The sequence below is a fragment of the Anthonomus grandis genome, chromosome 4 (genome assembly GCF_022605725.1).
Source record: "Anthonomus grandis grandis chromosome 4, icAntGran1.3, whole genome shotgun sequence".
Lineage (NCBI taxonomy): Eukaryota > Metazoa > Arthropoda > Insecta > Coleoptera > Curculionidae > Anthonomus > Anthonomus grandis.
The window spans coordinates 8,822,813-8,930,641 of record NC_065549.1 but is presented as its reverse complement, the minus strand read 5'-3'; the positions used below and the strand labels follow the sequence as shown (position 1 = coordinate 8,930,641).

Below are 107,829 nucleotides of genomic sequence, written 5' to 3'. Positions count from 1 at the left end.
GATTTCGGATTCCCAGACATCTTAGGATATATATTTCTTTGTCCTCCACATTGCTAATAATATAACACTATCTTCCTCTAACACGCTCCAGTTGCAAATTAATAATTTTTTTTTTAACAGAAAAAAGTTTATTTTTAATTTTTTTTTTGTATTCTAAAATTGCCAAATAGATTCGCAAACAAACGAGATTTTCAAAAAACCAACTCAAACTAAGATGGCGACCATCCGCCATTTAAATGGCGAAGTTTGTTTTAAAGAAAAACATGCACATTTTCATATTATCCTCCTTTGTCTTGCACATAGTGATTGAGATAAGTCAGTCTTTCTCATGTACAATTAGGTTATACCTACTTATAAGATAAACTAATGAATAATTTATTTATAATTAATAGTTTATAATTAATATATATAATAGTTAAATACACTTTAATTATTTTAATAAATTTTTATATTATTTTGAACTTTAAACTTTTCAAACATATTCACGAAAAAAATTAGATTGTCGAAAGACTAACTGATTCCATCTGCCATAATGGCGAAAGTTCTTTGAAAGACATGCACATTCTCGTATATCTCCTCCTTTGTCTTGCACATAATGATTGAGATGTGTCGATCCTTCTCTAACACATACATTACACCTATGAGATGAACTAAAATGACTTGTTTATAATTTATAAATAATTGAATGAACTTTAATTATTTTATTTACAGAAATAAAAAAAATACTGATATGTATTTAAGTTATTTTAAAAAACATTTATCGTCAATTATAGATATTGTATATTATCTTCATATTACAAGGTTAAATTATTGAAATATATTACATATTGATAAATTAAAATAGTAAGTAAATAAATAGCCATACAACTATATATAGGGCATATAAATGTGAATATGCTACAAACTCTGAAAATAGGAGAATTTTTCCCTTATTTCTATTCATTTCTTTTAAAAATTGTCTCATTTACCATTTAGGATTTTTGACATTTTTTAAAATGGCGGCTCAAATTACCGGAGCGATGCCAACCATAAATAATAAAATTAATATCAAAATTATAAAAGGAAAACTCCAGTTTACACGATTATCCTAGAAAGGTAAATGGAGTCAATCAGGTGGGAATGTTAATAAAACTCTTGTTAATCTAATTATAATTATAACCTAAAATGCATTACAGGATCTCGCTTAAATTTGCATTAAGCTCCCATAAACGGTGGTAAAGACAAAACTTTCCTATTATATCCCAATGTTGTCAACAAAAATAAATTCCCAGCTAATTAAAAGAAACGTTTATTATGATTCTGATAGCTGTTCAAACTGACAAGTGACAGCAATTTGTAGTTTAAATACAAGCCAAATGGCATGTTTTTGTTTTAAATAGGGTCAATGTGCCAGTTCGTCGACCAGTGCTAGATCGCGTCTACTTTTGGCTTTAATCTAAAATAAATAGTAAATAATTCACTATTTCTTATCTAAACCAGCAAAGTTGCTGCATATAACCACAGATATAACTAGCTAACGCAAGCTAGTTTTGCGTTAGTAGTATAGTAATTGCGTTAGCTAGTTATATCTGTGATATAACCCTTTCGAGAACATAAACCGGAAAATTTTTGGTGGGGATGTAAACCGTCTACTAGTAGCATCAAACTAGTAGCGTTTAAAAATCATTTAAACTTTTAACACAGTACACAGAGGAAAAAAATTTCCTTTGTGTACTGTGACTTTTAAACAGTCACTGTTGAGAGTTCACCGAGATAAGTCACGTGTATGTAAAATTTGCTAGTGTTGCAGACACAGAAAAGTAATTTCTTTTCTAATTGTGAAACTTGTTAGAAAATAATTGATTATTATAGTAGATTTATTTTTTAATGCAATTATATCATAAAATAACGTTTAAAGTATGCTTTTATACAAAATTTTTGGTGGTCGCGAACTAAGATATAAAAAATATTAAATTTTAATTTGCGACCGGGGTGGTCGCAAAACTAAGTTGCATTTATAAAAGGTGGTAAAGACTTTTTGTTTTCAGTTATTATTAAAATATAAAATAATGTTCTTATTTTTTAGTTTGCGACCACCATTTTTTATTTAAATATTGTAAAAAAGTTAAATATATATTTGTTATATTTAGTGGTCGAAAATCTGGATTAAATAGATCTAATTCGCGACCATGTTTTTCTTATGGGAAATTTTGGTCGCCAATTTAGATAATTTTTTAAGTAAATAAGTTATGATGTTTATTTTTACGACCACAGAGATTTAGGGAACAACTTGACCTCACTAACATTTAGGTTTTTTTTTTCAGTGGCACCCAGAAAAAGCATAAAGCAATCAGTAGCAAAGAATAGTTCAAAAAATAAAATAAAAAAGGTTTCAAAAATTAAAAAAAAACTATAGCAGCGAAGATTTACTAAAAGCACTTTCTGCTATAAGAAATAAAACAATGAAAATAAGGGAGGCGAGCCGATTTTATAAAGTTCCGGAAACTACACTTCTTGATAGACTTGCCGGAAGAAGGTCCGAATCTCTTAAAAAACCTGGACCACCTCCATTATTAACCGAAGAAGGAGAAAAAAAGATTAAGGACTGGGTGATTAACATTGCAAAATGTGGATTTCCAATCTCAAAACAATTATTGATGCATACTGTAGCGAGAATTGCAGCTGATTCAAACAAAGCAATATATTCAATCAAAGCAAGTTGCCTGGAGAAACATGGTACAAAGGATTTTTAAGAAGAAATCCGGAGATACCACTTAGACAAGCTGAAAATATTACTAAAGCATGAGCTGTTGTAACCGAAGAGGGCATTCGAAAATGGTTCAGAGAATTACATAAATATCTTTCGGAAATGAATTACTTAGATATTCTTAAAGACTCAACCAGAATATTTAACGGAGACGAGTCCGGTTTTTCACTCTGCCCCAAGAGTGGAAAAATTTTATGGCCAAAAGGATACAAGAATTTATATATCGTAAATAAAGGCAACGAAAAAGAAAATATTAATGTGCTGATAACATTTAATGCTTGTGGTAAAATTGCTCCTCCTGTAGTCATATTTCCATATATACGACCGTCTAAAGCAGTGGTGGAAAGCATGCCCCCAGGTTGGATTTTGGGAAAAAGCGATAAAGGATGGATGACGTCCGATGTTTTCTTTGAATATATAGTAAATAATTTCAATAAGTGGCTAATTGAAACCAATATTCAAAGACCCATCCTTCTTTTTGTGGATGGTCACCTATCGCATATGTGTTTACCATTGAGTGATTGGTGTGATGAGAATAAAATAATATTATATGGCCTTCCGCCCAATACGACCCATATTTTACAGCCAGCAGATGTCAGTTTATTTAAACCATTGAAAACTGACTGAAAAAACCGTTCAAGACTGGCAAAGTAGGCCCGAAAATATAAATTCCGTTATTACAAAAACCAATTTTTGCAGTGTTTTTAATTTAAGTCATTTCAAAACCAGAAGTTTATGTAGACATTATTAAAAATGGATTTCGGAAGTGTGGTCTTTTCCCCTTTGACCCCGATGCAGTAGACTACACAAAGTGCGTAAAAAATATTTTAGAAAATGTCACCAAAAAAAACGGTAAACCGAAGGTCTTCTGACCACATTACCCAGCGAGATATAAAATCAACAAAAAAAGTATTGCAAAAAATAAGGCTGAAACTTGAATCATATGGAGTAAATGTGGAAGTAATTTTAACTGATAAAATAATATCGTTTCGCCAGAAAAACGAAACAGACTAACTAATGAATATCAAGATAATGCTGAACCAACTACTTCAGCCATCACTTCTCATTGGCCAACAGAAGCTAACTTTTTGCCTGAAATCCTCGACAATAAAGAGCAAGAGCCCTCCAGAGATACTCTTGACCCATTGGTTCCTTCAATTAATAATTTATCAACAAGGGATCTAGCTACTTTAGCTATCACTTCTAATAATAATTGGCCATTAGACTTTTTGCCGATTGAAATTCAAACCATCGATAATGAAGAACCCAGAGAGAATTTTGAATCTTTGGATTCTTTAATAATTGATATATCATTGGTAGATAATTGGAAACCTGCTGACCAGCCATCAACGTCCAAACACCTTATAACTCCATCTGAACAAAACGGCACTCTAAATACGTCACTATTAAGTATTCCTGATGTAAGCCTTCCAAGTTGTTTTAACGATACATTTATTAATGAAATCCAAACCGATGTTGGCGAGTTACCCAGTACTGCAGAAGTGAAAACTAAATCCAATAAAGTTTTAATGCCTAGCGAGAGTACATCTAATCAAAAATTCCCTAAAAGTACAATTTCTGATAATGTGGATTGTGTTTTTGATAAACATCTTAAATATCCAGAACCCATAAAAAGAAGCAAAAATACGAGTAGAAATAAGGTTGAAACCCCTAGTGCCATATCTTCAAGTAAATGGAGAGAATATTATAAAAAGAAAAATTGCAAAAACTAATAAAAAACAACAGGTAGTAACCATATGAAAAGAAAAAACAAGAAAAACCAAAGAGAATATACCAAAACGCACTTCCAAAATTGCCTGTTCATTATGTGCAAATGAACTTAACAGTGATACGGAAGACGAAGATATCAAAAAAATTGGCTGTGATTTTTGCCACAAATGGTACCATAAAAAATGCACTGAATTTTGTGATATCCCTTATGTAATAGCTGCGGCCAAAGATTATAAATGTGATCAGTGCTAAAGTGGTTTTGTTATGAACCTTAATATATATTTTTATTTTAAAATAAGCATCTATTATAGGTATAATGATTTTTGTTCCTTTTTGTTTTTAAATAAGAATTTTACATTTTGTTTTATTACTTACGTAGGTACGGTACCAGTAGTTAGAGAGTTAATTTTATTTATTTTTATTATTTGTTTTTTATTTTGTATTATTATTACTGTTAGTTGTCGGTAGATCTCATTTTTGTTAAAATATACGTACCTTATTTTATTCAAAAATTACATTTTATTTTGTCTTGAGTTTTTTTCCCTCTTTCCATGTAGGAATATTCACTAAGTATAAAACTATTCTAAGTATTAAATATTCACTTTTTCTATATTTTTAGGAATATTTCATACCACATCAAAGACAGAAAATAAAACGGGTGATAATATCTATTCTCAAATTTTCAGGCTTTAAGAAAATATAAGTCTTATTAAAATATTCAAATTTGTTAAGTTTCTATAAGGTTTTGAAACTGAAATTTCAGTTAACTGGTCGCGAACTAGCACATTGACATTGACCCTACTTCGCGGATACCTAAGTGCCACTAGATGCATGTAAACGCAGTAAAAGCGGTTGTCCTTTTAAAATTTAAATAAAATCATTTTTGCCAGCGGCAAGTGCGAGTTATAAGCTGGTTTATTGAGTTTTTGTTGACTTTTTGCAAAGTGATTTATCTTAATTTTACAATCCGCCACTCACAAAATCACCATTAAACCTCCTCCAATAGAATAATTGATGAATTTACAATAATTGTCCTACCTAAGGTATTAACAAATCTCACTCATAATTGAAAATACCAAAAAAATTATCTAAACACTATTTATTTGCTTTGGGGTTTGTTTACCTATTCGCAGTGTAGTGTCTACGTGAGATTTGGAACGTGACGTCGGGAATCCACACGGTTGTCTGACAGAGAAATAAGCATAACAATGGATTAGAGCGGGAGAGCAACAGGGAGCGTTCGTTTCGTCCGTCCGGTCTCCTAAAGACTTCCGGAATCACGTGACTTTTTACACGTACCCCGCCGCATGTCACGTGACACGGTGTGATCCGGCTCGAGATATAAATATAAACTTTGGGATAAGGACGTCATACGATCATAGCGTAGTTATCGTGAGAACGGTTTCAGAAGCACTCGAAAAGTCAAAAAGTTGTATTTTCAGTGAATTTCCCCTTTTATTTTTACTGTTTTTTATTTATTTTTTTGAGACATTTCGGAAAATTGTGTTCAACAACCTTTTTGGGACTATTTTATGGTTTATCTAAAATAAATCGCTACCAAATTGTTTTTTTGGCGCAGTGCTCATATTTAGCAATAAAGTAGAAAGTTGCACATTCCTGCTGCAAAAAAAAAATTGCAAATATGAGCGAAAAATTGTGGAACAGCAGCCAGCTGAGGAGGTACGATCTCGATTTGGAGCAAATCCCCCGGCTGCACTATACCGACCCCAAGGTGGATGAGTTAATTAGTCAAAATGTAAATATTTTTAGCATTTTTTATTAATTAATGAGATCATATCATAACCTATAATTCCTTGAAATATTGTGACTCATTTCTCTTCTCTGTCATAATGACAATAATATGGTAATATCATTTTAATATTAATTTATAACTTGTCGAAAATACCCTCAAAAAAGGCCTAAACTTTGATAGAATTAATATTCACCCCATCCCCCCCTCTATTTTAGTATTCTCTATATACTTTATATTAGTTTTAAAGAGCATTGAATGAGTTAACATTAGGTTATCTCAGCAATTTATTGGCTTATACGGCTTAACGTTCCCATACAAAACTTAGTTAAAAAGAACACAAATGTGTGGATTCCAAATGAACTTAAAATTTCCATTAAAACAGAGCCATTTATAAAAAAAATGTCATTGACAGGTATAGTGACAAATGATCATTTTAAAACATATTCAAAGACACTGAGTAAATTAATTAAACTATCTTTAATTCATTTGCTTGCTAACAACAAATAATTTTAATGACTACTTTATTAATTCTTGTCCTGTAATAAACAAGATGATCAATCTCTAATAAACATCAATAAGGTAGTGATGAAATCCTAGTTAATATATAAAAACATCTGCATTATTAATAGGAAAGAGTATATTGAATAAGTGGCCTGAGTATTTGAAGATTTTGCAATATCAAATTGACATAAATAATGTTGGCATTGGTGCCACACAATCATCGTATCATGCTGCACGAAAGCACAGGTTTAGGTATAGCATAGTGTTTTGGAGAAATCATGTGTTTAATTATTTATTTCCAACAAACACATTGTACATAGCATATAAATGTAATTATGTGAAGGAAGGATGGCAAGTAACAGGAAAGAAAATACACTTCTAAAGTCTACTTATAAAAAATAAGAAAAGTGATAAAAAGCAAGCAGTTGAGGAACAACCCAGGCAAAAAGTAAGACCTAATCCCCAAAATGCCAATGCCAACAAGGTCAGCATTATTGTCAATCAAAAATAAATTTCATTCTGTTATTATATTGTTTATTGGAGAGAAATCTATGTCACTGGCCAAAAAACACCCTCTATAATTTAACCTTAAATTGATCTTTGGAAGAAGGATTTAATCAATGAAATACAAGTATATTTACTGTAGATATTTAAATTCAAAACCTTGTATGCGTAAGCATTATGCTTTCTAACAAACAAGTATCACAAAAATCTATTCTGAACTTTTTCAGTAAGGTCTATATTAGCTTCTGTCTGTGGTGAGCATATTACGGAAGCATACTTGAGATGGGGCCTCACCAAGGAGTTACCAAATCAAATTGTTTATATTGACATAATAAAAATTATGTTTTGGAATTGTCAGAAAAAAGATAAACTAATACACTACAAGTTATTAATCAACATAACATACACAAAATAATTATCCTAAATAAAAACAATCGCAATACATAGGTACATCAAAACGATTAAAATATTAAGATAAAGTTAACAACAAAAAGTAACAGAGAACAAATGTATGATCTTATTAATAGAACATTGGCCAAATTTGATTACAGATTTGATACAAGTATCAATGTGTAATGTGGGTAATTTTAGTCATGGAATCTGACTATACTATTTAAAATCCTTAGTGTTTCTACATATAAATCCCAAAATTTTATAAGCTTCATTTGGTATTATATTGTATTATAAAGTTTAGACAAGATCTTTACACTCATAGTTTTTGGACAATTCATGATGTTTGCCTTAAGTTTTAATTTTGTATAAACAAAACAATTATTAAAATTGAGCAACATTTATTTTTGTGAAACCAACTCAACACTGCATTTAGATCCAGCTGCAATAGGTAACCATTATTCGGGTTTTCAATTACCTTGAATATCTTAAAGTCATTGGCCAATATCAAACAGAAGGCATATTTAAGACAATTTGGCAAGTCATTGTGTAATAAGCAGCAGAATGTTTATTCTTGAAATAAAGTATTTTCAAAATAAAACCATTAGAAACTTCTTTCTTTGAGCAAGTACAGTGTGATCATGAGCAGAACACTAGAAATAAAAATTTTCTTATTCTTGAAAGACAGAATTGCACATACTTAAACTGTACACATATGGTTATCAACATATAGAACTTTACTACTACTACTGAACCTTTAAAAAATAAAAATACCAAAAATTAAAAAAAATTCTCATTAAAAGATGTCTGTTTATTTTATTATTTTTGTTTAGTATTTATATATTTTATTTTGTAATTCATGTTAAACAGTATCAATTATAATTAAATTTTAATTTTTATATTGTGACATGGTCTACACTCTTATTGAGTAAAACTATACATTATTAAGTGGAACCATGTATGTATCTATTATTGGAAAAAAAAAATTAACTTCTTTGTAAACTAACTCTTTAAGAAAACACAACTTATTATAAAATATTTAATTGTTCAGGGTTTTTTTGTTAAAATGACTCATTTCAACTTAATTCGCATTAATTCATATATTTCTTACATGTGAAACCCAGTTTTAAACATTGATAATAATCAAAATGCTCACACTTTTAAATTAATCTTCCTCCACTGTTAGATTAAGTTTGACCCAAAGATAAATTATTTTAGCAAAAAGTCTCAATGAAATAAGTTAATATTCACATAAGTTATTAAACTGCAGAATAACAGCCTAATCCCTGCTATTAATTTTCACCTCTCCATAAATTTATTTAAAAGAATATGCTATGCTGTGGGAAATACCAACTGTTGTAGCTATTTTATAGCAATAATACAACTAATAGTAAATCTTAATAACATGGATATCATATCACAAACAATACTAAAATAAGCCACACTTAGATCAGTTTGAATTCAGGTTTTTATACTAATAAATGTGGAGAAGCAAGCATTAAGTTAGTATGGGCTTGCGGCAAATCAAAATAGCTAGTGTGCGTCATAGAAATTGTAAAAGAATTTTAAAATTAATTCTACAAAATAGGGGACAGACATGGTAAGTCCTTTTATTAATTGCCTTTGCTTAAGGTGTTCTTGTAGTGAAACATCAGTTTTAAGATAAACTCCCTATAACTCATTTATTCCATAATTTTTAATTACACCTTACATAGTGACCAACTTCAAAGATCTAGGAGTAATTTTCTGAACACATCTGATCTAAAGTAGAAAATAGCCAAAAAACCTCTGGATTTATTACTAGGCTAAGTGTTCAAACAATGTTGAAAACAGTTCTTCATAGTTCAAGGCTAAATGAATCTTTATCTTTTTTACAATTTGGTTTTGGCAATCTTGAAATATGGGTCTATTATTTGGTCCCCCAAGTATAGTGCCTGGATAGCAATGATTGAATGCATTCAAAAGAGGTTATTGCATATATTTCAGGATATTTGGTATATATTCCATAGAGGCTGTGATTATGATTATATGTTAGACATTTTTGATAGACTGTCTCTGAGTAAAAGAAGAATTAAAATTTGTTTATGTGTTCCTTTTAAAATAGTGAAAAATAAAATAGATGTCCTGAAATACTTAGTTAATTACCTTTTGTTTTAAACAAAATAAACACCCATCCAAATATATTTTATCTGGCTTACCTAAGGAAGTTCTACCATTTATAAAGTTTGTCAACATTTTAATCTATATTCTTCCGATATTGACATTGATTGAACTGGTTTAAATCAGTTTAGGATATTGATACTAAATTAACTGATACAGAGCTGAACTGCCCAGTAATGTGTTAGGTATTTATTGGTGCAGCTAATTTGTGTGTGATTAGGTGTATAGTGTATTAATTTGTTTTTGTATTTTTTGTACAATTTATTTAATAAGTACATTTTATGGTATTTTAAGTATCTGTAAGTGCCTTAATAGCTGTTGACTTATATAAATAAAGACAATATTTAGAAGTGTCCCTGAAGTATGTGGCTTTTTCCTATTTCTTATATGTGCAATAAAATAATAATATTAAAAGCTCAAAATGATTACTCATTAAGAATTTTACAATTTTGAGATGCAGCTAATAATTAATTAAATTTTTATTTATAATTCCATCCTCCCAATAAGAGTTTTTGAAATTTAAATAATATGTCAACTATTTAATGGAACTCAGAAACCATGCCTTTGCAAACATAAGACTGATTACTTATATATAAAATATGTTCACTATTTCTAAATTAAAATATTAAGTAAGGAAAATGTTATTAAGACAACACTTGATGATATTACTATTTTACTCATGCACATAGGGCTGCTGTTACTAATGTGCCACCTTGTTAGTACAGGTTAAATGCCTTAGTATAGTTTGATCCATGTATGACTTGGTCAGGACATGTTGATAATTTGTGTAAAATACTGTGTTCTAGGTCTTATAAGGAATATATGTGCTTGTGTTATATCAAGATTCAAGACTAATGTGACCCAATAGTCACTGTCACTTGCATAATTATCTAAACAGACAAGGGGTTTCCACAGGCTTGCAATATCTAGGAATGGCACTAGTTATCTGGGCTTATCATTTTTTAATGCTCTTCCACCCAATGTTCTTTGTATAGTGTAAAATTTAAAAAAATTATTTATTATCTAATCTTTAATTTATTACTGGAAATTTTTATTATGTGTGTAACATTTTCTTGTCTGTACTACTATCTGTTATTATCAGTAATTTGCATAAATAGAGTGATATTGATTTTATACAAAGTTCGTTCCAAGCCATAAATTATGAAATGTAACTATCAGATGCTAAAACGTAAATAAAAACATTATTTTATAGGATTTCATAATGATGTTTTTTCGTAATTTTTTAGAAACCTGTGCTAATAACCGGTTCAAACATAATCAATACTGCCACAAACGTTTGGACTCCAGAATACTTAGAAGAGAATCTAGGCAATGCCGGTCATACAGTATTTCTATCAAAAAATCATAAATTTAAGTAAGTTTCACTTATAAGGTAGTGAAACTTAAAATCATGATGTAAATGTTAATTTTTGATTAGATACTTTGACGAATCAAAAATGCTAAGCAGATCAAATCCTATGGGTATTGAATTTATTCCACCTACAAGAAAAACTAGGATGAAAGTTGGAGAGTTTATGAAAAAATTACGGGAATGGAAGCCCGGCAATGAGAGGTAAAATTATTAAGAATGATTATGAAAATATCATTTAGTCTTAACTTTTACAAAAAGACAAGAAACATCAAAATATGCTAAAAACAGCATAAATAAATTAATCACACTTCATTTTAGGTTGTACCTTCAGCAACCCTTAAATAACACAATTGGGCCGCAATTAGTGCGCGATTTTCTCCATTTCGATTGGGATTATTTAAATAGCAAACAGGAAAAACACAAATGGGGCGAGCTAACGTCCAATTTGCTGCTCATATCGCAAGTAATTTTTGTTAACAAATAGGTGGTTACAGTATAATTGTTGGAATGATTCCAGGAGGGCAACGTGACTCCATGCCATTATGACGAACAACAAAACTTTTTCGGTCAACTTTACGGATACAAGAGATGCATTTTGTTCCCTCCAAGCGATTTTGAATGTTTGTATCCGCACCCGGTTCATCATCCACATGACAGGCAGAGCATGGTAAGGGATATCATTTGTTCAGTTTGTTGTGGAATTGCAATGTGTTGTTTCAGGTGGATTTTGATAATCCAGATCATGTGAGATTCCCAAAATTTAAAAACGCCAAAGGTTTTGAAACTGTCGTGGAGCCCGGGGATGTGCTGTACATCCCAATTTACTGGTGGCACCATGTCGAATCTTTGATGAGAGGAGGTCCAACGGTATCAGTTAATTTCTGGTATAAGGTAAGAACAAAATTATTTTTATTTTGGAGCCAAATAATTTTGTACATAAAACACTCACAGCTTTAACTAATGACCGTTTATATTTACTATTATAGGGCGGCTCGACACCTTTCAATCAACAATACCCCCTAAAAGATTACCAAAAAATATCGATAATGCGAAACGTGGAAAAAATGCTGTTGGGGGTGCTGCAAGATCCGAAAGAGGTCGGACCTTTGCTACGCTCGATGGTATTGGGCAGATACACCGATTGACTGATCCTTTTTTTAAAATTTTCACTCGTAATTCGGTAAAAAGGTTCTTGGTGCTCAAAAAATGTATATAATGTCGTCTAACGAAAACGTATTTCTTTTTTGGGATTTTTTGAGTTTAAGAATCTAGTTTTAGACTGTGATTTGTACTAATGCAATACGCATCATTTAGGTAGGAGCAAACGTGTTACATTTCGTGGATTGAATAGGGTTTTTAGGGGTAGTTTATGTATATATTGAGGTGAAACCGCACGTTTTATATCGCGTTTTAATCCTTAATTTTCTGCTTTATTGTATAGTTTTATAAAATTATTGGATAAAACCCTTCCAATACTAAAATTGTAATTGTGAAGAAAGTGATTATTCTTTAATAGTCATCGTTGCGGTAATTATTTTATTTTAGTGTATAAGGGAATTTTTTGGGTAGTTTTGATTGAGTCAGAATGGATCCCAAAATACAGGGTGAACCAGACATGGATTTGCTATAGATGTTTATTTCCTTTAATAGTTAAATTATCAAATATGGTGATACATTACTTATTTTAATCACCAAAATAGCCTTAAGTTTCTAGTTTTATATGGCATTCGGTTCATTTTAGCTAAATCCTATGGATTTTTGATTTTACTAGTAAATCTTAAGAACGAACCCCCAGTTATCAATTCAAAGCCTGATAATCGTGTTCTTTGAACTAGTTGCGTCCTTAATAATAATTCTTATTATTTTTATAATATTCTTACCAAAATATTTAAGTATTTTTTTCCTACTATGGTATACCAGTTACACATTTATTTATTACTTAATTTTAAATTATATTCTTATTAGATTATTAGCACATCACATGTATGTTTTATTATAGAGTGTGAGTGTAAATAAAAAAAAAAATTATAGATGTTTTCTTGCGACTGATTAGACAAATACATTAATTTGAAATTGTTTGTGTTTTTTTATACCTACAATTTGTGTGTTTTAATAACTTGGATTGAAGGACATGCAATAAATTCTTTAATAGCACGATATATGTGCCATGAATGTTATATACATATGTGTGAAGATTCTGCGCTAATTTGAATATTCTTGGAACATTCAATTATCAGATGTTCTGTTAAGAATTGTCAATTTGTTAGTGATTAGCCTTTTTGACATTCAAGAAATGTTAATTGTTGGATCAGAAATTGTCTTTCCTTGAAAGTTTCATATTTCGTAATAATATTTTGAAGAATAATGAATTTATCAAAAAAAAATGACCAACCAGTGCAGTAATCCTTAACTGAAAAAATCCTTTGTAGGAAAAAATTACAATATGTTTGTTCCTAAGTCCTGTGAATAAATAAAAATGTCGATACTGCAATAAAAACATTTCAAACTTGATGGTTTGCCTTGGTTGACACAGAAAATTTCATTTCTTATTTAAAATTATTGGGAAAAAACAATATTGGATTAATTATTGGGCCTTTATGAAAATTCTAATTATTTCGAGAAGATAATTGGAATATTTGGTAGAATTTAAACCTACAATAAGGCATTCTTAATTTTAAGTGCTAAGTTTTTTGATAACTTATGTATTTATGATATTAATCCGATTACAGAGTAGTAAGTACAATAAATTAGTACTAAAACAAATTGCTTAAAAGCATTAACTACCCAAACTATCAAATGAACTTATAATTAATGTTTAATCAACATTACCCTGAACTTTATTATATAATGTTTATAGGATAATTTCTATAATAATTTGTTTTTCTAGCTACATAAAATGTAATGAGTTTCTTGTTCGGTGTGTTTGTATCACTAGTATGTAGCTATTTAAGTTGTAAAAAAAATATAGAAACTATTTGTCTACAGTGTTCAAGAGACTTAATAGGGCATTTCTTTAAAACAGCACTCTTGCATGTGCATTTCATGCCCGCCAGTTTCTTCAATATTTCTTAAATACGTATTATCGAGTCCAGAAAGATTTGTGTAAAGCTGAAGTATTTGTGTAACAAGGAGTATAAGGACCAGTGATTTGATGAAAATTCTTTATTTAATTAATTCAAAAGTTATACTCCATGCATATAATTTAATCAAATTCTCTAGAATTTAATGAGTAATTTTAGATCATCAGTAAATAGCCATTTTCGCTATATGGATATGTATATGTTAATATATACATGAGGAAAGGCATAGGTCCAAGGTTAAAATGCTGTTAAATGCCTGATATTTCTTGGTGTCTATTTGTTATAAGTATGGACGGAAAAAAAGAACAAAATGAAACACAGAATGACATATTTTGTCAAAAGCTTTCGCAAAATCTGTGTTAATACTATCAACCTGGTTAATTTATTATCTAAACTTTCTGATATATATTGAGTTATATTACACAGATTTATGCTTGTGGATCTTTTATTAAGGAATAACCATGTTAATCCATAAGGACTTACTTGCATCTAATAGATTATTGACATATTTTATAGTGTGCATAAAACATTTTAATTCATTTCTCAATATTGTAGGGACCCAAAACAAGAATGAGATAAAATACATGACTGGAACGATAAGGTTGATAAGTTAGGTAAAAATTAAAAAAAAAACAAATAATTCAACATTTTCAATTATGTATAAGAAAAGATTCACTACGATCTATCTTTGAGGTTCCAAACTTTATAAATACAAGGATTCAGATAGGTTATAGATTAAGATCTTTCAGTTTCCTTTTTTGCTATTAAATCCTTATCAACTATTTAATTGCAGATGACAGGGAGTAAATATTATACGGCATTTTTATCTAAAAATCTAATAATTCGACTTTATTTGTCTTTTTATTTTATGCGTAAATTCAGACAAAGCGTGTCTGTTAATAATAATTCACTCTAATTCTGTGCAATATTTCATAGGTTTGTGCATACACATTGCATTTTTAAGAGGCACCACACAATATTTCTTTCGATTTAGGTACTAAAACTAAATCATCTGAAAGACATGGTACAAGAATAATTGATCACTCTGCCAACATAGGAAATATGACTATTCCAGTTGGTAATACTCCTGTAAATTCGTTTTCTTTCAACACTAAGTGACTCTCTTCACTTTAAATTATTAACTGAATATATTATTTTTATTATTATTTAAGCTATTTTCTCGCGTTAAGTCAAAGTATAAATATATAATTATAGAATGATATCAATGAAATAGGGATTTACTTTGTTAGCAGTGACATTTCTAAAAACACGGAGTCCTGCCTTGTGCTGTTAGAATATAGTAAGGCATTCAATCTTATTCATCATCATTATTGCATAATTCTGGTTTCTCTACTCAGGCTTGTAAGTGGTTTTGGCCAGAAGGCAAATAGAGTTAGATCACTTATTAAGTTCAGCATGGAGTTCCACAATGATCTATTTATTTTTGGTCCACTTTTCTTTATAATGTACATCTTCTGTTTGCTTTTAGGTCTCAGCGAGCATGCCTGTTTAACTGGCTTTCATGTAAATGGAGAAAATATATTTTATCTGTGGAAGAAGCTAGAACAGTCGGACTTATTTTTGAAACTGAAGTTAATGTAGTCATTTAAATATTTACTTTCTCATAGAATCCAATACAAGTATTTATTGGTTGAATCTATTATCTTACCAACTTTAGACTCTCCTCCATACCTGATAAGAGTGTACCTTGCTTTACAACAAGTACTCTTAATCAAACAACCACACTTTTTCATACTTACCAAGGCGTTAAATTTGAAATCAGTTATGCATATAGATCTATAATTATTGTTCTTAATACCAATTATTATTTATTGCTTCTTAAATAATTATTAGCTATAATCAGTCTGCACTTAGAATCCTTAATTAGGGACTTTACAAATGATGCTGTCCTTACTATGGCTCAGTTTTTATGTATTATAACAAATTTGTGACTGTCGATCGACCAGAAAAAAGCCATGTTGATGCATATTGTCTAAAATTCGGCACGGTCACTACAACATAGAGAAGTTTTCAATGACATGTATTAACATACATACAATATAGGAAAAGGTTTAACCATTGTGCACTCTTTAACAATCACGTTTGATAATATAGTAACAGGACCCAAAATATATCAACTAGGCAAGCAACAAATCTTATAAAAAATGTCTTAAACAGAAATACCTGCAAAATTTAAATTATGTGAAAGAAAGAATTTGCTGATGGATTAAAATTCATTCCAAAACTCACATTGCGGCTCTTTACATAGAGTCTTAACATAACAGGTTAACAATGAATTGTCAGTCATTTGCAGATTCATCATTATAAGACAAAGAGTGAAAAAGTTTCAGAGTAGATTTCAAGTCTTGAAGATATTTTCAAATCAGCATTCAATATAAATTGGGACCAGCAAACTTCTCTCTTCCTTTTTCTCTGGATTGGGAGACCTAGGAAACACTAGATAATCTAAATGTGACCCAGATCTAATGTATATCTTGCACAACTTTTCCCTTTTAGAAGTCAAAGATCTCAATTCAGAACAAAACCAATCCTGATATGTGCTACTGTGAAACTTCTTTAGAGGGATAAAAGCTGCAATTCCCATTATATCATAAGAACAATTTAAATTATAAAGAATAGTGTTAAAAGAAGGGTCACGCTCCCAGCAAATGCCAAAACATTGTTAAGAGCTACATAGTTTGCATGATTCTAATTATATGAAAGATTGTCAGAACTATTCCTTTTAAATGACACATTTACCGAACATTCATAGCCATTATGATGTATCCTGTCGATCAAAATTGGATCCATAGATAAATTTGTGTTGGCACTACTACCATTCCAAAAAAACATGATCAAGACAAGCATTCTTCCCAATAAGCAATCTCTTTGACTGAATTAAAAATCAAGGTGATAACAAAATTACACATGCATTATGCACCGTTTTGCCTCAAAAGAGTAATGGCAGACTATAAGTTTAAAAAAAAAAACTCAACATGAACTTAATAATTACTTTATTTAAAGTCAAAAAATAAAAAAGGGCATACTAAATCTACTTATGAGATGCAGCTGCGGCCTTTCTCATTTGGGTGAGGATGTTGGAAAGTTCTTCACGCTTCCTCTTGGCCCTGATGTGGGTACCCAAACGCCTCTTCAAGAATTTCAGAGCCCTCTTATCTTTTGACACCTAGTAATTATATTACAGGTTATTTTGTGAAAAAAAAAGGTTGAAAAACTATGAAATTACCTTAAGCAATTCCATTGCTCGCTTTTCATATGGAGCATGTCCGACAACTTCCCTGATCAAGTCCCTGACAAATTTGGTGTGGTGGGTTTGGATCCCCTTCAACCTCGCGGGACGCATTTTGTCCGCCTTGGTTTTGCCTGACGCGATTTTGGTGGTTTTGTGACCCTTTTTCAGCCCTACGGCTATTTCGTACCTGGGAGCCATGCTATAAGCATAGATTCTAGGTTAGTTTTTTCCACTGGTGTATGTAAATTTATGATAAACTTAAGTAGCAGAATATATTCAGATGGTGGTAAGTTGTTTAATTCAAAACAGTGCTGGATTTTATATACAATTTTAAATGCTACTTACACTATTTTTTCCGCAGTTTTCGGCCGCGTGTTTTCCTACGAGAGTGGCCTGTCAAAAAAGAAAGATGGAGGTAGACGTTTCCGGATGTCAAACTTGTCAACTGTCATTATTGTCATAGTTCTTAGGCGACTGCTATACCAGATGCGAACTAAGCAAATGCCACCAAGTGGTACGTTTGGAATATTAATTATTTTTTTCGTGAATTCAATTTCGCTGGGTGCGAAAATAAGATGATATAAAAAAACACGCAGAACTGATAAGTATGCTTTATGTTATTACCTAAAATCGTCTAAGTCGTTTTCGCGAGAGCGTTGCGTACAGAAAATTCGAACGTACCAAGTTCGTTATCTTGAGCTTCATAGGATTTAATTTAATTTATTTCAATAAGTACATAACAGGTAAAAAGAACTTAAATTGTAGACAATATTAACCCTTTCAGGCACATAAAAGAAAAAGTCTTGCAGGTACAAGTATAGTACATACAGCATACAAGTATTGCAGGCCTATTTAGTTCGATGTGGCATTACTGCAGTGCTACATAGAGCACAACGTCTATATCCTCCATGGACGGGCAAATGAAGAGCATTACTTTTTCTTACCTCAGGCGGTACGTACGGCTTGTACCTATTTTCTTTTATGACGCTTTTTTTTGCCAGGAGTGCCTTTTTTAGTCGCGCCAATAATCCCAGAAATTGTTCTAAGGCGAAATAACTTCATAGTTAGTTTTTCCGCATTCGGTGAGTTTCGATATAAAATATACGAGTTTACCACAGAAACATCAATGAAGTGCCAAAACAGTCTATACCACCATTTTCTTGATTTTCTGTCAATACTGTAGCAAGATTTTATCTCATTATTTAGGTAGGATTTATATAAAAATTAAAACTGTAAATCAAATCAAAACTAAATAACACTAATTACAAAATATATTATCAAATTCTATGTTCATACTAGATAACTCATACTGATTTCACCGCGAAACCATAACAAGAAACGTTTTTACTAATCTTACTTTTGCAGACATTTGACATATATCGCTCTAAACATAACCGTAATGCTACACACCTACTAATCATATTGTACTTACCGCTTAATTTTATGCCAAATTACAATAATAAAAAAACACCCGCAAAATTGGATAACCTCAAATTGAATCGATAGAATGCCTTGAAAACATTTAACTCAACGAGCCTATAACAGATATCGCTAATACTGTCGTTGGTTTCACTTAAAAACCACTGTGAGACAAAATAAAGACTTTTGATATGGTGGTTTCATAGTGAAACCACTATGCCTGAAAGGGTTAATATTATCACAAAATACCTAATACTAAACACAATGTAATAGGTATAAGCAATAAAATGGCTAAAACTAAACAATTTAAAACAAAGTCAACATAATAATTATTAACCGTAAATTATCAAGATTCTACCCATTTGTAATTTAAACCTATCTAACGAACGGTCGCCAATTTCATAGTTGAAGAATGGTTCAAGTTGTCTAGTCGGTGGGGTTGGAGCTCGAAAGCGAATTCTTTCAAGCAAATTAGGAGAATCAATTTGGTTATTAGGTATTTTGAATCCGTAACTCAAATTAAGTTTTATTCCACCCATCTTCAATATATCCATACCAGAACATTAAGTACCTTATAGTAACTAAGTTCATCCTTATTGATCTGTAGTTTGAAAAGGGAAAAAAATACAAACTTTAACTGTAGCGTGTACGTTTAATGTAAGTCTTGTAAATTGGCGACTAATATGGATATATTAACTCCAGATGGCTTTTAACCAAAGCATAAGCCACCAGCATTCTTGAACTCCCAGCACTGTCTCATAATAAATCTGGCCAATCTAAACGCCTTACAAACTATATTTTCAATGTAATATGTAAATCTTAGTTCGGAATCAAAAAGCACACCCAAATCGTTAACCGAGTTGATGCGACCAAGTGCAGTATCTTTAATGCAGTACACATTCAATATTGGCTTTCTTGACGTAGTACATGTTATTGATTTACTCTTTAGTGCATTAAGAGTCATTTTATTGAGTTTACACCAGTTGATGAGATAATTAATGTTTTCCAAAAGAGTTGCACTATCAGTAAGAGATTTTATTGCTTTATACATTTTGAGGTCGTCAGTAATAAACAAGTAGGAACACAGATGATAAGTAATTTATAAAAATCAGGAACAATATTGGCTCTAGATGAGATCATTGTGGGACTCCAGAATAACGAAGACTCATCATTGGATTATTGGACAGTGTAGTACCGAATTTTATATTTTAGATCTGTGATGTAAGATAACTTTTAATCCAGGACAGCTTGAATACTATAGTGGCTCAACTTTGTTAGGAAGATAGAGTAGAGTGGTCCACGGCATCAAATTCTTTTTTGAAGTCAAAATATATAGAAACCCATACTGTTTGGGTGTCAATAATCCATGTACATGTAAGCAGATATATCGTCGGTGACTAAACACGCTAGGATTTTACTGAAACACGGTAACCCTGATGTCGACCTGTAATTTGATACATCAGATCTATCTCCCCCCTTAAATATTAGACTAGTTTTTTTTCATATAATAGGAAATTTATTTTGCATAAGAGAATCTTGATATATTAAACTTAGTAGCAAGCTTAATGTTAGACTGCAGCTTCGTGCAAATACAAGGTTTATCCCGTCAGAGCATAAGCTTTTATGAACATCCAAGGCAGCCAATTTGTTGAACACTCTGTCTGTTGTAATATTCACATCAAGGTGTCATTGTTAGATGACATGTCTTGAATCAGTTGAGAAGTTTGAGTATTTGGAACCACATATACTGACTGAAAAAAAGCGGCAAATAGGATAGCAATTATTACCTTAGGAACTGACGATGTATTATTATTAAACTCCACCTGGTTTGGATATCCCTATAAACAACTTTTAGATTTCCATAATGATTTCCGATTATTTATTACATTTGAGATTGGCTGACAAACTCCTGTTTACTGCTTCAGTGTCGAGTATTTTACCTTTGAACATTCCTCAGGTGACATGAAAATTAAATATAGATTTAGATAATATAAACAATGCAATGCGTCAAAGCATAATTTTCTTATTATAGTACCAAGAAACTTTGCTTATCTACTTTTTAAGGCACATAAAATAAATTATTTTCCATTACTTTTTGTCATAAGAGAAAATCGTTAAGAAACCACGTGACTCAATTCAGACTATTCGCTTCGCTTATATGCGCACAATTTGTAACACGCTTTAGATTTTAACGGTGACAGTTCCGGCCGCATGCGTATCACAAATGCCACTTGTCAATGTCACTTGTCAAAACGAATCACAACGCCGCGAAGCGAGTTCCAAAAACTCAAAATATTCTTTTCCCTAATTTTGCTCGCCGCATACGGGAGATCCGCGTCTTATTTTGGCGTAAGAACTTGATCAAATTAAGTTTGAAAGTTTCCTAATTGACGTTGTTTTCGTGTGAAAATGGCCACTCAGCCCCACAGTCGCAAAAGGGTTTGCTATTATTACGACAGTAAGTAGTTTTTCTTTATCTGTAGTATATTTTAAGCATTTATCGTCTTTTTTAATTCTCGTGCTTTAGGCTACTAAGTTATTTTTACTGTTTTAAAATCATTCGGGGGTTTATGTTGAGATTCATCTTCTGAACCCTTTGATTGACGATTTTTCAAAGTATATCCGCAGAGAAGTACAGCAGACTGGCGGTCAGCCATCGTTTTCTTGCAACGTGATTGGTCGAGCGTACGTGCGAGGAAAGGACGACGCTACGAACTACGGTTGACCGCCTATTTATCATTAGTCTGCTGTACTTTTCTGTGATTTTTATCAAATTTTCCACTTAAATTTTGGATACTAACTTAATAATAAAATGCATTTTTTTGTTTTTTACATAGTTCCGACATAAATTGTAGAATAAGGATCACCTATGTAAAATATAGTGGTTTATCATAGAATTATAGTATAAGATTCCTGATAAAATTCAAATCTGTAAAGTAATAATTCTTTGAGTTTTAATTCTTTTACTGTTGTTTTTTTATTTAATTGTGCACTACAAACCTCAATATATGTACTACTACACACTTAAAATAATAAAAAGAAAAATAAACAATAATTTACACTACTTACAAACTACCTAGTAGTAGTAGTAGAATGCGTGGGGGAGCTAGAGCTCGACAAGTAGGCCTAAAAGTCAATCTTCCTATTGAAATGTCCTAGCTACAAAACTTTCCCTTCTCATGCAACTCCACTTATTGCAAATTCTGAATATGTGGTATGAAGTTTTCTCCACTGTACCACAAATCAGATAGAGTGGACTTTCTCTTATACCAAGAAGGGGTAGATGCCTATTTAGGCAATGCCCAAGTCTTTGATTCCCTGTTGGCCCTATGTTAGTAGTCAGCTTACATGAGAGTCGTCATGATCTGGTATCATCTTCTTGGCCTGTCTAGGTACATTCTTCTGAACTTCTACAATTCTTCCCAGGCCCAATTATTAAATTCCACCTACCTAACACAAAGTGAATTTTTTGGACTATACCAGATTCAACTGTCACAGATACTTTAAGTATCACTCAATTACTAAGGTACAATCAATTACATATTATAACAACCATTTTATTAATAAGTCTTCATTTTAATTGCCTTAAACAGTCTTAACACATTGACTGCTGGGTGTATATCAGAACTTGGGTCATGTGCGCCGGGAGTGTTTTATTAATTTTGTTTTCTATTAAGTTGATTTTAGATCCAAATGTAGTAGCAAGAGACAATTTTTTTTGTATTTGACCTTGTGTAGAAGCATGTATAATATGTATACACGCGGTGCAGTATTATTTTTTATCAATCTGCGCCGTGTGTGTAAATACTATACACAACCGCAAAAATTTATATATATGCCTGTCCAGTAAACCACCAATATGTGTTGAATGTTTTTTTGTAATTCATAAAGCCAAATTAAAGTAATAAAGGGGTTTTCCATATTTTTACCAATTATGCCACTTTTTCCACAATGTTTTAAATATTTGGTGTATTTTTCCATTAGTTTAGAAGTAATTTTTAGTTATCACCTTCTATTTTTTTTTAATAAAATGTTTTCCAATTTTCTTTATGTTACGTTTCCTAACCTAAAATGCGGTATTTTCTTACTAAAAAACAAAGAAAATCCTATCCAACTTAGACCCGCATTATTGGACACTTTTTTGCAATACAAATTTTAAAACAGGTATATTTTCAAAAAATAGAAAAATATTTTCACTCCAATCACATTATATGTTAGTCCTACGCCGGACAAATAGAGAACCCATAAGAAATACATGTAATGTTTGCGTAAATCTTATACATGCGGCCTGCAGTCATCAATAGAACTATGTATATATTTTATACACATGGCAGTCAAGGTGTTAAGAAACAATTATTGACTATAAAATTTCTGAATAACACTGCTTGTGTAGCTCTCTTTTCAAATATTAAATTGGATTAAAGGATTTAAGGTATTGCCCTATGAGAGACTATAGTATAATTTACTATACAGTTACTATATAAAATCTTTAAGAGACTTTGCATTCCACATTCATCCAACTTGTAAGAAATAATTATTTATTTATTTATAAACAGGCAAAGCCCAATTACATTTGTGTTGAACTTTTAAATTCACAACACTAATAATAATTTAGATAATATACAGAAATGCAGTAAGTTATTGAGTAATAATTAATTATTTCATATTAATGTCAAGCCCATTTTATGTAGAGTAGTGCTGATGCTATATGAAATAAACCAACTAAAATACCAAAAAAACCACAGAGTTCAAGGTCCATTTTCATTTAAGACTTATAGGAGTTCAGACTCTTAGTAAACATATTAAGGTTAAACTCATTATACTTAGAGTCTTAAAGTAAGTGTGAGAGGAAAACGTACTCCCTAATTAGCATTTTGGAAAGGAATGTGGATTTCATCCTCTATGCAGGACATGAAAATTTATTGCTTGCAAAAGAGGACAACAATTCAAGCTTTTAAATAGAAACATTCTATTTATTTCCATAGCAATGCATTGAAATTTTCAACAAAAAATTACAATTAAAAAATTCAGTCAGTTATTAGAATGGATGGTCACCTTTTAAAAGATTTTGGCTCTTTTCTAAAGGTTTTTTGACATAACTCTCTATAAGGAATTCTAAACAGGGCTTGTATAATGCGTTGTTGATAGATAAATGCCCTTTCGATAGTGCAGGAGTTAACTCAAGCAAACAAACCATAAGTCAGAGTAAATTATACTGTAGCATAATAAAAGGTCTACAAAATATCTAAGCTAGAAAATTGCATAGTTACTACAAGGTAATTTGCCACAAATGCTGATTCCAAATCAAATGCTTTTCAATAATAATGCCCAAAAATTAAAATGAGTCTTGTTGAATTACAGTATTTAAAAGCAATAAACATCTATCCTCTCTAATCAATAAGCATCTGTCCTGGACAACTTAATCAGATGTGAAAAGGATAAAACTGGTCATTTGCTAGCTTGCATATGGAGAGACTGGTAGCCATGACCTGAGACAATTGCGGATATATCAACAGCAAATAAGCTGATATAACCGTCATCAATTAAAAAGGGTCAGTTATTAATAAAAATCAGGAACAGAATAGAACCAGGGACACTTGTAAAACACCTTTTTTTATAAAATTTTTTTAAAATATTCAAATTGAAAGGATAAATTGATGAGATTAGTCACTGGAAAAAGAATATGCATAACACACCTACCCAACAAATTACAAAGGATTTTATCCGCTCTACTTGAACTTTTGCATGATACTGATATCTAGGTGCAATCTTCTCCATTGTAAGCTTACAATATTTAATTGCAAACTAATTAGGCAGTAATCAATTCTACAAAACTATGATGGGTCTTGAGATTTGCTTTATAAGCATGCATCAATTTGGTACACAGAAAGGAGACTACACAATTGATGCATATTCAAGAAGACACACTTTTCACATGTGCAATCGCACATGTCAATATTGAACCATTTATAAAATATTCATTCTCTCGCTTATAAAGAAAATTTAAATGTCATGGTCCTGAACCTTGCAACACCCCAGAATATACCTCTATATCTTTAGACACAAAGACATTCAGATCAAGAAGCTGAGTATGATGTGTCAAAGAATTCAAGAGAACATTTCCTAGGTATATATTGCTCTAACCTCATCACTAACCCTATTCAAAAACCTAAAAAATTTCTTGTTTTTTTTGCCTTCCTTCTGACAAAATAGAGGCATCATTATAATTCATATGTAGTGTCTGTATTTTGACTAAAATTAGGTGAGTTCAAAAACTTTTAAATCATATTATCACATTAATTGAATATTCAGTTTTTGTAATCAACTTTCAGTTAGTAAGGATTCTGCCATATTGTATTTTAATAAACAATTTTTTTATAGGTGACATTGGAAACTATTATTATGGCCAGGGACATCCCATGAAACCGCACAGGATAAGGATGACCCATAACTTGCTTTTAAACTATGGACTGTACAGAAAAATGGAAATCTATGTAAGAATAATTATCCTGACTCTCATGAACTCTCATTTTCTTATTTTGATTTTAACCTCATAGCGTCCCCATAAAGCCACTGCAGAAGAAATGACAAAATTCCACTCGGATGACTATATCAGATTTCTCAGATCAATAAGGCCCGATAATATGGCCGAATACAACAAACAAATGCAAAGGTTTAATGTTGGAGAGGATTGCCCTGTGTTTGATGGTCTCTATGAGTTTTGCCAACTTTCCGCGGGAGGTACATACTAAATCCTTTTTTTTTTTTGAATAACAAAATTTCACCGAAATTCATTCAAATTTAGGGTCAGTAGCAGCAGCAGTGAAACTGAACAAACAAGCCGCCGAAATATGCATTAATTGGGGCGGAGGGTTGCATCATGCGAAAAAATCGGAAGCCTCAGGTTTTTGCTACGTTAATGATATTGTATTGGGGATTTTGGAGTTGCTGAAGTATCACCAAAGGGTGTTGTACATTGATATTGATGTGCATCACGGTGATGGCGTCGAAGAAGCTTTTTATACGACTGATAGAGTTATGACTGTGTCTTTCCATAAATATGGAGAATATTTTCCTGGTAAGTATTTTTTTCTGCAGCAAAAGTTTAAAATAATTTTCAAGGAAAAATTAAGTTTATTGTTGTAAATTATACTAGCATGTTTAGGAGTGGGTTTTTTTTTGTCCAAAATTTTTGAATAAATTACTAGACCAGGATTAAATTCTTAAATGGAATAATGGAAACACAATCAAGAGTTCTAATGAATTTTTTAAATATGACTATTTTGAAAAATATAAAATTTACAGTAGGTGTTAAAACTTGAAATTAAAATGTTCCTTAAAGGGTTTTATTACAAATTGTGTGGATGGAAGTGAACTATACAACTCAAGTACTAGAAATTAATCATGAATAGCTAACAAAATATGCAATGGATTAAAAAAAACACTTAATAACATAGAGATTAAGAGAGAAATTATGTTGAACTCTTTCCAATGTGTGGATATAAAAATTATTCTCCAGATAGAAGAGATTTATCTAACAGAAGCAAAATACAGTATTTTATTAGGTAAATGTTATGTATCATAGCACTTTTTCAGATTAGTTTATAATTGATGTAAAATGTACCGTAAAATCTGGTGTGTGTTATGTTAGACTATCAAATTCTTTCCGAGTGTCTTATCTGCAGTAACATTGATCTTTTTTGATTAAATTTCACTGATTTTATTTTTTCTGAATTGATTTTTTTCATCTTAAGATTTCTGAACTTAATTTAAAAAAAAAAAAAAAAAACATTCTTTTTGTTTAGAGGGTCAAAGTTTTTAGGTTTTTACGAATTTTGCTTTTAATCAATAATGTTAAAGATTTTTTTTTGTAAACATAATAAGCAGTTAAAGAAAATTTTCGAATGCCTAATGAATCCAAAAGTCCAAATGAAAAGAAATAGGACTTTTTTTCAACTATTTTCCAAGATAGTAAGGAAATTGTCTATTTCGTCTAGGGAGTTGAATATGTCAGGATGCCTGGAAAAAATAAGAATTTTTTTACTACTTGTGGCATTTTCCATAATATTGGGGAAATGTTCCATTTCTTTCTGAAATTGAATAAAATGTGGGAATGCCTGGAAGAACTCAGAAATTTTTTCACTACCTTTGGTTTTTCCATGATATAGAGAAAAATTTTCATTTCTTTTAGACAATTGAATAAAATGTTGGAATGCCTGGAAGAAATAAGACATATTCAAATCTTTCAAATTCAAAAACCAGCTTTATTATAATAGAGTTGTTGACAAAGCCTTGCTATGAGCTATAATAATCCCAATAAGATACAAATATCACAAAGTACATACAGAACAATATTTTTGAGTAAAAAAATGGGAAGTGGGAATTGTATACAATGAAAATTCAACAACATAAAAATACATAAAAATAAAACTTATCATTAATAAGACACACTAATTATATAAAAGAGAAGTTGCCTATTAATTCCAGCTTGTTACATTAAAATATTCGTCCATGGATGTAACAAGTTTCTGAGACCAACATTTTCTTTAAAGCTTTCGTAAATCTGACAGGATAGTCTATTGATCTAATTTCAAGTGGAAGGTGGTTAAAGATTTTCTTACCCATATAAGCAAATTACTTTATTTGCTCACTGTGTGGTATGGGCAATTTAAAACTGCAAGTGAGTCTAGAACCAAAAGAATTTGTAAGTAGAAGTCCATTCTTGAAGTGGAGTGGCGTGAGTTGGGAAGGGCAGGAAGACTTTTCTCCACAAATGAAAATGCCAATCTTTTTGTCAAGAGCTATGCATTTTGATGAGTTCTATGCAGTCTATAAGGAACAAAGTGTTCAAATTTTATGTTGCAAAAAGTGGATGAAGCGAGTGAGAAACTCTGAACTTTTTAAGTTGTATAAATTTTATTTTTTACAACTTATTTAATTGTAAATAGATTGTATAGTTGTATAAACTGTTTCCAGAGCTACTCGCATGCTGGGCTTTATTATTGGAAATTGCAAACTTTTTTCGAATACTGCCACTGCCAAAACTCTCTACCATGCATTTGTTAGATCCAGGCTGGACTACAGCTCCCTCATTTGGTCTCCCGTTTACAACCAGCACATTCACCTATTAGAATCAGTCCAACGGCGATTCCTTAAATGTTTGGCATTTAAGGATGATGGAGTCTATCCTCCAAGGGGTTTTGACCATAACCTGCTGCTCTCTAGATATACTGAACGGTCACTTGCCAAGAGGAGAGAAATGCATTCAGTGAAATTCTTGTTTAATTTACTTAACCATAAAATTGACTGCCCATCCCTTTTGCAAAGGATTTGCTTTCATATACCACGCCCAGGATCTAGACAGTGTCCAGCTTTTAACTTGGACACAGCCAGGTCCAACATTCTGTACCAGAGTCCTATTCACTTTATGTGTCAAAACTTTAACACTGTTGCTGATTCTTGTGACATTGACCATGACAATTTGGCATTTATTTTGAGTCACCTGCGTATGGTCGGTGGGGGAGGCTAGGTTATTTAGTTTTTAGTTTGAATACATTTATTTACTCATTTTTTTCCTGCTCTTTTGATTTAAATTAATTCTTGATTCTTATCCTAATTTAGTGTTGATTTTTTATTATTTATTTTCTCAAACTCACTACTTTTCTTTATTATATAGCAATTCTTTTATAGTTTAGTTGCATGAATCTAATACAGTTCATGCATTCGTACTTGTACATTTATATATTTAATTGATTTTCCTGTAACTGGGTATATGTAAACTGTTGGAAATAAAGCTTATTATTATTATTATTATAAATATTGTTAATTTTTAAATTGTGACGTTTTGTCTAAATTTGTTTATTTAAAATAAGTTTTGTCATCATATTTTATGTTTTGACCCCTTTATCAAGAGGGTTTTCAGTTATTTTTATTATTATTTATTTTGAGTCGTAGCAATGCTGATGGCTATTTGTTAGCCGAAAGCGCTTTGCTAGTAGAAAAATATATACACATTATACAAATCGCTTCTCGCATTTTATTATTATCTACTATTTATCTACGTGTACACAGTCACTCTTGCAAGTTAATAGAATATATGTCCTGTTAGATTTAAGGAAGCTTTAAAGAACGACTTTCTGTACTCTGATATTTTTATTTTATTAGGATTATTTTAGCTCATAGCAAAATGTCAACATTTGTGTGATAATAAAGCTAGTCCTTTTTTGATAGTTATAAGATGATGGAACAGATTTGATAAGGCCCAGATGGGTAAAACACTTAAATTTGACATACAATTTTCAAAATACACTTGGGGTTGTTGATGGTTTACTTGACTTAAAATTTTTCTTTACTTTGATTGACTCACACTTCTCATAAAATTTCCCCAACACCTTGTGTCACATATTTATCCTCATTTAAGGTACTGGAGACTTACGAGATATTGGTGCTGGCAAAGGCAAATATTATGCCGTAAATATACCTTTGAGGGACGGTATGGACGACGATGCATACGAAAGTATATTTGTACCGATAATCAGTAAAGTTATGGAAACATTTCAACCTGGAGCCGTGGTCTTGCAATGCGGAGCGGACTCTCTAACCGGTGACCGGTTGGGATGCTTTAATTTAACCGTCAAAGGCCACGGAAAATGCGTGGAGTTTGTTAAGAAGTATAACTTACCTTTCATGATGGTGTGTTTTCTGTATTAAAAACGATAGTAGCTTATTAAAAAGCTGTTTTATAGGTGGGAGGTGGTGGTTACACCATTAGAAACGTATCGAGAGCATGGACTTATGAGACTTCTGTGGCCCTCGGGGTCGAAATCGCCAACGAGCTTCCGTACAATGATTATTTCGAATATTTCGGTCCGGATTTTAAGCTGCACATCAGTCCTAGCAATATGGCCAATCAAAACACCCCGGAGTATTTGGAAAAAATTAAAACTAGGTTTGTTTCGACCTTTGTGAGTTCCGACCAGTAGGTCATTTAGTAATAAAAACAAACCTTTTTAGATTATTCGAAAACTTAAGGATGTTACCACACGCGCCGGGAGTACAAGTGCAAGCGATTCCTGAAGATGCCGTTAACGATGAGAGTGATAATGAGGATAAAGTAAGACGGTTAGCGGTTGAACGTACTGAAAAAGGTTATTGATTTTTAACTTTTAGGTGGACAAGGATGAACGTTTGCCACAAAAAGATCTGGATAAAAGGATCACGTTAGATAACGAATTTTCAGATAGTGAAGACGAAGGAGAAGGAGGACGAAGGGACAACCGGTAAAAACATTTATAATTTCAGTTTATTTTAAAATTGATTTCTTTTTTCGGTTTAGGAGTTATAAGGGTCGCAAACGGCCTCGTTTAGAAAAAGGCGGTGAAACCAAAGAACTTGACGAGAAACCTAAGGAGGAAGTTAAGGCTGAAAAAGGTAACAGACAGATTTTTATTTCCTCTAATATAAACATCACATTTTCACTATTTTCCCGCGTTCTCACTAAACTAAGAAAATGTTTGTTTTTTCTTAATTCCTAAAGTGTCACAAACGTATGTATATAAATGTGCATATATTTCCTTTTAGCGCCAGTTGAACAAGAAAGTAGATGAGAAAATTGGGCGCAGTGTCTATAGGTGTGTATTTTTTGCCAGATTTCTCATTAAAACTGGGAGTCCGAAAACGTAGTAGTTTGGTATTTGTTTCGTGTTTAGTTATTTGGTAATTTATAAGGAATAGTCTTTATTTTATTGGTAGTTTAGTTAAATAACCAACCTTTCTATTTAGTGCATTAAAGGACCTTTGTAGTTTCGAAGTATTCTTTTTTTTAAATTTATGTGAACTAAATTTTAATTGGTAAAACAATTCACTCTTAAGGCCAAGGATAAATTGTCAAAAACAATTACAATCTTTGATACAATAATAATTTTTTTGGTATAAGGCATTTGTGGTTGGAAATAAGTGTAGAACATATCGAATTATGGGTTATACCCATAGTACCTAGGTGCAAAAAAGTTTGGACCCTATATCTTAGCACGCGATCTTATGCATATTTATCGTTATTCCGTCTAGGTTCTCATAGAATGTAAAACTAGGAAGGACTTATTGAATATAATGGGTGTTTTTTTTAATAGCTTCTGAAATTCAAATAATTCAAGGCAGACATATTAACATTATTTTTTTATTATAATCTGGTAAATAATATAGCAATAGATGATTCCTGCCATATGCCCATCGCGGCTACGAGTTACATGGACCATTCGATCAATCCAATTTTTTCAATAAATCTGGCCTTACCTGGTGTCAATCTTCTTTTTTTCCGTGCCATTTTTAATGATTAGGCAAATGCGTGTCTAATTGTGCCGTTCTAAGGACAGGCCGGTGAAGTTTCTGATAATTCGCATCCAGGACTGTCACTTTCTTTTCAAACTTTCCCTCAATTATTAGTTGGGGTTATTCGTAGTTTTTGTGTTGGAGTAGGTAGCCTAAGTATGCTGTTTTCCTTACTTTTATGATATGTAATGGCTCTTGCTTATCACCTATTCTCTGAAGTACTTAATCGTTCGTAGTTCTCTTCGTCCAAGGAATCCTCAGCATTCGTCTGTAGCATCAGAATTCAAACGTCTCCAGTCTATTATATGTCGACTAAATGCCATGATTCAACGCCGTACAACAGGATTGGCCAGACGTAACACCGCACCAGTCTCAGGTCCAAGTATGAATCAAAGGGTCGCTTATAGCGCATAAATCCTTGGCGTGCCTACACAATTCTAGTCCTTATTTCGTTATCGGGTCTTGTGTCTCTTTCACTCCAGGAATCCAAATATTTAAAACGATTTACCATTTCTAGGACTTGGAATCGGGATATTCTGATTTTTGTTAATTACCATTTTCTTAATGTTCATTTTCATTCCATAGTGCCAGCACACCCTTTGAACGCTGTCAATAATATTCGGTAAGTCCAACTTCTGTGTCGGCCATTAGTACCGTATCATCTTCGTCTTATCGTGTATCATCTTACGTTGTTCTTAGGATTAATTGGACACTCCTTCCATTGATTCCCACGTTGACAAGGGAGTTTAGAAGGCCTATATTTGAAACTGTCAAAGGCCTTTTTGAAGTCAACGAAGTGTATGTATAGGCTCTTTTGCTGGTCCATACATTTCTGAGCCAGAGTTTGTAGGCTAAACAGTGCTTTACGAGTGCCCTTGCTATCCTGAATAGACTTTTTTAGTTTTTAGAGTTATATATTTGGTTTAATAGATTTAGGAAGAGATCCAAGTTTTCTTTATCAATTATCTTACCCATTAAAGCTAATTAATGGGTTTTAATGGTGTTAAGAATTTAATGCTTTTTTAGCATATGTGAAAACATATGCTAAAAATTTGAACGATTAGTAAAGTCGACTTACAAAAAATTAAAGAGTTAGAAAAGGTAAATGAAACCTTAGGGCTCCGCCAAGTTGTTCATTTGATATAATTCAGTGAAGAAAGTGAAAATATATTATGTACTGTACATTAAAAACTAAATCGCCTTATTACTCTATAGTTGTTCATAGCTTTTACTAATTACTTTTATAACTGTAACCATATTTCTTTAGTAAATTTTCAACAAACCTAGGGTATGCCCACATTTGCAATAATTTTATGGATGGGTTCTTCTTAGTCCGTGCTTTTATTTGCAAATATTTTAACTGAATTATCAAATTACATGTCATGTACTAAGAAAATTGCAACTTTTGAGGTTTGTATAAAAGTTGCACAACATATTGTGCTGAAAGGATACAAATTGAGTTATCTATTTATCTTGAAATGATTCAATTTTAAACTGCAAGCCTCCTTGAGACTCATGAATTATTTGACGATATTATAAGTGGTTACTCACTGTGTGCAGGGTTATTCTTTCACCCGCAAGGTGGGTTAGATGTTTAAGTGTCTTAGCTCGTTTGTAGTTTCGAATTAAGTTATTTTCGGGAAAATAAGCGGCGTCAACCTCGATTACAAATTTCATATTAACACAAATTAAAATGGCCGTAACAGCGAAAACAATTTGTAATAATTGTCTCTTAATTTGAAAAGGAAGATTAGATACTAAAGCGAAAGATACTAAAGATGAAATCTGCACAAACGACCTTCAAGATTGGGGACTCCGGAGTCGAATTCTACGCAAAAAATTATTTTGAAAATGACCCCTTGAAAATAAAACCTTGTTGACCTGTATTCAGTAAATTAAAGTGGGTAGTAGTTGAACTAATACCTTTTTGATTTTCCTTGTCTCTGTACATATTTTACGTATACTCTTTTTAAATTAGTTTTTTGAATGAGTACTTATAACCTAATATAGTAGACTTGTATATAAAGTAGTTTGCATCTTGACTTCAGAAGTTTCCAATTTATCTAACTAAAATTCTTATTGGTTGGGCAGTTGTGTAGAGGGCTATTTATTTAGATATTCATGGTTGCATTTAGCATGTCTCCTTTACTAGAAAGCATCCATTAATTATTTAATAATTTTTTTATTTTCCAGGAGAGGAAAGTTCAAAAACAAGTTCAGACGATACAACCACAGATACCGGCTGATCTCTTCAATGTTTAGGAATTAGGCATTTTAAACTTTTAGGCTGTACTCGGGCCGAGTTGTAGAATAAGAGTTTCATTGGCGAACTGAATTATATATTATTTATTTGTCATTTATCACGAAATCATTCGGCCAAAGTTCACATTACAATTGTCGTGTATGCGTGATAGTTTCCTTTTTTATTTTTGTATATACGTAACGGGTCCTTCCTTTCCAATAGGTTAGTGTAAATATAATTTTATTACTTTGTATTGTTTGCGTTTTAGTGCGAATTTGTCTTCGCTAAATGGTATTTATTCATTATTTAACGTGTACGGTACGATCCTCATATACTTTTGTTTTGTTACATGTATTTTTCCAGAAAATGTGGAATTAAAGTTTAATATCAAACTATTTATTGTCTTTCTTGAATTTAATGAAACCCTTATGTAACAAAAACGGGACGTCCTTATAAAATTTCCAAAATTATCATGTATGAAATATACAGGTTGGAAAATCGATCATTACGCATAGAGAGGAGTAAGAAAATTTAACTTGTTTGTCACTTTTGTTAAATGTTGGTTTTCTCAAATGGCTTCCGGTAAAAAAAAAAAAAACAAAAGTCCATTTCTTCCAAACATTTTAATAGTAGTAATTTTTATACACAATCTTAGACGTACAACTATTTATATATATTATTAAGTCATATCACTGTCTAAAGTCTCTATAAAACAAACAGAAACTGTAACTCTAAAAACTTTAAAAAATAATAAGTGAAATGAATGAGCGGTGCCTGAACTAAATTGCAAACTCCTTTATAAAATAATAATAATAAAACTTGCTTTGTTTCTTTTTTGTCGCGGCATACCGTTTATTATCACGTACATGTGAATCGGGAAGTTCCGAGGGTAAAATTGTAAATTAAACTCCCCGGGTGATAATAGCGGCACACCAAACCACAGAAATTAAAAGGCGTTTACATGAAATTAAATTAACGAAAAAAAAATACCAAGAAATAATTCCATAAAAATTATAATCGTTAAGAATAGGTCCTTAAAAAATAGTAACACACCCCAAAGAGTAAAAACATAAGAGACTTGTCAGAACATATTATAAGCTAGATTAAAGCGTTTTGTGTTTTTTTTTTTTGGGTTTCGTTTTGTGGGCACAATTGAGTCAAATATATTACAGCAAGAATTGTTAAAGTAAATGTGTCAATATAATTACAAATTTGTAATCGGCAAGAGTGCTTATGTTTCATATAGAGCCAATGAAATTGTAATTACTTTTTATTCAAAAACTCAAATTGTATTACTTTTTACTCAAAAACTCATAAATATTGCTTACAATAGAAAAAAAAAAGATTATTGAAAGAAAATCCCTTTTGCTGTAACTTGGCATTGAAAACCAATTTGTAGAATTAAGTAGTTAATAACCAGCTATTTTTTTTTAAATATTTTCTAAACTTATAGCAAAATGAGGAATCTTAGCGACAGTAAAAGAAAATTGTTATAAATTCAAGACCAACCTGGCATATAATTTTTATCATTAAACCATGAGGATTATTAAATTATATCTTTCTAGCAAATTTTTCAGGTTTTTTGAATAGAACCTAAAAAAATATTAACGAGTATAAACAAAACCTTTGCAGTGCATTTAATTCTGTTAATATTTTTTACTGCCTGACCACAGAGTTTTCTGTTAAGAACTAAATAAGAATACCCTGTATACCAACTAAACAGAATACACCTGCTGTTATCGAACCAATTTGCCCGACAAAACGAAACCATTTTTTCCTTAAGTATACATTTCATTGGTCTCGTATGTTGTTTTGAAGAGGGTGCCACCCGAGGGCACACTTATGCAGGATAAAAATAATAACTCTTAAACGAACTATCAACCCAATGTTTTTTGAGAGAAAAATCTTTTTTCTTTAAGAGGGGTCAGTGGCAAGAATAATGATTTCTTTCTTGTTAAAACTAAATGCAACTTAGTTGTATGCCATGCCGATTTTTCCCAACAAAAAAAATTGGTTGAAAATCCGAAAAATAAAATATGGACGCCATTCTGTACCGTTGCTCCAACACCCGACTTTTTTTTCATATTTACAAACACAGCCTATAAACAACGGATAACTTGCTTTGGATTTTTTTTTGACAGCTAAACTAATGAGCTACCAAAAAAAAAATTGAGAAAAAAAAATAGGAAAATTCACAAGTTTATCGGGATAATTTCATTACGCGTATAACCGCTTAAATTTCGTATGTATACATATATAAATAGCGAAATAAATTAAAAGAAAATAAAACAAAAACTTTATATATAAAAATAATAATAAACAAAAAATTAACCAATATCGTGGACATAAAATTAATAACAAGGTTTTAAACTAGATTATTATATAAATACCGCTAGTCACCAAAAAAAATTAAATTTTACAAATTACAGCCATAAATCGTGTGTGTAGGGAGGAGGGGGAGGTGAGGAAATACATATACATATAGCGAAAAGGCACAGAGGATAACTAAACATAAAATTTGTTTCCGACCAGCGAATCTTTTCGATTTTTCTTTTATTCAGCTGCAACCCTTATTTATAATTCTCCTAAACATACTTAATGCTATAAATACAATATAATAAAATAGAAAATATTTACAAACAAGTCCACAGTGTTTTTTTTATGTTGTTGTTTGGTGCAGGTTCCGTAAAAACTTGGGTAAATCATAATAATTCATTGATTCTCTGAAATTGGTATTATCTAGGCTCTAGGTATCATAGCATCATTTTAGGGCATGTACATTTCCAGTTGATTTAATGATAAATAGCAAACCAAAAGACAATTGGTTGCAGGAATTTTTTAAGATTTGCTTCATATCCATTCTAAAGAAGTCTCGGTGAATTAATTTAATTTTAAAAGCTACACATGTTTCGTTTCTAACCGAAGCATCATCGGGCCTAAAACATTAGCAAAAAATAAATATTGCTGACAGCAGACGAAAATTAATATAAATTCTAACTTATTGAAAAAAACGTACAAAATCCCTTTTTCTGGGCTAAATATAATGATGCCTGATGATGTTTCGGTTTGAGGCGAAACACGTAGTTTTTCACAATTGAACTAATTCCCCGAGACTTTGTATTTTCTTTTTGTAAGTTAAAAGAGCAAACAAGTGATTCTTTAAAGTAGTTTCCCACAGATTGATTACTGTTAATTTAAAAAGCAACTCTTTTATAACAAATTCCTGATAGCAGAAAGTAATTAATATAAACTCAAACTTATAGGAAGAACATGTAAAAAAATCCCTCTTTCTGGGTGATGCCCGACAGTTTGGGACGAAACACGTGTAGTTTTTCAAGATTAAATTTATTCCTTTAGACTTGTGTCTTCTTTTTGTAACTTAAAACGTTAGCAAAAAGGTTATTCTTTAAAATCCCTCAGATTGATAAGTGTTAACTTAAAGGAGAAATATTGCTGACAGCAGAAGGAAATTAATATAAATTCCAATATATTGAAAGAAAAGTATAAAATCCCTTTGTTGACACATATTTACTTCAGTATGGTTAAAAAAACTGGAGAAAAACAAACCCAAAAGATGCTCCTGATGGATTTAATTTATCCTTGATATACAAAAATATAAACAGCAATTTTTCTTTGAAAAAACCGCTATTTTTTTGTCTAAAATATGAAGTTTAGAAATAAGGAGCATTTTGTATAAATTTATGAACCTTTCGAGCATATAATTTTTTTTGTACAATACTATAATTAATGTGCACAATCCCTTTTTGCAAATTTTGAGATAATTGCTTCCTCATAGAATAGAGAACGGATTAACGGATAAAAAAGCTTGGAAATGTTAATTTATTGCTACCAGTTATTGAAGTTTTAGTACAAAGCCATTTTTTTTGTTTCTATGCCTTAATTACTCATTACATTCAAAGAATGGTCAGCTAGGAAAATGTCCTTTTTTAAATTTTAGGGTTTCAGTTTTAAATAAGGCTTATACTAAAATAGAGTTCCTTACCTATTACATTTTAGCTTTATGTACAATTTGTGGTACTCCCTCCCCCTCATAAAAAAACTTAAACCTGGTTATAACAGATATTAATTTAAATATTTGACCTTTCTATGAATTATTATTCACTCCTGAATTTAAAAAAAAGGACATTCATTACAACATTCGACTCACAAGCTATTTAAACCAACCAAAAATCAATTCTCGTTTTATTCAAGATTATGCAAATCTTAACCCCATAGTTTTTACGGTGACCCTCATCCATACATCCGGCAAAATTCATTCATGAATAAAAACCCCAATAATAAAAACCATCAAGTTATACTAAACAACGTACTTCCGAAATAAAAATTCGTTTCCTAAAATCACAATTCAGATTATAAAGCACATTTATTAATAAGTTCAATAGCCATTTATTAGTTTGTAGTAGTAATAGTAGTAGTAGTAGTTTACACCGAATATTAATTTGAATTTTTTTTTTTGATTTATAAAAGCGACGATTTAATAAATTTACGAATAAACAACCTTGTGATGAAAGACCCGACTTGCTAAATTAAACTACGTAAATATTCCTGTATTAGCATCACATGTTGTTAGGGAGTTGAGCTATAATAATATGATTAATCCGTTTGGAAACAAACAAAAAAAAACCTTAAAAGCGAGTCAATTCCTTCATCACATCACAACTTTACAAGGCCAATACTTCTTACGTCTACACTAAAACGTTGCCTAACCTACGACGTTCTTAAAACAAATTAACCTTCACTGTTAATAACAATACGTGGCCGAGCAACAGAACATAGGCGCCTAACTTTATATAAAACACTTATAATACAGTTGGGACAATACGGTTTAGTATGATTCCTTTTTTTTACTTATTTGTGCCAATTTATATATACAATAGGGCATATAGTCGGGTTCTACGTTTATTCCCATTTTGGGTTTCTATTCGTGGATACAGGGTGTAATTCTGTGAGCGTATATGGAAGATCAAAAAGGGATATTTTGAGATCAGTCTGTAAAATATTGTAGTTTTCAATTATTGATGTTTTTAGAATAGCTTCTTTAAGGTACTAGAATATAATGTAATAATACAAGATTCTATTTACATTAAAGTTTTAATGCAGTCGGACTATTACTCGAATATCGAGTAAGTCGAACGAAAATTTGTTTGCCGATGTGACTTCATTTTTAAGCTCTTCGATTTAGCAACACTCGATTTTTTTTTTGAAAATATGACATATAAAACACTTTTTGTACAAAAAACATTTTGTTAAAAAAGTAACTCAAATTTTATTAGCAACGTTGTATTTTGGTAAGAACCTATATATTGAGAATATTGCTGATATGAGAAGGTTGTGTTAATAGGTAAAACCCATTTGCCGTTTAGGTTTAGTGCATTCGATTTGGAACGTTTAATTTTTGACCACTTTTGATTTATTCCACATTTTGCTGTAAATCGAGACAGTTTTTGGGCAAAAACCATTTTGTTGCATACAAAATTGAAACTTCAGATATTCTACTTCTGTTAGCAACGTCGCGTGTAATTAAAAACTGAAACTTTATCGGCATTGCCGATGTGACCTAATTTTTGTCTTTAGTTTTTAAGCTCATGTCTTCGATTTGACATCGTTTTTATAATTTTTTCTGAAAATCTGAATATGATAAATTAAACGAGTCCTAATTTGATGTATCATGGTTTCGTAGGAAAACAGTTTTTAATCGACGAAGTTAAAAATTAAAAAGGATCTTAAATGTTCTCGTCCTGGAATCAAAAACGTATTACGACTAACGTGGTTCAGAGATCAGTGCAGCAAAACTATACTCTTAAGTCATAGAAATTTGCAAGATAAAGCAACAATAATGCAAAAAACTGACTGTCAATGTTCGGAAAGCTGGATACACCGATCACAAAAATGACTGGAAGAAAAATTGTTATATTCAGCGATAACTGTGCGACTCAACCTAATAAAATCCTTAACACTTACAGCACTTTTTTCCTTACAACCGATAGATCAGGTTATCGTCATAATCTAAAATGCCATTATCTGTAAAATTTTTCTTTCATTTTCTCAAAAATGTTTATCCTCAACTTAGACAGGGATGTTCACACATTGAAATATTTAACGTTTAGAAGAGGGAAATGTCTAGGGGGAAAGCTTTCAAAGGAACGCATCGCGGTGCTAGTGGAAGCAAATAAGGTTAGAGAGAAGCGGAAATTGATGATTATATATAAATTTACCAGTAGAATATGAAGCAAACAAAAATTGTGTGTGACGTGACAAAAAAATTGTATTTTTGTTTATTGATAATTGTTCAACGTCTTTGGATATAGTGGCGAAATTGCCAGTTCTCTTTAATATCGTTATAGCTGAATTCCACTGAACTATTTCTGCTTAGATGTTATACTTAGATAAAGAAAATTAAGATCTATGGTATTTTGTTTCGATTTTTTATTTAATATTCACATTGTATTCTAGTCCTGAATAAGTCAATATTTTTGGAAAAAGATCGGCCAATTTAAAGAAATATATACAGTTAATTTATTGATCCCCATAGGCGTTCCATCACCATCTGCTTATAAAAAAACTCCTAATACAAGGTTTTAAAATACGACGATGTGTATTTTCAATACCTTTCTTCGTCATATTATTGAGAAATATTGAGTTTTAAAATAGTAAGAGTAATAATTTAATGTAAGTAAATGTGTAATTCAAAAATGTTTTATTGTTCTCAAACGAAATTATTAATGTCTTTTGTCATTTAAATTTAAAAATGACTTGACTGATTTAGGAATATCAAAAATTGACTTTTATCCGATTACATTATAAAGAAAGCGAGGAAAGTAGATGGTTCCAGCGGTATACGATGATGATATTAGGTTGTTTAGTATGGCAAAATATAACCAGCTTTTAACCTTAAAACATCATCAAAGGTTTTTAACGGAGTTATTGGCTACTTATATCATTGTCATCCTGTAAATTTAAAAGGATTTCAGCTGCGTTATTATAGGTGGAAATTAATAACTTACAATTCTAAAAAAAATATATATATATATATATGATTTATTTTCTCCTAGAGTTTTAGAACTCAAATGTTAGTTTAAAAGCAATTTTCTCGATTTTGAGATACGGCCTTCTTATTCTCCAGATTTGAACCATGTGACATTTTTTCAATTTTTTATCCTCAAAAATTGACTTGACTAGAAGACATTTTCGACGGATCGCCAAGTTATTCGTGCTGTAAACGAATATTTTATGCAGGGACTGATAAGTTTGTTTTCATAAGAAAATGTTGAGTTTTGGATACAGATACATATGTTGTTTTTTGTGACTCTTATCGACTTACCGTCGTACACTAATTTTTTTGAAGAAAATTTACTAAAGTAATAAAAAAACGACATAGTTTTATGTGACATTTGAATTCTTCCTCCTGACACTCTTGTCGATATATTGACTAAAATATTCTTAAAATATAAAAGTCAAGAACAAAATAGCCTTATTTTGACTTCCTTTGTACACTCCCGAAATTACGCCTTTATATTTACTTAAATCAAGACAAATTACACTTTACAAGAAGATTCATACTAAACACGCGGTTGTCCCCGAATAAAAAAAACAATGTATTAATAATAAAAACTAAAAACTGAAAAACCCAACAATGTTTTTTTTTTATATCTATACAAGTTATTAAACCTATTTTCCCATCTATACAGCTTATACAAGTTAATCGATAGTAATAATAATAGTCATTCTTGTCAAAAATAATTTTTAAACGTATTATTATTATTAATATTATTATAGTTAATATATTATCAGCCTGTACAACAAACACGTACACGATACATACAGAGTAATGGCGTAGAGTTCGGAAAAAAACTAAATGTTTTGTTTATAATAATTAAATAGCCGCGCGATGTTTTATGATGGGGTCGGAGAGAAGCTATTTTTTGACTTTAATATTTATATTTTATATAGAAAAGGTTATTTTAATTTTATTAAAAAAGCGTTTGGAAGAAACACCCCGAGGATACACTATTTATTTTTTAAGTTTAAGTTTACACTCTACAAATTTGGACGTTTAATAAGTAAAAGCAATAAAAAACTCAAGAAAACTTTAAATATTTATGATTAGAAAGTGACGTATATAAATTTAGCTTTTAAATTAAGTGAGATTCCCTTTGCCTAAAGGATAATACTGTTTTCTCAACACATTTACAAAAAATCCCTTTTAAATGGAGTACTGACATAAATCCCAAAAACCCCATCCAGCTGTCACGAAATTTATGAAATTTCATTGGAATTTATTATTATTTTTATTGTTTCTTTTTCACTATTGTAATCAGCGGAATACTACTAGTTTTACCTATTTAACCGACTTTGTAGCTCCAATAATAACGAAGCTTGCAACAGTGAGTATACTTTGAAAACCCTGTATATGCCTGAAAAATTCAAATCCCCATATATTCCCTGAAAATTGAATTTCTTATTTCACACTCAGTATTACCCAAAAAGTATTTTCCCTTACAGGTTCAATTTTCACGTATATTATAATTTACAATAAAAAATGTATTAAACAATGGCAAGGTAATAAAATTTCCCTTTAATACTACGCCAATAAAATTTAGATAAAAAAATCACGATTCAAGATGATCATTACACACTAATAACAAGGAATAACGATATTATAAAATATTTGGCAAACTTTATAGAACAAAACTTGCCAACAAGTGACCATCGACGATTAAAAAACATTATTAAAAGCGAAAAATCTCCGGTAAAACCGCCTTGTTTACCGACATTTTTCGCATAAAATAAAATCAGACTCAAAAGTTGCCGAAAAAACATGAAAAACTGAAAAAGTCGCGGCTCTATCCCCGACCCCTTGTCTAAAAAAAAAATAATAAATAACCGAAAACAAAAAAAAAAAAACGAATTTCGTTACAAGGATTAGTGTTTTTTTTTAATTAGTATTAAGAGCTCGACCAATCACAGACTCACAACGCGGGCTGAGACTTGACAACGCTGCGCCGCCAATTTCATCTACTCTTTTATTTATTTTTTTTTGTCACATTATCGTCATCATAATCTTTGCGAATCGCCTTGTCATATATAGGGCGGCCCACATATGATGACCCTATACCAGGGGGGACTGATATATAGCAACTTTGTTATTTTAAAAATGGGATATCATATTTTGACCAAGATAAGAAGGGCCAGTACAGGAATCCCCGAGTTAGAAAGGGAAGAATTTAGCGGCTTTGGGTGATCAATATTCCACTTTGAAATCCAAAAAATTCGTAGTAGTTCCCGAGATATTCGAAAAAAAAATGTCTGCTGAGTTTATTACAAAATAATACACTTTTTTCCTTCTTTAGGATGCCGTTATTAAATTTTAGATCCGACGTTTCGTCTTTTGGTCACCATCATCAACTTTTTTTCAAATAAGAACCTCGTTTTTCGATATCAAATATTAAAAGTGCTTTTAATTCCGAATTCAATGGTATATCACAAGTTGTAGTTTAATCATGTTTTAGAACTCTTTTAATCATTATTAAATATTTTTGATGCCTTGGAAAAAGGTCCTTGAAAACAAAATGGTAGTAATAGAGATGCTTGCGGTTTGACATTAACTTATTTCACCTTACACTTTCTATATTTCAATTCAGTTTGTAAAAATGTCTTGGAATTCAGAAAAATTTGATATGCTAGCTTGTTACGTTTCAAGTTATCAAAACTGATATAACATGGACGTATTTGAATAAATATCCCGAAAGACGGCAGCCAAACAAAAGAACCTTCAGGAAGTTAGAACGCAATGTGAAAGAATACGGTGCGTTTAAAAAACCTGTGCATTCCCAACAAAAATTAAGTACCTTTTTGCTTTAATAATAAATTCAAGATACAGATTCATTTATCAATTCTAAAATTCTGATTTTATAGTCTTTAATGTAGTTTAAGACAACTAAATGTTTGTATGTACAAAAGAGAAAAATTAAGTTTGCTGTTAAATTTATAATACTACTCAAAAAGAAATCAAAATTTCCCTACACTCCATAATTAACTTAGTTACCTGTTTCTTTCCCCATCTAAACAGCAGTGCATTTTCAAATATATTCTATAAAATTTCGACTACAAATTATAATTTGTGTTATATTTCTTATTGGTATCACATTAAATAGTTTTGGAGCTAAGTAATTAAAAGATTTTAAATTCAAAGTCAGTAAACTGAGCGTAAAACTATTAACATTTATTCTTGTCTGATGAGAATGGATTATTTTATTTTTTTCTTTTTTATGCGTATGTGTGAATATTAAACACACTATCATCATACAAGCTATCAGTGCTATCTAATTTACTTTTTTTTTATAAATAACTTTTAGAATATAGTTCTGCACAATATGTAAAGGTCGTAATAAAGTTGTAAAGTTCCACCACGAATACAAAAGTGACGCACGTATTATCAGCTGTTACCAAGAACTCGGGTATTTCAACACGTTAAATTAAGAAAATACAAGTTTCATTGGTATAAATACAGACTCTGTCAAAGACCCGGTGATGCAGAAAGGGGTCGAACATTTTGTGAGTGGTGGTACAGGAGAAAATGTCAAGATAATGAAGAATTTCGTAACCAGCTCATCTGGTCTGATGAGAGCATGGTAACGAAAAATGGTATTATTAATAAAAGAAACACCATTATTGGGCCACAGAAAATCCTCGTTTGGTGAAAGAAGTACGATACCAGGTGCGTTTAGGGTTCAATAATGTGGGCTGGTATTATGGGAAGAAGAATTTTTGGGTTCACTCATTTACCACCATAATTTCAATTCTGAGCGTTACCTTGAATTACTGCAAAACGATTTATCAGGAAGCCTTAGATAATTTGCCCCTTGCAGAAATTCCCTAACTAAACTGCTCATAGTGTCAGAGTAGTTAGGGAATTTCTATCAACTAGATTGTGAAGAAGACATATATTAGCACATATTCCAGAACGCCATGGCCAGCACGTTCCCCCGACATTACTCCCTTAGATTTCTTTCTTTGGGGGCGTGTTGACAATTACATTTACAAAACCAATTTTGAAACCGAAAATTGGTGTTCCGAGGCTTTTTAGAGTATAACACCAATGATGCTCTATAATGTGTTGGAATCCATGATAAGGAGATGCTATTTATGCTTAGAAAATAAAGGAAATCTTTTTGAAGATCTACTAGAGATGTAGATTCTTTTATTTTGTACTTTTCTATTAGTACAAAATAATTATTGGTTATTGATTGCTATTGTTTGCACTCATGTTAAGTATTGGTATTTTTTGTTAACGTTGTTGAATTGATTTATTAGACTGCATTTAATTGGTTGTATTTCAATAATATTGAAGGGTAAATATTGTTAGTTTGGGTATGGGTGTAAACTAAAAATCTGTGTTTAGTGTGGGTAACTACTATGCATGTTTTTTTTTTGTGAGAGGTACTATGTTAATGTTCTAAATTTTTTGGGTAGGTGTGTATAATTAAACTTAGTCTGTTACAAGCGTTTCTACATTTTTTTTTAGTTAGTTTTTTTTAAGTTTTGGCCACAATGTTAAAGACCAGAATTTGCCTTGGCAGAATTCTGAATTTGTTGGCCTTTTATTTGCATAAAATAATAAATGTGTATTTTTTTATGTAGTTATGATGAGTTTGCAAATAAAAAATATTTATTATTATTATTATTCTAAATATTTTAGGCACGAAAACATGAAAAAGCAGCTCTCTATGACGACCATTTTATTTCCAAAGCCTACTTTCTTCTGAGGCATCGAAGATATTTAATTATGCCTAAAAAAGATATAAAACATGTTTGAACCATAACTTGTGATGCACCGTTGAATTCGGAATTAAAAGCCCTTATAATATTTGATATTAAAAAACCAGTTTCGTATTTTAAAAAAAAAGTTGATGATGGGCCAAAGATGAAACGTCAAAAGTACCTATGAGAAATAGTCATTTATTTTCAAAAATCTTTCGTAATAAACTCAGCAGATTTTACTAATTTTTGTTTGAAAATCCGTTTTTTTTTTGGATATTTCCGGAACTACTCGGATTTTTGAGATTTCAAAGAGGCATGTTATTGAGCACCCAAAGCCACTAAATTTTTCTCATTTAACCAACTTTCTCTCTCTCATGGTTACGGATATCCCTGTAGGGGCCCTCCTTATCTTGGGTACGTTGTATAATATCTATTTTGTATGTTTTAAGCCTTTGCGAAAAGATATAGGATCACCTTATATGGACCATCCTCTATAAATATTTTTATATATATGTATATATATAATTTTTTTTTAATAATAATTATTTCGGCCGGCTCTAGGAACAACACTTAAAACATATTTATATAATATTTTTTTTCTTATAATGCTCGTTAGTTCACACACGGGGCTCGCACAAGAAAAGTCTCTCTGCATATTATTAAATCATCAATTAAGAACCGAGAGTTCCTGAACGCTCTCTCTCTCCCACAAAAACGTAAAAACGCGGTGCGCGTTAGCTACCAGGCCGCGGTGCGCGCTAAATCGTTTTTTTTTTCCTCATTGAAATTTAAGCTCGCTAAATGTGAAGCGCAGCACATACGCACAAACTCACACAGTCACGTCCCTCAACGCACGCCCCGCCGCCGCCCGTTGCCTCAATAATGGCCACGCCTCCAGGGCGGGGCTTCGTCGAGCGGCAACCAATCGGGGCCGTGATACTATTTCGGCGAGCGGGGGGCCGCCGTCACCGTCACGAAGTCGCGCAGCTGCGTCGACTGGCGCACTTCCGGTTTCCGGCGTCGGTTGTTCGTCGGGGCGCCGCCGCTGCCGCTACTTTGGCTGTTATTGCGCGACGAGCCGATCCGCGGGCCGTCACCTTTGTAGTTCATATCTAGAGGAGAAAACGGCACTGAATTAAAATATAAAAGGGGATTTAACTTGTTCGCTAAAAACGTTAATTTCCGAAAGTGAAGTTTGTTATGGATATTTTTTTATCATAGATCACCGTTTGTCTAGGATTCAATATTGTTACACATTTAATTACTCATTTAAACATTACACATTTAAAGATAACAGTATTATTTTAACCAATAAAATAAATAAAAACCCTTCTATGTAAATGAACACGTGCACTACCATATGTATCACAAGATTTTATCATAATTTATAAGCGTTCTTTTTGTGAAAAATATCTTAATGTATTTTTTAGGCCTGATGATGCTCCGATAGGAGCGAAACACGTGTAGCTTTTAAAAAATTATATGGATTTGATGAGACCGTGACTTTGCGTTCTTACCTTTGTTTTGTTTTCGTCTGGTCTCTTAGAGAAAAATGGATGATACGTTTCTAGAAAATCTCAAAGTTTACGGAATAGCCGGCCTAAGAATGCTAAATATGTTAAAAAGTAACTTTGCAAAATTCATAAAAATTTATTTGTTACAATAAAATATATTGTACTTGTTTTATTTTCTGTTTTTTTTTTTAAATTTAACATGTAAGATACGTCGAAATTGTTATATTATTGCTTAATATAATAATATATTCTATTATTGCTTATTACGAGGGATAATACTCTATCTGCTCCTACGTAAAAACAATGAAATAAACTATAACAAGTTTGGTTCCCAACTTACCTCTAGTATCCCTAACAATATTATCACGTTCTGGCAGCATCTGTGAGTTGCGGGGCGTGGCGCCCGTAGACGACGACGTCCCCTTCGGAACAACAGGAACGCACTCGATCGGTTTATTATCGATTTGCGGGGTGGCGGTCGACACGTTCGCAGTCTGTTTTCCGCCGCCGCCGCCTTTTGATTGGTTCTCCTTGTGGTGTTGCGCGACTTGCGCGTAACTCATGCGCGGGGGATGACCCGGTTGATCCTTTATAAAATAACGAACATTAAAAAAAATTTAATAATTAAATAAATTATTATCAAAAACAACGTTGGTTACTTATAGTATAATTTACAAAAAAAAATGTAAAAGGAAAAGATGGTCCGGATCTTATATGTGTTTAATGAGATTTCAAGTATTTTTGTTTATTGTTTTAGAGAAGCTCAATCTTTCTCTAAGGATAATAATTACACGAGATTTTCAATGTAGCTGATAGCTTTTCAGACAACTTTCCAATTTATTAGTCGATTCACTTGTTTTGTAATTTTGTTTGAATTTTTAATTTCCTCCTAGTACTTAAAAGAAATAATAATAATATAATTGTGCGGGATTAAATGACCTAATTTTCAGCATCCTAACAATTAGAAGGGGCTGTTGAAGCCACGAAGTAAACAGTTTATTTATTTATTTTTTTTTATAATTATATATATAAAAATATATTTACAAAATAAAGGGGGAGAAAGAGAGAGAGAACAGTAGGAAAGATCGATAGAAAAGAAGGCGTAAAGAAGAGATGACACTATAAATTCAGCGCTACGTCACATATTGTACAATTAAATAGGTTACATATTAAACATTTTTTTCCAGATTGAATTTCTAAATGAGCGGAGTGACATATTATTTATATAGTATTTCACTTATAAATGTCTTTCTATATGGCAGAATAAACAGTGCATATATTACACTTTCGTCCACAACCTTGTGAACGAAATCTGACCCAACACAATGTGACCTTTACGTATTAAAGATATATAGCTCAAGCTTTACCCCCCATATATGATTAAGATACTTTAAGCTTGTTAAGTAAATTATTTATTGGTCGCCTAAGAACTAGTCTAAGATATGCACTTTATGAGTTTCAATGAAAACAATACGTGACGTAGTAAGTGTAGGAACATGTAGGAAATGAAAAATTTGGAACATAGGCCTAATTTGGGGTCTAGTAAAATTTTTAGTTTCATTCTAATGGATTCATTATTTAATTGAGATAATATGAAAAATAAGAATCACATTAATTTTTGTTAAATAATCTACAGTTAGTACTATGAATTATATTATAACTTTTAAGTTGTGTCTATAAATTGGATTGTGTATTTGTGAAAATTTCTGTAATATATTTTATTGTATAATGTTATCCTTTGGCAGGGCCGGATCTACGTATGGACTTAATGGACTACAGCCCAGGGTCCCCGGGTTCTAAGAGGCCCCCAGTTCCCCCAAACAATACAAAATGATGATGAAAACATTTAAAAATCAAAGGAAATGTAGAAAAATTAAATACCACGTTGTTTGTTCTAAATCTTCTAGAGCAATTTACTTTCGTCCTTCCGTTTCCACAATGAGCAAATAATTGAAATTCTGGGCAACCAAACAATTACAACTCAAATAAATAATGATGACACAAAGTACTATTCAGTTGTGATGGATCCAACACCAGATTTGTCCCACAATGATCAACTTTTTTTTCTCAAATTGTTTTGTCTGAAAAGTCTATGAAAGATGTGTGTCATTCATTAAGATAAATAGCCACCCTGGCTCACACTTTTTTAATTGAAAAAATTAAGTACCACTAGATAATTGTAAGGGACAAATATGTTCGGTCGATATAATGGTGGCTCTTTTAAAAGAGAAACTAGATTTGCTAATTATGTGCCGTGTTCTGCACATTCGCTTAATCTGGTTGGTGCTGGATCAGTTAAGATTTCAATTGGAATGGTAACTTCTTTGGTTTAGTGCAACAAGTTCTTTTCTGCTTCAACCCATAGATGGGAACTGCTTAATAGTAAAATAAAAATAAATTTTGCCTTGAAACTAAGTCAGACCAGATGGTCTTGTCACTATGATGCTGTTTAAGCCTTGAAAATTAAAAGTTAATTATAGTAATGTCATGGATATTCTAGAGACATACAATTTACTGAAAAAATTAATAAAATTCGGAAACTGGGATTCTAATTATGGGAAGAAATTTTAGAAAGATTTAATTCAGTCAACAAAAAATTACAGACCCCTGGTTTAGACATATTATGTGAAGACAATAAATTAATTACATATGAAGCAGAGCAACAACTGAAGAAATATCATGAAACAGTAAAAGCATGAAGTCCTACTTTAGAAGTAGAATTTAATGATATAAATAAGAGACCGATCATTTCAAAATTTGCTGACAAGTCCACAGAAAATGGTATATATGGGGCAGAAAAATTTTAAAGGGACACAGTTAGAAAAAGTGAAGTATATGCTTACAAAATTGAACTAAAGAGAAAACTGACCAGCAGAGTTTACACGATATTGTGAATTATTTTTCAGACGATGTTGATCAACAGTTAATAAATGAATGTGTTCAATTTAAAGCCTATAAAGAGGAATCTGAGCTCAAATTGAATAATAATAATAATTGCAGTGATATGTTCCAAGGTGATTTTTGAACAGAAACTTGTTAATGTTTTTTCCAAATTTATATACCATTTTAAAGATCTTCTTAACACTCCTAATTACTAGTTGTGAAGCGGAGCCTGCCTTCTCTAAAATATCTTTTATAAAAAAGAAATATAGGTCAACAATGACAAACACAAAACTAACTTATTTATCATTACTGTCCATTAATACTGATCTCGCCAAAGATCTAAAATGTGATGAGCAAATTAAAGAATTTGCAGCACAAAAGTGTAGAAAAGTTTTACTATAGATAATGAATTATATATTATTTTTGTTATTTATTATGTTTCATATGTGACACAATCTTTAAGTCAAGAATTTATTTGCTTTAATTTAATGTCTAAGAATGTATGTGTTTATGATATCTACCTGTAGTTAAGTTTGTAATGTATTTATATTTATTAGGTTATTTTAACAATACTCTGTTTTGTTTAGAATATCTTTAAGTTAAAAACTTATAAGATTTTTTTTGTTTACCAAATGCTAAAAATGTACCTTTTTATTTTATCTATTTTTAGTTAGTTAATTTTCTAATGTACTTAAATAAAACACTTGAAAAATTACAAATATTTTAATTACTTAGGGGCCCCCAGAAGTTACGGTCCGGCCGTGTCCTTTGGTCTATAGAAGATGGTTAATTTTGATATAAGATTAAATGCATGTACAGACAATGTATTCTCTAATAGCTATTCTGTAATCCTTATGATTTGTTTCATCTCTCAGACCATAGTACATATCCACTACACAGACCAATATATGTTTCAGATGCCTTAAATAAAAAACAAACTAAATCAAGAATAACTTCCATATCAATTTGCTCTTTATAATAAGGTTAAAAGGTTTGATTATGATGTTTTAGCTGGAAATAATCGAAATAGTAATGTAAACCACTAATTCCCTTTATTTATAACTTCTCTTATTATGTTGAATGTTTTCCTCTTAAAACGTGAATGGGTGATATTTCGAATGAATAGTTTAATAATGAGCTAGTAGGTATGCGTGAAGGGTTACAAACGCTGTATTTCATATATAAATGTAATTCTAATTTAGTTCAACAAGTTAAACAACTTTTACAGACAAGCTATTTGCCGAGCACAGAAAAATGCTTGAGTCTTACAACTCCAATAACCAACAAGTTTCAATGTGGAAAATAATAAAAATAAAACTCAACTAAACAAGTTTTAATTAATTAAGTAAAAACACATTAAATGCAGAATCTTTTAATTCCTTCTTTTTATTCATTGCAGATAATATTCTTAGCCCACTTAATAAATAAATTTTATTTCTTGATTTCATGCCTGTTCTTATGGACAATCTTCTATGTTCTATATTCTTGTAAGAAAAAAATTAAAACATTAAAAAAGAGTATGAGTAGAGACTGCTTTGAAATTAATCCTAGGGTAGTTCAAATTCCTAGAGAACTTATAGTTGTTCCGTTGACCAAAATGATAAACCAGTGTATTTCTGCAGGTATTTTCCCCAAGTTTACAGGAGCGAAAGAGGTTCTTATATCTAAGAGTAAGGGGTAATCTCAGGATGAACTGACATTATCAGCCAATTTCTCTCGTTCCTATACATTCTAAAGTCTTTGAGTCAATTTTCAGTTACCATAGACCAATGTGACCTTAGAAGAACTAAGAAATAGAATTATTGATTGATATGAAACTATAGGAAACACGCGTGGAAGTTTTGACAGATTTCGTAATTCTATGAGAAAAAGAACAGAATCCTGCATATAGGAGAGAGGTGGTCACTACCAAAATTTTTTGTAAACTATATAATAGTATTGTATTTAATTGTTATTGGTTTTCGTTCACTTTGTTTGTTACACCATTTTTCATAAACTAAATATAAGGAGAGTGATCTCCGGAGGTAGGGTACAAGGAGGTACATTTCGTTAATTCATGACAAAAATATATAAAAAACAATAAAAGAAACTTACCACTAAGGGCGGAGAGGGGGCCTGAACCGGTGGAGGACATCCGCTCTTTGATTCTTGCCTTGTATAGGTGGTTATCGTGGTCACTCCCGAGCGGTGGGCGGCTTCAGTTTGCACCATCTGTAAAATTATGAATACATTTCTTTAATATTTCTCTATAAGGAGTTTTTTCCCTGTAAAGAATTTGATAGCATGTCTTTTTCGAAGATTCTCTCAAAAAGACGTGAAGATTTGACGTAATAAACACTTACCACGGTGGTCATGGTAGCGGCGTTCGTGGTCGTCGGTCCGGCGTCCCTCTCGCATCCGTTTAACAATACGTCGTCAGTCTTTGTCGACTTGTCTGACATGGTGCATTTGGCAGGTAGACTAGCGCTTGGAGGGGGTTTACTGCACAAAATTAAAATCGACAGATTAAACGTTATTGTAAAACTACAGGAAAAATAGAAATGTTTATTTTCAACTTAAAAATTGCAACTGTTATTACAATTTAATAGAGAAACTGTAATAAAAGATTCAAAAATTTGTTTGATACCTTGTGAGTACAGGTTGTTTATGGGGACGTAAATTGTTTAAGCAAAAAAAATAATTACGGTCAAGTTGAGCAAATGCAAAACAGAAGCCAAAAGTTATAACCTCCTATACATTCAGTTCTAAAATAAAACATGTGCCGCTCTCACGGGCACGTTTCAAGGCACACGTCACAAGACCCTGCTTAAAGTAGTTCCCTATCACGGCTTCTATATGTAATCTCAATATGATAAAACGTTTTACAGCATGGTCTCGGCATTGTTTGTTTGCGGAATTTGGACCGAGCAGTTTAATCTGAACTCATGCAAATATATTATGCACGTTTCTTTTTTTTTTGTCGTTAATTATATTATTCTGTTTGTTCGAATTTACTGTCTTTTTGTAAGACTTATTATAATTACTATACCACGATTTTATGCACTACTACAGTTACCACAGTTGGCTGCAGGGTCTTACAGCAGCTTGTAGGTGCGGTTGGACGTTGGATAAAGTACGAAAAAAAAAGAAAACGTTGCCAAAAAAAAAGAAGAAGAAGAAGAAGATGAACCCTCTTGGTTACTGTCATGATTGAGGGTTTTTTTTTCTAGTAGTCTGCACCGGTGTTTGGTAGCAGTGGCTTAAGTAAAAACTTTGTCAAGGAGCTTCTGACACGTTCTAATAAATCCCGCAAGGCAGTTATCCACAGGGCTATAAAGGTACACAAGAAGCAACAAAATAAAAGCCCTGTGGAAATGTGGTGAGCCGTGAGGTCCCAAAATCGAGTTACGAAAATGTCAAGGCACTCAACCACCGGCAACCAGAAGAAAAGTGAGTCCTGCCACGCGGTCGAAGAAATGCCAATGTCAAACACAGTCAAGGATGCCTGTCATGTCTTACACACAGAAATATCAAAATAAGGTCGCATTCACGATGACTCGAGATAAACTGTTGCTAAACCAACGGAAGATAACACTGCGATGAATGAAATAAAATACAAAGTAAATTAAGTTACAGTCAACCAACACCTAAGCTATAAGAAATATAAACTAATGAAATAATGAAGTTAAATGACTCAATACTTAAAATCTATTATCAAGATTTAAGCCATTTTTTAGCGAGTAAGCGGCTATAATAGCTAATAAGCGTCTTTAAGACATCTCATTCGAGCGATAAAGTCATAACGTCACTGTATAAGGCGCTTTAAGCGTTTGTGACCGCTAATAAACTCGGCATGTCAAAGTCAAAGGGAAGCTGTACAGGGTTGTCTTTTATATTTAGACAGAGCCTGGCTCGGTTACTATACGAGGTGGAAAAAAAAGTTTCATATAAAAGTTATAGGGTTTACCTTAATCGCCAGGAAATGTTATAAAATATAATACAGGGGTATCGCAAAGTTAATAAAAAACACAAAGTTAATTTTTTTTAAATGGAACCCCTTGTATATTTTTACTTTAAATGAAAGACATTTTTTTTTCTAATTTCAAAAATATATAAAATGTTAATATTTAATTCATCATTTTTAAAAAAATTTGGTTTTTTGAAAAAAAAAACCTTTGAGCCTTGTTTCTTTAAATATTTACAAATGTTGTATATAGCCGCCATTATTTTCAACGCAGGTTCTATAATCTTTGTCCAGTTTTAACAGAGCATTTGAAATATATTCAGGGTGTTCTTCATTTAAGGAGTTTATACTTCTTTGAATTTTTTCCCTTAATTCCTCCAAAAATTCACTTCTTTCCTTATAAACTTCATTTTTAAGATACCCCCATAAAAAACTATCTAGAGGAGTCAAATCAGGGCTGTTTGGTGGCCAGTTAATGGTACCATGGGTTCCAATCCACTGAATAAAACGATTCTTTAAAAAAATCCTTACTGGCCTAAAGTTATGAGGCGGGGCGCCATCTTGATGCCATATAATATTGGTATATTCTCTTAAAGGTATTTCTTCTAATAAAGCTTCAATCTCATTTTCTAGAAACCGCAAATACCTATTTCCAGTCAAAGATCCTTGAAATATAATGGGTCCAATTATTTGGTTTCTAAGGATACCACACCACACATTTAATGACATTCTGCCCTGTTTTTTTATTTCGACGTATGCGTGAGGATTTGCTGGTGCCCATGTGAGTATTTTTTCTATTATACATCCCTGCTGTTGTAAATACAGCTTCATCCGTCCACAAGATTTTATTAAAGATATCGTTATCTACGTTTTTTATATCTAACATCTGATTACAGTATGTTAGCCTTCTTATTTCATGATTATTTGTTAATTTTTGTACTGGCATCAATTTGTAAGGATGATATCCATATTTCTGAAGAACTCTTTGAATCTTAGATCTAGAGCATTGAAAGTGTCTACTAGCATCTACGGTTGATAAATATGGTTTTTCTACAAAAATCAAAGCATAAATTATAATTCTTATAAGGCTCTTAAATATAAAATAACTTTTTACCTTGAAAATATAATAAAATTTGTAGTTCTTCATCCGCGTTAGCTAAAACTGTTCGTTTTTTTCTTTGTAGATTTTTGTGGTTTCTCATACTCCTTTCAGTGTAATAAAAAGTGGACCTAGCAGGAACTCTCATTTCGGGATGAATATGGTGATATTCAGCTTGCGCTCGAGCAACATTATTGTTGTTTTTGTAAAACAACCTCATAATTTCAAACTTTTCTTCTTCGGTATAACCCATATTCAAAAGAAATAGCAGAAACATTGACAGTGACAGCCCAACAAATAACATTATTTATTTTATTGTTACCGATAAACACCATAGCAACGGGGATTCGGGTAAACAGTTGTTTTATTTTTTAATTTTTTAAAGATAAATATTGGGAAAACGGCTAAACCAAATATTAACATATTATATATTTTTGAAATCAGAAAAAAAATGTCTTTTATGTAATGTAAAAATATACAAGGGGTTCTATTTAAAAAAAATGAACTGTGTATTTTTTATTAACTTTGCGATACCCCTGTATTATATTTTATAACATTTCCTGGCGATTTAAGGTAAACCCTACAACTTTTATATAAAACTTTTTTTTCCACCTCGTATAATAACCGAGCTAGGCTTTGTCTAAATATAAAAGACAACCCGGTACAAACAATAATAAACAATAAATATTGATATCAATTTTTTTGATATTTTTTTTAGAGTTGAGAAGCAACATATTTCTTAGTATTAGTTTTGATTTATTTAATATTAATGTATATGAGACAGTTAACCCCTTACCGTATACTGTGCCAGATTTGGAAAGTTTTTTAAACAGGCAGTATCAACCATTGTGGTTTTATGCCGCGACCGCAATTTGTCCCATATTTGGCACCTTCGCTTCTTTATTTTCAATTAATATTGTCGCCGCCTAGCGCTTATTTTGTGAATTAGGTCAGATCTTGTTTAGCCGCCGGCATGCACGTGTTACAAGGTTTATTTACAAAGTTGAAGTGATCATAAAACACATAAAAATCTTTTTTTTTTTGTTTGTAAGATTATCTATGTTTTGTTAAGTATTTATTCATGTGATCTGGGTATAATTACGCCCTTCAATGCATATAGTTGTCGATTTTTTGTCATTTATTTACTTGTGCCACATTTGATGCAACTTGCAGTAAACGAAAAAATCATTTATTTTTTTCAGATGGATCCAAAACGGTTTTACGGTACCAAATCTGTTGATATTCCAAATCAAAGTGAAGATGAAAATTTGTCAGACAACAACCTTTACCAAAACAGAACACTATTTTCTAAAGTTTTATTGGAAGAGTCTAACGAAGATGAACAGATTGAGAGAGAAGTTGAGGATGTCATAATTTGTGAAACCGATCATTCTGATAGTGAAAATGATGTTCCCCTTTCAACCCTAGTTGCAGCGTACAAGAAAAAGAAAAGAAGGTAGTTCTTGAATGGGAACAAACATTTGAAGGTAGCTGAGGAAGATAAATTCTTCAAAGGAACTGAATCTTTAGGAATCAATATTTTGGATTTTTTCAAGTTTTTTTTTACTGATGAAATATTGGTGTATATAGCGGAACAGACTAATTTATATGCTATCCAATTGTAGGCCTGAAAAACCAGCAAATATAAGCAAGGAAGAAATAAATATTTTTATTGGAATTTGCATATACATGTCTGTAGCACACCTGCCATCTAATAGAACCTATTGGAGCAGTACCTTGGGTATTACTGCAATGACCGAAGCTATGACATGCACTAGATTTGAAGAAATAAAACGTTTTATTCACTTCAATGATAATACAAAGCAGCAACACAATTGTAATGAACCTGACTATGATAAGCTTTTCAAAATCCCTTTTTTGAAAAAATGCGAGATAGATACTTACTTGTTCCAAAAGAAGAACATCTTGCAGTTGACGAACAAATTATTCCTACAAAAGCTCGATCAACCCTAAAGCAATATAACCAGAAAAAACCTCATAAATGGGGTTATGAAGGATTTGTACTAAGTGGAGTATCAGGCTTCAGCTATGATTTTGATTTCTTTTCTGGACCAACTAAGTTGCAGGCTCATCAACCAGATGTTGGAGCAAGTAGTAATGTGGTAGTAAAACTGACAGAGTCAGTTCCAAGGAATCGAAATTACAAAGTTTTTTTTGATAATTGGTTTACGAGCCTTCCACTACTTGTTTATCTCAGCAAAGAGGGCATTTTGCTTCTTGGTGCTGTTCGCAAAAATCGAATTCCAGGGACAAGGGACACGGTTGTTGAAAAAGTGGCTCGAGTGGATCATACAGATGTGTCTGTAGTTTCGTGGTTCGATAATAAAATAAATAGTTACTACAGTATTAACCTATGTAGGCAGTGAACCTATTTCTGAAGTGCAGAGATTTTGTAGAAAGGAAATTATGATCCCTCGTCCAAAGTGTATAGAAGTATACAATAATTATATGGGCGGTGTGGATCTTTTGGATTCCATGCTAGGCTATTATAGGATACTAATAAGATCAACAAAATTTTACCTAAAAATTTTTTTTCATTTCCTCGACATGTTATGTTGTAACAGTTGGATATTATGAAGAATATCGGTCATAAGTACGAGTTCTGACGAATGTTATTTGCCACTGGCTGAGTTCAAACTTGGATTGGCGGAAATTCTAACAATATCTAATGTAATATCAAGAAAGCGGGGCAGAAAGCGAATAGAATTGCAAAAAATACAGCGAAGAACGTAAAGGTGAGCTTGCACGGATATTTTTTTAAATTGATTTTTGATTAGTTTGTGTTTATTTCTGTGGGAAAAAAATATGAGTGAGGTTATCATTACGCCAGTAACTTATTTGTTTATTGTATTTCCTCTTGGGCAAATGTCTGCCCCTTATAAACGTTTTCAGGGCGAAATCAATTAGTATTTTGTTACGATCTAGATCTGATCCTAAAAATGTATGAGATCGGATTTAGACAAATAGGTATTTTCATGGTTTAGGTCAGTCTTCAAAACGAATTGAATACCGATGAAAGGTATAGCTAATATTTAGATGTTGACAGCTGTTAGACATGACGTCACTCGAGTGCAACCATATGATGGCGAGTAAGGCGCTTACTCGCTAAAATATGGCTTTAAAATAATTAACAACCAAAATGATTAAATCAAAATTTGGCACGTGACAATCAGATTTCCTAAATTTCAATGAATGATTTTATTTAAAATTCTATTTGAGTAAGTACAGTTTGTTCTATACTTGGTTATATGTCTATGCATAAAACTATCAACTTATCTTACCTCTGGGGTGAACTAGGCGGAGTCATTCCGACACTACTCAACAGCTCGATGGCGGCGGTCGCATCATCTGGATGGGGCGCGGGCGGCGATCCGCACCTCGCCTCCTCCGTCGTCTCCTTTAACCCTGTTTCGCCCTTAATTGCGGAACCGCCCTTCGTCTTGGCGACGCCCTTTACGACGTCCGCGAGACGGTTCTCGCCCCAGGCGGACGCGGCGTTATTGGGCGGCGGGGCGGCCGCGTCCATCGTCTGCGTCGAGCCTTCAGTCTTTGAATGACCGCCCGGGGGCGGGTAGTAGTGGGAGGCGGCGGACGGGTTACTATACGTCGCGCCGCCTACGTGATTTAGGTGGTTGTGGTGGTGGTGGTGCTGTTGCTGCAGCTGCTGCTGTTGAGCGGGCTGTTGTTGTTGTTGCTGCGCCTGCGGTTGTTGCTGGTATTGGGTTTTGGCGGGCGCTGGACCGTTTGATACGTCCATGCCTATGAATTTAGGTTTAGTTTTAGTATATATATTATCTTTTTATTAATATTATTTAGTTTTATTATATATGAGGCAAATTTTAACATGGAAAGCTTAAAAATAACCCAATATAGGGTTATAATGACTAACTAAAAAAAGTCAACAAAAATCTAGCACATGCACCCTGTACGTTGCTATACTGCATTGCAAATACGTAGAGAGTAATAAAATGTAAATTTCCGAGTTTCTTTGGTCATCCATGGGGGTATGTAAATTTACTACCTAGTTAATGAATAAATCAATATAATAATAAAGGTAATTTAATTATATATTATTTATATTTAATATTTATAATGTTCTTCAAATTAATTATGTTATTTTATTAATGTTCATTTAAATCAGATGACGAAAAATAAAATTTTTTACGATTAAAAACATAATATGCATTGAATTGTTTACCTCAGTTTATAAGTTTGCTTAATTTTTACTTTTGTTGGATATGGGTCAAAAAAAATCGAGGTTGTAAAAACGTCGACAAAACATACAATTGATTGTCTGAAGGTAGTTTTTTTACCTATATCCAACAAAAATAAAAATTAAGCAAATAATATGTATTATTATTTATATATTTAAAAACTTTCAATAAAGTTATAATAGTTCGTTTAATTTATATTATAGTACCTTGCTTGCACACCTTTGTTGTGTCATTTTCAGTGTTATCTGATGGATAGCAATAGAAGAAGCTCATAAACCGACCCAAAAACGGACAAAAACTGCGATCGTTCGATCGTCAGTTTCGCGTTCTACTTTTTTAAATTTTTTGTTTTTATTTTTATAATTATAGCCTAAAATTTGTTTGTTTATTTATGTAGTGTGAAGGTTGTGAAATGGGTTTTTAGTGTTAAATTTTAATTTTGTTTAGACTAATATTTTTCATTTTAGGTCTGACGATGCTCTAGCTAGAGCGAAACACGTGTAGCCATTTATTATACGTTGTAAGACCGTGACTGTGTGTTTTCTTCGTTTTCGTCAGTTTTGTAATTTTGTTAATCTCTTTGAGAAGAATGGATGAGATTTTTTATATATGTAACTTGATTATAAGACAGCTGACACGTCAAACGACTAAGAATGCTGAGAATTTCGCCTGGTGAATGCCACCCGGGAATATTATCCACAACCACGTTTATTATTTTGCAATTATCCAGCAAAAATGCGTCCTTTACATTCGAAGGAAAAACCAGCAAGTGGTACCTCAAATAGGCAACCTGGTTGCACTCTTAATATTGCCCTCCCATCCAGCACTGGGATGTAGGCAATCGCAACATGCACCTCTAAGGTCTATAATTTGAAAAAGAGCGCGGGAATAATCAATGTTGATTCAGACGCCGAAAACAGAACTTTTGAATTCCTTAATCCGAAATTGATCACTTCTACTTTCTTTCATATACAGTCAAAGCGAGTATTGAAAAAAAAAACAATCCTCAATTCATAATCAAACTCAAAACTTACCAGGCAACGGAGGGAAGGCCTCTTCGACCAAATCAAATTGGGATTTGGCACCGGCCACGATGGGTCCGGTCTGGGTTTGGGCGGATGCTGCCACGCCGCCCATTCCGGCACCGTTGGCATGGTGCAAGGCGGCAGCGGAGGCGGCACTATTGGCGCCGCCGCTCAGGCCTCCCCCGGGAGCGTCCTCGTCCCTCTTTTTCCGTCGGTGGCGAGGCGGCACCACCTCTTTTAGCACGAAAGGGGCGGGCGGCGCGAATCTGTACATATCAGCGGGGCCGGCGTTTTCTGGATGATGGTGCATGCCGGTCGGTATGCCGCCTAAACAAATTCAAGCAATGTTGTACACTTAACTTATCTGCGTTTTGTATTATTTCATTTCTATTTTGTTAATATTTGATTTTTTCTGATAATGCAATTTCTCTGCAACTGTATTTTGTTATAATTTTAATGCTTTTAATTACATGGCCTATATTAGATAGTCCAAGGCCAGAGCAATTTATTTATTTTTTCAGTTTTATACTCTGAACCATCAGATCAAAATTTAATTCAGAATATTAAAGTGTATTATTAATCATATTATTTTATATGCAGCTGAAGAGACAACAATCCTTTTAACGCAGTATTATTTTAGAAATGCTGTACACAGCCTTGACAGAACTGAAAGAATCAGATGACGAAAACATTGCAATCTCAGAGCTTCAGAAAACCACCTTGTCCACTGAGCCAGGAAGACTCGGTATAGGATATGATGCATGAAACATACGTAGAATTCTACGCCAAAATGAACAATAAAATAAAAAAAGGTGCTTTCATTTAAAAAAAATAAAGTTGATGGTCGAAATTTATTTTTGAGCAACCCGGTATATACAAACTTCACGTACACAAAAGCGCAACTTGAAATAAAATCGATCGGAAAAAGACGGATCCGAGCGTTTTTGCAGAAAACTCATCGCTTAATTTTAAATGAATTTAGACATAACGTTTGGTGCGTATAAATATATACATACATACAGATTTATATGTATGCGAACATAATAATTTACTAACCATGGAATTATTCGAATGAATATTAACCGGCAATCCGGTTATTTAAATAGCCAGCTTTTTTTTCTCTCTCTAAGACGGAAGTACTAGGAATACATAAATACTTTGTTGCAAGTTGATACATTTTAAGTAAAAGAGACTTATGTTTTGTCCAAAATACTAATGGATATTTTTTGCAAATAGTGTCTACGTAAAGTAACGATATTTGTTTGTGTCAAAAAGTATTTTTTTCTAGCACCTTTCTATCGAAGTGAGACCAAAGATCATCCTCATTAAAACTGAGATTTTGAGTTCCAGTTTCAAAAATATCCCTCTCCAAGTTATTTCTAGCAATTTGAGTTGGTGCTCAACAATCTCAGTAACTTCCTTTATCACCTATTTTCGTGCATTTTTTTTCCTCAAACTGGTAATTTGGATTTGGTATTCAATTTTGTAAAAAAATTTGGATCAATGAAAGTTGCTTTTGCCACATTTTTTTCTTTAATATTTACGTAGTCTACGTATTAAGAGCATCTAACCACGTATTTTTTATTGCTGAGCCCTGCAAATCATATCTGTGCAATTTTCGTAAATTTAAGCGACCAGCGACCACGGAAACGCCCCAATCAGTGGTACAATCAATGAAATTGTGGAGTAGGTTTCCTCAGATCAAATATTGGTTAATATATTGTATTTTAACACTTTAATACGATCAATAAAACTCCACTGCATCTAGATATTCGAAAAATTTAAGGCAAATTAATGATACAAATACTTAATGAATCTTTAATTACCAAAAGTCTTTTCAACATGATATAGTATGAAATCTCGTTGCTACATCTTGTTTGAAGGTTCATCTGTTCTCGAACAGATTTTAATTTGACATTCTCGTGTCATATTCTTAGTATTAGCATACCACTGCTACAATATTTTCTCCTGTATGTGACATTTAATTTATCACTTGATATGAATATGCTGTTAAAGTAAAATAACCAAAATTACTCTCCAAAGTCCAAATATTGGTGATGATACCAATATTTTGAATACTCGTCAAAGAAGCTTTAAGTGTTGAAGTCATTTCTGTATAATAATAAGGTACAATCAGGGTTGACAGATTATTTCTACTTAGCGGTGTGTATAAAGGTCGTAAAGTTTGAAAATATATCAAAAAGCCGGTGTTCTCTACAATAGGTAATCGCTAAAAGTAATTTGTTGGCCTCGTTTTAATTTCACACCATCTTCGGAAAAACTCACTGTTTTTCTAAAGTTTTTTTCTTATCTGGTGTTACTGCACAAGAACTGTTCTTGATTGGTAGTGTCACCGATGTGCTTATACTTGGACCTGAAGAAAATGGAACATTTTCAAGTTGTGTCAATTTTAGAAGGTACACTTTCAATTTGATCATTTGGAAGGATGGAATTCTCAATAAATGTTGTTTTAGGTTTGATCTACCACCACTGCATAACTTTCTTACACAAGGTACATGTCTCCCTTTTCCATTAATTTTTTTTTAAGAAATTCTAAATAATAGACTTTTTTGCTCCTGGATGCACTCACTGTTCAAATTTAAAATCAACAAATCACAAAACCAAGTCGAATTTACTTAAATTGTTATATAATTAATACAAATATTTGTAATCTGTATAAATTTTTCCGTTTTAAATTTAATAATAACGATAACGAACGCGGAAAGGTTCAAATAAACGCTAAAAACTATAAACAAGCTTGTTCTGCAGATCAACAAGTGTTCAATTTTATCATACAGATTAGAATAAATCACATTAACTGATCTGCACGCGGCCAAACACCGGCAGCCAGCATTACATATGGCGGGAATATCAGCTAATACATATATACATACGGTTTTACAATTAAACTTATTTGTATAAATTCAAAAAAGTAGTCCATTTTTCACAAAGAGACCTCTCAATAATAAAAATTCAGAGATAGGAGGCACACAAAGTCAATGGTCTCAGATTACGTTTATTTTTTAAAAAACTATTACACGTGTTTCGCCCTAAGGCATCATCAGATCTAAAAGTAGAAAGCAACTCTAGTATAAAAAACAACAAACATAGACACGAATTATAATGTTGAGATACGACTTACCGGTAAAGCTATTCGTTTAACATTAAACAAAACAAGCAGAATGAGGTAATACGGTAATAAAGCAAAAAATAAAATGTGAAATATGACTTGGTCGAAAATTAAACCAGCGGCCATCGGGTTCGTAGGCAAGCGCTAAACTTACGTGCTATCCAGGGGCCGTATTTTCGAATCTATGCGAGAATCTTCCAATGCGAACAAAGTCGAGCGGCAAAATTCGCACACGAATTAAAAAGTGCATTTTTTAACAGCATTCGAAATTTAATTCGCATACGAACATGAAATGTACGTATGCGAATGGCAACGTAGCAAAGTCGAGTGCTATTGGAGGCTATGTCAAACGGGATGAAGACGATAAAGATTTTTTAACCTAAAATTTAAGTTTAAAAACATCAGGGAATTTTGAGGTTTTTTTCATGGCGTTTCTTGGGATTTTCGAATTGAAAACGAATTGCCTTTTTTTAAGATGCATTAAAAAAATATAAAATATTGCGGTTTAGTGTCGAGTGAGCAAAAGAAAGAACTAATTTCATTTATGGAAGAGCACCCGGAATTAAAGTCGGGCAAATTCACCCAAGATTTTTCAGCTAAAACTGCACAAGCCTTGTGGATAAAGTAGCGGACAGATTACACAGTCTCTGGAGCACGTAAAGAGCACATTAATTCCATCGTAATAGGCTTGCTTAATCTATATAATTTATTAAAGTAAGCATCAACATTTGAATACATTTCAAATGGGTCAAGAGTACATCCTACTCCTTCTATCTGCCGGAGTTTCAGTCTCTTCCAGTGCATTGACGACATTTCTTTGCACAAGATTGTTTAATCTTGCCATTTGATTATTGATTTTTTTTTCAATAAAAAAACAACAAAAAAACACTATGAAAATACAAAAACAAAGCTAGTTTAAAATCAAAACAAGACGGCAGAATCAAATTGAAAATCGTACACGACCTTTGAAATTCGAATGGTATATACCCATTCGAGACACCGCATGCGAACAAGTTCGCATACGAAGCGGTCGAAAATACGAATATCGATTTTTCGTGCGACATCCTCTAATTTCCTATGCGAATCAAAGTCGAATGGTTTCAAAAATACGGCCCCAGGTCATGATACATATTGTTAAACATTAAATGCGGTTCAAAGGTAAAAACATCATTCAGACAAGACAGTACAGGACTCCTTTTTGCCCTTGTGATCGCCCTGATGCCTTAGGGCGATATACGTGTACTAGTTTTTAAAAAAATAAACATAATCTGAGACCATTGACTTTGTGTCCCTCCAATCTCTGATTTTTTATTATTTGTATAAAGTTTTGATACTGCTATTTTTTCATAATTTGTAAAAAAATAAAACATCACTCTAGGAACGATATCTACCCAGACTATCGAACAACCAGTTGGTTATACGAATATCGTATAACCAGATTTAACAGGCATTAACGCAAGAATTATTTTAAATCAAGTATATCCACCAAACGTATATCACCGAGCTATACTACAAAAACAATTTTATTTGAAAAAGGTGAATGGCAAAAAACAACAAAAAAAAATGAGCTTACCAGAAGAAGGAAGTATCGGTCCGCCGTAAATAGCCCCGGGATGCGTCGGGTGTTGTGGCGGATACGACTCGAGGGGCTCAGGCACCGGCGGTCTGGCCGCGCCCTCATTGCCCGCCATCTTGGAAGACATCTTCGGGGTCGTACCGTTATTGCCCTGGTTCGGGTAATGGGCCTGCGGTTGCTGCTGGTGATGTTGTTGGTGGCCGTGATGGTATTGCTGCTGCTGTTGCTGCTGCTGCGGCCCAGACGGAGACGATGAACGGTGCGAGGTGGAAGGGACTCTAGACTGTTGTTGTTGCTGTTGCGGCTGATTACTGCTGCTGTTACTATTGTTACTACCGTTGTTACTACTGTGCGAGGGACCCTATAGTAAATAAATTGTTATTAACATAACAAATACTATGTAACAAAAGTTGTTGTTACATAGTATTTGTAGACACAGTTTAATAAAGGTAAAAAAATTATGTACTACACTACTAAACAATGAAGTACCACAGAAAAAAAAACAGTGGCCAAGATTTGCTTTTCTGAAAGCTAAGGAAAAGGATTCACAGAATGTTTTGGATTGATACCTGGGTTGTCATAGTTGTCATAGTTTAAATTATTCGGTTTTCATTTTTTCAATTTAAATCACTTCTCGCTTTTTGGGGAATTTATGTTCTTAATAAGTGAATGGAGAATAGGGTGGTCTGTTTCCCTGGGTAATTGAGTACATAATTATAATATATTATTTTTATTTAAAATAAAATCTTTCATAAAGAACACGCAGTATTATTTTAATGAACTATTAAGAAATATATTTGGATGACATAAATCGTATATATACAGAGTTATTAGCAAAATTTAAAAAAAAGACTACATTTCGGTAAAAATAAGTTATTTTCCAGCCTTGTTATGCTACAAATTCCTTAAAACTTTTTTTTGCGAAATTATTTGTCATCGGTTATCACAAGTTGCCTTAAATTTCAAGTTGAAAATTAACATTTGTAAACAAGTTTTAAAAGTTTGAAAATGTAGACCTAAATGATCTCAAGTAAAAGTGGCAGTTTTATAGTTTTCTTATTTACATCCGAGAATGTCCATCGTGAGGCCAGACTTTCAAAAGCTGCAATCTGGAAAATCTCACTGAATAAGATCCTGAATCATCAAGTCTTCCTTTACGAACCTTTTTTCCTATTTATTCATTTTTTTTTTGATTTTTTTTCAATATTTTATTAAAAAGTTGTCGTGTGTCTCGATTTTCTTGTGTAATTTCCATAATATTTTTTAACTTTATTTTGTTCGTTCCTCACTTTTTATTCTAAATTACATAATTCTATTTCAAAAACTTAGAGTAATTTTTTTATTTTTTCCTAGCAGTTGGAGTAATTCCTGTTTCTTCCAGAGAGTTGGAGTAATTTTTTTACCTAGGTGAGTGAAATATTTCTGTACTCGTTCCAGGCTTGTTTATTACCTTTTTGTTGACTTTGTTTCCTGTATTACAAACAACACAAATTTATCCATCCAGTGCAGAATATTGTACTATTTTTCATGTACTTTTACTGTCAAATTTAATTTTCCATTTCCATTAACTCTTAACTTTGGTAAGACTTTCAAGATCTCAATAGTTTCTTTAACCGCCTTGAATTATTTAAAAGTTCTTGCAGGCAGTTGAATTAAGAGAAAATAAATGAGAAAACCATGAAAGTGAGATGATTCAATATTTTACTCATTTTCACACTATTTCAATGTTTTTGTTAAGCAAAACTTAATCATTTGTATTTTTTTAAATAGCTTAATACATCATTAATAAACAAATTTAGAGACTTATTTAATCCATGTAAAGACTCTTATTCTCTTATTAGGAGCCGCTTATTCCTTGTAAAATTGAGATAATTTTCATCCAAAAATTTAGACCCTGGCAGCAATGTCAAATCAAGGAACGTTGAAGGAATAAAGAAATGTTTCACTTGCTAAGGAAAGCAAAAATGGAAGAAAGCAAAAATGTATATGTATGCATTATAAATTATATAAAAAACGATGGTGTATTCAGGATGTTAATTAAGTATGAACAATAAACTCAACAGGCGATTCTTTGAGTAATTTTAAGACAAAAAGTTCAAATAAACATGTCCGCAGCGGCTTCGTTTACGAGAGACAGGTAAAATTTCAGTTTAAAAAAATGGTTTTTAGTGAACATCTTTAATATTCTTTAAGCAATTTTGTTGTAATTTGGCAGTGTAATTTATACTAACTAGTAAAGAGTTGATTTAGTCCTACTTTAATTAAAAGTTCAGTGGCGTACCAATATCTTGAACTAGAAAAATGCACGACACTGACTTTTGTAGATATTTTAACTCTCTCTGGATTTAAAAATTGTTTATGTCAAATTTATTGTACAAGAATAAAATTATTATTTTTAACGACAAAATTTAAATGTAATTAAATGAATTTTTTTTCCTTTAAAGAATGCCTATTTTTACTATCTGTCGAAATTACGAATTTTAAAATAATTTCCGTTTATTTTTCCTACCCATTTTAATAATAAAGTTTTAATATGTATTTTATTTTTTTTTTTTGCATCATATTTAAAGATGAATATACTTTGTATAATTTTGTAAAAAGACTCCATATAAGCATCAAAATTTGAAAAAATCATAATAAACCATAAAAAAAGAATTAAAAAATCTTACAGCAATTTTTTTGCAGATGCTCTTCATGTTATAGAAATCTGGCCATGACTCGCTTTTCTGAAATACTTTAGATGTACTAGTAGATTATGCCAGCAAATAAACTATTGACCCCTGTAGCTTCGTCAAGCTTTTAATTTATGCAAAAATAACAAAAACCATGCGGTATATTCGCATTAGAGTAGTATTGACCAATTTAAGGGCTCAATTCTTGAACACCTAAGCATCTCCTAGAGAAAAAAGTAGAAAAGTTAATTTTTTATTCCTATATCGCCATCTCAGTCTAAGGCTTAGCATTAAAATGATGTTTATTCTATATAGTTGAGCAAACAGTGCCAGAAACGATATATTTAAAAAAAAATATCATTAAATGATAGAAGAAAAGAAATCATGTAACATTTCCTACAGGCATTTGAAAAAGTAGCACCTTGAAGTCATTGGCAAAACGTTCTTTCTATGATTTTCTAGTCCATCAATTTCTTTTAATTGCCTGAAATAGGTCTTAATTTTTCTCTTACAGAGAGTTAATGTTAATAATTAAATTGCCTGGGCGAAATTTTCTATTTTTCTTTGTTCAAACAGTTATATTGAAAAAAGTGCAGAATTTCAATTTTTAACCTTATCTTTCCCATCTCAGTCAGTATTCTAAGATAGCAATAAAATCGTTTGTTCTGTGTAGTTCAGCAATCTGTGCCAGAAAAAATATATTTTTAGGAAATTCAGATAAACATGTAGAAATTAAATTATGTAAAACTTCGTCAAGGCACGTGAAAAAGGGCTTGAAAAGTTGTTGGCAAAGCGTCGTTTCTTTGATTTTCGAGAAAATGAATTTCCTGTAAGAAATCTGCTTGGACGAAATTTTCTGTTTTTCTTCGTTCAAACAGTTATATGCAGGGTTCAAAGAGATACAGGGTGTCAAAGTTTTAATTAAAATATTTTAAATTTCATACTTTTTCCAAAATTACTTCAGATATTTAATTGAAATTTCGTAACGTTTGGATAGATAGGAAAGATACAGATTTTTATGAAAAAATTATTATTTTACTTCAACCAATAGCGTGCGTGTTCACACATCTTCGCACAATTTTAATTTTAAAAAATGCTGCGCCACTGATTTTTCTAGTATCAAAAATTATTTTTAGAACCCTTATTAAGTTTACAATAAAAAATTGCCTTTAAGTTGTTTTTGTTTGACATGCTGTTTGTCGCAAAAAATGAAAATACAAAATTTATTAAAGCTAGTGACTTTCAACAACAATCAAAGAAAATAAAACGTAAAATGACAAAAATTTCTCAAAATGTAGACCACCCACTTCAATATATTTTTGACATTTTCCAACTAACGCGCGTATTGCAGCTGACGACACTGACATGACGATTTTGCTGGATGATTTCATCTATTTCGCTGGTTTTTGAATGCTACTGTGTTATCCAATATATATTCCCTGACTTTGTAGTTAAAGATATTAAAATAATTTATATTTTTAAATTCCGGTAGTAGCAAATTGTAGAGATTGATGCCTGTATAGTTAATAAATTTTAAATATGTGGAGTTATTTGGAATTAGGGTGTCAAAATGTACACTACCATTAGATCTAGTTAGGTAATTATGATTTCTCTTTTGATGATTCGTTCTTCCCTGATGAATAAATAAATTTTACGACAGATAAAATGTATAGCGGTTCAAAATCTACTAAAGATGTTAATGTAAAAAGCTCAGATGTCGGAAACATTACTGGCTTATCATGAATATTCTTAATAAAGCACTTTTGTAAACTTTTGATTTTGTCGTAATATTTGTCATATGCAACTCAACAAATACAGAGACCATAATTTAAAACCACTATTGCTTGGTATATTTGTTCGAGTGTTTTAATACTAAAAGGCCTTTTAGTTGTTTAAATTTCCAAATATTACACCTTAACTTATTAAAAGATATTGGTACAGTTTTTTCTCGGAATAAATATTTTATTAAAAAATTTAAAAAGTAAAAAACTGTCCTAAAATAATAATCGTTTGCTAAAAATCCAATCCTGAATCCATTTCTCGATTCTGAATAAAACAACTCGAACTATAATAAATGCATACTAACTACAGATTTTCACAATAAACAAACTTAAAACCATGTTTTTTCACATGACCATAAATCCAGTTCCGTATTTTACATAATAACCCAATTACAGGCCGAATCATATAATCTTATTACCATTATCAATACGATGTCGTATTACGGCAATTACCGTATCCTTAAGTACACGAAAGCCGTATTAAAATTACCTGTTGATCGTTGCTACTCGAAGATTGCTGTTGCGATTGTCCGCCGCGTTGTTTGTTCCGGGGTCTGTTCTGGCCGGAGCCCCGATAGTTGTTTTGCGGCTTGAACTGTTGGGGCGCCAGTCCGTTCACTTGGAACACGCTGCTGATGTCGAAAAACCCCGTGGCGGACGGCGGCCAGGCCGTTACATAAGCGGTGTTCGGATATTGCTGCTGGTACGGTCCCTGTCATAAAAAGGAACAAGACAATGTTATAAATTTAAAAAAAAGTGACACCAACATAAAGAATTAGAAGACCCAGTTATAAAACATAAGCCTATCTCATAAGCGAACTGCCGATCTCCCGCGTGATTTAATTTTTGGTGCATGCTTATAACCGGGTATATTTTATAAAGGGCATTGGCCCTAACATCAAAGTGTTATCTTATACAGATGATACAAATGTCTTGATTGAAGGTAATAACTTGGAGACTATTGTAGCATTGACTGAAGCAGTGTATAATATCATTTTATGGTCTGAAAAAACAAGTGATTCCTCAATAAGGATAAAACACTTTTTGTTGATTTTTCAGAAGTAGGCAGGCAGTAGATTCTAATATTTTATTTAAAGTATACACAAAGAGAGTTACGTTCAGCAAGCAGTTTTAAACGATTAGACATTACTTTTGACCATGATCTACAGTAGAATTTTCACGTAGATATTCTTTGCAATAAATTAAAAACTAGTTGCTATGTATTAAAATTGCTTTTACAGCATTGTGGTAAAGCAGCTCTATTAACTTTATATTATACCAATTTTCATGCCTTCATGCGATATGGGATTCGGAACTCGGGACTGAGTCCTCTAGCTTCAAGGATATTTCTTATTAGAAACTATGCCATCATGATTGTTAGTAATATTAAATTTAGAGATAAAATCTTTGAATAAAATAAAATCCTTACATTGATTGGAGTTTACGTTTTTGAAATAAGTATTTATGTATAGAAAAATAAACCAATTTTCCAAGCAATTAGATTTGTCTAGGTATATAATACCCGCAGACGAAACCTTTGATTGCCAGATGCTCACCAAACAACATTTTATCAGAAAAATATTATTTATAATCACTTGCACCATAATATAACAAATTCAAAACTTCAAATAATATATGTATTTTTTGTTTTTTGAACTGTAATTATGACTTTTTCTACAGTTAGAGAACTTTATATATGTGCTTTATACTAAGGAAATAAACAACACTATTATTATTATTATTATTATTATTATTATTAAAAATGCTTAATTATCCTTAATTAGCCAAAGCTTGAACGATTGACTATCAATAGGATATCACAATATATATATAATAAGAGATAGACTTATGCCAAATTGACATTATGTCTGATATTGCTTTCTATCTTTCGGATTATCAGTCGTGGATTAATTGGTATATGATATGATCACCACAACTTCCTTACGAATATAACAAAGGCATGACAAAAGATAGATATACACTTGAGAAACGTGCGTATTTTGTTGCAATTTAGAATTTCTATTTATATCAGCCATATAAATAGAAAAAAGTAGTGGTCCCAATATAGACCCTTGTGGCACACCTGTAGTTAATGGCAATAAATTTGAGTATTATAGATCATATAGTGAAACCAGGCCATTTATAAATCCTTTGCTGAGAGTATTTATATAAAATAAAAAAGGAGAGGTCCAAGAATGGATCCCTGGGGCACTCCCTGCTTTACTTCTGTATCTTTTGAAATGTGAACTTTACCATTGTTGGTGATGCAAATATATTAAATCCTTATGGAAGAATGACTTTATTAGGGAAATACAACAATCCTTGTAAAATAGAAATTGATTGTAACTATGTAACTATAGACAAAATATAATGCTTTTAGAGAACTTGTAGAGGTTAATAGGCTACTATTTCTTACAGTTAAGCCCAACATTCAATTGCACCTGATCCTTAAGTAATTAATATGTTCTGCGAAATTAGCTTTTGATCATATATGACACCCACATCCTTCACTTTATCGGTTCTCTTAAGTAGAATTCCAATAAAATAATAGTCAAATTGAAATAAATTAGTATTACATGTGAAACTATAAATGCGCATTTATCATAATTAAGGTAAAGTTTATTTCTCCGAAAATACTCAAGAAATCTGTCAATCTCATCAAATCATTTTGTTAAGTACACCTGAGGTAACTGAATACGTGGAGGACTGTTGGCCATGTAAAGTGGCATACTGGGATCGACACCGAAGAAGATCTCCATAACCTTCCGTCCGGCAAGTCTTTGTAATAAAGTATTATGAATAATTTGGTCAAATATGTCAAATTGACATAAAAATTTTGTCATTATCATTTATCTGTTTATATTGTAATTATTAATAATTTTAATCTGACCATATTTTTCAATATAGGAGGGTGCTAATTATACGTAAAATGTTTCAAATATCGGTTAAATTAGTGTCTTTAATTTGTTTTGTTTATATTTTGGAAAATTATTGGCACTTTTATTTATTTTATTTTTATATATTTCCTTTTTTAAGATAGTTTGTAGTTGGTGTCGTTGCTTTGAATAAGATTTTGTTGACGTAATAAATATATTACTATTCTGTATAAAATGCTTCATCTTTCTGTTACCTTGTTCCTCGGGAACAAAGATATTTAAAAAATTCTATAACATTCTGACTGCTTCTGTAGAGTTCCTCTATTTAATAGAATCAACTCGCCTTTTTTTTATCAACCTTTCTGTAGAATATACAATGAATATCTGCTTGTTTTATTACTAGATCAAGCAGACTGGCAAATAATAGTAAATCTCATAGAACCTAGATTTTAATATAAATGCAAGGCGTTAAATTTGTTCAGAATTTTCATATGACTTGGTGTATTATAAGGTTTATATCATTCTGGTTTATTATATGTAAATTCATTCCTGTAGGATTTCAAATCACATGTGGCCAGGCAGCATATAACAATTTGGGGTGTTCTTTTGATATGTTCTAATTTTTTTCCTTTAATTTTTCTGTTGTGCTATTGTGTTTTATCCTATTTTTGTAAAAATGGGCAAGGTTCGTAAATAACATCAGGTGAAGACTGCGACTTGCGCAAGATTTGCCAGGTATCTCTATATTAGAAAGCACTATGAATATCATTATATGACCTCATATACAAGTATGCTTAAGACTTTTATGATGGAATCTCTTTTGGATAGAAGAAAAAAACAAGCGGTGATATATTTGTTCTTTAATATAAATAACATTAAATATTGTAACTGTGATCTTATAAACTTCATCGAGTCATGCATCACTTCATCGAGTTTTGTCACAGTTTTTTGACTGGTCGCACACAGTTGGTCAGGATAAGTAATTATATTTCTAATGGTATTGAAGTATCTTCAGGCGTGCCTCAAGGTTCGCATATTGGACCGGTCTTTTTTAACTTGTTCATAAGAGATTTGAGTGATGTAATTTTTCATTCAAAACATCTTGCTTTTGCTGATGATTTTAAACTGTATAAAGCCATTGAGTCATATCTTGATGCTGAGCTACTTCAATTGGATTTAAATAGTGTTGCTGAGTGGTGTAATAGCAATAGTCTGGAACTGTATGTAAAGAAGTGTGTATGTATTTCGTTTGGTCGTTCTAATAAAATTATTAATTATCAATACACAATCAACAATAACGAACTCAAGTCAGTTGATACAGTTAAAGATTTAGGTGTTCTTTTTGATACCAAACTAACTTTTTTGCCGCACATTTTGGATATTATTAACAGGAGTATGCGTAGTCTTGGTTTTATCACTAGAAATAGTGTACATCTTTCACCTTATTGTTTCAAATTACTTTATTACTCTTTGGTACGTTCCTTGCTTGAGTATGCGTCTGTAATTTGGTCCCCTTATTATGATTCTCATATTGAACACCTTGAGGCTGTACAAAGAAGATTCTTAAGATCCCTTGCTTATAGAGCTGAAGTTAATATTTTTCGTAATTATTACATCGGCTACAATGCTACCAGTGTCCAATTTAATATCCCTAATGTTGTAATCCCTGTTCTTGTTAATCTTCTATGTTTCGTTTACCCTTTCATTCGGCCAACTATGGGTTTTTTTCTCCACTGACTAGGACTTTGCGTTTCTTTAATGAAAATAGTTTGGATCCATTTTCCGGCGGCTTACGGTCATTCAAATCAAAAATAAATAATCTTACACTTTAACCTACGTTCCTTGGATAGTGCTAAGTTTTTAGCCCTGTTGATGACTGTTTTTTCAGAGGTTTTATCTTGGTATATATATATTTTTTTTGTAATTCTAGTATTGTATTTATATTGCTATATTGTTTAGTATTTTGTATTATCTATGTTGTTTTTGTAAACTGGCTCTGCCGTATATTGAAATAAATAAATAAATAAATAAATAAAAATAAAATAAATGTACCAAAAGTCAATTTAAAGATTTGGAACCCACACAATTTATTATGTGTTATTTCTGATAGTGTGTCTCCAATGAATAATGTGATGGCAATTACGAACCAGTTCCTTAATCAAGTTCATGTGGATTTATTTAATCTTCTGCAGATCTAAGGCTGACCCTTAAAAATAGATATAGGTATAATATAGATTTATAGATACAGTGGTATCCTATTTTTTTTAATTACAAACCATGTTATATTTTTATTTCTTTTAATTTTGTAGTATTTTAAGGTTTTAATTTAATTTTCGTTGCTGCCTTTACATGTAATTACTGTCTGCTCAGTGTTTGTAAAAAGAATCATAAATAAATAAATAAATAAATTATTATACTCACGTAAACCAGCTGATTGTAAGGGGGGGCGGCAGCGGCGGCGGCCGCAGCGGGTACGGGCGGTTGTCCCGGCGCCCCGTTTGCGTAAACGAATCGTTGTTGACCCGGTGGAAAACTCGCCGGATCGAAGACGGCTTGTGGGGGCGGCGTGGCACGGAACCCGTTCTTCGGCGGTGCCGGTACCACCCCCGGGCCCATCGGCGGTCTGCACATCGGTTTGGCTTTGATCCGAGCCATTATCGGTCGACCCTAAAAACAATCAAATTCCAAAATAGGCTTTATTGTTCCAAGCATTCGTTGTTGTGAACAAAGCTGTATAAAACAAAAAAAAATAATATAAAGTGCTGATAAAACCTAAAGCTAAAAAAAACATAATCAAATTTATGTCAGTAGGAACTAAATAAATTAAAAGGTATCATAATAGGGTCTTACAACAAGCAAGTTCCTGACTTCCTTTTTAAATCTATGAGGCTAAGAAATCTGTGGGAATGGACACCCTATGTGTCTGCCTTGTGAAGTAAAAAGACAAATCCTAACTCAAACTGCCACCATATTTGTTGTTTATTAAAGATACTGTTTTAAGTATAAAGAGACGGGGCAATGTTAAAATTTTGTCAGCAACAAAACGAGTCTTACATGAATATGTAGCTCTGGCTTTATTCATGTACCTAATTGCCCTTTTTTGCAACACAAATAATGTATGCATTAAGTGTTTAGAACAAGAAGCCCAAAAACATACGCCATACCGTAAATAGGATTTAATTAACGCAAAATATGCCTGTTTAGTCATACCTTTATCTAACTCATTAAAGATTATCCTAATTGAAAAGCAGTTTGATGCGAGTTTTCTATCCAGTTATTCAACAGGTTCAAAAGTTCAATGTTGTTAAAATTTTCGTTTATTATCTATTTGAATGCCTAAGAATTTAGTAACTGATATAGTGCTTAACAATTGGTTTTCTAAGTAAACTGGTCCTAAGTCACATTTAAATGAGATAATATGGTTTTTGACATACATGAAAACAAAGTTTGTTTGAGTCTCACTAAGTTTTAGGTCATTATTAACAATTTTTGCCAGGATGTGCTCATCCATATCACTCGACAGGAGAGTAGCATCATCCGCGAATAGAGTAAACATCCCGGAAATCCTTAGGGTCATAAAATCGTTAACATAAAACAAAAATGAAATTGGGCCAAGAACCGAACACTGAGGTAAACCATCATTCAAGGTTTGCTGGGTAGAAGAAGCACCATCAAAACACACAGACTGAGTTCTATCACTCAAATATGAACGGAACCATTCCACTGCCTTACCATACTTATGCAACAGTATTTGGTAACTAATACAATCGAAAGCTGTCGTTAAGCCAGAGAACAGTGCCGGAATCAAAATGGTTATTTTATATACATTTAAGAAAAAAAGAAGGCATTAGGTACCTATACAGTGTCCAGTTTAGATTACATTAAAGCTACAGAATGAACCAAATGGAGAAAAAGTTGCGCAATCAAGTGCCTATAAATAATCTGTCTACTTCTTTAAACTCGGAATAACAACGGATATACAGGGAAAAGAAATATACAATAGAAACAATATACTTTATATCTTGTTTATTATAAAAGATACAATAACGAAATATTCCCTATAATAATATGTATGACAGTAGGTGTTCAAATAAGCCACCGTTTATCTCATTACTGCTTCATTCAAGGATTTTCTGATCATTTCTTGGTAATTGATAATCTCATTTTTAGAAGGTAATTATTTTTTTTTATTAGTCATAAGTATGTAGGTATAAAAAAATGCATATATTTTTCTATGTATTTTATCAAAAATGACTTGGGCACATTATTTCGAATGATCGAGATTGTCAAAAAAAAAAGGTGCTTATAATGCACACAAGAATTTATATAAGTTGAGATCCAAAGTAGTCTAAGAAGCAAAAATAATTAATTATTTATTTATTTATTATTGATTTTTTTCTTATAAAATTAATAATTACTCAAAGAGGCGTTGTTTGTGGTAAGTTGTTATTATATTGTATTACGAAGCTGAATTAATACCGATAATACTGCACTTTTATTTAGGAATCAGACCTGAACTGAGGCGTTTGACAGGTGTAATTAGACAATAACAAAAATTAAACATTGGATTGACTCCAATTTTTTGACACTAAACACAAACAATAAGACTAACTTAGATAATGTTGAAAAACCTTATTTAGAGAAGCCAAATTACTTAACTTAAGGCAGTTGTATATAAAAAACGATATTAGATTTAGCTTTAGAAATAATAAATTCCACAGCACAATCAAGCATCACTCACTTGAAACAAAGCTGCAGGCTTCATTTGCTGCAACTCAAAGACATATTTCATTTATCCTGTCTAAAGAATTAAATATACTTCCAAAGGAAATAAGACATGCTAGTAATCAGATGAAAATAAAAAAATAAGTTTCAATAGTATCACATTTCAATTATGTATCTTTGCCTAGTTTATTATTATTGACATACACGTTTTGAATTGAATGATTTGATTGAATCATCTTCATTTTTCCATACTGCTTATTTTAATATGGCGCTCATGCAGGCAGCTCTGCTCATTTTGCCCCAGAAGCATGCATACTAGTAATTACCTATATTTTTTTTTGGGAAATTAATTTCTTTTGTTTGTATTCAGTTATCCCATTTAAGATTTGGATCTAACATCACACCCAGGTATTTAGTTTTATGTGCTCTTAAAATTCTTAATTTTATATTGTTTATCTTTACATTAAGTTCTTTAAAGTGTGGCAACAAACAGGCAAAAAGATTTTGTCAGCAATTATTGCTAAGCCAGGAAAACACTTTACCCATGACTGTCTCTGCTATTATTTTTATATCATCAAAATTATTGCCCATATAAGTTACTCCAGTGTCATCCGCCAAGCATACTTTTTTGCTTCACCCGTCGATTTAATATGAAATAAGTTTTTAATATACAGTATTAACAACAATCATTCTAAATCAGTACCTTGGTGGATCCCTATACAACCTGGGATATCCTCACTTTATTCTGTTTATAGCCATGCACTTTCTTTCACAAATGTAGACGTCTGAAAAGATTAAGGATCCTCCAAGTTCAAAGTTTTCCAAAACTTCCATAAAAATATTATGGTCAATGGTATCAAATGCCTTGGCAAAATCCAAGAACATTCAAGACTTTTCCTTTGTCAATATCAGTTAGTAACCAATTTAGCAAAAGCATCCTCAGTTGACACACTCTCTCTAAAACCAACCTGATTCTTAAGACAATATTGAGTGCTCATTTCAAAAATTTACAATTACTTTTTCAAATATTTTGCTAATACAGCTCAGAATTGATATTGGTCTATAATTGGCTCTTCTACTTTTATAAAGAAACTTTATAACAGCCTTCTTTAGCCCTAGAGAAATTTACTCAACTGTTCCTGGTCAACTTTAATTTTCTTAGTCATTTGTTGACCAATATGATTTTTAAAATGGAATGAAATCTTCTCTTGATCTACAGTGATATTTCCATCTAACCCAATCTTTGATATTTCCTTTCTTTTAAGATTGCTTTTGTTAAGTATTTGTTTTTCCATAGTCTGGGTTATTGATGTTGTTGTCCATCTAAGACTTATAATAATTTATATACCCTTTCACAAATAATTCGTTACAAAACAAAACAGATGATTTTTATGCAAACTTAGCAAGGTCACACCATAAAAAATTCAAATTGTAAAAGATCATATTAAATTTAATTTCTAAATCATAATGAATAATAACATTTTTTAATAATTGTTTTTATTAATAATATCACATTTTTGGATGTAAAAATTAAATTCTCTCCAGTTCTAGTATTTAAATACCCGGACATTGCTGAACTATATTATGATTATTATTGTTCAATTTTGTAAGCAAAAGTAGGTATTTTAAAAAGAATTAACTAAGCGATTTAGGTATTAAATTGAAAATTAACTATTGGGATTCTAATAAAATGAGTCATAGTTTTTCATTTTATTTCTTATATTTTAAATATAAGAAATAAAATGTTCTCTACAAAAAAGTTTTGGCACATTTTAAAGATTTGTAACCTCTGTAACAGTTTTCCAAATCATACATATAGCACCAATTTTGGACGCAATGTACACCGTCATTTTTTCATGTCACAACAACTTAAAATTGTGTTTGTGGTAGAGACTCAAAAAATAAATTCTATAAAAAAAAAGATTGTTGAACTTACTTGAAACTCTCTAACTTCTTCCCTAAGAAACCTATAGGCCCTTTGAGCATCCTCATCCGATTCGAACGTGACGTACCATGAGCTGTTGTGAGCAAACTCGCAGGAAATTAATTTAGGACAGTTCTCTCCAGAGAATAAATTCTAAAATTGAATGAGAAAAAAGTGAACTCAATCATTCAATAATAAACCAAAGTCCAAAAATACCTTAACTTCCTCCAACGGAGTATTATCAGGTATTTCCCTGAGTATCACGATGCACCTTTTATGATTCGGTCGCACCTTAATTCCTTCTTCGTCGACTTGCACGTTCGGCGATTCCCTGAGCACTTCAGTGATCAATTTGATATCTTTAGTCAGTTTTTTCACCTGGTTGAAGTTCGCTACCGTCCAAATAGGTACGTATTGGTCGTTGTCCATTTGAGACAAGAGGTATGTGTCATTAGCTAAATTCTCCCTGTAATAAATTATTTATTTACTGAAATTAATCGGTTAACATGTAATAATGACGTAAAAATACAAATCTTAAGTACCATAAAATTATTAATTTTCAAAAATAATACTAGAATTACAAACAAATATATATATCAAGATAAGACTTCAAAAGCCTAAATCACAACACAAGTAAAAACTTCACAGAGAAATAATTTGACACTATACAAGGAACGGAGGTTAAGGCCATTGACCATTTTTGATCTGAATGTCAGTAAGCCACTGGAAAATGGATCCAAGCTATTCTCATCAAAGAAATGCAAAGTCCTAGTGAGTGGAGAAACCACACTATACAAACTTAATCTTAAGCGTAGCAAGACCAAAAACATGGTGTTTTCACTTAGATCTCATGACATGCAGGAAGTCGACAGTGGGGTAAACACTGTCTGACTTCTGAGTTTCATTTTGGATTCGAAGACGACCTTCAAATCAAATCAAATTATGCTTTATTATCACAAAAATAAAATATTCCACGGACTAAGCTAAATTTTTGCAAATCTACCAAACTACCTTTATATTGTCAAATATGCATAGAATGAACATAATTAAACATGAACCTTAGAGCCAGTTTCTGAAAGATAAATATTGGACAAAAACTGGTTGTACACTGGATGTGTTCCTCAAATTTAAAATTAGCATCAATAGTGAGACTCAGGAATTTAGCACTTATAGCGGGAAGTATTTGATTATGGTTTAAAGAGCTGTTAGGTAGAAGACATTTGAAGTTTAACATATTAGTAGTCTTTGGAATGTTGAAAGATAGTTTATTACTATTACACCAATTTCTCATTGAAAGTAAGTCAGTATTAATTACTTGTTCAAGAATCAACACTACCTCTGTGTCAAACAATCACATTATAGATCAAAAACAGGAAAGGGCCAAGGATGGAGCACTGAGGCACTCCACAACTGAGGAGCGATCAAGCAAAACCAGATAAATCCACAAAATAAAATTGCAATTCATATTTTTCTTTACTTAGTGTTAAGAAAATAAAGAATAAATCGTTATGAAGTAATGTAATTTACAAAAATCCTATTCTCGTACTTTTTTCTTTTTTGTAGTAAAAAAGAAGAGAATATAATATTATTTAGCTTAAAAGAAATGCAAATACCTACAGTGGTGGCCAAAAGTATGGAAACGTTTAATAAAATCATAATAATTGTTTACTACAAGCTGTTTAACGGTACGATTTTGTTTGAGTGAAGACAAGCATCATGCCTAAGTCTAAATACTTATCAAGTGATTTAAAAAGTAAAATGGTTGAACTATACTAGAAGGGTTATAAACAAATTGAAATAAGTAAAAATTTAAACATTTTAAAAGGCACTGTTTCAAAAAAAATTAAAAAATTTGAAGAGAGAGGAAATGTTTAGTGACGAAAGTAAGTTTCAATTATTTGGGAGTGACGGGAGACGTTATGTCCGGCGACCAAAAGGTACACGGTACAGCCACAAATACCAAATGCCTATGGTAAAATATGGTGATGGAAGCGTAATGGTGTGGGGTTGTTTCTCCCGATTAGGTGTTGGCCCCCTGGTTAAAATTGATGGAATAATGGACCATTTTCTATACAAAGACATATTGGAGAACAACATGTTGCCTTATGCTGAGGAGGAAATGCCATTGAGATGGTTGTTTCAGCAAGACAACGACCCTAAACACAAGTCCCAATTTGTGAAAAACTGGTTAAATGAACAGAGCATTGCTTTAATGGATTGGCCTTCACAGTCCCCAGATCTGAATCGCATAGAGAATTTATGGGATCATTTGGACAGGAAGATTCAAAACCATTCAATTTCAAACAAGGCCTGAGTGGGCTGCAATTTCCAGTGAAGACTGTACAAGACTTGTCGATTCTATGCCACGAAGAAGTAGAGAAGTAATAAATTCGGAGGAATATGCCACAAAATATTAGCAGATTTTGATGTAATTTATATAAATAATTTTCTTCAGTTTCCAAACTTTTAGCCAAGAAAATATTAATTTTATTTCATTTTCTTTTTATAATACGTTTAATTTCAAATTAATATGTTAAGTTAGGTAATATATTATATATACTTTATCACAATATGAGTAACTTTATTATAGTTCCTGGTTTCTTAAATATGGTAATTGACTAATAAGGGCCAAAATCTTGTCTACCAGGTCTATAATATCAAGCCTTTTACTCACACTATAATTATAACGGATTTATCTGATTTTGTTTGATTCCTCCTCAACTGTTCTGCAATAACACAGAGGTTTTTCCTCCATAGGATACAGATTGCCGATGATCACACAAGTAAGACCAATTGAAAGCTACACCTCTAAACCTCATAGACCTCAAGCTTTTAGAGCAATACATGATGATCGACACAGTCGAATGCTTTCAATGAGTCACATAAAATTACTGCTGAAAGTAGGTTTTCATTAGTACTCAAATAAATATCCTCTACACGAGAGGAAATAGCATCAGATGTTGCTTTTCCACTTTGAAAGCCAAATTGAGAACTGAAAAGGATTTCATGTCAAGTAATAAATGTAAGAACTCTCTTCCTGCCAAGTCGCTCTATTAAGCCGGGTACAGACCTAAAGCGCCGCGCACACGACGCGTCTGCGGCGCGCTTTTCTCGGGCTTTTTGTTCTGACGGGCCTACTGCGCGCCCACTACGCGACTTTTTATCCGCGAGGGGCGACGGGCCTGCCACGCGCCACCTGCGGGTCGGATATTTTTTTCTCAGTTCTATTCTAGCCTCTGCTTTGATTAGTACCTAGTGTTTATTTCGTGACAATGTCAGACGACGAAGAAACTACAGCATTAATAGCAATCGCTAGTGGTTGTATAGTAATTGCAGATACCTTGATGAAACAAAAGCGAAAGCCCCGCCGATGGTGGTGTACTGAATTGCATAAAAAAACGTCCCGGTTTAGAACTTATGCATGATTTAAAGTCTCAACAAATTAGCGGACAATATAAAAATTTCACCCGAATGTCTCCAACAAACTTTGCATTTTTACTACAACCTTTTCCCGTGCCAACTGATGTCTTTTATTTTTTCCTCTCCTTTCGATACGTCGATAATAGGCTGATAATTTTTTTTTGCACATTTCATCATCAACATTTTCAATTTCTAGTGATAAGGCAATGTCCTTCCATACATCTAGCTTTTTGTCCTTCTTAAAATAATCTCTATTTGTTGGATCCCATAAATTTGGAAATCCCCTATACAAATCGATCAAATCAAGTTGTTTGTCTTCGGTCCACATCGCAACAGATTTTCTTTTTAATTTTTTTAATTAATTTCCGACGTGTCTCCCTCGGAAGCTGCCACAAACCGTACTAACTTGTACCAACGCGCTTCTGACTGAAATACCGACAGAAAATGGATCGCAGCGCGCCCACAACAGGCGGCTCGCGCGCCTCCTTCGAGCCCGTACATACTGCACGAATTTGGCCCGTCGCGCGCGCGTCGCGGACACGTCCCGTCAGGTCTATACGAAACTTTACCTTACCTAGGGAAGGAAGAAGAGAAATTGGGCGAAATTTTGCTGGAGTATCCGAGAAATCAAATTTCATGTCAATATAATATCAAAAAGGATAAGCTCTACGATTTTTGTGTTGAGAAATCTAGTTCGGACACAGTGCTTACCATGCATTGGTTCATTCCTTATGTAGATGTGGCCTGCTTGCCTGGGGACATTCAACACAATACTACCAACCAATTCTAACTTTGCCATCTGTTTATTTATGAATGCCTGATATATGTACATAAAAAAAAATTAATTTAATGGACTTGTGTCAGATATCCACTATCATAACACTAAAATCTTAGAATAGAATTCCATACATTACATGCAAGATCTCCACCCTATATTTTACACAATTTTTAATAAATAAACTAGCACATGAAATTAAAGGGCTGCCAGAAAAACTTTTTAAGCCTAAAATCAAAAACTACCTCCTAAAAAAACTCTCTTTAGTGAGTGCCACAAATAAGTCGGATTTCTCAGATTAAACTTAATATCTCCCTCTCAAATGAAAATGTCAGAAACAAGTTTTAATTAGTTGTTAAGTTTTTAATTAAGTGTATATATTTTTTATGTGATTTAGTTTTAGCTCTGTATGCAAATGTTTTAAATTTGTAATGTAAAAAAAACTTTTTATGACTGAAAATACCCTGTATATACATATTTCATGAATAAATTTGATTGATTGATTGATACCACCATTTTATGGCATAAGAGGAATTTGACAGATCTCAAAATGACATTTAACCTTGAAACAATTAAGGAGTGGTGAGATGCAAATAATATTTGTTTTAATTCCTTGAAAACAAATGTGTTGAGTTTTAAATATTCTATGGATAATATTGTATTGAACAATGAGCTTATTCTAAGGCATCATTCTCACACATTTTTGGGTCCGATGATGGGCTTAAATTTCAAGACCATATTACCAAGATATGTAACAAGGTTTGATCTGCTTGACTCACTGTTTACAGTTCAAAAAAGAGCAATTTCTGTCTAGAATAGGATATCATGAGTCATGCAGACCACTTTTTGTAAACCATAAAATCTAAACACTTTGTTCCTTATACCTTCTTCGTTCCTTTGTTACTTATCTTGCAGACTGTAAGTTCTATAATCAAAAATCACAAAAACGAACTTATAAGAGACAACTTTTTTAGTACTAAGCTTACTTAAAGTTTCATAAAAAAGTAATTGGATTATGTAAGTAAGGAAATCTTTAACTACCTTTGTTTTGAAATTAGATCAATATATCGGTTAGATTTAAGAAAGCTGGAAAGGAAATGTTGCTCTCAAAAGCTCTTTACACCCTGGACGAATATTTTAGTGTAACTATATGGAATTAATTAGTTTATGTTTTATAATTGATAACTGTAATTTTTTGTGCATTTTAATGTTGCTGAATTTTCAATGGATTTTATACCCACTTTCCTTTTCTATTCTCAAAAACGACTTTCTTTACTCTACTACTTGCCTTTCATGACTCGACGACTATATTGACTAGTCCCTGACATCATTCTATTAAGGAGAGACAGATGGTATGATGAAAGTTCTTTAGGAAGGAAAAGATTAAAGCTACTATATTCCAAAAACACTTCATGTTTTTCAATAAAGGCCGAAGGACACAAAATAGTGCAGTTTTGTAATTGTGATCTCACCAACCCGTTGTCTAATAATTTCCCTTACAGTGAAACCCAAGAGTAAGTAATTCTTACCGTGAGAAATAATACTCCAATTGTTGAGAGAGCATTTGCTTCAGTTGTGGCAAGGGGTAGGCTGGGGCTTGTTGCGACTGATTCGGAGGTGGCGGGTGCGTTGGAGGCGCCCCAGTAATATCCGGAGCGCCAGCCATTGGACCTTCTGCGATTTCTGCTACTCCATTAACGACTGGTATTGGCGGAGCCTAAGGTATAGAATTTTTTTTTAAATTTAATATTTCAAACACCCTTTGCTACAAGAATAAACACTTGAATAAAATTACGGATTTGGAAAACCTTTGCAATAATTATTTTACAAATGTAGGAATTAATATGCTTGAGAATATAAAGAAACCTAATATTGAATTTAAATTTTCAATGTTTTTAAAACCCACCTGTAAGAATGACATATATTTTCTATAAAAAATAATTCTACCCTTGGAATTGATAAAATAAATTCACGGTTTATAAAACATTTTCATACCTATATTATTGGACCATTAACTCATATAGTAAATTTAATTTTGAAAACAGGTATAGTTCCTAGAAGTTTTAAAACCTCAATATTTATAAAGCAGGTGATAAGACTGATATTAGTTATTATTACTCCCATTAGTGTTATCCATCATTTTTCCAAGATGTTTGTGAATTGTTTAAAAGATAAATTAATTAATTTCTTACAAGCAAATAATATATTATCCCAAAAACAGTTTGGCTTCTTTGGGGAGCTTAGTACATCTGATGCTGTATACAAATTGATCAGACAAAACTTCAATTCAATCAGTGAATGTTTCTAGACTAAGCAAAGGCTTTTGACACTGTGCTCCACCACTATTAAATGTAATTAAATTTAAAATGAGTTAAGTGTTCAATTATTTGGGGGATAGAAAACAATTTATTTAAAATAAATAATGAATTTAGTGAACCTAAACTATGTCAGGATTGGCAGTCCCCTCATGAAACAGTTATTGGGTCGATACTTCATAACATATATTAATTCATTTACTAATTATAATATTAACGATGATTAAATCATATGAATATGCAAATGGCACAGTTGCCATATTTTTTGGAAGCTTTTGGGACAACAAAACAAGCAGCAGAAGATGGATTAGGAAAGATAAAAGACTGGTTATATTCTTTTAAGTTAAGTTTAAATATTCAAACAATCAATTATTTAGCATATTCCATTACATAACTTCCCATATTTTAATAATATTTGATTGTAATCAATTCAGATTTAAGAGGTCCTATTTGTCATGTATCTTTGTATCATTGTTGATAAACATTTAAAGTAGGATCAACCTATAATAATATTTACAAATAATATTTGTAAACACTTTTATCACTTTTATATATTGGGAAATATTTTGAATACAAAACTACCATTAACAGTATATAGATCCTTGGTTGAATCATTACTGAGATATGGAGGCACTTAAAATTACCTTACTTAAAAAAAAATATGGCTTAAGATTTATAACATATTTGGATCCAACATTTTACAATATCTTCTGCTAAAAATTGGATTTTTTTTGCTTTGATTATTGGCCTTTCAGTATGTTAAATACACATATCCATCATTGGGTTAAACATTATACTATTCGTAGTTAGTTTAGCAGGTGGTATTTGGTATTTTACCTATAGTTTACTTTTTATTGAATCTAAATTATAAATTTTAACTTTTTTACATGCACAAAAACAGATATTTACTAATCTAGGTGTATGTTCTGTATAATTTTTAATTTATTTATTACTTCGTTTTAAAACTACATTTTATCATATCATATATTTTCATTGTATTGTATTTAAAATTAGTGTAAGTTTTATTTTAGAACATTTTTTTACTAAAATAGGTGTGTAAGTAATCTAAGTTTTATGCTAATTTTAATTTAGTTTATAATCTTAATTTTATTTTCTTCTAATACATCCTACACCTATTATCGGTTAATGTTCTTTTGCATTAATAAAGGCACTGAACAGAACTATCTATAGAAAAGTAAAAAAAAAAAAAAACATAAAATGAAATGATGTCCAAAAAAGGTTCCCAACAAACCTCAGTTTAAATGAAAGTTGGCATATACAATAAATAAATCACTCAGTGATCAAGACAGTCTTTAATGCTATAAGGCTCTATATCAGATACTTTTTTTAATTTGTTTATATTTTTTTTCAATGGTAATACTTTTAAGATCACTGTCTAGCTTGTTATATAATTGTTTGCCTATATAATAAGCACCTCGTTCATACAGTGTTTATCTATGTCGTGGGTAAGCAAGCCACTGATTTTTGTATTATAAATTTGATTAAAACTGAGATTTTCAAATTTATTTCTGTTCTTAAAAATTTCTTCAAATATCTATAGAGCTTAGATAGTTAATATTCGCGTTGTCCTAAAAACACTTCTACAAGATTAAATTCTAAACATTTTGTGCCTTAGAGCTACTGCTTTATTACAGACAATTATTCCATACTTATCCGTTTTTCTAAAGTTTGCAAATTACTGGGTCCTCAAAACATTCAGATATTTTAATACTGTACACAAATAGTAACAGATTTTGTTAAGTTTATTACAATGATATGAAATATGCTCTGACCAGTCCATAAATTCATCTATATGAATCCCTAAGAATTAAGTTTTGCTTTATTATTGTGTTAGTTTTACTCTGTTTTGTATAAACCAATTATCAATTGGTGAAAATATTGTGCTTGCACTTTTAGTTAATTCAGAAAAATCTGAACAGTCCACTGTCTGAGGAAAATATAGTTAAATAAATAAAAATAAAATAATAAATTTGAAATAGTTTTTGCTTAAGTTAATATATAAGATATATATGACGCATATAATTTAAATCTGTCCTGTTATCCAAACTTTCTCTTGTATAAGGTTAATATACACATTCCAAAAAAAAATTCAATTATATCTGAAAAAATTCAAGACTTCTTAGAAGATTAAAAATATTTGTATAGCAACATTGTATTGTAAATCTTTAGTATAGGTCAATGAAGGCGGCAGTGAAAGTGGTATGATTGAGGATAGTTTAGATGATGACTTGCAGGAAACACCTTTAAATGATTATCATTCTGCTTTACTAATTTAAAACTTAAACTTCCTAAGAGCATTGGTTCTATAAATTGGTATATATTTGATGTAGATTATGGAAGGGTCAGAACATTTTAGGCCAAGTTACACATGGCAAAAAGAAGCATATTTATTTTCATAAAGTAATGATGGTGCTTGGTTTCATTCAGAGGTCAAGTGTCGGCTTGTCTATGGTTTATTTCAGAATGCTTTATTGCTCACCTGTTAGACCAATTTTGGAGTATGAGTTAGTTGTTTGTAACAACTAACTATGTTTGTTGAATGTAACAATTGTAAGATCCTCATCTTACAACTGTTACATTAGGCAGCTCGAAAAAGTAGCAAATAATTTGAGACTTGCTGCATTTAGAAGTAGATATCACAGGGACAAATATCAGTGGGTAAGAGATACTCTAAATTTGCTAACACTAGAGTCAAAAAGAATTCTACTAGATTTATGTTTTCTACATGAAGTAATAAATGCTGTTATTGACGATCCTCAGTTGATGTCACTTTTTAAACTTAGACTTTCTTCTAGAAATACCAGACAGTCCGAAACTTCTGTAGGCTTGGACAAATAAAACTTTTCAGCAAAAACTACAACAAATATTGTAAATTGTTCTTTGTTAGTAATGTGTGGCTGTGTTAAATGATTTACTTTGCTTACTGTGATTTTAAGTGATATATTTTTATAATTACAATATATGTAAATGGATTCCGTTTACGAATAAATAAATAAATAGATTTCAAAAGTTCCTTTAATTGCTGTTTCAATGATGCATCTCAATCGCATATTAAGGCATTTGACAGGGTCGATCATACTCTACTGCTCAGGAAGCTGGAACCTTTTGGTTTTTCGAATCTTATGGTTGCTTGGTTTAGGGACTTTTTGTGAGGCAGGACTCAAAGACAAAATTGGAAATGCCAGATCAAGTGGTGTGAGTGTAACCTTTGGAGTTCCCCAAGGGGGGCGTTTTGAACAGTTTCTTTTTGGTTTTTGCCGACGATGTCAAGTTTAATAGGGAAGTAGTTTCTTCTTCTGATCAAGTTTTATTACAGAGTGACTTAGATATGCTCAATCAATGGTGCATTGCCAATAAACTGTTTCTGAATGTAAGTAAATGTAAGTTTATTAGTTACTACAAGAAAAATAAAAGGTTTGACTCATTTTACAATATAGAAGGCGTAGTTGCAGGGAATTTTCTGTTGAGACCTGTAAAAGGGTATATATGTCTCTTGTTGTGTCACAATTGGAATATACATCAATGATATGGTCCCCTTTTTACACAAATTGTTGTACTGACCTAGATAGGGTCTAAGATAAATTAATTCGATTTTATTTATATAAGCTTGATATGAGGATACCTAAAGATCATATTTATGATGATGCTCGGAGGTTGTTAGGAGGAAAGTACGCTGATGGTCTTGTATAAATTGGTGAATGGTCAGTTAAACTGTCCTGAAATCCTTGGTGCAATATCTTTCAATATACCATCTAGGAATTTTAGGCATAATAGATTATTCTCACTACCATTTCATAGCACTAATTATGCATCCCACTCCTCTATTGAGCGGACACTTAAATTTATTAATTCTAATAAGGTTGAAATATTGGGAATTACTTTACCTAGTTTTAACAGGAAAATTAAAAGTTTAATCTAGTTTCAGTGTTCCAAGATCTATTAGTGTCATCGGGTAATATTATTTTATATTACTTGTTGGAATGTAGCAACATATCATATTGACTGGTATTATTTTGTTATGGAGTGTTAAATTGGGTGTTAGGCTAAACTATTTTATTTTGTATTTGAATTTCTTTCTTTTGTAATGGGGTTGATGCCCTAAATACAGAATAAATTGAAATTAAATATTAAAAACATGCTTAAATAAAGTTTGTGAAAGTATAGACATTTTTTCAATGTATTGAAAAAATACTCAATAAGTCGAAAACTGTTGAATTTAGAAGGAAACTTCCAACAGGCCATCCTCAAATTTGGGATACCCTATACATATTTAAAAACACAGTTAGATGGAATATTATTGGATTTATCAGTAAAATATTATATAAGAATCATTTTGAGTAAAAAATGGTTATCTTACACCTACCTGATAAAAAATTTCCCAGAACATAAATTATTACTTGCCAAAACCCTATTACGTCTTATCTCAACATGTTATTCGTTGCTATTATAAAATTTTAATCACTTTTTCAAAACTACTTCATGCTCAATTATGGCAAATTATATAAGCCTTGTAATATGTTATTTCTATAACCATATAAACCTTACCACAGAAGGTCCGGCTGACGCTATACTATAATCATGGGGATGATGGTGGTGGGCACCGGGAAGTGGAGCAGCTCCAGGGGGACCCGGCATCGGAGACCCCATCGACTCAGGGCCGGCGCCAGTGTACGCCGCCCCCGAGTTGTGTTTACCAATGTCCCCATTCATGTACACGTACCCTGTAAAAAAAATTAACAAACATTATATAACTTTTTTTGTTAAGGTTTATCACTCATCAGTTATATAATAGTGTAAGTCTACATAGTCTACACAGGTCTAATAATGAAATTATTGATTTTCATTTTAGGGTAATGCCTTTAAAACATAATTGGTATCCGACTGGGAATTTTGCACCAATTCACAATAGTTAAGTAAATCCTGCTTCTGAACTAAAGAACAAAATATGTGATAAAGGTGACACTGACCTCTGCTACTTGTGTTGCCCATATTTTTTCAAATTTACACACTGAACAACATGTGTTATTCGAAAGTCACATATATCTGATCACTTTGGAGAGGAATTCAAAATCAAGAATACAGATAGGCTGGGGCCAGTTTTTACTAGAAAATGTTTTTTCACAGATCAAACCATTATAAATTTTATAGAGTGAGTCTTGGGAGGACGTTTTTGCTGCAAAGTATTTTTATAACAAATTTTTTTATTGGTTTAATAAAGCATTTCCAATTCATACTTCTAGGCTTAAAAATTCAACAGAAAACTGGATTAATAAGGATATGAAAGATTACTCAAACTCAAATCAAATAATTTATTTCCATCGACATCATAACAATTTTTAGGAATTGTCAGTAAAAAACTACAATGCTAATAAAAATAGTAAAGAAAATATAATAGTAACATTTTAAAGAAATGAAAGGAAACAAATTTAACTTAATTTAGTCAATAAATCTACAGTTAGAGAACTCTGTCAACAAATAAAAAGGACAGTCAGCTAACATGGTCCTAATCTTAAAAGTTGGAAAAGTCTTAGTTCTCTTTCTTCTACATGGGAGATGATTAAAAATTTTGAGAGATGTAATTTCCGGACCATCCTGTACCTGCGACAACTGGGTAAAAGATATGTATAATTTATCTGCATTTCAAGTTTCATAAAAATTAAGATCTTCAGATCTCATGTAGTTTGAAAGATTTTTATGTACTTGACATGCACACTCCAATAAATTAAAATCTCAAAATAATATCACAATTGAGTCTGATATTACAACCATAAGTAACCTCTCCGGAATTATACATATTTTTAGTCCACAGTAATCTTTGGCCTACAAAAAACAGCTAAACGCCACCCAAGCACAAACCAACTTTCCCACAATATTTCTAAATCCAACAGATCGTCCGGAAATATTTTGACTCTCAAATGTGCCTAACATATTCTCATGTGGACTTGATGAAATTCCATAAAGATTCTTAAATATGTTGCTGGTTTTATCTGTATTCCATTAGGCCACATCATTAATGAAACTTTTGCTACAGGCGTTTTCCCGGATAAAATAAAAAAAGGGAAATTATCCCAGTTTATAATAAGGGTGATCCCCAATAATGCACTAAACTATAATAGACCTGTATCTTTATTATCATGCTTTTCTAAAATAATTAAGGGCCTTATACAATAGAATTTTTAAATTTTTTTAAATTCATAATGTCTTATTAGAAAGTCAGTATTGCTTTATGCCACTTAAATTAACAGAGCTAGGAATTTATGAGGAACAGACCATATCATTGAACTTATAGATAACAACTACAAGTTGCAGGTCTTTATTTTAATCTGTCAAAAGCATTTGGTATGATAAATCATGGATTGCTCAATAGCTTCAGTTCGGTTGGTTTGAGAGGCACACTCCTATCCCTATTAGACAGTGAACAGAAGCAGGTGGTAAATATCCCCTAAAATGGGAAAACATATTTTTTTCAGAACCAACAGCAGTGGAGCAGGGTGTTCCTCAGAAATCTATTTTGGGACCACTTCTATTTTGTAAATAGGCTCTCGGCGATTATGCAGATGACACATCAGTTATATTGATGGGTGCCTCGATGACTGGTCTGTCAGATGCTTGTTGAATGAAATGGAGAATTGGTGTCTGAGAAACTCTCTGAAATTTTATACAGATAAAACTGCAATCACACACTTTAACAAAGTCATATCTAGTGCATAGGGATATATGTTGATCTATTGCTAAAGTGGAGTCAGCATTGCAAGACACTAATTTCCAGACTAAACAGTAACTGTGCTCTGGTCCGCAGCCTCAGAAACAATTTTTCCTCAGAAACAATTTCAGGGCTGTAAAAGCGTACCGCTCTTTGCCACAGTGCATTAGAGAAATAAACAGTGTCAAAATATTTGCAGAGGAAACAATGAAGTACCTTCAAGATAAATGTTGGAAATAAGATGGCGGGCGGCAAGAACGCATCGTCAAGTGACTCGTCATCAAATATCTATTTTGAGTGCCATAAATCTACTAAGTCAAGTACAATTGTGTGCATAAAGTGTGGAAAAGCATTTCATAGATCTTGTGCCGAACGCGACTATTCCAAAAAAGTGCAGTTTATTGACGCCACTCGTTTAACATGTTGTGATCACGACTTAACCTCCAACACCAGGGAATATCCAGAAACGGAAACCATTAATGTTGACCAAACAACTGAGGTACAACTATTACGAACTCTTGTTAAAGAACTACAGGAAAAAAACCTATTATTAGTGGAAAATACTGCCCTCTTAAAAGAAAAAATTAAGTTTTTAGAGGAAAATAAAATGACAAAAAACATAAACCAAGGTAACAAAAAATCCCAACAGAATAATGTCAACATCCCAAATACGCAGGTACCACTTCCAAACACAACTGATACTGTCACCGAGCAGCTTGAAGTTAGCCGCGAAGCAAGTGGCCATAAACAAGTAGCAACCGAAACGAAGGATGGTTTCCAACTAGTTGAAAGAAGACGGAAGACTAGAGCTGGGCAACAACTATCGACTGAAGTCAAAGTCGATGGTCGTTCTATCTCTGAGCATAAAATGCCCACAAGAAAAAGAGCAAACATAGGAACGCGTGTGGAGGATGGAACTATATTCGGTCAAGCTACTGAAAAAAACGAGGACAGAAAAATATGGTTGTACCTTAGCAAAATCTCGAAAGCAATTACTAGCGAGGTGATTAGAACCTACGTAGCAAAGCACATTGATACCGTTCCAGAAAACGTAACCATTAAAGAATGTCTACCCAAGACAACAAAATCTGAGCGGAAGAGATACATGATTGGCGTAAGCCCCGTCCACAAAGACTTAGTGTATGATAAGAATTTCTGGCCACGTGGAGTAAGTTTCGAAAGGTTCAACTTCTCGCGTGGTCGTAATTTTTTAGACCATCATCAGAGAAGTCAACAAGCCACATGAGTCTGCATTCTAACCTAACAGTTGCTATACGGGATTTGCATCGCAAGAAGCATGAAAACTATTCTCAGTGTGGGTCTCACCATTCTGACGCTGAATACTTGTCACCAAATACAAATACTTTCAGTAATTCTGCACTAAAGCTGCTTAACTACAATGTGCAAAGCTTAAACAATAAAGTTCTGGAGCTCGAGGTTCTGCTGGCTACACTATCTCCTGACATTCTCACAATTACTGAACATTGGCAAAAAAACCAGGACATAACACTTGTAAAGATACATGGGTATAACCTCTCAAGTTACTATGGTCGCTCTTGTTCAAAAGGAGGTGGCACTGCTATATTTTATAAAGATGATCTCAGTGATCATGTTAAAGTAGAGGAAGTAAACAGTCTACAGACTGGCACAGAAAAAGACTTTGAATTTTGCATTTCTAAAATTGTTATTAATAGCAATAATTCCATAATAGTTGTTTGTGTCTACAGATCACCTAGTGGTAACAGCCAATTTTTTCTCCACAATCTTGCTAACCTACTTGATGAGATGTATAATAACAAAATTCCTTTTATTATTTCAGGAGACTTTAACTTTAACTTTAGTAATCCTGATGACCATGGCGTGATGGCCTTGCTTGGACTAATGCAGACCTTTGGTCTAATACCTTACATTAACTCCAAAACTAGAATCACTGCTCACTGTGCCTCTCAGTTGGATAACATCTTTACAAATATGAACTCAAGTCTTGTCATATCTTCTGAAGTCCTTGTTTCTAATCTGTCTGATCATTATCCTCAAATTTTTGTTTTTAAGAGACAGATGGAGGTTCCCCAATGTGGTATGGTTGTGAAGCGACGAAAATTCTCAACACACAACATGAATCGATTTTACAATATGCTGATGTCGGAGGCATGGGAGGAGGTCTATTCTGCTGAAGGAGTTGAAGGAAAATATAATACTTTCTTTCGTATTCTCTTCTATTATTTTGATTTGGCTTTTCCAATATGTACGACTAGGTTGAAAAATAAGAAGCCAACCTGGATTACACCAGAGATAAAAAGATATTCAAACTACATAAAAGATCTCTATGTTTGGTACAAATATACTAATTCTAGGGAACACTACGTTACATACAAACATGAAAGAAAACAATATCGACGTTACATCTCCTCTTATAAAAAGTCTATAAATGATAACAAAATCCAAAATTCAAAAAACAAGATAAAATCAGCATGGTCAATCCTAAAATCTGAGTCAGGTAAAAATAAAACTAACAACAATATTGTTTTAAGGGAAGATGGTCAGTCCATTGAGAACCCAGCTTTAATCACCGAATTATTTGCTAAACATTTTACTCTTGACCATCAACAAAGCTGTAACTCCAATATACATGACTTGCATAATGATTATCCAACCATATTTCTCAATCCTGTTAATTCTCAGGATATCTTTAAGATATTGATGAACCTTCCAAATAAATTTTCCTCTGGCTTGGATGAAATTCCGGTTTTCGTCTTAAAGTTTGTTGGAATTCACTTAGCCGGACCCATTTCCAATGTGATCAATGAGAGTCTTTCTACCCAAATTTTTCCTTCTGCTCTTAAGCGGGCAAAAATAGTGCCTGTTTTTAAGAAGGGAGAAAAAACGAATATTGCCAACTATCGGCCAGTATCCGTATTACCATCCATATCGAAGGTATTTGAAAGGGTTATCTATCAAATAGTTATGAATTATTTAACTCACCATCAAATAATAAATAAACACCAATACGGATTTGTTCCCAAAAGATCGACGGAAATGGCCATTTATAGTGCAATACAATATATTATGGAGAATCTTGAGAGAAAGGCCAGTGTGGCTGGACTGTATTTCGATTTGTCTAAGGCGTTTGACACGGTTGACCATTCTTTACTGCTGGACATCCTGGAACGGTATGGCATCAGGGGTGCAGCATCTAAATTACTCAGTTCATATCTAGAGCAAAGAGAACAAATAGTTTGTGTGACACATTCCGGCTCACCAACGTTTTCCCGCCCCCAAATTATAGGAAGAGGTGTGCCTCAGGGCTCAATCTTGGGACCTGTGCTCTTCCTATTATATGTCAATGGCTTGCCTGAGCTGTTCCCTTCTGATATGATTTGTCAATTCGCCGACGACACATCAGTTATAGTTGCCAGGAAGACAGTGGCAGATCTTTCACGGGGCTGCTCATCCGCAGTGGAGCGCATGAGGACCTGGTGTCTGGACAGTAAGTTGTCTTTGAACTCTGGTAAAACGGGGTTGATTAATTTTTCGAAGGCCAATATTGTCTCAGAATCTCTACTTGTGTGGTCTGGTGGGCAGTCAATCCCTGTGGCCAATAGTATTAAATTCTTAGGAATACACATTGACCCCAATTTAAATTGGGAGAAACATATTAAAAACCTTTATTCCAGATTAGCTAGCTTGTGCGGATTGATTAGAAGATTAAGGGATGTAGTGTCTGAGGTATCTCTTCGCCTATTTTATTTCGGACAGGTACAGTCGATCTTACAATATGGTATCTGTTTCTGGGGATCTGCAAGAGGAGCTCTAGATATATTTAGAATGCAAAAGCGTATCATTCGTTGTTTATTGGGCATGACCTACAGAACTTCCTGTAGGCCTTACTTCTGCAAACTAAAAATACTCACCCTTCCCTCCCTATACTTTTCTTCCTTGGTGTTATTTGTGAAGAGACACAATCATTTGTTTGTTGAGAATAGGGAAATGTACGCTGAGGATGTGACTATGATTACACGACATAGAAGCGATCTCCGTATTCCATTGCATAATTCAGCTTACTATGAAAGAGGTTCTCATTATATGGCCATCAGGGCTTATAGAATGCTACCTGCTGATATTAGAAGCATTGAATCTACAGTCCAATTTAAAAAAGCTGTTTACCACTGGTTGCAGATTAAATGTTTTTATAATTTTACTTTTGAATAATAATTTTAACTTGTGTTAGATATTTAGAATATTTATTTTAAATTTTGTTATTTTGTTTATATAAGTATATTGCCTCTATGAATTCTAGATAAGAAAAATTAATGTACCCCATGGGAGCTAGATCCTCCTTTGTATGACGTTGCTTTGTCGTCCTGTATACGATTTTGTTGGCAAATAAAGGATATTATTATTATTATTATTATATGTCTTTATAGTTTTGAATATGTGGTAGATATTATGGTGCAGTGATATTGGTACTACTAGTTGTATTTTTTCTTTTACTTCTGTAAATAAATAATCTCTTTTATTAACTATTAAGTGTCTGGTTGATGTATCTTAACTGTGCGTTTGTATTTTATCTTTTTTATCATATTTTAAATTTTATTACTCAAGTTGAATTCTGTTAAGGGTGAAAGTAAGCATTATATATTTTTTTATGTTTTTAAATTGTATCACACATAGCACTATAATGCACCATTTTGATGTTGCTTTGTGATTAGAGATCATTTTGTTGGTAATAAGGGATGTGATTATTATTATCTAATAAAAAAATGTCTGCACAAGAAAGAATATAGCAACACAATAAACTTGTATGCAACTGAACTGGAGAAGCAACAGAGAAAGCACAGAAGAAACATGTTTGTTCAAATAACTGAACAGACCTCTTACCAAGAGCCAAAGATTGAGTTTCTAGACTTGCAAAAACAAAGTCGCAAAATGGCATCCTTGCTTGGAGTTCTAAAATATGAGAGCAATAGACTTCTAGCTGAATTAGAGACAATTTGCAAATCTACCTAAATCAATCTCTGATGACACATTTTGGTTGCAATGCACCTAAAATGGCACATAAGAATAGAAATATCCTTTTTTCACCATGCTAGATCTCTTTTTAGCTCCTAAATTTCATCTATTAGAAGTAAAAAAAGGTATGAAAAATGTAAAATTTCTAGAAATAAAGCCAGAGGCTTGTTTACAGAATGTCATTGAAAACTTAGTTAAAGGCTTTAACCAAAATGATAAATATAAAATGTTTTAATGATTTTTTAGGTAATAATAGTCTTGGTTTAAAGAATATGTTAGATAACTTTGAAGGTTGCTGTCACACTATATATAATAAAAGTATAATTCTAAGTTATTATATTAAGTATATGTATATACTGTATTAAATCTTGTAACTTTGACCAACACTTTTAAACAGAAAAATCTAACATTTATCAAGACCATTTCTGAGTTTAAAGATTGTATCATAGACAAGATTGCTGTATATTACTTGTAGACTCTCACATAGACAATGATACTATGTCAATTGGTATATTTTTATGGACAATAAAAATCTAGTCTCTGCTTCCAACAACAGTAATAAATTAAAACTTTCCCTCCTTTTATTAAATATTTAAAGTTTAAAACAAATCAACAAATCTGATAGTGTGTATATTTTTTTAGATACTATAGGATACCCTGATGTAGTTTTAGTCATTGAACATTGGCTTAAACCACATGAATGTTTTTATTCATGTATTTGAGTAATCTCTGGACATCTGCTATAATAGAGAGATGTGGTTTAGCTTAAACAAGTTATAGGAACTGACCTTGAGATTGCTAGGTAATGGTTCGATTCTAATAGGCTTTATTTTAATTTAAGCAAAACTCACATTGTTGGTTTTAAATGTGATGTAGAGGGTGATTGTTGTACTTTAAATTTAACACATGATTGTTGGTACTTTAAGTCTGGCGTCTCTGTCTGGTTGAATGAATGCCGACTTGTTTTTAAAAGTAATGGAGCACACCTCTAGTTTGAAAGAAAAACCAAGTCTTTTATTTTATGACAATCATGAGTCATCTATCCATCCAAGTTATCAATCTTGCTAAGGAAAATTGCGTCACTATTGTGACATTTTCACCACACTCGACCAATAAGATGCAACCTTTAGACATTGACATTTTTAAGCCTTTCAGTATTGCTTATAATGCTGCTATTTGATAGCTGGCTGATGCATCATCCTGGAAAGCCAGTTACCATTTATCAAGTTGCAGGTTGTGTGGGGGAAGCATATCAAAAAGCAATGACTTCAGCAAATATTACCTCCGCTTTTAAAAAATGCGGAATATTTCTGTTTGACAGAGAAATATTTACAGATATTGACTTTTTGCCATGCTCAGTCACTGATAGACCTCAACTAGAACTGGGTAATCAAACTCCTCCTTGGGAACCAATTGATGATCAAACTAAACTAAATGCAAATAGATTTATAACCCCAGAAGAAATTTGCCAGTTTCCTAAAGCTGAGCTGAGAAAAGACATCCAAAGGTAGACGAAAGGGAAAAAACATGATACCCACTGATACTCCTGAAAGCTGGAAGAAAGACAGGGTAATTCCAACCCTGTTGAATTATAATCAACTTTCTGATTTAACAGTATCTAAACTTCTCGGAATACTAATAGATTGTAAGCTGAACTTGGAGAAACACATAATGACCTTAAACAGAAAACTTTCATTGGGATATTTTCTGTTAGGGCCATAAGGGAGGAATTGGGTGATTGGTTTGGCATGGATGGTGTATTTTTTATTATTTAAGTGACACTTGAAACCAAAACCCCCTCCTGTCATTCGGCTAATCAGTGTCTATTGAATATAGTATTCATTTTACAAAAAAAAACAGAGAAAACTTTATTTATATTTTGGAAACCTTGATTTATGAGGGACAGAAAATGTATAATCACTTGCCATCAAGACTGTTAATTCTTTGAAGACTTTTCATCACTTAAAAAATTGCTTTTAGGTAAGGAATATTATAATATGGATGAATTATGATCACCATGATACCCTTTTGAAATGTGATCTTTGAAATGCTCTTATTTTTATTCCATTAAATTTAATCTAATATTTTAATAAGAGGTTTATTCTTTTATTAATGTTGTCTTTGCTAGGGTTTTTGGTGATGTTTAAAATTATATAAGATTTATTACGCAGAGATACTTTTGTTTTATTGACAAAATTCATATTCTTTGTTTGACCAATAAAGTACTTTTTGAATTTAAAATGACTTTAAGAAGTTTCAAAAAAATCAGTTACAAAATAAATCCGCATCCCTATACTAACTAGAACTTTAATGGACTATTAATATGCACAACCAGGAAAAAGGAACCTAATTATTTCCCAGAACCAACAAGTATTATTATTACCCTATGGATCCTAAATAATGATGTTAAACAAATTGTTTTATGCTAATGAGATTTATTAATGCTTCAACTTGTTTTCTTTTTCAAGAATTCCAACAGTGCAGATTAATTCTTATCTGGTCAATATTTGCTTACGAATCGAATGAGTCATTAACAAAACCACAAAGAAACATTACTTGAAACTGTTATGTATAAAACCTCATGTATGTCTTGTAAAAATTCCTATAAACGGTTACAGTAATTACACACAGTTTTATACATAATTGTTTATATACATTTAAAAGCTAAAACTAAATGTTGGTTGATGTATAGACATTTTATATGCGTGAAGTTGCTATATTAGGGGCATTACAAGCCAAATTATCTCTGAGATAATGTAATTTTTCTTTCTAGTTCAGTTAATGTTATAAGCGTGAATTTGCTTTCTATTCATGGGAAGACTTGTATCTCTGATGCAACAGGGTTGGGAAAGTTACAATAACAATAAAACATCAAATTTTTCATTGGAAACCATTGTTATGATTATCATGCTAGCAATTTCATAAATTATTGTGACATATGAAAGAACAGAGAAGAAAATACAATATTTATTTAACACTTTTGATTGGTAATAAAAAATCAGTATTCTATATGTTTCAATGCCATTGTTCAGTTCTGTCAGCTGATTGATAATCTTACAATGGGGGGATTACCAATCTAAGGATAAAATGGACACAAATAGTACCCAATGCATAGCAGATAGTGACAAACATTAATTCTAGGCATTCTCCGAGAATAAATGTTTGTCCTATTTCTCATGTTTTGCCTAGTAAATGAAATTTACATTTTCTTCCCATAATCGAAGCTGAAGTAAGTGGTGGAACTTGTACCTATAACAATATTTTAAAATCACAAACTTTTAAGACCTAATATACACAAGGAATAAAGAAGCCATGTACTCAATACACTCTTACTTCATCATCCTGAAAACAACCTATTGTGCCTTTAAAAACTATAAAGGTGTGAAATATTATGTTATTTATTAAGGGGGGATTTACCCAGCCAAACAAGTTAAAAGAAAATATGAATGGAAGAAATTGAAAGGTTCACATATACATACAAATTGATGTGGTATTTAAAAACAGTTTGAACAAATGTTTGTTCCAACACTTTTCAATCAAATTGAGTGACATGAAAATGAGTCATTTTAACAAAAAATCCCCTTGCAATAAGTTGGTTTAGATAAAAGTTGCTAAATAGCAAAATTACTGTGCTTCGCTATACATAATAATAATTTTACAAAAATTTCACACAGGTACACGAGACACAATAGTTATCAGGATGTTGATAAATTATTTCCACTTTGTGTAAATAATATGCTTACATATAACATGAATTCATAATTATTAATTTGACTGTAGAAATATATAAAAAAAAAATATTATAAAATCATTTAATAAAGTATAATAATTTTTTCATAATATGCCCAATTATTGTATCTTTGAAAACCACAAAGGTGTGAAATCTTATATTACCTTTTACACTTAAGTGGGACATAAGTAGGAAAATAATGTTCTTAGGTTTCTTATAATCCAGCTTCTTGTAGTATGATATGAGAATGTTTACAAGGTATTTTAGTTGAAGGCCACTTTACAAAGAGACAAGGACCAAACATCTAGGTATTTTCTTGTAACTGACCTATATTTCTTATTTTATGTTACTTGTCTATTTAAATAACCTTTTATACTTATGTATTAATGTATAAAATATGTTGCTCTATTTTTTATTTTAAAAGTTTCATAGTTGCTGTTGTTATTGTTATGATCTGGTTTATTTAATATGTTTCATTTATTATAATATACCATAATAAAATAATGATTAGTTTTGTTTACGAGGAGAAACAGGGTAATAACTTTAATTAAAGAGTGATTTTATGTTAAATTGCAGAAGTGCAGCTAAGTTTATCTCTAATTTTATCAAAATAACCAGACATTGTATTATTGAGACAGTGCATTTGTTCATCAGCCAAATCTTCAACATGTATGTGATTAATTTGCAGATTACCAAGAATTTCAGAGAAGGTCCAATACCCATATTTTTCCAAAAATAATTGTGAGCACAATTTCATGTCTTAATTTAGGAACTACATGCAAATCAAATAACTTGACACCATACCACACCAATACAGTCACAGATCTCATTTGAAACTACTGTACAAGTTGTACTTCTATTTCTATCCGAAGACATACCTAAACATAGATAGATAGTAAATAATTTATTGGTATAATATATACAAATTCAGTACTTATACAAGTCACATTCAATTAAACAAATGAAATTATGCAAGATTGATGAATATTTAAAATAAAATGTGAAAACTACAAAAAAAAGAGGTAATGAAACAGCACTATAGGTAAAAACTGGATCTGAGGTACTCCTCAGATGAAAAGAAGGTACCACACACAAGATACCTCTTGATTTCTTCTTTGAACTGACTAAAGTTACAAGCTATAATTCTAGCTGGTACTCAATTAAAGAATTTTTATGCTAAATATCTTGAATCTTGAAAAAAATAACCATTTCTGGATCTTTTGAGATGACCAAAGTCAGGTACCAAATTACTGTTGTTTCTTGTGGGGTAGGTGTGAAAATCTTTATGAGAGTTGTTTAGATTAAGATTTTGTTTAACATGCAACAAACAATGCATAATATACACACAGGGTAAGGTTAAAATGTTAAGACATAAATGAATTATGACAGTCCTCTCTATAGCCAAGACCGGAGATTATACAGATGCATTTTCTTTGTTGCCAAATGCCTTCTCAATATGAAAGGAATGACCCCAGGCAAGAATAGCAAGTTAAAATAGAATGGAAGTTGCTGTAATATGTTGTTAGAAGTGTATCTCTTAAAGTCACTCGGACCTGATGTCTGAATAAGAACAGTTCTCGAGACAGCTTCCATTCCACATTTAGGCAAGGAATCACATCCAATTTCCCTGTCGTTCCTAAGAGTTCTAACAACTCTTTCCTACCAACTGAAGCAACCAAAATTCTACTTGCTCCAGAGTTCAACAAACCAAAGAAAGATTGTCCTAAGATAAGGACATGCACCTGCATCTACATGAGGCAAAATATAATCAAAAACATGCTGCTGATTAATATCACTATAGGTTTTACTTACTAAGGTCAATTTAACATTTGAGGACAATCCCTAACCTAAAACTGACCTCTCCTTTGCCAAACAATCCCTTAAAAAATCTGGCTAATGTTTTTTGTGTAAAAGTGATATCAGATAAACAATATTTAGATAAGTGATTTGGTTGGTCACACTTAAAGCAACAGCAAGGGGTCTTTTCCTTAAAGTTTCAATTTTTTAGGTGAATGATATTCTAGATCAGGCTCTAAAGAAAGATCTCTAGGCTTAGAAGGTATATATTGTTCAATATATTCTAGTCTCCTCCAATTTTCAACAAAGTTCAACAGGATCAAATAGTGAATTGACTACTGAACAAATGCAAAGTCTGACTGATATAGTGTGTGTATAGATTTTGGTAAAATTGTAAACAAACTTGGCTGCACTTAAACAAAAAATTACTACAAATAGTACACCCATTTAAGCAAAGAGCAAAAATAATTATATTATTATTAAGAGTTTAATAAATATGTTATACTACAAGAAATTACTTAACATTTTTAACCTAATCATGATTTTATTACATTATATATATTAAATAAACTCATTGGCTATGAATTCAATGAGCAGAGCCAAGATTGAACATTAATCTGCAGGGTGTTCGCCTTTAGTTTGAAACTTTCTGAATTTTATATATTGGTAATCATGTAAATACCCACTACATGAAAATTAAACATGCAAGTTATGGCTGAATGATACAATTTTATAATGATTTCACACTGAAGCATGAAACACAATAGTTATCAGGAAGTTAATGCACTTTTTGTGGATATTGGAAACAACACTGAATTATAGGAATTTATAGCAGTTATTACTTCCAGTCAGTGAATCAATATTCAAGCAAAAATAAGTTGCAAAGAAACAAACAACTACTTTGGGTGTGAAATATTATATTACACTCTAAAATGAACCATCTAATCACCTTCTAAAATAGGCTATATGAAGTCAAAATTTTCTCCTTTTTAAACAAAGGTGTAGAATGTTCATGAAGTTTTGCCTCACACCTTTTGTAAAACAAAAATAGCATCCATGAGGTACTGGCTACAGGATTCCCAAAAAATAATACCATATTTTAGCCTTGACTTGTTGAAAGCAAAATAAACAGATTTTGCTAATGAGTGAGGTAATTTAATGGCTGCAATTCTGTAAACAGCAATGCTAATAATTCTAGAAACATATGCAATTTTGCTAGACAGCAACACAATATGTGATTTAAACTTTATCGATAATAAGACCTAACAATACCTACTGATTTTAGTTAAGTTCGGAAGGAGAAGAATTGAATCACACCAAAACTTAAGTTGTTGAAGATCTGTGAACAGTTTGTGACAGAGAATAGTTGTATTGTCAGGAAACAATGTAAATTTTCATTAATGAAAATAAAATATATTTTTTATTTTAAGTTGCAAGAATCTGCAGATAATGGACAATCCATTGTTAACTTGCCTAATAGATATATCTTGGCTCCTGATGGCATACCAAATGAAATGTGCTTCTCAAAAAGTGTATTTGCACAATTGTTAAACCTCTTCACATTTTGTTCAATATGTGATTGAAAACTTCTGTATTTCCTGACAGCTAGAAGTATAGTTTTGTAATGTCTGTTTTTAAGAATGAAGAAAGGATTGAGGTCAGAAACTACAAAGGTGTCAGCATTCAGTCCTCTATTCCCAAACTCTTTAATAGCTTAGTAGGTAAGTGATCAATTGAGGTTGGTGGATATGCCAAAATTTAGCATGGCTTTTTTAATGGTCGATCGACAGTCACATATTTGTTTTTATATCAAACTAGGCTGATCAATGCCATGGACAATTTTAAACATGTTAACTTAATTTATACAGATTTTTCAAAGGTCTTCAATTGGATCTCTAGTTTTATTGTGGGTCACCAGCAGAGGGTGAAAATAAGTTCTTTTTTGTCGGCAGCAATTTCTGTTACCTCAGGGGGTACCTCAAAAGGGACATTGTTCTACAATTTTCTTTAATTTAGTTACAGATACTATCAATTGCTTTCAGAACAGTTTTACTTTGGCTTCATTGTCAAGGGGATCAGACACTTTTGCAGGAAGACTTGGACAGACTTGCCGATTGGTGTAGGGATAATAGTCTGAATGTGTCCAGGTGCTGTTTTAATGAATTGAATTTGGAATTTTTTAGTTTTTAGGATGCTTGTACACAAGATTTTGTTGTCTTCCGTAATATAGCACATTTTCTTTCTTTCTCTTTCTTTCTTTCAATAGCTTTTATAAGGGTGTCAGAAAACATATTACTTCCTGCCTTATTGATGGGGTCATTTTTCAAAAGAATCTAATTTTCAACGAACATCTGAACGGAATTACAGTTATATCATCAAAAAGTTGTAAGAATGTTTCATTGGATACTGTAAAGGGTATCTATGGCTCGCTGGTTCATTCTAAGCTAGAATATGCCTTCATAGCTTGGTCACCTTATCAGTAAATACACAACTTAACTGTGGAAAGAGTTCAACATAAATGTTTCAGATTTTATGCATTCAGGATGGCTTTGTTTATTGCTGATCATGATTATGCATTTGTTGAGAGTAACTTACATCTGGTTATGGAATATGTCGGGTATGATGTTCATACATAATCTTTCCGTATTCCATTTCACCATACTATGGTCAAAATTCTCCCATAGATGGTTACTGTAAACTCATAAATAGTTGCAACATTGAAGTGTTTGGCCTGTCAGTGAATTTATTTAAGAAGCAATTGGTCAATTTTGTTATTTAGTTTTAATGTTTGAACCTTTTAAGTTTATATCTTGGTTTATATATTACACATTTTTGTAATTTGATTTGTTTTTCATATACCACAGAGGATTAGTTATGGGTTTTGGATTACTACATATGATGCTTATCTTGGATAACTTTAAGTTAACTTGTAGAATGCTGTTATTATATTATCAAATTATGTAATGAGGTATCCCGTCATTAATAAATAAATAAATAATTATTTGAAATCATAACATTCATCTGCACAGCATTTGCCTTTAGTTAAAAAGGTTCTGAATTTTATTTATATATTAGTTGTATAAATACCAACTACATAGACATTTAACATGCAAGTTATGGCTGAATATACATAATTTTATAATGATTTCACACTGGGGCATGAAATGCATTATCAGGAAGTTGATGCACTTTCTGAGGATACTAGTGAGGGCAATGTATGACATGAATTCATAATAGTTATTATTTTAGGACTAGTAAGAATGTTATTTTACTGTCAGTGGGTCAATATGGAAACAAAAAAAAAATCACAAAAAAAATACTGACAAAGATCTACTGTAAATCTGTCAAATCATTCACTATCACACTGCGTTTTTTCCCCAGGATCGTGGGTCAAAAAAAACGTCGTCGAGTGAAAGTTAAACATGTATAACAGACAGATAAATTTAAATATTATAAAACATATTGGGTACATACCATGCATGGTATTAAAGTTGGTGATAGTTGCAGCAAGTGGAACCTATTCCTAACCTTATTTTCGAAAAGTGATGGGTGTAATTTTTACGTCAAGGTCATTTACACTGGATACTGATGAGGACAGTTTTAATAACCGCGAAGGGATTCGCAAAAATGCATTTTTGTTAAAAGAAAAGGGAAATAAAATCAATCGGAACGCCACCAAATGCCAATCGAGCCACGGGCTAGAATCTCGATGCTACGTCGTTTTAGATTTTACGAATCGGTTGTTGGCATATTTGTGTGTTGACACCCCAGACCCAAATATCGAACTGGAAGTTACGTGATAACGCGACCAAAACAATAACGTTGGGCCCCAGTTTTACGCGATTTTACGAAACCAGAAATATCTTAAAAACACGTAGCTGTCGTAATGTGATGCACTGCCCTGCGAAAAGGGCACGACAAAGTTCGAAAATAAACGGAGTTTCTGCTATAATTACGCCAGCGCAAGGGAACCGAACGATTCACACCGAGACAAGTCACCCGTATTACAAAAATAAAGCGCCCGACACGACGTAATTTCGCCAATTTTCGAGTTTTAGGCCAAAAGCATGTGTCCGATTATTCGGCTTCCATGACTTGTCCTTACGGGTGGCACAGGATATTATAGATTGGCCGCCGCAGATGTGTCTGATGTCGATTTTTCGCCAGTTGGCACACAAACCACAATTAACCGAACACACGGATTAGTTTTCACAAAGTATCCTACACAATCAATAAAGAATTTTTGCTTACCGATTGTAAAAACTTTTGCAAAATTCGACACAATTTCACTCGGTTTTGGCAAAATGGCCGTCGCAGGGGCACATGCCACAAGAAAACTAGGAAACTGTTCTACCGGCCACAATACTTTACGACCGGGAGCGCTCGCGACATCTGTTTACGAAAAGTTACATTTAGAACATTTAGGCGGGCGCACGTAGGGAAAAGTTTGTTTTCTTGATGATTTTTCTTCAGTTGCATCTAATAAAGATGGAATCACTTTATTCTTCAACAGTTCTCACATTGTATGAAGAAAAATAAAAAAAAACAACTATCGGACTGATCGATAATTTCCAAAACAACACAAACAAAACGGCAAAATTTTTGACGTTGACAGGTAAACATGACATGTCAACAATGAACACGGCAGCGTTGCCAGTTCATCCGAATCACTTTCATCAAATAAATGTAACATTCAAAAGGAAAGGAAAAATTATAGCGGGTGAGTCAAAGAGAGAGAGTTAGAAGTATATTTAGAAAATTAAATGTTATTAATATCATTCAAATTACAAATTCTTTGATATATTTAAGGGAGCAGAAGGCGAAAATTATGGCGAATTATTCAAAAAGCCTCTTCTTGCACTGTATGAAGAAAAACAAAAAAAAAATAACGATCGGACTAATCGATAAATCCCAAAACAAAACGGCAAAACTTTTGACTTTGACAGGTAAACATGAAATTTCAACAATGAACACGGCAGCGTTGCCAATTCATCCCGATCGCATTCACCACAATAAATGTAACATTAAATATAAATGTATATAAATGTAACATGAAAAATTATAGCGGGTTACTCAACAAGCTAGAGTTAGAAGTATATTTAGAAAATTAAATGTTCTTAATATCATTCAAATTACAAATTCTTTGATATATTTGAGGGAGCAGAAGACGAAAATTATGGCGAATTATTCAAAAAGCCCCTTCTTGCACTGTATGAAGAAAAACAAAAAAAAAAAAACAACGATAGGACTAATCGATAATTTCCAAAACAAAACGGCAAAACTTTTGACTTTGACAGGTAAACATGAAATGTCAACAATAAAGACGGCTGCGTTGCCAGTTCATCCCGATCACATTTATCAAAATAAATGTAACATCAATAAGGAAATGGAAAAGAAAAATGAAAGCGGGTTATTC

At 32.1% G+C, this 107,829-nt stretch overlaps 4 protein-coding genes across 6 annotated transcripts; 2 read left to right on the top strand and 2 right to left on the bottom strand.

Annotated features, from left to right (window-relative positions):
* The first annotated feature begins 5,844 nt into the window (after positions 1–5,844).
* Positions 5,845–13,233, top strand: LOC126735015 (hypoxia-inducible factor 1-alpha inhibitor-like). Its single transcript, XM_050438883.1, has 7 exons — positions 5,845–6,233; positions 11,033–11,160; positions 11,224–11,358; positions 11,476–11,620; positions 11,675–11,824; positions 11,878–12,048; positions 12,144–13,233. The coding sequence occupies exons 1-7, from the start codon at positions 6,120–6,122 to the stop codon at positions 12,300–12,302; spliced, it is 1,002 nt and encodes a 333-aa protein (XP_050294840.1). The 5' UTR covers positions 5,845–6,119; the 3' UTR covers positions 12,303–13,233.
* Positions 13,234–17,234: 4,001 nt separating this feature from the next.
* On the bottom strand, positions 17,235–17,920 carry LOC126735084 (60S ribosomal protein L36). The gene is made up of 3 exons (XM_050438982.1): positions 17,836–17,920; positions 17,485–17,689; positions 17,235–17,424 (listed from the first exon to the last, which is right to left on the bottom strand). Exons 2-3 carry the CDS (start codon positions 17,686–17,688, stop codon positions 17,290–17,292), a joined length of 339 nt encoding a protein of 112 aa, XP_050294939.1. The 5' UTR covers position 17,689; positions 17,836–17,920; the 3' UTR covers positions 17,235–17,289.
* Positions 17,921–21,147: 3,227 nt separating this feature from the next.
* Positions 21,148–33,873, top strand: LOC126735751 (histone deacetylase HDAC1). Of its 2 annotated transcripts, XM_050439842.1 has the most exons (11): positions 21,148–21,367; positions 25,291–25,403; positions 25,467–25,650; positions 25,715–25,987; positions 29,330–29,601; positions 29,655–29,857; positions 29,923–30,022; positions 30,079–30,188; positions 30,245–30,339; positions 30,490–30,539; positions 33,430–33,873. In XM_050439842.1, exons 1-10 carry the CDS (start codon positions 21,319–21,321, stop codon positions 30,513–30,515), a joined length of 1,425 nt encoding a protein of 474 aa, XP_050295799.1. In that variant the 5' UTR covers positions 21,148–21,318; the 3' UTR covers positions 30,516–30,539; positions 33,430–33,873. The 2 variants fall into 2 exon arrangements, with proteins under 2 accessions (XP_050295799.1, XP_050295798.1); XM_050439841.1 differs by lacking the exon at positions 30,490–30,539.
* Positions 33,874–34,082: 209 nt separating this feature from the next.
* LOC126735750 (la-related protein Larp4B-like) lies at positions 34,083–106,811 on the bottom strand. 2 transcript variants are annotated; one of them, XM_050439840.1, is made up of 14 exons: positions 106,665–106,811; positions 89,719–89,894; positions 84,367–84,554; positions 78,859–79,108; positions 78,655–78,795; positions 74,415–74,660; positions 69,608–69,829; positions 64,662–65,025; positions 59,968–60,285; positions 58,001–58,478; positions 51,999–52,137; positions 51,751–51,867; positions 47,114–47,360; positions 34,083–46,371 (listed from the first exon to the last, which is right to left on the bottom strand). In XM_050439840.1, the coding sequence occupies exons 2-14, from the start codon at positions 89,881–89,883 to the stop codon at positions 46,199–46,201; spliced, it is 3,048 nt and encodes a 1,015-aa protein (XP_050295797.1). In that variant the 5' UTR covers positions 89,884–89,894; positions 106,665–106,811; the 3' UTR covers positions 34,083–46,198. The 2 variants fall into 2 exon arrangements, with proteins under 2 accessions (XP_050295797.1, XP_050295796.1); XM_050439839.1 differs by having other exon boundaries at positions 105,888–106,699.
* Between the last annotated feature and the right edge of the window lie 1,018 nt (positions 106,812–107,829).

Coding starts and splice junctions, on each gene's coding strand:
- LOC126735015 (XM_050438883.1), top strand. CDS start 6,120: ATGAGCGAAAAATTGTGGAACAGCAGCCAGCTGAGGAGGTACGATCTC. Junction 11,161..11,223: donor TCAAAAAATCATAAATTTAA/GTAAGTTTCACT, acceptor ATTTTTGATTAG/ATACTTTGACGAATCAAAAA. Junction 11,825..11,877: donor CACATGACAGGCAGAGCATG/GTAAGGGATATC, acceptor GTGTTGTTTCAG/GTGGATTTTGATAATCCAGA.
- LOC126735084 (XM_050438982.1), bottom strand. CDS start 17,688: ATGGCTCCCAGGTACGAAATAGCCGTAGGGCTGAAAAAGGGTCACAAA. Junction 17,425..17,484: donor GAGCAATGGAATTGCTTAAG/GTAATTTCATAG, acceptor TATAATTACTAG/GTGTCAAAAGATAAGAGGGC.
- LOC126735751 (XM_050439841.1), top strand. CDS start 21,319: ATGGCCACTCAGCCCCACAGTCGCAAAAGGGTTTGCTATTATTACGAC. Junction 25,404..25,466: donor ACAGAAAAATGGAAATCTAT/GTAAGAATAATT, acceptor TTAACCTCATAG/CGTCCCCATAAAGCCACTGC. Junction 29,858..29,922: donor TTGGAAAAAATTAAAACTAG/GTTTGTTTCGAC, acceptor AAACCTTTTTAG/ATTATTCGAAAACTTAAGGA.
- LOC126735750 (XM_050439839.1), bottom strand. Junction 52,138..58,000: donor CCGCCTAGTTCACCCCAGAG/GTAAGATAAGTT, acceptor AATTTTGTGCAG/TAAACCCCCTCCAAGCGCTA. Junction 51,868..51,998: donor CCGCTACCATGACCACCGTG/GTAAGTGTTTAT, acceptor ATAATTTTACAG/ATGGTGCAAACTGAAGCCGC.